The 133,859-nt window shown below is 55.5% G+C and overlaps 7 protein-coding genes and 1 long non-coding RNA gene across 10 annotated transcripts; 2 read left to right on the top strand and 6 right to left on the bottom strand.

Annotated features, from left to right (window-relative positions):
• Nucleotides 1–3,583: 3,583 nt before the first annotated feature.
• On the bottom strand, nt 3,584–16,262 carry BAK1 (BCL2 antagonist/killer 1). The gene is made up of 6 exons (XM_054648893.2): nt 16,113–16,262; nt 12,748–12,844; nt 10,294–10,429; nt 10,072–10,215; nt 7,834–8,014; nt 3,584–7,096 (listed from the first exon to the last, which is right to left on the bottom strand). Exons 2-6 carry the CDS (start codon nt 12,812–12,814, stop codon nt 6,992–6,994), a joined length of 633 nt encoding a protein of 210 aa, XP_054504868.1. The 5' UTR covers nt 12,815–12,844; nt 16,113–16,262; the 3' UTR covers nt 3,584–6,991.
• Nucleotides 16,263–31,101: 14,839 nt separating this feature from the next.
• Nucleotides 31,102–73,154, top strand: ITPR3 (inositol 1,4,5-trisphosphate receptor type 3). The gene is made up of 58 exons (XM_054648607.2): nt 31,102–31,561; nt 37,353–37,423; nt 42,001–42,122; nt 44,605–44,691; nt 45,236–45,394; nt 45,499–45,597; nt 45,682–45,765; nt 46,823–46,969; nt 47,055–47,150; nt 48,182–48,232; nt 48,683–48,825; nt 48,931–49,030; nt 49,313–49,473; nt 50,126–50,267; nt 50,474–50,635; nt 50,722–50,894; nt 51,578–51,697; nt 52,077–52,259; nt 52,344–52,595; nt 52,829–52,973; nt 53,103–53,250; nt 53,526–53,722; nt 53,851–53,980; nt 54,252–54,309; nt 54,483–54,648; nt 54,789–54,953; nt 55,136–55,204; nt 55,566–55,691; nt 55,821–55,943; nt 56,106–56,306; nt 56,814–57,065; nt 57,151–57,276; nt 57,525–57,650; nt 57,749–57,869; nt 58,530–58,714; nt 58,816–58,964; nt 59,172–59,280; nt 59,422–59,512; nt 59,702–59,871; nt 60,311–60,485; nt 61,111–61,295; nt 61,878–62,078; nt 62,409–62,519; nt 62,833–62,928; nt 63,136–63,237; nt 63,516–63,602; nt 64,147–64,257; nt 64,660–64,852; nt 65,614–65,739; nt 66,576–66,748; nt 67,817–67,981; nt 68,470–68,662; nt 69,014–69,109; nt 69,461–69,585; nt 69,790–69,955; nt 70,667–70,827; nt 71,277–71,438; nt 71,731–73,154. Exons 1-58 carry the CDS (start codon nt 31,473–31,475, stop codon nt 71,797–71,799), a joined length of 7,995 nt encoding a protein of 2,664 aa, XP_054504582.2. The 5' UTR covers nt 31,102–31,472; the 3' UTR covers nt 71,800–73,154.
• A 420-nt stretch (nt 73,155–73,574) lies between these two features.
• Nucleotides 73,575–77,203, bottom strand: UQCC2 (ubiquinol-cytochrome c reductase complex assembly factor 2). Of its 2 annotated transcripts, none has more exons than XM_054648605.2 (4): nt 77,042–77,203; nt 74,865–74,939; nt 74,449–74,518; nt 73,575–73,753 (listed from the first exon to the last, which is right to left on the bottom strand). In XM_054648605.2, exons 1-4 carry the CDS (start codon nt 77,141–77,143, stop codon nt 73,659–73,661), a joined length of 342 nt encoding a protein of 113 aa, XP_054504580.1. In that variant the 5' UTR covers nt 77,144–77,203; the 3' UTR covers nt 73,575–73,658. The 2 variants fall into 2 exon arrangements, with proteins under 2 accessions (XP_054504580.1, XP_054504579.1); XM_054648604.2 differs by having other exon boundaries at nt 77,006–77,190.
• Nucleotides 77,204–78,332: 1,129 nt separating this feature from the next.
• On the bottom strand, nt 78,333–91,233 carry IP6K3 (inositol hexakisphosphate kinase 3). Its single transcript, XM_054648572.2, has 6 exons — nt 90,755–91,233; nt 87,112–87,459; nt 83,275–83,455; nt 82,015–82,187; nt 81,222–81,397; nt 78,333–79,778 (listed from the first exon to the last, which is right to left on the bottom strand). Exons 1-6 carry the CDS (start codon nt 90,849–90,851, stop codon nt 79,326–79,328), a joined length of 1,428 nt encoding a protein of 475 aa, XP_054504547.2. The 5' UTR covers nt 90,852–91,233; the 3' UTR covers nt 78,333–79,325.
• Nucleotides 91,234–92,722: 1,489 nt separating this feature from the next.
• Nucleotides 92,723–104,843, bottom strand: LEMD2 (LEM domain nuclear envelope protein 2). Its single transcript, XM_054648571.2, has 9 exons — nt 103,298–104,843; nt 102,112–102,152; nt 100,978–101,053; nt 99,701–99,777; nt 98,977–99,056; nt 96,998–97,143; nt 95,956–96,057; nt 95,772–95,874; nt 92,723–94,633 (listed from the first exon to the last, which is right to left on the bottom strand). Exons 1-9 carry the CDS (start codon nt 104,832–104,834, stop codon nt 94,483–94,485), a joined length of 2,313 nt encoding a protein of 770 aa, XP_054504546.2. The 5' UTR covers nt 104,835–104,843; the 3' UTR covers nt 92,723–94,482.
• A 4,713-nt stretch (nt 104,844–109,556) lies between these two features.
• On the bottom strand, nt 109,557–113,094 carry MLN (motilin). The gene is made up of 4 exons (XM_054648548.2): nt 112,949–113,094; nt 111,637–111,753; nt 110,416–110,518; nt 109,557–109,633 (listed from the first exon to the last, which is right to left on the bottom strand). The coding sequence occupies exons 1-4, from the start codon at nt 113,063–113,065 to the stop codon at nt 109,557–109,559; spliced, it is 414 nt and encodes a 137-aa protein (XP_054504523.1). The 5' UTR covers nt 113,066–113,094.
• An 11,084-nt stretch (nt 113,095–124,178) lies between these two features.
• Nucleotides 124,179–133,693, bottom strand: LOC143695691 (uncharacterized). 2 transcript variants are annotated; one of them, XR_013185177.1, is made up of 4 exons: nt 133,355–133,693; nt 131,606–131,778; nt 130,662–130,761; nt 124,179–125,509 (listed from the first exon to the last, which is right to left on the bottom strand). It is a non-coding gene; the product is annotated as an uncharacterized LOC143695691 (long non-coding RNA). The 2 variants fall into 2 exon arrangements; XR_013185178.1 differs by lacking the exon at nt 124,179–125,509 and adding an exon at nt 127,532–127,651.
• On the top strand, nt 124,432–128,548 carry LOC129130251 (green-sensitive opsin). The gene is made up of 5 exons (XM_054648575.2): nt 124,432–124,839; nt 126,442–126,610; nt 126,876–127,041; nt 127,148–127,387; nt 127,528–128,548. Exons 1-5 carry the CDS (start codon nt 124,479–124,481, stop codon nt 127,657–127,659), a joined length of 1,068 nt encoding a protein of 355 aa, XP_054504550.1. The 5' UTR covers nt 124,432–124,478; the 3' UTR covers nt 127,660–128,548.
• Nucleotides 133,694–133,859: the final 166 nt, after the last annotated feature.

Raw genomic sequence — 133,859 nt, 5'->3', positions numbered from 1 at the left:
TCATGGGAGGAGAAAGAAAGAGGGGGAAAAAAACTGCTGTAAAAAGCCAGATTTTCAGCCAGCCTGAATGGTGCCCTGCCATGGGTTGGTCCAGTGGAATTCCCAGTTCCAGGGACAGATGCAGAGCTCATTAATCACACCCCAACCTCCTGCATCTCCTCCCAGAGCCTGTTGCTATTTGTGACTGGAAATTTGTGTCATGGAACCATGCAGCTCCTAAAAGAGCCCAAACAGTTTCCATCCCAGTCAGCTCCTGCTGCCCCCACCAGCTTTGGCAAAAAGCACAAAATTTGACAATTTTCAGATTTTCGTCCCCCTGGGCACGAGCCCAATCCCACAGGTTTGGCAGGAGAGTGCCCAGGCTGGTTTGGAATGGAATGTGCTGGAAGGTGGAGGAGCTGAGGGTCAAATCCCAAGGATCTGTGGATGTGGGATGCTGGGAATGCTGCTGGGGATGGGGGAACAGAAAATGGGAGGAGGGAAAAAACAACAGGGGCAGCTCCAGGCCTAAAAGTTCCTCCTGTCCTGGGCACGTGCTGGAGCAGGAAACAGCCCTGGGAATGCTCTGGAAAAGGGGATTTATGGGGATGGAGAAGGGGAATTTGTGGGGATGGAGATGGGGAATTTGTGGGGATGGAGAGGGGAATTTGTGGGGATGGAGATGGGGAATTTGTGGGGACAGAGATGGGGAATTTGTGGGGATGGAGATGAGGAATTTGTGGGGATGGAGATGGGGAATTTATGGGGACGGAAAAGGGGAATTTGTGGGGATGGAGATAGGGAATTTATGGGGATGGAGATGGGGAATTTGTGGGGATGGAGAAGGGGAATTTGTGGGGATGGAAACGGGGAATTTATGGGGATGGAGATGGGGAATTTGTGGGGATGGAGATGGGGAATTTATGGGGACGGAAAAGGGGAATTTGTGGGGATGGAGATGGGGAATTTGTGGGGACGGAAAAGGAGAATTTGTGGGGATGGAGATGGGGAATTTATGGGGATGGAAGATGGGACATGTTGAGGATGGAGATGGGGAATTTGTGGGGATGGAGATGGGGAATTTGTGGGGATGGAGAGGGGGAATTTGTGGGGATGGAGAGGGGGAATTTGTGGGGATGGAGATGGGGAATTTGTGGGGATGGAGATGGGGAATTTGTGAGGATGGAAGACAGCAGATTTTGGGGATGGAGATGGGAATCTGGGGATGGAGAGGAGAATCTGGTGACGTGGGGATGTTTTCCTCCCCTTCCCATGGATTTCCACCCCGACATTCCAGCTTTGGATGATTTTCCAGCAGCCCAGGCTGAGCTGAGGCTGCTCTGCAGCTCAGGGGCCGCAGGGATTTGGGATCCTGGCTGTGCAGCATCCCCGCAGCCCCTGGCACGGGCACAGAGCTCAGTTACCCGGCGCTGTTTGTTCCGCTCTCCTTGGCAACCCCCGCACGTCCTGCCCGCCGGGGCTCGCTCCCTGCACGATTAATTGCTCCAATAGAAAGGCCCCGTTCACCTGAATATATTATTGAGAAGCCGCATATTTCAATCCGCCCTAGAGTTGGAAATAGAGATGCAGGGGCAGCTCCTGCCATAAATCCGCAGAGCTCCTGGAAGCCGGCGGAGCTTCCCTGATTTACGGCGGCAATAAAGGACCGGGATGGGGATGGGGAGTCCTGGCTGCCACCAAGGACGTGGCAGGGGACAGGCAGGACCCTGGTGGCCATCCCTGTGACCTGCCAGCCCCGAGACTGCGGCAGGAAACGTTTCCTTGTGCTGGGAAAAAAACCCGAAAAACCAAACCAAAGCACCGCCATACTTTTAATTTTCTTAAATTTTTTTTGTTGTTTTGCGGGGGTTTTTGTTTGTTTTTAGGGGATTTTTTGGGGTTTTTTTAATTATTTTTATTTTTATTTTTATTTTTATTTTTATTTTTTGTTTTTATTAATGTTGTTTTTGCTCGGTTTGTTTTTTTTTAGTTTTTTTCATTTTTTTTAATTTATATTTTTACATATAATATATATCTATTGTATTATTTATTTATTTTCTATTTATAATTTTTTTTTGGTGTGTGTGTGTGACGCGGACATAAAAATCCCGCGTCCTATGAAGGGATGTTTGTTTTGGTGTCTTGTTTATTTTGGGGGATTTGGACTTCAGAAAGCCTTTATTCCTATAAAAATGTGGGGTTTTGGAATATGGGAATCTTTATTCCCACAAAACTTGGGGGATTTGGGGGTTTGAAAGAGTTTTATTGCCACAAAACTCAGGTATTTTAAAAAAGCTTCATTCTCAAATCTTGGGTGTTTTAGGGTTTGAAAGGGCTTTATTCCCACAAAACACAGGGGGTTTGGGGTTTGAAAAACCTTTATTCCCACAAAACTGAGGGGTTTTGGGGTTTGAAAAACCTTTATTCCCACAAAACTGAGGGGTTTTGGGGTTTGAAAAACCTTTATTCCCACAAAACTCGGGGTTTTTGGGGTGTGACCCAGTTTTGGAGACACTTGACTCAAATTCCAGCTCCAGATCTCCCTTGGCACCAGATCCTGGTTTTGTTTGGGGTCAATCCCAAATCTGAATGGCCAAAGGCAAACACTGCAGTGACAATGTGCCCTTAATTATTAATTTTTTTTTTTTGGTGATTTAATTAGGAGCAGGATCTGGGTTTGGGGCACGAAGTGGATTAGGGGAGCAGCTGCCTCTTTAATTGGGGCCACTTCTCCTCCCTTTCATGTCACCCTTTGCTCTCCCAGAGGCAGCTCCAGGCTCTGGGGATCCTCTGGAGATCCCAACGAGGCAGAGCTGGGGGAGGTTTTTGGTTATTTATAACCCCAGGGGCTGAAGGGGGATATATTTCTTTGGATTCCAATCTTTAATCTGCTCCTGGCGGCTTCTGTGGAAATCCTGAGCCCCTCCTGCAGCAGCTTTTATCCCAAGCTCCCCTCTCTGCTCTGCTCCCAGCACATTCCCAGGGATTAATCCTGGCAGGAATCCTGGCCCACCCTCCTGGCATCCCAAAAGCCCAGCCCAGGGACCCCTGGGCAGGTGGAGCAGATGCTTGGACATCCCCAAAATCTCCCATCTTCCATCCCCAAAACTTCCCCTCTCCACCACAAAAATCTTTCCCTTTCCATCCCCAAAATCTCCCATCTTCCATCCCCAAAACTTCCCCTCTCCACCCCAAAAATATCTCCTTCTTCATCCCCACAAATTCTCCTCTCCACCACAAAAATCTTTCCCTTTTTATCCCCAAAACTTCCCCTCTCCACCTCAAAAATATTTCCCTCCCCATCCCCAAAATCTCCCATCATCCATCCCCAAAATTTCCTCTCTCCAACCCAAAAATCTTTCCTTCCCCATCCCCACAATTTCCCCTCTCCACCTCAAAAATATCTCGCTCTTCATCCCCACAATTTCCCCTCTCCACCCCAAAAATCTTTCCCTTTTCATCCCCAAAACTTCCCCTCTCCATCCCCACATCTTCCCCTCTTCCATCTCCAAAATCTCCCACCAATTTCCACCCCAATTTCCCCTTTTCCATCCCCACAATTTCCCCTCTTCCATCCCCAAAATCTCCCACCAATTTCCACCCCAATTTCCCCTTTTCCATCCCCAGATCCTCTCCAGGGAGGCTCTGCAGCTCAGGGATGGCACAAGCAGCTGCAGCAGCAGCAGATTTCTCTCCCTCTGGAGAAAAAGCTGAAGGAGACCTGGAATCACAGAATGAAGGAGGCAGCTGAGGCTGCAGAGCTCATGGAGTGAGGAGCAAAGCTCCTGGAAGCTTCTGGAAGCAAACCCTGCACACAGCCAGGTGAGTTTGCACTCAGGGTACCATTTTTATTTTGACATAGATAGATATTTTTTTTAATATATTACATCATTTAAAAACAGATTTTTTTAAAAACACACACACTTTTGGTTTGGTATTTTCGCTTGTTTTTTGCAGGTCAAAGCCACCCCAGCGTGTCCCACACAGTGCAAAGGAACAACCTGTGCATTCCCCCTCTCCTCCCCCTGGAAAATCAAGGTTGGTGTCCTTGTCCCCCCCTTCCAGAGCCACCACAAAGTGTCCCCTACTGCCCTGGGGACAGCTGGGTCCTGCTGGAGCCTGGGGAGGGGACACTGCTCCGGGACAGGGAGCAGGGAGAGGCTGCTCCATCCGGGATTTATCCAGGGAAAATTCACTCGGGAGGATTCATCCAGGAGGGAGAGGCTGGGATCAGAACCCGCCCTCAGATCGGCTCAGTTGGAGTAAAAAGAGGCTCAGGAGGAGGAAAAAAATAGGCTCAAAGGGAGGAAATAAATGTTCTTTGGGTTCTCAGCCCTTTTCCATGCATCAGCCTAAACTCTGGGGTGAATTCCTCCTGGAGAAATTCTCCTGGATATAAATTATCCTGGGTGAATTCCTCCTGGATGGATCCTCCTGAATAAATCCTCCTGGATGAATTCTTCCTGGATGAATCCTCCTGGAGAAATCCTCCTGGATGGATCCTCCTGGATTCCTCCTGGATAAATTCTCCTGGATAATTCCTCCTGCCAGCCCAGCAATTCCCTGTCTCTGTGCCCTGCATTCCCTTCTTAGGAAACACCAGGAAATTCCCCCAGGCCCCTTTTCCCTGCCTGATTTGGGCTGGCAGGGCTGGGGCACAGTCCCAGTTCAGTCCCAGTTCAGTCCCAGTTCAGCCCTCCCAGTCCCAGTTCAGCCCTCCCAGTCCCAGTTCAGTCCCAGTTCAGTCCCAGTTCAGCCCTCCCAGTCCCAGTTCAGCACCCCCAGTCCCAGTTCAGCATTCCCAGTTCAGCCCTCCCACTCCCAGTTCAGCACCCCCAGTCCCAGTTCAAGCTTTTTTCCCCCCAGGAAGGTTGGGAGAGCTGAGGGCAGAGGGAGGAGAGGCACTGACATCCTGAGAGGCTCCTCCCTCTGCAAATCCCCTGAGAAAAACAGATAAAATGGAATTTTTCCTTTGCACAGCACCCATTGAAGAGCTCTCCCCTCTGTCCTGGGCTTCACTAAGGCTCAGTCCTTTCCCATAAATCTGAAAAAATCTCCTTTATGGCCTCACAGCTCCAAGGGGAAGCTTTAGCTGGGAAATGAGAATTAAATGAGCACCAAAAGCTCTCCCTGATCCTCTGGAGTTCCAGAAGTGTGTCTGAAGTAGCGAATTAAATCTGATTTTTATTTTTTCCAAGTCCTGCTGGACGCAACCCAAGCAGAGAACCGACGATGATTTGTCAATTAAGGAGAAAAAAAGGGAAATAACGACCGTACCCATCGTGGCCAAAAGGCTCCACCTGGTGGCGTTTGCACCCAAAAAGGAGGGGGGGAAGCACGGATCGTACTGGTTAAACTGGTTCACAGCAGAGGAAAAGGCTTTAAACTCGAGGTAAAACTCGAGATTAAACTTCTCCCAAGCTGGGAGAGGAGTTGGCACGATGGGAATGGGAATTTTGTGTGGAGAAATGGACCCTGGAAGGGGACAAAGCATCCGGGGGGCGGCACAAAACCTGAATTGTGGCCACAAAACCCGAGCACAGCCAAGTGGTGCTGCCCTGCACAACCGAGCAGGAGTGGGAATAATACAGGAATTATTTTAATGCTTTTCTCTTGAGTGCATTCCTATCAGGGAAAAGGGAACGGCCAGAAGCAAAATGCCAAGCTCAGATATGGAAGCAGGCTGAAGAAAAGTTGGTTATTCTGCTAAAAAACAAAGAGGCAGGGACAGGAGAAACGGGAGAGTTGAAAAACCCAGGCTGGTCGTGCTCAGCCTGCAAGGGGAGCAGAGGGAGGAATCCTTCATCTGCAGCTTGGGCAGGACAGGGAGCACCCAGCTGGGATCCCCTGCTCTGCAGGAATCAGGAAGGTTTGGGATGGGAGAGAGGAGCTGGCTCACCCCAAAGCCACTCAAGCGTGGGTCAGGAACAGAACCAGGAGAAATCCCTGCCCAGAGGAGCCTGGTCCCTGCTCCAGGGATGGGCTGAGCTCCAGTGGCTCCCAGTAAGAGCCAGGGAGTCCAACTGGGGCAGGAGGAGGGCAGAGCCTCCTGCCTGTCCTGGTGCCTGCAGGTTTTAGTGCTGGGGGAGCTGCTGGTGCTCCCCCAGGAACTGCAGGGCTCCAGCCAGGGGGGGGTTCATGGAAAAGGGTTGGGATTGTCCATGGAAAGGCTGGGAAAGGCTCAAAGCACTGGGAAAGGCTCAAAGCACTGGGAAAGGCTCAAAATGCTGGGAAAGGCTCAAGTGCTGGGAAAGGCTCAAGTGCTGGGAAAGGCTCAAGTGCTGGGCTCAGGAGCAGCAGGAGGTGGAGCAGCCCCTCTGGGTTTGTCCCTGCTGGGGTTTCCTCCAGCTGGAGCAGCCAGGGCTGGGATCACCCTTGGGCACCAGGGTGGAGCTGTCAGTGATGGGGACGGGGCTCTGCTCCTCCCCAGGGGCACAGGACCCAGCAGGGGCACACACGGGCATTGTCACACGCTGCCATTGGGGCATTGTCACACCCCTCTGCTCCTCCTGAGCAGCCAGGGGGACAGCCAGGGATGTCCCCTCCCAGAGACACCCTATCCCAGAGATGGATAACCTATCCCAGGGATGCCCCTTCCCAGAAATGTCCCATCCCAGAGACACCCTATCCCAAAGATGTCCCATCCCAAAGATGCCCTATCCCAGAGATGCCTCGTCCCAGAGATGTCCCCTCCCAGAGATGCCTTGTCCCAGAGATGTCCCATCCCAAAGATGCCCTATCCCAAGGATGTCACCATCCCAGAGACAACCTCTCCCAGAGATGTCCTCTCCCAGAGACACCCCCTCCTAGAGATGTCACCTCCCAGACATGCCCCATCTCAGCACCTTTTTGAGGCATCAAACCCAACAAAGCAGAGCCCCCCCTGTCCCCAGTCCTCTCCTGGGGGTGCAGAGCCCCCAGGCCCTGCAGCAGGAGGCTCCCAGCCCCCAGCCATGCTCTCTCCTGGGGGTTCCTGGGTGTGGGGCAGAGCAGGGGGTGCTGGGTGCCCCCCTCAGGGGGTGAAGAAGCGCCGCAGCACCAGGTGCCCCAGCACCACCACCACGGCTGCCAGCAGCAGGTACTTCACATAAACATTGTCCAGGTTCTGCACGGCCTCCTGCCAGGGAGGGGACACGGGCAGGGTCAGTCCTGGCAGTGTCCTTGACCCCAAACCTCAGCCCCTGACCCCCAATCCCTGACTACTCCAGCTGTCCTGGCCCCCGTAACACAAAACCCTGCCCCAAACCTGCCCCAAACCTGCCCCCAAACCTGCCCCAAACCTGCCCTCAAACCTGCCTCAGAGCTGCCCCAAACCTGCCCCAAACCTGCCCCAAACCTGCCTCAGAGCTGCCCCAAACCTGCCCCCAAAGCTGCCCTCAAACCCTGCTACCTGCCCCCAAAACTGCCCCCAAACCCACCCCCTGCCTCCAAAGCTGCCCCCAAACACATCCTCTGCCCCCAAAGCTGTCTCAAAGCTGTCCCCAAACCTGCCCCAAATCTGCCCCTAAACCTGCCCCAAACCTGCCCAGAGCTGCCCAAACCTGCCCAGAGAGCTGCCCCAAACGTGCCCCCAGAGCTACCCCAAACCTGCCCCGAGCTGCCCCAAACCTGCCCAGAGCTACCCCAAACCTGCCCCAAACCTGCCCCAGAGCTGCCCCCAAACCTGCCCCGAGCTGCCCCAAACCTGCCCCGAGCTGCCCCAGAGCTGCCCCAGAGCTGCCCCCCCGGGCTGCCCCAGAGCTGCCCCAGAGCTGCCCCCCCGGGCTGCCCCAGAGCTGCCCCCAAACCTGCCCAGAGCTACCCCAAACCTGCCCCGAGCTGCCCCAGAGCTGCCCCCCGGGCTGCCCCTCTCACCCATCCTCCCTGCTGCACGATCCAGCGGGCGATGCGGTGCTGCAGCATGAACTCCCCGACGTAGCCCGCGATGCGGCACACGAACCCGCTGACCCCGCGCTGCCACACGTGCATGGCCAGGCGGTACCCGAAGGCCATCAGGGCGATCACGCGGCCCCAGTTGATGCCACTCTCAAACAGGCTGCAAAAAAAACCCCCAGGTGATGCCTGAATTCCTGCCCTGAGCTCGCTGCTCGGAGCTGGCCGGGCCAGGGGAGCGCGAGCAGCGGGGTCGGCATTGAGGAAATGGCCCCAGGTTGTACCAGGAAAAGCTTAGGTTGGATATTATTGGAAATTTTTCCCTCTGGAAGGGTTGGTCAGCCTTGGAACAAGCTGGGGAATCTTGAGCAGTGCAATCAACATTGAGGAAATGGCCCCAGATTGTACCAGGAAAAGCTTCGGTTGGATATTTGGGACAATCTTTTCTCTGGAAGGGTTGGCCAGCCTTGGAACAGCTGCCTACACCAGGGAATCTTGAGAAGTGCAGTCAAGACTGAGGAAACAGCCCCAGATTGTACCAGGAAAAGCTTAGGTTGGATATTATTGGAAATTTTCTTCTCTGGCAGGGTTGGCCAGCCTACACTGGGGAATCTTGAGCAGTACAGTCAACATTGAGGAAATGGCCCCAGATTGTACCAGGAAAAGCTTAGGTTGGATATTATTGGAAATTTTTCCCTCTGGAAGGGTTGGCCAAGCTGAAGGATCTTGAGCAAAATGATCAGGATTGAGGAAACGGCCCAAAATTTTACCAGGAAAAGCTTAGGTTGGATATTATAGAAAATCTTTTCATGGGAGTTGAGAGAAGTGACTCAGAAATGGACCTGCACTCAGAATTTTCCATGGGAATCCAAACATTCCTGGGAAAAATGTGGCCCTGCAGCAATTTGCAAATTTACCTGAGTGTGACAAGGGTTAATTTTCCTGAGTGTGACAAGGACAGGGACAGGGGTTAATTTAATTTACCTGAGTGTGACAAGGGTTCATTTTCCTGAGTGTGACAAGGACAAGGACAGGGGTTAATTTACCTGTGTGTGTTGCCGCCTCAGCCAGCGCGGCTGCCAGGCCAGGGGAGCAGGAAAAGGACAGAAAGGAAGGAGTTAAACACTGGAGAAAAGAAGGAATTAGACACAAACACCGAGCAGAGGGCACAGGGACAGGGCTGTCACAGCCAGAGGTGTTTGGAGCAGTGACAGGAGCCCAGAGACCCGTCCTGCCTGACTGGGGTGGGCATTTCCCTGCAGACAGAACCCCTTGGTGTCTCCTCAATGCAAACTTCCCTGGGAAGTCCTGGCAGGAAGGTTTCCAGGTCTGTGCCCTCATCTGTCACTGTGCTTTGGGTGGCTGTCACCTGCAGGAGGCTCTGGGTGTCACCTGCAGGCTCTGGGTGTCATCTGCAAGCTCTGGGTGTGGCCCCTGCAGGCTCTGGGTGTCCCCTGCAGGCTCTGGGTGTCATCTGCAAGCTCTGGGTGTCCCCTGCAGGCTCTGGGTGTCACCTGCAAGCTCTGGGTGTCATCTGCAAGCTCTGGGTGTCCCCTGCAGGCTCTGGGTGTCATCTGCAAGCTCTGGGTGTCACCTGCAGGCTCTGGGTGTCATCTGCAAGCTCTGGGTGTCACCTGCAGGCTCTGGGTGTCCCCTGCAGGCTCTGGGTGTCACCTGCAAGCTCTGGGTGTCACCTGCAGGCTCTGGGTGTCACCTGCAGGCTCTGGGTGTCATCTGCAAGCTCTGGGTGTCCCCTGCAGGCTCTAGCAGCCCGTGAAGCAGCCCCCATACCGAGGTGTCCATGAGGACCAGCTTGGGTGGGGACTCTGAGCCACCTCATCTCGTGTGTGGCATCCTGCCCATGGCAGGGGCTCTGGGGTTGTTCCCTGGGATGTCCCAGCCTGGAGCAGGGGACAGCAGGAGCTGGTTGTGCCCCCAAGGGGCAGCTGGGACAGGCAGGGGCTGGGTGTCCCAGGGACATCTCCTGAGGGACCCCAGGCAGTGGGCAAGGCCTGGGAGGGCACAAGGACAGGAGCATTGCACAGGAGGAGGAGCAGACAGGCAGAAGACACAGGAACAACCCCGGGAAGCTCGGAGGGCTGGAGGGTGAACCTCAGACAGAGCATGGGTTTAACCAACAGCACCGACCACACCCGACCTCCCCTCCCCTTCTCCTGCAGGGGGAACCCCCAGCCCACCCCAGGAGCTCGGAGGCTTTACCTGGAGGCAATTTTGGTGAAGTGCTTGTAGGCGTTGTCGCGGGTGGGCTGCAGGCTCTCCAGCATGGTGCGGAACTCGGCGTCGTAGCGCTCGTAGATGTCGTCCCCGATGATGGCCAGGCGCCGCCCCACCTGGCTGCCCGTGCTGGGGGGCACAGGGCGAGTCAGGCCAGGCTCTGGAGCACGGCCTGGCTCGTGGGGAGGGGTAGGAGCAGGGATTCACCTCGCCAGGTTCTGCTGGATCTGCTCGATCTCGGGGTCGGGCGGCAGCTCCGCGCCGCGCTCCTGGCGCTCCTGCTGGTAGCGGTAGAAGGCGTAGCTGCGGAACACCTCCTCAGCCTCCTTTGCCACGTGGCCTTCTGCAGGGCCAGAGGGACAGAGAGCAGGCCATCTCTCTCCATTCTCAGGTTTGGAAGAGAGACATTCCCACAGAACCTCACACACAGGTGTCCCTACACCCACAGAACCTCCTCCAGACCCACACACGTGTCTCTGCACCCTCACAACCCTCTCCAGAACACCTTCTCAGCCTCCTCCACCACGCGGCCTTCTGCAGGGCCAGCAGGGACAAAGCTCAGGGCGCGTGCTCATCTCTCTCCATTCTCAGGTTTGGAAGAGGCCATTTCCACAGAACCTCCTCCAGACCCACACATGTCACCACAGAACCTTCTCCAGACCCACACAGGTGTCCCTACACCCTTAAAACCTTCTCCAGACCCCCACATGCCACCACAGAACCTTCTCCAGACCCACACAGGTGTCCCTACACCCACAGAACCTTCTCCAGACCCACACAGGTGTCCCTACACCCACAGAACCTTCTCCAGACACACACACAGGTGTCCCTACACCCACAGAACCTTCTCCAGACCCACACATTTGTCCTTGTCTCCATACAACCTTCTTCAGACCAACACGTGTATCCCTGTCCCCACACAACCCTCTCCAGACCCATACAGGTGTCCCTACACCCACAGAACCTTCTCCAGACCCACATGTGGCCCAGTTCCCACAGAACCTTCTCCAGACCCACACATGTCCCCACACAACCCTCTCCAGACCCACACAGGTGTCCCTGTCCCCACACTGCTCAGGGACACAGCCAGGAGCAGCGTCCCTGCAGCAGGGAGCATTTCAGCCCCACAGTGACAGATCCCTCAGCACACACATTCCACAGCTCCAGGGAAAGTCCCCACGGGATGTCCTGGATTAGAGCTCGGTTTGAGCTGCTCCACAAACCCCTGGAGAGGGACAGTGGCTCCCACAGCCCCACTGAGTGACCCCACAGGGACCAGGAGCACAAAACCCTGTCCCACCATCCCAGAAATCCAGACTGGCCACGCAGCTCTCCAGAATCTGCATTTCCATCCTGAGATCTTCCTGCCCAGGGCTGGGAAGTGAGGGCACAGCTGTGCTGGCAGTGCTGCCCCACAAACCCCATCCCCAAACCTCAAACCACACCAAACCCTCCTCACAGGCTTTGCCAGCTGCTCCCTGTCCTGGCTGGACCTGCTGTGCCCGGGTGACACCAGCAGAGCCGAAGGGAAAGGACAGCTCCTGTCACTTTTCCAGGGGTTATTTTCTGTTTCCAGAGAGGGGTTTGTTTGGTGGCAAACCTCCAGGTTTCCCCTCTCTTTCACTTTTTCAGAGCTGTAGTGTCTGACATTCCAAGGGGAGAGCAAGAAAATGAAACCAACTTGAGTCAGAGCTGCAGGAAGTGAAGGGCAAAATACTCAGACATAAGAGGAAAGGAAATCTCTGCACCAAAACAAAAATATCGATGGAGCTATTTTTCAGAACAGGACAGGAGGACACATTCCCCCTTCCCACAGCTGCTATTCCCATTGGGATTTTCATGGGATCTCTCCCACCCAAGGGATCTGCATCGGGGTTTGCCTGGTGGGTTCCCAGCGCCAGCAGTGCCACAGGGAGGTTTGGAGCTGCTCAGGGATCTCTGGAAGGGAGGAACTGCTCCCTGTCTGCTCCATGTCTGCTCTGTGTGTGATTTACCCTCCTCATGTGCCCAGCAGCACCAGGAGTCCCCGTGCCCCACCCTTCACCCGTTGAGAGCTTTTCCTGCCAGCCCATTCCCAGTTTCACCCATGAACCAGGGCAGGGCTGGGCTGGGCTCACATGGGGACAGTGGCCCTGCTCCCAGCCTGTCACCACTGCCCTGCCAGGGCACACAGGACCTGGTGTCACCCCAAGGCCACCCAGACTGCCTGAGATCTGTGTTTTCCTCTGTGATTTCAAGCCCAAACACCCCCCACTCTCTCATGCTCGGGGAAGGAAAGGCACAACAGACAGCTCCCAGCACTTTGTTCTCTCCGTGCCTCCAATCCCACCTTGCTGCCCACCCTGACCACCCAATGCCAAGCACACAATCCTTGGTTATTTTGGGTGGAAAATAACAAAATAACCTCAAACCTCGCCCTGTTCCACCCAGGGACACTTCCCTCTAGAGCAGGATGCTCCGAGCCCCCGGCATGTCCCAAAAGCGCTGAGCACCTCCCGGCTCAATCCCGCTCCTTACAGAGCTGATCTGTTACCCCAGCCTTGCAAAAAGCCCTGGAGACAGGAAATCCCAACCTTGCCAAAGGAACACAGCAGGGAAATGAATTAAAAAACAAAGGTTTGGAGAGGAGGGGAGCACCCAGAGCCCCCCAGAACCCTTTACCTGAGCTGAGGCCGTGGCTCCCCCGGCGTCCTTCATTCCCCTCATTCCCCTCATTCCCTGAGGCCATTGCAGAGCGATCTGGGGATGGCAGCTTCACCTGGAAGGGGGATGGAGATGGTGAGTGCCTGGAGGAGCCCTGTGGTCCCTCACAGCCCGAGGATCAGCGCGCTCTGATTTTGGATCAGCGCGCTCTGGTTTTATCTCTGCCAGCCAGGGCTGGCTCCGCCCTTGCAGCGCACTCATTCTGTACCCACAGCAGGAGTTGGAGTGCACTGACTTCCCCGATTTCCCTTTCTACAAGGGAATCTCATTGCTGATGTCATCTTTTGTCACTAAAAGAGACCTCACACCACTAATGGACTTCCCTACTGCTTCCAAAAGCTGTGGGCTGTACCAGCTCCTCCACAGCCCAGAGCACAGAGCTTTCCAAAAGTCCAGAAAAAAAATTCCAGCAGCTCTGAGGCTCCCTGGCTTGTGACCACACTGAGCTGCCTGATAACATCTTCAGGAGATGAGCCCTGATTTCCTCCAGGACTCCAATTTCCTCTAATCCCCTTTGTTCTTTACATTTCCCCTCTCAGAAAATAAGAAAATTAAATAAATGGGAACTAAACACAAAGCTCATCTTTTCCCTGAAGCTCACAGGTGTCCTAAACCTGCAGTTCAGGGCTCATCAGAGCTCCTTGAGGCCACAAAGTTCCTGTCAGGATTAATGGGATCAGGGCAGCTCCTTGCTGCTGTCTGACATTCCAGAGCACATTCCCAGCCCTCACTTCCACAGAGCTGAGCCCGGGGTTTTCCTCATCTGCACCAAGCCTGAAACACAATTCCTGACACCCCAAAATCTAAATTGCATCCTGGACAAAAATAAAGAAGTGCTGGTTAGGGATAAATAACCATCCATGGGTATGGGACAAGTGCACAAGGTGGTTCAAGCTCATGGCTTCACACTGGAGATTGTTCAGAAGGAAAAAGAAAAGGGAGGCAGGAAGTACAGCTCATTTCTGTGGGATGGGGCCTGGAACTGCAAAGCTTGGAGAACCACGAGGTCCTGCACAGCTGCACAGGGGCCTGAGCCTAGTGGCCAGGATGGAAATGCTGATTTTTCCTACACTCTGATGATGGGAGGACAGGATTGCCCCCTTCCTCCCCAAATTCAAACATCCCCATCCAAGGCAGAGCTGAGAATGCAATGAGGATCATCAGCTGGGACCAGGGGTAAATCCCTGGCGAGAGCTGCTGGCAACTGGCTTAGATCAGCTGCAGAGCTGCCTCTCCTGGCACTCAGAATCACAGAATTCCTTGTCCTGGGATGTGCAGATCCCCTGGGATGGTGCAGATCCCTTGGGATGGTGCAGATCCCTTGGGATGGTGCAGATCCCTTGGATGGTGTCCATGCTTTGGGGTGGTGCAGATCCCCTTGGGATGGTGCAGATCCCCTGGGATGGTGCAGATCCCTTGGGATGGTGCAGATCCCCTGGATGGTGTCCATCTCCTCCACTCAGGAGCTTCCTGTGCTTCCCCCTCTGCCATCCCAGCCCGTGGCCGAGCCCACCTGCCCTGGGAGGACTCAGAGCTGTTCCCAAGCTGGGAGCAGCTCCTTGGAGCTGTGGGAACGGTGGGAATCTCCTCTGTACCCCGCAGTGCCACTGCTCGGGTGGCACAGGATGCTGGGCAGGGTGTGGGTGCACACAGCAAAGAGCTCAGGAGCCTCTGGAGCTTTTCCAGCTCAGCCTGTGGGGCAGAGGGCTGTGCCCACAGTGACCCAGGGCTGCCCAGGGGTGACTGACAGGGACTTTTCCTGCCTGGGATGAGTGAATGAGGAGCGAGGACTTCCTGGAGCTGCCTGTGCAGCACTGGAACCGACCCAGAGGCAGATGACTCACGATTTTCAACTTGAGTTTTATTTCTGAAGCCCTGCAGTCTCTTTTGGTTTTGGTTTCCTTCTGGGCCCTGGCCGCGCCGTTTTCTCTGTCACACGTGATGCTGCAGCCCTATCACTGCTGTCATCACCCTCTGCCGCCCCAAATGCCCATGTGGACTCCCAAAAGAGTTCACTGCCCATCTCTGCAGGGCTCAGAGTGCCCCAGGCCATCCTCTCCAGCTTCCAGAGCTGCTGCCCATGCTCCTCCTGCTTCCCAGCTTCCCCATTCCCCCTTTGTTACTGGAACAAGGGTGTGAACCAGGAGGTGACAGCCAAACACCCAGGACAGCCTGGGGCTGCAGGAAATGAAAACTCTCCAAGATCTGAGTCAGGGCTCAAGGGAAGGTCTCAGGGGAGCTGCAGGGTCTCATCCACCCTACAAGGGCCCTGTAGGAGGCTGCAAGGGGTTAAAAGCAGCTGCAATCCCTATATCTGAGCCCAGCCAAGGGGCTCTGGAATCACCTCCTGAAATGTTATGAATGCCATGAAATTGATGGAGAATCCCCTGGGACGAGCCTTGGCAGCGATCCCTGCAGGCCAGAGCTCCCACAGGATCCCTGACCCCATCCCTGCCCGGCCGCTCCTGCCCCTGCCCCAGGGCAGCAAAATTTGGGCAGTTTGGGGCCATTTGGGGGTTGCCCAGTTCAGTGGTTGAACAGTTTGGGGCCATTTGCCCAGTTTGGTGGTTGCCCAGTTTGAGGGTTGCCCAGTTTGGGGGTTGCCCAGTTTGGTGTTTACCCAGTTCAGTGTTTACCCAGTTTGAGGGTTGCCCAGTTTGGGGGTTGCCCAGTTTGGGGGTCGCACAGTTTGAGGGTTGCCCAATTCAGTGTTTACCCAGTTTGGGGGTTGCCCAGTTTGGGAGTTGCCCAGTTCGGGGTCTGCTCACCCAGCACGGCCCCAGTGTGGGCACAGGACCCCCAGCATCCACCCAGCCAAGGTCACCCCCAAACCGTGCCCGGGGGTCCCTGCGGGGCCAGCACAGCCACAGGCGCCGTGTCCGGGTCACCGCCCGGGCGTGGCGGGACGGGTGTCACCCGATCCCCAGCGGGCACAGCTCTGCCCACCTGTGTCCCCTGCCCACCGGTGTCCCCTGCCCACCTGTGTCCCCTGCCTACCGGTGTCCCCTGCCCACCTGTGTCCCCTGCCCACCGGTGTGCCCTGCCCTGAGCCCTGTGGGCGCTGTGAGACTGATGCCGCGGGCACCGTCACCCCCCGGCTGGAGAAAATTCGGTGAAACAGAAAATTCCCTTTTTGGGGCAGCCCGGAGCGGGACCTCCAGCCCTGGCCCGGGGGTTTCTCACTTTGTCCCTGTCCCCCCTCCCGCAGCCCGCACTGCCGCTCCATCCCTGCCCATGCCGGCCGGGCCCGGAGAACGGGGAGAACCCATGCCCCATGCCAGGAGAGTCTGGGGAGGGGGAAATGGGGGCAAAACCCCACTCACCGCGGGTCGGGATATCCCGGGAGCTACCGCATCCCTGCCGGGGTCTGCTCCATCCCTCCGGCCGCCTCCCTTCCTGCCTCCTGCTCGGGCAAAGGAAGCGCGCGGGGCCGAGGAGGAGGAGGGAAAAGAAGAAGAGGAAAAAAAAAATCAAGTAGAAACCCAACCCCAATGACCATAGATAGAGCCGCGCTTTATTCAGATTTATTCAGCTCCCTCTAGAGGCACCAACCCCCGAGCTCCGGGGGATTTTTTGGGGGGGTTCTGGGGTTTCCTCGGGGGAAGCTGAAGCATCTCGCGGTCCCTTGGGGGGCTGGGGGGTGCCGAGTGCTGGGCTGGTACCGCACACTCCGTGCCACCCTCGGAGATTCTCCCTCCCGGACATCCTCGGCTCCTCCCTGGCTTCTCCAGGAGCTTTTCCTTAAGGCTGCATCTTAAATTCCTCCTCCTCTACCAGGTTCCCCAACCCAGAGCCCGGTTAAAGTAACGACTTGAGAGTTGATTTTTCCTGGGAGGGAAACTTGTGTCGATCCAAAGGGAAAAAAAAAAAAAAAAAAAAAAAAAAAAAAAAACAAAATCCCCGGTGGCAGAGGTGGCTCCCACCAAGCGCCTCAGGGAATTCGAAATCCGCGGAGATTTTGGGGAAATCGCAGCAGCTCGAGAGAGAGATTCGGCCCTGGAGGGTTCACAATCTGCCCGAGCGTATCCTGTCCTCCTCGGGCCGCTGCCAGGGCGGCTGCCGGGGCTGGCGAATGCCAGATAAGCAGCGGAGCTTTGGGGCTGGGCAGAGCCCGAGTGCCGATTATCTCATCTCCCGCCCGGCAGGAGCGCTCTGAGCGCCCTGCAGGATCTGCTCTGCCCCGCGATTTTTGGGATTCTTGCCTGGAATGGGTCCCTTGGCTTTGGAATAGCTGGAATATCAGGATCCTCTCTCAGCCATTCCTGAGAGAAGTTGAATTCCCACAGAGGGAGAGGAGGTGACAGCTCGGAGGAGTCGCTGTCCTTTTGTTTTGGGCTTGGTTTGGTCAGCTGAAGGTGCAGGGCCCCCAAAAGCAGAGGTGCCCCCAGGGAAGGGGCTCTGGAACATGAGCAGACAGCAAAGGGCTTCAGGTGAGGTGGGTGAGAGGATGGGGAGAGTGGGGGATGCTCTGAGGAGGGTCCCAGGCCTTGGAAAAGGTGTAAGGATGGAGAACCAGGAGCAAAACTGATCCCAGCTCTGCCCTGTCAGAGGCTGTGGCTTCCCAGGGGTGTCCTGGAGGTTCTTCCATCCCTCCCAGCTGAGGAGGGAATAACCTTGGGATGTGCTGGTCAGGTGTGGGCAGCCCTTGGCTTTTGGGAGTGCTGGGCCCATGGGTGCCAGGGTCTGTCCTGTGCCACGGAGCATTCCAGGAGCTCTGGGTGATGAAATGGCCCCAGGACGGGGAACGCTGGGAGAAGAGGGAAAGGTTTTTACCCCAGCTCAGCTGCTGGTGTCAGTTCCATCAGAAGGGAGCTGCTGGACACTGTCAGCACTGACATCATCCCTGCCCGGCTCTGTTTCCACTGCAGGCTCCTGCCCCGAGGAATGGGATGGGAAGGGAGGAGCCGCTCCTGAGTGGGGCTGCAGAGAGCCCTGCAAACCCCTGGGGTGTGCTGCTGCTCAGGAGGAGAGCCAGGAGAGAAATTACCTGCCAGGGGCAGGGCTAGGCAGGATTGCAGCACAAATTCCTCCCGGTGAGGGTGGGCAGGCCCTGGAACAGGGTGCCCAGAGCAGCTGGGGCTGCCCCTGGCAGTGTCCAAGGCCAGGATGGAGCAGCCCGGGACAGTGGAAGGTGTCCCTGCTGTGAAAAACGCCAATCACTTGTTTTTAAAATTTTAGAAGTTGTTTAATAGTAATAAAATGGTTATAAAATAGTAATACAATTAGAGTAATAATAATTTGGACAAATTGAATTAGGACAATATGAGACAATAGAGACAAAGAGTTACAGATGTCCGGGTACCTTTTTCTGGGCAGCATGAGCCCGAAAAAGGACCCACGTTAAACAGGGGATTAACCCTTAAAAGCAACAGCCTGTTGCATATTCATACACCTCATCCATGATGCATAAATTCCATTCAAACACAGGATTCTGTCTGGGCGGTGTCAACTTCTTCCTCTGAATCCTAACAACACCTTCGAGGCAGGAAGAAGTTTGTTTCTTCTGATAATGAGCAATAAATTCTTTTTCTCTGAAATATTCAGGTGTCCTGTGGCTGCTCTCTCGCTGCAAGTCCTTTCTTTAAAGAAAGTATCTTACATAGCATAATTTCTATTTTAACATTTTGTTATAACCTAAAACTATATTTAACACACTGCTTAAGAGAATTAATGCACCATCACTTTCTAACACAACACATATAAGATTCATTTTAATATTTGCCAAAAGCCAATCATAAAATACGCATTTTTCACACCTGCCGTGGCACTGGATGGGCTTTAAGGTCCATTCAAACCCATTCCAGGATTCCGTGGTTGTGAATGTCCTCGGAGCACCAGGTGGCACCCTCCGACTTCCCGAGCTGAGCCGGGCTAAACCCGGCCGGGAGGCGCAGGCACCGCCGGCTCCAGCTCCGGGCCAGAGGACAGCGGGGACAGCACGATGGGACAGCGGGGTCGAAGGGGTTTTCCAGGTTTTTTTGGGGGTGGGCGGATTCACCTCCTGCACCCTCAGCAAATCCCAGAATGGTGAAAACGCCACCCAGCAAAGCCCCGTGTTGTTGGCCAGGTTTGTCCCAGAGGGGGCCCCGAGGGGGACAGGGCACCTTTCCCGCGGTGTCCCCAGGCCGGGGTGTCCCCCCGTGCTGGCTCCGGGCTCCGCAGGAGCACAGGACGAAGGAAATCGCTTTTTCCTCTCTGCCGGGCTGTCCCTGCCTGCGGGAGGAGCGTGCTGCTGGCTGAGGGCAGCCAGGGTCAGGAATTCCCCACGGGAACGGCGGCTTTCCATGGCCAGAGGGCCGATCCTGCGCAAAGCCCCCCTCGGGCTGAAATCTAGAGGCGTTTGCAAGTCTGGCAGTGACCCATGAGGTGCTTTGGAGAGGAGGATCTGCTGTGCAACCCCTCGTAGGAACATTCCCAGCCCCCAGAACATTCCCAGCCCCCAGAACATTCCCAGATCCCAGAGCATTCCCAGCCCCCAGAACATTCCCAGCCCCCAGAACATTCCCAGCCCTCAGAGCATTCCCAGCCCTCAGAAATTCCCAGATCTGAGAGCATTCCCAGCCAGCATTCCCAGCCCTCAGAGCATTCCCAGCTCCCAGAACATTCCCAGCCCTCAGAACATTCCCAGCCCTCAGAGCATTCCCAGCCCTCAGAACATTCCCAGCCCTCAGAACATTCCCAGCCCTCAGAGCATTCCCAGCCAGCATTCCCAGATCCCAGAGCATTCCCAGCCAGCATTTCCAGCCCTCAGAGCATTCCCAGCTCCCACAACATTCCCAGCCCTCAGAGCATTCCCGGCTCGGTCACGGGCCGCAGGAGCTGCCGGCAGCTCGGCTCGGGCTAATCTGGGAATTGTATGCCAGGAAGGGCACACCCAGCCGGGACAAAGGCTCTGCTCCTCCTCGCTCCAGCGCTCCCGCGTTTCCCCTGAGCGCCTCGGGGCTGCTTTGGAGCCGGCCCGGCCTCGCTGCTCCCTCCCCGCACCTGCCCGGGGCTTGGGCACCTGCCCCAGGTGTGGGGACACAGTTTGGTGACGCCCTGAGGTGCTGGAGGCTTTCCCAGCCCCGCCTCGTGTTCCTGCCCATCCCTGGGGAACGTCACTGAATGGGGATGTAGAACCCAAACTGCCCTGGCCGGGCTGAAACTGGGGCTGTGAGAGATGCACACCCTGAAATCGGGGCTGGGAGAGAGATGCACACCATGAAACAGGGCTGTGAGAGAGATGTACGCCCTGGCCAGGATGAAATTTGGGCTGTGAGAGATGCACACCATGAAATCAGGGCTGTGAGAGATGCACATCCTGAAATCAGGGCTGTAAGAGAGATGCTCACCATGAAACAGGGCTGTGAGAGAGATGCACAACCTGAAATCAGGGCTGTGAGAGAGATGCTCACCCTGAAATTTGGGCTGTGAGAGAGATGCATGCCCTGGCCAGGATGAAATTTGGGCTGTGAGAAAGATGCTCACCCTAAAATCAGGGCTGTGAGAGAGATGCTCACTCTGAAATCGGGGCTGTGAGAGGGATGCACGCCCTGCTCACCCCCAGGGTGTTTAATCCAGACCCTGACAGTGGCAAATTCACTCAGCCATCGTTGTTTTCCTGCCCGTGTTGTTTTGCAGAGCTGTCCTGGCAACAGCCCCTTCCCATGATGCCTTCCCAGGTACCAAAACTCTCCGTCCTTGACACATCCTTAGGAGCCTTGAGCTCCAAATAGACTCCAGGCTGTGCAAAACCGCCCGAGATTTCCCGAAGCTGCAGAAAATGTGGGGGTTATTATTAGAGCTCAGCCTCTGCCAGGGCAAGTGTCAAACACCACGGAGGTGTTGGGAGGAAGGGTTTGACCCGGCTGAGTCACTGCAGGGCAGCTCCTGGTGGGGTTCTGTGTCACCATGATATTTTCCTGAAATATCCCACGAAAAATCCCTTTATTTTTCTCCTGAGAAGCTGAGAAGCCTCAGAGGAAAAGAAAAATAATAATTATCTGCTGCTGTGGAGTGCAACAGGTGCATCTTTGATTGGTCCCATGTGGTTGTTTTTAATTAATGGCCAATCACAGTCCAGCTGTCTCAGACTCTGGTCAGTCACAAGATTTTATTATCATTCCATTCTTTTCCTTTCCTTGCAAGCCTTCTGATGAGATCCTTTCTTCTATTCTTTAGTGTAGTTTTAATATATCATTTTCTTTTAATATATCATTTTCTTTTAATATAATATATATAATAAAATAACAAATCAGCCTTCTGAAACATGGAGTCAAGGTTCTCATCTCTTCCCTCGTCCTGAGACCCCTTGTGAGCACCACCACAGTTCTGGGCACCTCTGAGGGAAGCAGCTGAGAGGAGCCTGGCAGGGACAGCCAGGCCTTTCCACAGAGTCCCTGAGCTTCTTGTCCCCGTGGGAAGTGGAGACACCTTGGCCAGGCTGTGCTGGGGAGCTCAGATATTATAAATCAGATATTACAATTCAGATATTATAATTCAGATATTGTAATTCAGATATTATTTTATGTTATAAAATAATTTCTAGAAGAAAACCACATGAATAATACGACTGAACACAAGCCCTATGAGGAACGTTTGAAGGAGCTGGGGGTGTTTAGCCTGGAGAAGAGGAGGATTAGAGGTGACCTTATTGCTCTCTACACCTTCCTGAAGGGACTTGCAGACAGGTGGGGTCGGTCTCTGACAGAACCAGAGGACACAGCCTCCAGCTACGTCAGGGAAGGTACAGGTTGGATATTAGGAAGAAATTTTTCACCAAAAGAATAATAAAGCCCTGGAATGCCCTTCCCAGGGAGGTGGTAGAATCACCACCTCTGGATGTGTTTAAATAAAGACTGGACATGGCACTGGGTGCTAGAGTCTGGTTGAGGCGTGAGGGCACAGGTTGGACTCGATGATCTGAGAGGTCTCTTCCAACCTCATTATTCTGTGATTCTGTGAATATATTATGAAAGAACATATTTGGCCCTCTGAGTCTGTACATACATATCTGTATTGGCTCTCTGAGGTCACTTGTCCCCCCGGCGCAGCTGCAGTGACGCTGCCACATCCTGCCGCCGGTGTTTTGAGGTATTTTCAGTTTTTCAGGCGGTTGTTTACAAACAGTGCCGTGCTGCGAGGGCAGGGGGAGCTGCTCACGGACCGGCCGCGATTAAAAGCCTCTGTGCCAGCCTCGCTGGTTTCCCCTGCTCCATGGAAAACCGGGATGCAGCGCTGGAGAGCTGTCCCAGCTGGTGGGATGGCTCCATCCCGTTTCCATCACCCTGCTCCTCGCTGCAGCCTTGCCCTGAGCCACTCAGGCTTGTCCTGCTCCTGCTGCAGCTCCACAGAGGCCTCCTCCATGCAGGGTGCTGCACCAACACAGAGGGAAAGAAAGGCCTGGAATAATGTCCAGGCTGAGATTCATGGGGCTGGTGAAGCTGCTGTAAAGTTGCATTACAAATGCGAGCCACTCGGATATTCCAGTGATCCGAGCCAGCAGAGGAGAATATTTTAAATGAAATATTCATGGGGATCCTCAGCCTGCGAAAGTGATAGAGCTCTGCAGCCTTCTGTGGACTCACACTAATTTATTTTTTATTATGACCCATTTGTAGGATGATGGGGCCAGGAGGCTCCAGGCGGTCGCCTCCAGCTTCAGATCCCAATTTTTATTTTTTCTTTTTTTCAGGTGCTCTAAAAGCACAGAACAGCTCCACGATCTGTGCCCCAAATTCCAAACCGCTAAGGATGTAGCCTGGTATTTCTGACACACCAAACCTGGGCCCTGACACAGGCAGTAGCTCCTCCTCCCTGCCCTGGCAGCTCAGACAGGCCACAGGGTCCCCTCTGTGTCACTGTCACTGCCCTGGGGCCACAGGGTCCCCTCTGTGCTGGTGGCACTGCCCTGAGGCCACAGGGTCCCCTCTGTATCACTGGCACTGCCCTGAGGCCACAGGGTCCCCTCTGTGTCACTGGCACTGCCCTGAGGCCACAGGGTCCCCTCTGTGCTGGTGGCACTGCCCTGGGGCCACAGGGTCCCCTCTGTGATGGTGGCACTGCCCTGAGGCCACAGGGTCCCCTCTGTGTCACTGGCACTGCCCTGGGGCCACAGGGTCCCCTCTGTGTCACTGTCACTGCCCTGGGGCCACAGGGTCCCCTCTGTGCTGGTGGCACTGCCCTGGCTGAGGAAGGGACCAGCATCAAACCAACAAAGGGCACTCACAGGCCCGGAGCAGATGGGAGAAATATTTGCCAAACAAAGGCTCTATTTTCAAGGAAATCCTCAGACTTTCTGCCTCGAAGACAGAAATGATTCAAGCTCTGGCGCGGGCGGCCGTGGGTAGGAAATTCTCCTGTCATGGGCTCTGCCGTGGCTGCAGCGAGAGCTGGGGCTGCCTTTCCAGGCAGAAATCATTCCTGCTTTACGTTTGGGAGTGACTTGAACCCCTCTGCAGACTCCAGGTGCACCCATTTCATCCCTGGAAGTGCTCCAGGGGAGGTTGGACAGGGCTTGGAGCAAGCTGGGCTGGTGGAAGGTGTCCCAGCCCATGGCAGAGGATGGAATTGGGGGATTTTTAAGGTCTGTCCAACCTGTCCTGGAATATTTCCAGGGATGGGCCATCCCCAGCTGCTCCATCCACTCACCCAGCCCTGCTCAGCACAGCAAACAGCTTTGGGCTCTGCTGGTGGGGTGTGAAATACGCTGCAATATCACCTAGAATTCCTAAAGCCCCGCAAAACAAAGCACTTGCGTGGCTCCCTTTTTGTCTTTCCCGGCTGTAAATCCTGCCCAGCTCCCGCTCTTCCCCCTCCACCCGTGCCTGTCCCGGTTTATGGCACGGCCACAAGACTGATTTACATGCCGAGTCCCTGCAGAGTCGCTCCCACCCCGCGCTGTCCCTGGTCCCTTGTCCCGGCTGCAGTGACTCAGCCCCACAATGACTAAACCCTTCCCTGTTCCCCAGACCGGGATCACGGCTTTGTTCAGCGCCCCGCAGCTCCGGAGAGCCGCCCTGGCACTGCCTGACTCATCCCAGCAGCTGATGCAGGCGATGTCCAGCGCTGCTTCCCTTGCAGTGGGGCTGCAATGGGGCTGATCCCGGCATTTCCAGCGGCTCGTAGTGACCCTGACAGAAGTTAAAAAATCTCTTTTCTCACCCCGGCGCTCAAGGAAGGAGTTAGAGCTCTTTATTTCTCGGTCTTAAGGTTGTTTATTGTGTGTTAATTTTTTTTTCTTGTCTTGCTGCGGTCTGCTCAGCGAGACAGTCAGAGGCACCCTGTTTGCCCCCGGGGCAAGTTTTTTATACTAAAAACTACATGTACAATATTTACAGTTACTTTTTAATACTTAAAATTTATGTTAGATAGTGGGAGGGTTTATCCACCCTGCTGGGGTTTGCACCCAGCCTGTCCTCACCCTCCAGCACCATGGGGTGGGCTTGGGAGTCAGGATTTTCCTTGTCTGGGTTGGGGAGTGAGGATTTCCCTCACCTGGATTTGGGAATGAAGATTTCCCCCATCTGAGTTTGGGAGTCAGGATTCCCTGGGCTTGGGAATGAGAATTTCCTTCACCTGAGTTTGGGAGTGAGGATTTCCCTCCCCAGGGAAGCCACCCGTGTCTGATGAGGCTTTGCTACCCCCACGCCCAGTCCCCAGTTTGAGGTGATGGAATATGTGCACAGAAGGAACAATATGGGAGGAATTCCTGCTTGTGAGGGTGGCAGGCCCTGGCACAGGGTGCCCAGAGCAGCTGGGGCTGCCCCTGGATCCCTGGCAGTGCCCAAGGCCAGGCTGGAGCAGCCTGGGATGGTGGAAGGTGTCCCTGCCCATGGCAGGGGTGGGATGGGATGGGATTTAAGATCCTCCCAACCCAACCCATCCATGATCCTGTCCCAGCAGGGTGTGCAGGGTGTCCAGGGCACTCCTGCCATGCTGGGATGGGCACAAGGTCCCTTCCAGCTTTGCCCTGAGCATCTCCAGTGCCATCCAAGCAGGAACAGCTCCAAACTGGCATCCTTTCACCTGGAGGGGCCCAGGCAGGCTCTGTGCACCAAGGGGAGCAGCCTCTCCTGTCCCCCCACCCCTTGGGGACATTCCCAGTGTGACAGGGGTGGTGGCCTGGCTGACAGGGAGGCACAGCCCACGGGCCACTGCCTTCCCAGCCCGTCACTCAGCAGGAAGCAAGGCAAGGCTGTGGTTTGCTCAGCCAGGGCTGTAATTAGGCTGATTGGCACTAACTTGCCTCAAAACTCCGGGGAGGAGGGGAGAAACCACAGCTCAGCCATTTTATGTGGGGTTTTTTACTGGGAGAAATGGAGCCAGCACGGGGCTGGCTCTGTCCCTTCTGCTGTGACATTCCCGTGAGCCCTTTCAGAGCAGACCACCCCCAAGATGAGCCTCACTGCTGCACCCCCTGCTTCAAACCCGCCTGGCACAGCATCCCCAAAGCCCAGCTGGGGCTGGGATGGAGCTGAGCGTGCCCTGGGGCTGGCAGGGCACCGTGGGCTGCGTGCCCAGAGCAATTTCCTGCCAGGCTCTGATAAGATGGGCCTTCATTCACGGCTGTGTGCTGACCACAGGCCACATGAGAGGCTCAGCATGGCCCACTTGGGAGCAGAGGAAGCACAGCGTGGCCTGGCAGCCCCTCTGCAAGGAGCTGCTGGGAGGAGAGGCTGTGCCTGGCCCTGCTGGAGCCCTTTGGGGGTTCTGCAGGGTCTGGGCACGCTGTGGGATCTGAGCTGGAGCTGCTTGGGAAATCTGCCCATTTGTCACAGAATCCCAGACTGGTCTGGGGTGGGAAGGAGCTCAAAGCTCACCCCATTCCACCTCCTGCCATTGACACCTTCCACTCTTCCAGGCTGCTCCAAGCCCTGATGGGACCAGGTCTGGTCTGGGTGCTGCCCTGGTGTGCAGGAGAAGGCTTTGGGTGAATAAAGGAGGATTTTCCTGGGATGTAAATCCTGTGGGGTTGAGCCAGTGAGGCTGGCAGGGCTGCTCCCACATGGGCACAGCTGTAATGGGTGAAAAAGCAGCGGATTTGGGGCACAGCTGAGGAGGATTTTGAAGGTGGCTGCACACAGGAGGGCTGGGCAGTGCAAAACCTCTTGGGCAGCTGACGGAAGGGATGGGAAATGATGCACAGGGCTCTCCCCTCTGCCATCCTGACCCGGGCTGAGGGTACAGCTGGCAGCCCCAGCCCCTGCTCCACCCCCCAATTACCCCGTGTTTGCTCATTAGGGGAGTTACAAGCCTGTGCAAACACTCCATTTGCTCTCGATAAAGCCAAGGGAGGAGAAAACCCTGCCCGTGGGGTGTGGCCGGACCCTGCAGGCTCCTCCCAGGGGTCCGGGGCTCCCGAGGGCCACCTGGCAAGGCCGGAGCATCCCTCCCTGCCCGGGTGTCACCCCCTGGCTGTCCCCAACCCCGCTGCTCCCACGGCATTTGTCCCAAACTTGGCCCGGTGTCGCTAACAGCAACTGCTAATTGTTCTCGAGCTCTGTACTATATTTAATTCCCCACTATTATTTTTTCCCCTTTTAATCATAAAAAGCCTAAATTTCCCTCGGGGAAGGTTATTGGCTCGAGTGTGGAAATATACCTGTGCCTTGCATGGCGCTGGGCCACGGGGGCTTTGGCTGTATTTTTAAATCCAAGTACAAAGTGTCTTCGCCATTTAACCCTTCCCAGGAGGGAGAGTGGGAGGAAAGGACTTGGTGGGGGGAGTTCTTCCCTTTTGCTCAGCTCCTGCTTGGAGCAGGCTGGGTTTGGATGCATGGAGAGCAAGGAGAAGAGTAGGGTTTGAGGAATTTACCCCATATTCCTGGCATTGAGGAATTTGGCTGCAGTTTTAAATCCAAGTACAAAGTGTCTTCCATGCCAGTGCCGTTTAACCCTTCCCAGGAGGGAGAGTGGGAGGAAAGGAGTTTGTGGGGGGAGTTTTTCCCTTTTTCTCAGCTCCTGCTTGAAGCGGGATGGGTGTGGATGCATGGACAGCAAGGTGGGCAAGGAGAAGAGTGGGGTTTGAGGAATTTGGCTGCAGTTTTAAATCCAAGTACAAAGTGTCTTCCATGCCAGCACCATTTAACCCTTCCCAGGAGGGACAGTGGGAGGAAAGGAGTTTGTGGGAGGAAAGGAGTTTGTGGGGGATTCTTCCCGTTTTTCTCAGCTCCCGATTGGAGCAGGATGGGTTTGGATGCATGGACAGCCAGGTGGGCAAGGAGAAGAGTGGGGTTTGAGGCATTTATCCCATATTCCTCTGGCAAGGTGGGCAAGGAGAAGAGTGGGGTTTGAGGCATTTATCCCATATTCCTCTGGCAAGGTGGGCAAGGAGAAGAGTGGGGTTTGAGGAGTTTACCCCATCTTCCTCTGGCAATTCCTCTGCTTTTCCCTCTCCCAGACCCACCAGGCAGCCCCGAGCATCTCCTCCTTCCCAGCCCCCTCCTGCCCCCGCTGTGGGCGTGTTTTGGGGCTGGGGTGCTCCGAGGTAACCCGGAGCCTCACACCTTTGAGGATGTGGGCCAAAGTCATGCAGTCTGAGAGCTATTTCAGGGGAGAGCGAGCGGCTGCTCCCGCGGGAGCCCCGGCACAGCCGCCGCCGGAGCCGGCCGGGCACGGCTGGGACGGGCAGGAGGGAGCCGCTCCCGCCTCCTCCCTTCGTGAAATCACCCGAGGGGGCTCAGCCCTTCCCCCGCAGACCTTGGGGCGCCTTTCAAGCGGCTGCTGCAGGGGGAGGTTTGGGGTTTGCAGCTCGGAGCAGATTTGGGGCGTCACTCTCGTCGCTGTGGATGTTCTGTGCCAAAGGAGTGATTTTGTTCAGTGCTCTGAAATGCTCGCTCAGAAGGACAAACGGGATTGAAACAACCCTTTTTTCTGGCCTGGGGGTCAGTCCTGGTTTCATCCATCCCAGCCCTGATGCTGCTTCTCTCTGGGGTGGGAGGATGGGGCAGCAGCTGAAAGGCTCCACACAGGCTTTGTGCTGCCTCTGGATGTTCCCTGACCCTGCTGCTGCCGCCAGAGCCACCAGACGAGGGGACAAATTCCCCTCATGGCCTGAGAACCCCCGTCCTCTGCCTGACCCTCAGCAGAGCCCTCTCACTGCCTGCTCTGCCCGGCACAAGGGACCGAGTGTCTCCCTCCCTCCTCCTCCTCCTCCTCCTCAAACAAAGGCAGCCACAGTTATTTTCCTCCTTCTTCTTCTTCCAAGGGGTTCCACCCTTGAGTTGCCGGCCTTGGTCTGGGATTCCTGAGGGGACCAGGAGGCAGAGGGGGCCCTGGCAGGGTGCTGAGAAGCTGCTTGGGCACCAGCACCCATCTGCCCTCCCCAGCTGCTCCATCCCCTCTCAGGGCATCTGGATAAAGCTGAGCTCCAAGTGGGATCCTGTGGAGCTTTGGGGCTGAGGATCCAACCCCGGGTGATCTGTTCTGGGAGTCCAAGCCCATCCCAGGGCAGGGAATGCTCCCTGCCAGCAGGGGAAGGGTGGGCAGGTAAAGGGAGCTCTGCCAGGGGAGCACCCCGCGGGCAGGGCGGGGGCCTGGGGCAGGGAGGGGACCCTGCAGCTCCTTCAGAGGAGCAATTTCAGCATGAGAAAGGAATGTGGCTCCCGGGCCTGCCAGGGATGGGATGGGATGGAGGCTGTGCTCAGGAACAGGGATGATTTCTGCTGGCTTGACTCACTGGCAGCCTCCTCGCAGCCGCTTCCTCTCAGGGAGGCAGAAACTCCCAGTTTTTATTTATCACACGGCCTAAAGTAGGGGTGAAGGAAGGAAATGTTCTTATTTTTAACTGCTCTGTCTCCCCAGGGCCTGGGCCAGCGCTGGCATGGCGAGGTGACCACCAGGAGCATCCCCATGGCCAGGGCTCCCCCTCACCTGAGCACTGCAGCTCCCCACAGGCTCTGAGCCCATGCACGGAGTGTCCCTGCAGGCTGGGACCATCGAGGGACCCTGTACAGAGTGGGGACACCCAGGGTGGGCAGGGGGATGGCTCATTGTGGGCACAGCCACGCTCAGGGCAGCTGAGATCCACTGAGAGCCCCTGAGAAAATTCATTTCTCTTTCCTTGGAGCCACCTGCCCGTGCTGCTGCTTGTGTGGGGACAAACATTGGGCACCTCCTGGGGGTCCCTGTTTGTGTCCTCCACAAGGACAGAGCTGTCACCAACCTGGGGTGCTGGGGGTCCCTGTTTGTGCCAATCTGGGGTGCTGGGGGTCCCTGTTTATGTCCCCACAAGGACAGAGCTGTCACCAATCCCAGGGTGCTGGGGGTCCCTGTTTGTGCCCCCACAAGGCAGAGCTGTCCCAGAGCTGGAGGATGGGGAGGGTTTCATCCATCCCAGCTCCATCCAGGGAGGATTTGGGGGTGTTGTGTCACCATTCCCAAGGTTCAGAGTGGGCAGGGTGACACCCCTGGAATATTTTGGGTTCCTCAGCTGAGCTGGGACATTCAGTGCCTGGCTGGGTGCTGGCAGCACCCGGTGGTGCCATGGCTGGGATGGAGGCTCTGTCCTGCTATTCCCAGTCCTCCTGGATGGCAGAAACCAGGCCAGGTGTCTGTTTGTGTAATGCCACAGGGTTTTTTTGCATTTCCAGAGGGTTTTCCTTGCCCAGCCATGCCAGGTGAGGCCGGTGGCACTGGTGTGGCACAGCCACAGTGCCCCTCAGCTGAGGCATAGCTCACGTCTGTGCTCAGATCCAGGTGTGAAGTTTGAGACTTTGGTTCCTTGGGGCTTCCCTTGAGCTCCTGTTGTGAAACCTTCATTTGCTTCTAAAAGCAGGGAGTTTTTGTTGGGTGGTTTTTTTTTCTCATGATCTTCTCTTTTCCCCCTCTGTTGCCCTGAGATAAAGGCTTCTAAATTTGTCCTGTGCTGAAAACGCAGCTAATCCTGATGGACCTGAATTCGCATCTCCCCCCCAGAGGAATTGCACTAATTTTTTTCCCTTTGTTCTGCCAGGGGACCTGTCCGTTTCCTAGTGGAAAGAATTAAAAAAAAAAAAAAATCACTATTTAGGGCAAGGTTTATATTCCCGAAACCTGTGTTTGTTTGCGAGAAAAGAGGACAGGAGGGAAATAAATGAGAAAAGCATCATGCTGCTTTTTTTTTTTTCTTTTTTCCTTCCCCGATATTGTTTTTACAGCAGGCAAATTTTAATTAAAGTCAAGAACTGGGTCGCTTGTGCTGTCCAGAAGATGCTCTGAGGACGTGCTCCTTCCCCACCTGTGTTAATTTGGGAGCCCAGAGCAGCTGGCCCAGCCTGGAGGTGTTGGGAAGGACTGCAGGGGCAGGGTGGGCTCTGAAGGAGGGCTGGGGTCTCTCCTCCCTGCCCACAGCCCCTGGCAGTGATGCAGGGCTTGGATGTGGCTTTTTGGACGTCACCGCGGCAGGGACAGGAGGGGACAGCGCTGGTGGGAGGCAGAGCAGGTGGAACTGGCCCTGCTGGGAGCGGCAGGAGCCACCTGGGCTGCGGGAAAACCGCGAGTGGCAGAAAAATGGCAGAAAAATCCAGCGAGAGCCGCCTGGGGCTCACCTGGGGCTCTCCCTGCTGCGGGACCAGGACAGGGACGGGGACAGGGAAAGGAACAGAGACCGGGACAGGGATGGGGACAGGGACAAGGAAAGGAACACGGGACAGGGATGGGGACAGGGACAGGGAAAGGAACAGGGATGGGAATGGAGACAGGGAGGGGGACAGGGGCGGGGACAGGGATGGGGAAAGGAACGGGGACAGGGATGGGGATGGGGACAAGGATGGGGACAGGGAAAGGAGCAGGGACAGGGATGGGGACAGGTACAGGGAAAGGAACAGGGACAGGGACGGGGATGGGGACAGGGACAGGGACCTGTGGTCCCTGCGGTGCCACCTGAGCAGGGGCTGCACCCCGGGGGCGGCACGGGAGGGGTCGGAGGCAGGGCAGGAGCGGCGGCAGTGCCTGCTCGCTGTCACCGCCCTGGCTGCCGACGGTGCCTGGGGGGCTCCCCGCGACCCCCGATGCCCCGGGGCCGTTCCAAGCGGGGCAGAGACCCCCGGGCTGGGCTGGGGGCTCCGTGCCGGCTCTGAGCGGCCCGAGGGGGAGCTCGTGCCGGGGCTCGGGGGTGGCGGAGCCGAACCGGGGCAGCCGAACCGGGGCAGCCGAACCGGGGCAGCCGAACCGGGGCAGCCGAACCGGGGCAGCCGAACCGGGGCTGCCCGCGGGCACCGGGGCTCGCAGCCGCCGCCCCCCCCCCGGCGGGAGGCGGGTGCGGGGGTGGGGCCTCCGGTGCCCCCCCCGGTCCCGGGCGGCCCCGGGTCCCCTCCCCGCACGCTGCTGCCGTCGGGACTTCCTGATCCCGCCGCATTGGCCGCAGGTAGCGCAGCTGTGCGGGACGGGGCACGGACAGACGGACAGAGCCCATGCGGACACTTAGCTGAGCTTCATCCCCCGCCCCCCCCCACCCCGCTCCTCCTCCTTCTCGTCTTCCTCCTCCCTCCCTGCCCGGCTCCCTTCCTGCCCGGCACATGTAAAACTTGTCCGTGGAGCTCCGCTCCCGTCCCGCTCCCGGTGCTGCTGGCGGCAGGAGCCGGGCTGGGAGCGTCCCCCCGGCGGAGCAGAGACCCCTCCTCACCCTCGGAGCGGGGACCCCCCGGCTCCGCTGGCCCATGCTGGATTTCGGCCCGGGAAGGTGACTGCAGGAGGAAGCGGCGCCGCGCCGGGTCAGGGTAACCATGAATGAGATGTCGAGTTTCCTGCACATCGGGGACATCGTCTCCCTGTACGCCGAGGGCTCCGTCAATGGATTCATCAGCACCTTGGGGTGAGCCAGGGGCTCCCGGGGCCGCCCCGAGGGGATTCCGGGATGGACGGGACGGGAGCGGTGGGAAAAGGAGCCGGGAAGCTCCGAGCGACGGGGACAGGAGCCGGGCAGGGGGACAGGCTGTCCCCGGGCTGGCAGGGGCAGGAGGTGACCCTGGAGGGACCCTCAGCCCCCTTTCCCCTGGCCAGAAGCTGCTTCCCCCCAATCCGGGCCGGGGGATCAGATGGGTTTGAGCGGTGCGGTGAGGATGGGGACATGTGGGGGTGACAGCTGGGCCAGCCCCTCCTGGGCACGGGGTCATTGTGTGCTCCCAGCGCTGCCCTGCACAGGCAGCGGCGGCTCCCGCTGTCCCCTCAGTGTCGCACACAGCCGGGGGTCAGCGGGGATGGCTGCGGGGACACCAGGCGGGGCTGGGGGACAGGGCAGCGCCAGCTCCGGGCTGAGGCAGCTCCCTGGCCGTGGCAGGACAGGCCGGGAGATCCCTGCCCAGCCTGGGACCCGTCCCGTGCCACTCCCGGGCACAGCCAGGCCAGCGATGCCCCCCTGCTCCCCCCGGGAATGTTTGCCCGGCGCCACCGGGACACGGTGGGTGACAGCAGGGCCACCCTAGGGCACGGCTGGGCTTTTCCTTAGCCTCATTCAGGACCCCAGAGGTGCCCAGAGCCCCGGGCAGGGGGGATGTGGGGCCGTGCCAGCTCCTGCCCCACGCTGCTGCGTGTAGGAGAGGCTGAGCTCAGGCAGGAATGCTGACTTGGATGGGATTCCTGGGGCAGGAGCTGCCCAGCTCTATAATCTGCGCTGAAAGCGCTTGCTCCCACATGCCTGAGCTGCACATACCTGCGCCCACACGCCTTCCCTCAGCACCACTGGGCACGTGTGGCACTGGGCTGCTGCCCACCGAGACCCCTGCACCTGGCTGCCCAGAAATGGGGGGCAGAAGTGCCCAGAAGCCCCGTGTGTGCAGGCACAGGGCCGGGCAGCAGCTCCTGCAGGTGCAGCCCGTCCGTGCCAGCCCTTCCTGCGTCCCCACGGGGGCTTTTGGAGAGCTCTCCTTGGAGCTGTCCCCAGGCAGATGGGGCATGCTGAGCACCCCTCCAGCCCCTTGGGAACGGGGTCTGCAGGAGGCTCTGGTTGCTGTCCCCAGACACATCCCAGTGGCTCAATTAGAATTAGTGGCTCATTTTTCAGAGCTCTGATCCCTTTGCAGCTCTGGCCTTCGCGTCCCCCTTTTTGCCAGGTGTTTTTCCAGACCTCTTCAGAAGCAGCTGAAGGGCAGGGCTTGCTTGGGGGAGCCTCTTCTCTGTGGCCCAGCACATCCTCTGCTGGGCAGCCCCACTTTCCCAGGCTCGGCTCTTTCCCTCCTCCTTCCTAAAATTGTTTTCCCTGGTGCCCTGCGACACGGGAGACCCAACCGCACCTTAAATCACTCCTGCGATAAGGGACCAGGTGACTCACCCAGCGTGCTCCTCCCGCCACCGGGACCTTCCTGAGCTCATTTGCAAGGCAAACAGCTCTGCCAGCCCACGCGGCCGCCCTGCGGAAGCTTTCCTGACATCCTTCCTTGTGGAGGGGCCGCCTCTGGGCTCTGGGGTCGCCTGGGCTCTGCAGCGGGATCCTCCTCTCTTTATGGGGTGACCCCAGGTGTTGATCACCAGTGTCACATTAACGTGGCTGCTGCCACATCCCCGTGGAGCCTCCGGGGGTCTCTGGGGTGTGAGGTGGAGGTGGGGGAGCCCTGCAGCCCCACCTGAGGCTCCTCTGCTCCCCAAATCTCTCAGTTCAGGCACGAATCCTCCCTTTCACCCCTTCTTTGCTTGTGAGCAGGAAAAACATCCCAGGCCAGCTCAGGCTGGGCTTGGGGAATGCCAAACTACCCAAACCAGCCCAAAAACACTCGGGTCAGCCCAAAGCAGAGCCCTGGGAAGGCAGAACCGGACTCAGGGCTGCTCACAGTGACCCTTGTGGGGCTGGGGCACGGGATGGGCAGATTGGAGCGGCCAGAAGAGGTTTTGGAGATGTGGGATTTGCCCGGGAGGATTTTGTGCTGCCCCATCCCTGCCAGGGGCTCCTTTTGTGCTGCCCCATCCCTGCCAGGCTCCTGGAACCCCTCAGGGGGCTCAGAACGGGCGCTGGCAGAGGGGAAGGGTCGGTGACAAACCCAGCTGGGTGCCGGGAGGCCGTTTCAGGTGAAATCACACCTGGACCTGTGGTTGCAGGTGGATTTCGGGGTGGAGCAGCTCGGGGACATGCAGTTGGTTAAAGGGTAACTCCAGCTCCGCCGGGTCAGGATGATCCCGTCCCTGCCGGAGGGAGGAGGAGGAGAAGGAGGAACCCGAGCCCTCCTGGCACCGGGACAGCACCAAAAAGCTGCATTTTTGTGGCTGCCCCAGCTCAATTCACTCTCTCCTCCCTGGGGCAGTGGTGCCAGAGGGGCTGACCCGGCTCTATAGCCAACAACGAGCTCTCATCACCCTCCTCTTCCTCCTCCTCCTCCTTCTCCTCACCTCAGGGTTTGCTGGGCTTTCTGCTGGGGCTCTCCTGGCTCTCTTGGGGTTTCCCAGAGAAGAATTCCCCGGACCCTTGACGTGCCCGAGCCCCCTTGGCATCACCTGTGCCACACCTGGCGATGGTTTCTGCCCAGCCCAGCGGGCTCCAGCTGCGGGCTGACCCCGAGGAGGGCTCGGCAGGGTCGGACTGCCCCGGATTTTGGGCGAGCTCCCTCTCCCCTGCCCTCGGGGAAGGCTCTGCCTCGCACGGGGCCAAACGCGCCGGCCCAGGGCCAGGGAATCACTTTGTGCTCGGGGTTTGGAAGCACCAGGAAACCCCGCTGGAAGCCCGGGGCTAAGGAAGAGCCGGGCCAGATGCTCGCCCGTGCTTTGATGAGGGGCTCATCAGGGCTGGATCCCTCCCTTTCTGCTCCCGGAGGGGAATTTGGAAGGGCAAAATGACCTTCCACGGGCTCATCCCGCCTCGCTCAGGATCCCCCTCCCCACGGTTTTCCCATTAAAAGGTGCCCTCGCATCGTTTTCCCATTAAAAGGTGCCCTCGCACATCCCCGCTGCTCCCTGGGGAGCTTCCCTGGCCCATCCCACCGCGGGAATGCCGGTTGTTGTCCCGGCCCCAGCAGCCTCCCAGGTGACTCATGTCCACTCTGTCAGAATCCCTTTTTTTTTATTATTTTTTCATTTATTTATTTATTTTATTATTTTCAGCAGATTTTTAGCTGAGGAATGTTCGCCCAGAGTTATCAGTTTAATAAAAAGAACACTTGGGGTCCCTGCCGAGCGTGTAATCCTGGGATTAAAGATGCTGAAAAGTGCCTTGAGATCGTTAACTAATTAAGACTTCCAGGCTGGCAGGTCACTGTAATCCTGCCCGGTGGAGCAGGGCCCAGTGGAGGGAGAGGCTCCCGTGCTCTTTTCTTCAGTGCTGAAAACAATCCTGGAAGGTCAGGCACTTCCTCAGAGACCCCCGGCAGTAAGAGTGGAGGATTTGGGGGTTTAAAGTGCCCAGATGAATCTTTCCAATCGAGCTTTTCTGCCTCCATGGGAGCTGGGGATGTGCTGAGGGCCAGGGCTTCACTCCCTGAGCCCCACCCATGGGTTGGTGCCCTCAGCCCCCGGTGGTTTTTGCTCCCAGGCACATCCCAAGGGTTTGTTCTGCCCTGGATCCCCTCAAAAGAACAGAACTGAAACCAAAACTGCCCCTGAGTGATACCAGGGCTGGGCTGGGGCTTTGCACGTCCCCTGTGGTGCTGCAGCTGCTCTGGTTTTTCCTCTTTCCCTCTTTCCCTCCCCTCCCAAGGCTCTGCAACAACCTGGGAATGTCCCTGGCTACTTCCCTGCTGTCACAACCCAAGGAAAAGGTGTTTGGGCAGCCCCAAACACCCTGGTTTGCAAAGCCCTGTCTGCCCACAGCTCGTGGGTTTGGGGTTTTTCCAACCTTCCAGGTCTTTGCTAATGGTTTTGAAGCTTCTTGCTGCCACCAGGCAAATTGCTTTTCTCCCTTTCTGTGAAATGTGAGGCACAGAAAGCAGCTCAGGGGTGTCAGAGCCCGGTGCCAGCCCACGCCTCCTCGCAAGGCCACGGCAGCCCCGGGGTCCCCGGGGTCCCCATCCATCAGCACCGAGGCCAAATTCCTCCGTGCCGAGCCAAAGGAATTCTCCCCTCCTCCAGAGAGCGGCTGGGCTGAGGGAAGGAGGCTGGAGCTGCGGCTGGGATGGGTCTGTCCGTGTTCCAGCCCTTTGCAGAGCCATCTTCAGCCATTTTCGGGTGGTTTGGGGGACACCGAGAGTCCCTTGGGGACAGCAGGGACAGCGCAGGCTCTGCTCTGCCTTTGCCTCGCTGCTCCAGGCTGTCCCTGCCCTCCTGTCCCGCCACGGGGGAGCACTGCTGGCCATTCTCACATCCTCCCGAGGATGGGGACAGGTTTCCCTCTCTCTCTCCCTCCCTGGGCAGGAGCAGAGTTTCTCCTGTTCCTGTGGCTTCCCGGGGCTGGGGAAAGCGGCTGAGCGGGTACAGCCTGTCCTGCTGGAGCTCCCAGTTCCCTCCCAGCACAGGGAGCCCCTCAGGGGATGCTCCCCCCTCTGATCCCCCTGCCTGCCGGGCTCTGCTTTGCTCTTCTCCCTAACTCTGAAAAGCAATGTCCCACCCACCCCAAAATCAGCCCCCAGCCCCCAAGGCCAAGCCTGTCCCACCCACCCCAAAATCAGCCCCCAGCCCCCAAGGCCGAGCCTGTCCTATCCACCCCAAAATCAGCCCCCAGCACCCAAGGCTGAGCCTGTGCCACCCACCCCAAAATCAGCCCCCAGACCCCAAGGCTGAGCCTGTGCCACCTACCCCAAAATCAGCCCCCAGCACCCAAAGCCAAGCCTGTTCTATCCACCCCAAAATCAGCCCCCAGCACCCAAAGCCAAGCCTGTCCCACCCACCCCAAAATCAGCCCCCAGCACTCAAAGCCAAGCCTGTCCTATCCACCCCAAAATCCGCCCCCAGCCCCCAAGGCCGAGCCTGTCCTATCCACCCCAAAATCAGCCCCCAGCCCCCAAGGCTGAGCCTGTCCCACCCACCCCAAAATCAGCCCCCAGCACCCAAAGCCAAGCCTGTGCCACCCACCCCAAAATCAGCCCCCAGCACCCAAGGCTGAGCCTGAGGGATTTTGCTCAACGCTGGGAAAACAGAGGTGGGCAGGGAGGAGACACAGCCTTGATCTGATGGGCAGAGCCTTCAGCTCTGATCAGATAATAATTAATAACTGGTTTTGGGGGGGCCCTGCCACCTCCATGCACAGCACCTGCACCCTCTGTGTCCCCATAATTAATAACTGGTTTTGGGGGGGCCCTGCCACCTCCATGCACAGCACCTGCACCCTCTGTGTCCCCATGGGAAGAGTTCCCAGCCAGGGAAGGAGAACTGGTGGTGAATGGAGCTGAACTCCTCCTGTTTTTGCAGGATGAAGGGTGCAATAACAGAGCTCTGTGTGCAGCAGGGAGAGCTGGGCAGGGCAGGGTCCCCTCTGGCACTGATCACCCTGCAAAGGAGCTGCAGTGACTGCCACAAACCTCCCTGGTCCCTCAGTGCTGTGCCAGCCCTGTGTGCCCGAGGCAGGGCATGGAGAGCACCCAGGGAAGCAGCGGGAACTGAGGGAAGGGGAGTTTGGCTCCTGAGGAATATTTATGGGTGGGAAACAGGAGGTGCAGCAGCTTTGGATTTGTCACTCTGGGCCATGAGAACCACTCTGCACCCTCAGCCCTGCTGTTCCTGACCCTGCTCCTGCTTTTTGTCCCACTCAGGCTGGTGGACGATCGGTGCGTGGTGGAGCCGGCAGCTGGAGACCTGGACAACCCCCCCAAGAAATTCAGAGGTGAGGCTGGGGCAGCTCCAGCTCTGTGAGCAGCCCTGGGGCCTGTCCTGGCCCTGAGCATCCACCTGGGATGGGATGGGGTCCATGGGATGGGATGGGATCCATGGGATGGGATCCATGGGATGGGATCCATGGGATGGGATGGGATCCATGGGATGGGATGGGATCCATGGGATGGGATCCAAGATCTTGACATCTTCAGTGTCATGCTTTTTATAAGCTACAAGAACGTAAAATTTGGTGGGTGGTTGGTTGATGGTTTATTCATCATGGTTTGTATTTTTGTTTGGTTTTTTTGGGGGGCGTTAGTTCTGGGGTCAAGTCTATGTTTGTTTGAGGGTGGTCGTGGAGTGATGGTGACAGTTGGGTATTGGTTTTAATACTAGGAAATATAGAGGAAGGTTAACTGATACCATCCATGGGATGGGATGGGATCCATGGGATTGATGGGATCCATGGGATGGGATGGGATCCATGGGATTGATGGGATCCCTGGGATGGGGGCACAGCTCTGCCCTGTGCTGCACCCACCTGGGATGTGCTGGTGTGGTGCTGACTGCCCCAAGAGCTCAGGGTGCTGCACACTCAGGGAAGGGCCCTATCTCAGCAGGATTTGAGTGCCTGGATCACCCAGCCAGGGAGCAGAGATGGGAAATGTCCCCAAACCCATGACTGGGGTGTTGGTTTAGGGCAGCTGCTCCTTTCATCCCCCCTGTTGTCATTTTATGTCTTCTTTTAAATCAGACTTTTTAAATATCAGTTCCCCACTCTGCCTTGCGCCTCCACCTTTTTCTCAGAGTGGCTTTACCAGCACCCATCCCCCTGACCACCCTCCTTTCCCCCAAAAAATCTCAAGACACCAATTCTTCCACTCTCTCAGGATCCCACCAAGCAGCAACCTGCCTCTCCACGGGAGTCATTACCATTAATTCATTCATTAATCTAATTAACAACCCATCCAGCACCTCCAGCATCCCCCCAGCACCTCCATCCCCACATCCCACCCAGGACTGGGTGCTCAGCAGCCTGGCCGTGCCTGTGGCTCCCAATCTCTTTTCCAGGCGCAGGTTTTTGGGCTCAGCCCTGCTCCCTATCAGGATATCCAGCTGTTTGTTTTAATGGCCGGAAAGGTAGAGCTCTCCCCGCTCGATAGCCATCGCCTGCAGCGAGGTGGAAACAAGGGCTGGGGCTGCTCCTGGCCCCGAGGCTGCGGGCGATTTTCGTGCTCCGTCGCCGTCCCCACATCCTGTGGCCGGACCCTGCCCTATCCTGCAGCTCACACGGGTCGTGCCGGGGCTTCCCGCTGGGAAAACAGCCGAGCTCAGCTCCCAAAAGCTCCTTTGGAAATGCCAGAACCCACCTGGGAGCTGTTCCTGCCCGGCTCCACACCTCTCAGTTATTTGCTTTTTTTATTCCTTGCGGTTTCTCCCTCCCCCTGCCAAGGTTCTTCCCAGCCCAGCTCAGGCACGGCAGGAAAAGCTTCCACCCTCGCAGGCAAGGGGACAGCAGGGACCTTCGGCTGTGCCACTGCTCTCCCTGGTTCCCCAAAGGAGCCGCCTGGAGCTTTTGCCCACCCAGATCTCTCTGGCTTGAAGTTTTGCCCCCAGAGCATCTCCGGGTGGAAGTTTTGCCCTCAAAGCCACTCTGGGTGGGAAACTTTTCCCCCAAAGCCACTCTAGGTAGGAAGTTTTGCCCCCCAGATCTCTCTAGGTGGAACTTTTGCCCCCCAGCCCTCTCTGGATGGAAGTTTTGTCCCCAAAGCCCTCTCTGATTAGGAGGTTTTGACCCCCAGACCTCTATAGGTAGAAGGTTTTGCCCCCAGTTCTCTCTGGATGAGAAGTTTTGCCCCCCAGCCCTCTCTGGGTTGAAGTTTTGCCCCCAAAGCCACTCTGGGTTGAAGTTTTGCCCCCAAAGCCAGTCTGGGTTGAAGTTTTGCCCCAGTTCTCTCTGGATGGAAGCTTTGCCCCCCAGCCCTCTCTGGGTGGAAGTTTTGCCCCCAGTTTTCTCTGAATGAGAAGTTTTGCCCCCAGTTTTCTCTGAATGAGAAGTTTTGGCCCCAGATCTCTCTGGATAAGAAGTTTTGCCCCCAGTTCTCTCTGGGTTGAGGTTTTGCCCCCAGATCTCTCTGGGTAAGAAGTTTTGCCCCCAGTTCTCTCTGGATGAGAAGTTTTGCCCCCCAGCCCTCTCTGGGTGGAAGTTTTGCCCCCAGTTCTCTCTGGATGAGAAGTTTTGCCCCCAGAGCCACTCTGGCTCCTGGCAGGTCAGCCCCACATCCCCCTCTGGGCGCTGCTGCTGCAGGAGCCTCCTTCACCTCCCCTCTTTTCCACCCCGATCCATTTTCAGAAATCTGGCAGTGCTTTAGGGACCAAAACCTGCTGCTCCCAACAGGAGCTGTACTGGAGATTTTCTACACACACAGCCCCCGCCGTGCCTCAGTTTCCCTCCTTACAAAGCCACGCTCAGAGCCAGGCCTTGGATTTGCAGCCATTTCAGAGTCGCTGTGCTGGGGTTTTTTTACCTCCCCTTGGCTTCTCCTTCCCACCAGCAGCTCCCATTAATGACCCATTAATGACCCATTAATTACCCATTAACGGAGCCCCGTGCAGGTGCTCAGGGGGGGCTCACGGCCGCTGCCCCGGCCCTGGGGGCTGCTCTGGCTGCTCGGTAAATGGGGCTGGCAAGGGAGATGTGAAACCTGGCCCTGCCCCAGCCGGTGAGAGCGGCACTCCCAGGTAAATAAACACACACCCGGGCCGGCCGCCAGCCAGGGAAGGGACTTTGGTTTTTTGGTTTTTTGTTTTTGGTTATTTTTATTTTTATTTTTTAAATCTTCTTTTTTGTGTCTGAAAAAATTTTCTTTTAATTTTTTATAATTTATATGCTTTTTATACTATATGTTTTATATAATTTATATGTTTTTGTAACATATAAATTTATCATTTATATGTTTTTTCATTTTTTAAATTTTCTTTTTTGTGTCTGAAAAAATTTTCTTTTATTTGTTAAAATTTTTTATATTTTAATCACTTATATGTTTTTATAATATATGTTTTATATCGTTTATATAATTTATGTTTTTATAATATATAAGTTTATAATTTATGTTTTTATAATGTTTTATATAATTTATATAATTTATATAATTTATGTGTTTTTTATAATATATAAATTTATAATTTATATGGTTTTTATTTTTTAAATTTTCTTTTTTGTGTCTGAAAAAAATTTCTTTTAATTTTTAAATTTTTTAATTTTTTTATAATATATGTTTTATATCATTTATATGTTTTTTATAATATATAAATTCATAATTTATATGGTTTTTTTTAATTTTCTTTTTTGTGTCTGAACTTTCTGGGCTGCTATTTCAGGCACAATTAGGGCGATTCAGGCTGCAGAGCCCTTCCTGCCCTTCCAGCTCGGGAAGGGGGCTGGGAGATGTGAGGTTGTCTGCAGACATCTGCTCTCCTGCTCCAGTTCCTGGCCCTGGATGTCTGCACTTCCCGCCCACCATCCTGGGGGAAAACAGGGGAATGGGGGCAATCTGCACTGCAGGGAGGGTCTGGAGGAGCTGGGATGCATTTTGTGCATCCTTCAGGAGCTCGAAATAGAGCTGCTGACACTGAGGTTTTGGGAGTGGGTGCCTGCAGCATCCAGTGCTGGTGATCCAGGTCACGGAGGGATGGGTGTGTGTGTCCTGATGGCACGGCCACCACAGGCTCCTTCCACAGCTTCTGCAGGCTCAGGGCGTCCCCTGGGTGACAAGGGTCGTGGTTTGAGAGGAAGTGAGGTGTTTTGGGATGTTATGGTTTAACTAATAGGTGCCTACATTTGAATATTGGCACTTGGTGTGGCTATTGAGGGCGTGGATGCGCTTCTGAGAACACAGGGGGTTAAAAGCAGAGAATTCTTAGGAAAACTTTCTTTTGGTTTTGGTCAGTGAAAGGTTTAGATTGGGCAGGGCCCACTGGGTTAGTAGAGTTTTAGGGTGTTAACTAATCAGGTGGCTTTTGCCAGATGCTGCTCTCAGTTTTTGAAAGATTTCTCATTTAATGCTTTCAATGTGGTTTTTCACAGTCTGTTGTGCTTCTCTGCTTTGTTTGCAGCTGGTGCATGGTAGGGGACATGGTGCCCCTACTCAATGCCATGTTCCGTAGCATAGGTGTTGATAAGGCTGTTTTTGAAATGAATCAAGGGAGCTGGAGGTGGCTGATGGTGTCCCAGCCTCCCTCCTGCATCCTTCCCACCAGGATCCTCTCCTCCTTTGGTGCAGCTGGGCTCCATCAGAGCTCCTTCTCCCCCCTGAAGCTTTCCTTCCCGAGCAGCACAGCCATTTCCGATGGGAACACTCCTAATCACGAGTCCAAGCAGTGCAGTAATTCCTGGACTCATTATTTATCCTGATTTAGAGCCGACCCAGCAGCCAGCACACGCTGACGTGACCTCCAGCAGTTCTCCCTCGCTGATGGGGGGGACCATCCCAGGAGTGTCCCTGCCCCGAGGGGACATTGGCCCTGCTGGGGACACCCTGGTGGCTGTGCAGCCTCGCCAGGCTCTGCTCTGTGCTCTGTTCCCAGATTGCCTCTTCAAGGTGTGTCCCATGAACCGCTACTCTGCCCAGAAGCAGTACTGGAAGGCCAAGCAAACCAAGCAGGACAAGGACAAGATTGCTGATGTGGTGCTGCTGCAGAAGCTCCAGGTGAGCAGGAGCCAGGAGCCCAGAGCTGGCAGTGCCCACCAGCTGCCTGGGCAATGGCATCCACACCTCTGCTCATGCTGGTTTGGGATGAGGAGGGATTTCCAGGCTGGGTTCTCCCCCTTGTCCCCTGCCCAGCCACGGCTGTGTCACCCTCCTGATGCTTCTTGTGCAGAGGTGCTGTGGCAGAGGAGCTCTGTGTGCACAGCCCTGCACCTTGGGGCACCCCAGGGCACTCCAGGACGCCCTTCAGCACCCCAGGGCACCCCAGAACACCCCATGGCACTCCAGGACATCCCAAGGCACCCTTCAGTACCCCAGGGCATCCCTCAACACCCCAGAACAATCCTCAACACCCCAGAGCACTTTTCAGCATTTCAGGACACCCAGGGCACCCCGGAGCAACCTTCAGCACCCCAGGGCACCCCTCAACACCCTGGGACACCCGTGCAGGAGGGAGCCCTGCTTCCAGGATGTGTTCCAAAGGGCTGGGGAAGGGAAAGGCTCCTGTTGGCTTCCCCCAGCTTTGGCCAGGGCCCACATCAAACATTGCACAACGGCCTCAGGCAGCTGGCGAGGCCCCGCCGATGATTCATAAAAGCGAGGCTGGGGAGAGATTTCACTAAATCATCTCATCGGGCCTCCAGCCCAGCCCCAGCCCCGCCAGCCCCGGCTCTGCCTCGGCCAGGGGGGGCTGAGCAGTGCCAGGACAGGGTGTCCTGCCCTGGAGGTGCCAGGGCAGGGTCAGTGCCCAGCCCTGAGCCATCCCTGGCACGCAGAATTCCCATTTTCCTGCTCCCCTTAGCCAGGCTTGTAACGTCCCAGCTGTCCTGGCCACGAGTGGTCCCAGGGGCTCATTTCTGAGCCTGATTGATTGCACCTTGCTTAGGGCTTGTCTTAAAGAGATTCTGCCATTTCCTGGCTCCTTTCTGCTGCTCCCGGTGTTTCCCTTCGCGGCCGGAGCTCAGCCCAGCCCTGCCGAGCTCTGCAGGCACTGCCCTCATCAGGGAGGAGAGAAACAGGCTGAGAACATCCCCCAGCCCACGGGGGTGATCCCCTGAGGCAGGAGCAGCCAGGCCTGGAGTGGTGGAACCCTGCCTGTGATGCCTGTGCTCGCCTTTCTGAGCTCCTGCCCCTCACTGCTGTGCTTCTGTGGGTTTAAACTCTGTTTTCCTCACCCAAAGCAGCTCAGACAGGCTGGGGGGGGGCTTTCCAGCCCCTCTGCTGATGTCCCCCAGTCCCTTGTGGGCATCCCTGACTGGGCGTGGGGACAGACCCTGCCCATGCAAGGGACAGTGTGGGAACATCAGTCCCGGGAACTGGAGCTGCCACTGCCAGCCCCCCTGGCTGCTGGCTCAGATCTGGAGGGAGATTCAGGATATCTGAGGTGCTGGATCTCCCATCAGAGCCCTGCTGCTCCCTGGAGTTGTTGTTAAACTCCCAGAGCAGCATCAGTGTGGGATTTCTGGGAGCAGGTTTGTCCTGATGGCAGCAGCCAGCACTGCAGGGAGGTGAGGGTGACTCCAGGTGGCACCCAGAGCTCTGAGGGCATGGAGGGTGACTCCAGGTGTCACCCAGAGCTGTGTGGGGACAGGTACCAGCCACATTCAGAGCCCTCACCTCCTTGGGCACTCAGGCCCTGCAGCCCCATCCTCCCTCCCAGTGCCAAGCCGTGGTTCCAGATGTTTCCCAATTCCTCTGCCCTCAGGGGAAAGGGGTGAGAGAAGGATGGGAAAGGGCAGAAGCTCTCCCAGCTCCATCCCTCACTGTTTCCCATCTTCCCATCTCAGTTTTGGGGATCCCTGGGCTGGAGCTGCCTGGGCCGTGTACAGCCTGGCACCGGGGCTGTCAGCGCTCCCTCACCATTCCCAGATTTGCTGTGGGAGCAAGTTCCTGCCTCACTCCTCATGTGTCAACATCCCATCCCTGCTCCCACTGCCAGAGCCAGAGTGGAAAATCTCTGTGGTTTTGGAGAGGGGCTGCTGAGTCTTCTTCACTCCTGGGGACACCTGCAGCAGCAGCAGCAGGTCCAGGCCTGCTCCATCTCTGGGCATGGCACAGCTGGCACTCAGCTGGCACTCAGCCTTTGGCTGCTTGGCTTTGGTGCTGCCAAGAGCCCCCAGTGCCCACATCCCCCATTTTGGGGGTTTGACCCCCATCCCCAGCCCGAGCCCAGCACCCCTGTTCAGTGTTACCCCACAGCCTGCTGTCCTGGGGGAATTCTGGTGCCAGGGTTAGGGTTAGGCCTCATGGCCTTCCTGGGGCTGGTCAAGGCCCTTGACCTTGGCCCTGGGCTGAGCTCTTGGGTGGCTCTGGGCTGGAATTCCTGGTTGAATTCATCCCTGGGGGACAGAGGGGTGCTGACCCCGATCCCAGCCCATCCCATCCTTCCCAAAGCCGGGGCTGGGAGTGACCCTGCTGGGATTTGCTCCTGGGGAGGGAGGAGGGAGCTGCCCCACCCTCAGCCCTTCTCCTCTCGGAGCAGCACGCGGCCCAGATGGAGCAGAAGCAGAACGAGACGGAGAACAAGAAGGTGCACGGGGACGTGGTGAAGTACGGGAGCGTCATCCAGGTACGGGGCAGCACGGGGCCAGCAGGGATCAAACATGGATTAAATATGGATCCAACATGGATCCAGCATGGGGCCAGCAGGGATCAAACATGGATTAAACATGGATCCAGCAGGGATCAAACCTGGATCAAACATGGATTAAACATGGATCCAGCATGGATCCAGCACGGGGCCAGCAGGGATCAAACACGGATCAAACACGGATCAAACATGGATTAAACATGGATCAAATATGGATTAAACATGGATCCAGCAGGGATCAAACACGGATCCAGCACGGGGCCAGCAGGGATCAAACATGGATCAAACATAGATCCAGCATGGGTCCAGCACGGATCAAACATGAATCCAACATGGGCCCATCATGGATCCAATATGGATCCAGTACGGGTCCAGCACAGATCCAGCATGGATCCAACACAGATCCAGCCAGTCCAACATAGATCTAGCATGGATCCAGCATGGGTCCAGCACAGATCCAGCACATCTGGGAAGGGGCTGGTGTTGCTGCACTTCTCATCTCCTCCACCCTTGTCTCCTGCAGCTGCTGCACATGAAGAGCAACAAGTACCTGACGGTGAACAAGCGTCTGCCGGCGCTGCTGGAGAAGAACGCCATGCGGGTCACCCTGGATGCCACCGGCAACGAGGGCTCCTGGCTCTTCATCCAGCCCTTCTGGAAGCTCAGGAGCAACGGGGACAACGTGAGCCTGGGGCCCAGCAGTCCCTGAAGGGGGAGCTCCGTGCCTGGGCTCGGCTCCACACCCAGGTCTCACCCTCGCTGCCCTTCTCCCATTCTGCTCCCCAGGTAGTCGTGGGAGACAAAGTCATCCTGAACCCCGTGAACGCCGGGCAGCCGCTGCACGCCAGCAACTACGAGCTGGCTGACAATGCTGGCTGCAAGGAGGTACAGGAGGGGCTGGTCTTTTCCTTCTTTTTTTCCTTCTTTCCCTTTGTCCTGGGGTCGTGACCGTGCTCTCTTGCTCTGCAGGTGAACTCGGTCAATTGTAACACCAGCTGGAAAATCAACCTGTTCATGCAGTTCTGCGACCACATGGAGGAAGTGCTGAAGGGGGTAAGGAAGGAGGTTTGGCTGCGTGGACCCAACAGGCTGTGGGGGACAGGACGTGTGAGCCTTGTCCTGGCTCTGTGACAAGGGCACAAAAGAGCTCCTGCCTTGAGGGCTGTAATTCCTGCTTGAATTCATCACCTGGAGAACAGCACAGTGAGGAGGAGTGGGATATTTTAGGATCTGCTGGCAGCAGGGAGCCAAGGGCACAAATTACCGACCTCAGGGTGTTGAATTGACTTTTGGGGACAACCCCACGCAGTGCCAGCAGTGGCCTCTTGTGCAGGGACAATTCCAGCAGCTCAGCCGTGCAGCAGGGTGGCTGTTGCCTGGGAAAGGAACTTTCCCTGCTGAGCTATTGTTCGGGGCTGAGGTCCTCCAGGAAGCAGCTGGATGGATGTGGATTGTTGGGATCAAACAGCCTTTCATCCCCAGGCACTGTGCTTATCCCAGCTTCCCACATCCTCCTTCCCGGGGTGTTAATGCCTTAAACAGGTCTGGGAGTGGAGCCTCTGCCTGCTCCAGGGCTGGAAAGTGGAAAGTGATGGATTCACATCCATTTATCCCCTGGGGGTGGAAGCAGAGGGTCACTGCATGGATAATGGCAGTGATGGCAATGCAGGGTGCCTGTGCCCTGTCCCCTGGGCTCAGAGGAGCATTCGAGCTGCCTGGGGCAGGTTTTAGCAGAGCTCCAGGAGGTTGGATGGGAAGAGGTGACAGTGCCCTGTGGTCCCCAGGGTCCCACAGTCCTGCCATGCAGCTGGGAGCTGTGTCCAGGAGGAATCCTGTCCCCTTTGCAGCATGAGGGGTCACAAGAGGAGATGCATTGCAGGACAGTCATGGAGAAATTTCTCCACTGACTGAGTGGTTAAACATGGGAACAGGCTCCCCAGGACAGTCACCATCCCTGGGGGTACTCCAAAATGAGTAGACAAACACTTCAGGTTACAGTTTGGTGGGCATGGTGGTGAAAGAGTGGATTTAATGACCTTGGAGGCCTTTTCCAACCTGAAAGACTCCAGGATTCTTTGACCCTGACCCTGAGCCCTGTGTCCTGGTGCAGGGGGACGTGGTGAGGCTGTTCCACGCCGAGCAGGAGAAGTTCCTCACCTGTGACGAGTACAAGGGCAAGCTGCACGTCTTCCTCCGCACCACGCTGCGCCAGTCAGCCACCTCAGCCACCAGCTCCAACGCGCTGTGGGAGGTGGAGGTGAGCAGGGCAGGGTGTGGAGGGGTTGTCTGGAGCTGTCCCAGCCCCTGCTGCGCTGTGGCTGAGCTCCCCCTGCCTCTCCCAGGTGGTTCACCACGACCCGTGCCGAGGGGGAGCCGGCCACTGGAATGGCTTGTACCGCTTCAAGCACCTCGCCACGGGCAACTACCTGGCAGCAGAGGTAAGGGGGTGGCAGAGGGGTGCAGGAACGTGCCCTTGGGCTGTGGCACCCCTTGCAAAGGCAGTGCCCACCTCGGGCAGGGAGTGATGCCCACTGTTTGCTCTGGTCCTCTCCAGTTGGCTCTGGGAGCCCCTGTGGCTCCTCCTTGCTGGCAGGAGATGTTGACACCTGACCACCGTCATCATTTACCTGGTTTAGGACCAAATTTCCCCCCTGAAATCCCCCAGTGAAGGGGCTCACTTGCTCAGATTGTCTGGGTTTGGCTCCTTTTCTGGCCCAGGGGGACAGGAGGAGGTGCCTGGGGTGTTTCTGTGATCACCCCATGCCATGGGGACCGAGTGGCACAGCCCAGTGCTTGGAAGTGGGACATGACTCACCCTGCTGTCCTCACCTGGCAGAGGGTGGGGGCAAAATCTGGGTCTGGAAGCACCATCTGCCGGGTTTTTCTGCTCCCTTTTAAGGCCAGCTCAAGGCCTCCTGATGGAGGCACAAGGGAATTGCTGCACTTGGATACTGGGGTGTGTTTGGCACTGCCGGCACCGAGGGCTGTGCTCTGCTACCAGGGCAGCAGGGACATCCTGGGGATGCTCCCCAGCTGAAGAAGACACCCAAGGGCAGCCCCCAGGAGCCTTCCATCACTGTGGGATGGAAACCAGCAAACAGTGGGACTCTGAAATGGGTGCTTTAAACCCAAAGACACTCTGTTAACACTTGAAGACAAAAGAAGATCTCAGACTGAGCCCATCCTGGGCTGGTGCTGCTCACTGGGAGCTCAGCCTGGAGCCTCCAGGGAGTTCTTGCTGCCACACAGAGCCCAGGTCTGCTCCCCTGGGCTTCCCCATCCTCCTCCCAGGGCTGGGACACTGTGCAGTGGGCACAGGTCACATCCTCCAGCCCCACCTGGGCAGGTTTCCTCTCCGTGCAGTGTTGAGGGAAGGCAGGAACAGGGATCACACACCATCCCCAGGGGTTTGGAGGGACCGAGCAGGAGGACTGACAGCTGCTTTTCATCTCCCTCTTTAACTTTCCAGGAAAACCCAAGTTATAAAGGAGACGTGGCTGAGCCCAAAGCAGCGCCCACGGTGAGCAGAACCGCTGCTACCGCTGCCCCAACCACGCCAGCTCTCAGCCAGGGCCTGAAAGCAGGGAAATGCCCCAAAACAGAGCCCTCTGAGGGGACTACAGCCGAGTCTGTCCCTCTGTGCCAGCCCAGCACCCCTGCCCTGCACTTAGAGCAGTGTCCCACAATGAGAGGGCCCTGCCAAAACCTCTCAGAGGGGTCCCACTGCATGTTGGCTCCCCAGGCACAGGGAAATGCTTGGTGGATGAGAGAGCTGGACGTTCAAGGGGGTTTTTCTGTGCTGTTGGTGAGGTTTGGATCAGGGGGGGCCTCGTAGCTCAGGTGCATCCATGCTGCTTGTGCTCCACTCATGAGAGGCTCAGCCCCAGCAAAGCTTCTGCTGCATCCCCCCGATGCCCTGGGCACTGGGGACCCCCGAGCCGGGCTCAGAGACCCCCTCCCCACCGTGCAGGGGGGCAGCAGCCGTGCCAGCCGCAGGAACACCGGGGAGAAGATCAAGTACAGGCTGGTGGCCGTGCCCCACGGCAACGACATCGCCTCCCTCTTTGAGCTGGACCCCACCACGCTGCAGAAGACGGATTCCTTCGTCCCACGGTACAGCAGTGGGGTCAGGGTGAGGGAGGAGGCTGAGTGCTGGGGAAGGGCAGTGCTGGTGTGTCCCCATGGGGGTCACTCAGCAGGACACTGTGCTGTTGGCAGGAACTCCTACGTGAGGCTGCGCCACCTGTGCACCAACACCTGGATCCAGAGCACCAACGTGCCCATCGACATCGATGAGGAGAGGCCCATCCGCCTCATGGTACAGCCCTGCTCCCTCCTCCCTCCCTGGGCTTGGCCCCTGTTCCCCAAGAGCTCTTAGGCTGCTCCTTCCCTCCCAGCACCCAGGGACTGAAACACCCTGGATGATCCAAAGGGGTGCGTGGACACCAGCCTGGAGCCCACCCCAGTCACCCAGAGCCCACTCCAGCCCCTCTGGTGGGGACAAACTGGGTCACTGATGTCAGCAGGGGTGGTGGCAGATGGTGGGGACGCACCTGGCATGGCCTTGTCTGTGTGATGCTGCTGCTCTGTTGCTTCCCAGCTGGGCACGTGCCCCACCAAAGAGGACAAAGAAGCTTTTGCCATCGTCTCCGTGCCCGTGTCTGAGATCAGGGACCTGGACTTTGCCAACGATGCCAGCTCCATGCTGGCCAACGTGGTGGAGAAGATGAACGAGGGTTTCCTCAGCCAGAACGACAGGAGGTAAAAGGGAGATGGGGCCTAGCTTGGTTCCTCCAAGGGCTCCCCACCAGGATAGGGCCCCTGCCTGGTGCTGATACCAGCACTGCCCTTGCTTCCCTGCCCACAACCCCAATCCACGCCCGCTTCTCCCAGAAGCCTGGCGAGGAAACCAGATAACGGCACAGCCCCGCTCTGGCCCCTCCTAGAAAAATATCCTAGAAAAATATCCCAGAAAAATATCCTAGAAAAATATCTGAGGGGCTGGGAGATGGCCCCACGATAGGGGCAGCCGCCTTAGTCACTGTATTATTTTTAGGTGGGTGGGTTCTTGGTGCTTCCTGAGCAAACACAGATCCCTGTGGGACACAGCGAGCGGCTTCCGCCCTGCCAGCCTGGCCCACAGGGGTGACCACAGGGGAAGAGGTGTTAAATGCAGAATCCCTGGTGTAAGCCACAAGCAAAGCTCCCCAGACATTCACCCTGGCATGTATAGGAACCGTGGGGGCTGCACATCCAGCCATTGACCTCCATCAGGGAGTGCAGGATCAGCCAGCAGCTCCCCTGGCAGGTTTCTGAGGCTCTTTGGTCCCCAAAACCCACCAGCATCACTGAAGGGACCTGAGTCTGGGCAGGTGAGCAGCCCCCAGCCCACTCACCCCATGTCCCTTCGCAGGTTTGTGATCCAGCTGCTGGAGGACCTGGTGTTTTTTGTCAGTGATGTCCCCAACAATGGCCAGAACGTGCTGGACATCGTGGTGACCAAGCCCAACCGGGAGCGGCAGAAGCTGATGCGGGAGCAGAACATCCTGAAGCAGGTGGGTGGCCCTGGGGCCCTGCATCCCAGCAAGGCTGGGACGTGTCCTGTGGACATCTCCTGTCCTGCTCAGGACCACTCTGGGGGCCAGAGGGATGCAAAACACCACGGGGAAGGGTCTGGCCTCCAGCTCATGCCATGGTGTCCAGCTGTGCACAGGGGGGTGGTGTGGAGGAGGACACAGCCCTGATCTCTGCTTTTGGGCAGATCTTTGGGATCCTGAAGGCGCCATTCAAGGATAAGGGTGGGGAAGGGCCCCTGGTGAGGCTGGAAGAGCTGTCAGACCAGAAGAACGCTCCCTACCAATACATGTTCCGCCTGTGCTACCGCGTGCTCCGGCACTCCCAGGAGGATTACCGCAAGAACCAGGTGCTGGGGACCGGGGACTCCCCATCCCCGTGGAGCCTCAGGGGGGCAGGGGGACATCGCTCACAGCCCCTCCGTGCCCTCTACAGGAGCACATTGCCAAGCAGTTCGGAATGATGCAGTCGCAGATCGGCTACGACATCCTGGCCGAGGACACCATCACGGCCCTGCTGCACAACAACCGCAAGCTGCTGGAGAAGCACATCACCAAAACAGAGGTGGAGACCTTCGTCAGCCTGGTGCGCAAGAACCGCGAGCCACGGTGCGTGTCTGGGGGGCTCTGTGCAGGGAGAGGGGAAGGGGAGCCATGGGGTCTCGGGTTGCTGTTTGTTAATTGCTGCCCTGAGATGTGTAGGATGTCTCTGCTCCGGCCCGCGCAGCTGAAGAATGAGTATGGACTCTTCACTTTTCTGTTGTTTATTAATTCTTAGCTATAAAATTTTCTTTCTGCCCAGCTGAGGTTTGCTCAGCAGGGCAGCCACAGGTACTCTGACCACCTCCAAGGTGGTGTTGTCTTTTTATACTACAAACTATGTATAACATATTTACACTTAATTCCCAATACCCATCACCTATGTTAGACAGTGCACTTCTACTCTAAACCAATCCCAAAGTGCCAACATCACTGCAGAAAATGGAGAACAGAAGAAGGAGAAAGGCTGGACATGCCCAAGTCCTTCCATCTTGTCCCCAAAACCCCCATTCCAAAAATCCTAAAATTGACCTTTTCACCCTGTGATAATTTTATTATTATGCTATTTAAACTTCTGTGACTTTCATGTCCTCATACAAAGCTGGTAACTTGCTCCAGGGGTCATATTCAAATCCCCAGGTGTTCTGGGCTGTGTGCCGGGGTCCTGGGCAACTCTGGACACCCGGAGGGATGCACTGAGTTCTGACAATGGGGAACCCCCTCTCATGGCAGAGCTGCCTCTCCCCCGGCAGGTTTTTGGATTATCTCTCGGATCTCTGCGTGTCCAACCACATCGCCATCCCCGTCACGCAGGAGCTGATCTGCAAGTGTGTGCTGGACTCGAAGAACAGTGATATCCTCATCAAAACTGAGTGAGTGGATGAGGGAGGGGTTTTCCACATCAGGGTGGTGTGGGGTGGTTGTCAGGCGCCCACCAAAGCCTCTCACTCTGCAGCTGGAAGGAGAGAAAATATATCAAAGGGTTCATTGGTTGGGATAAGAACGAGGAGAAATCGCTCATCAAATACAATCACAGGCAAAACAGGCTCTAGTCAGGGATGTGAATTAAGTTTATTCTTAACTAATTCAGAGCAGGATAATGAGAAGGTAAATAAAACCCTTACACCTTCTCCCCATCCTACAAGAAACCCACTGCAGGATGGGCCTGGTCCCACTGAAGCTCCATCACCTCTTGAGGTGCAGCCCCTCCATCCATGGGAGCATCTCCAGATTTCCCCTTTCCTGTCCCAGGCTGAGGCCAGTGAAGGAGATGTCCCAGACCCACGAGTACCTGAGCATTGAGTACTCAGAGGAGGAGGTCTGGCTCACCTGGACGGACAAGAACAACGACCACCACGAGAAAAGCATCCGGCAGCTGGCACAGGAGGCCCGGGCTGGCAATGCCCATGACGAGAACGTCCTCAGCTACTACAGGTGATGCTCCTGTGGCACCTCCTGTCCAGGTGAGGCTGTGAGGGTTGCACGGCCTCACTCCCTCTCCCCCTCACCCCTGGGCAGGTACCAGCTGAAGCTCTTTGCCCGCATGTGCCTGGACCGCCAGTACCTGGCCATCAAGGAGATCTCCCAGCAGCTGGGGGTGGACCTGATCTTCCTGTGCATGGCAGATGAGATGCTGCCCTTCGACCTGCGCGCCTCCTTCTGCCACCTCATGCTGCACGTGCACGTGGACAGGGACCCCCAGGAGCTGGTGATGCCCGTGAAGTTTGCACGGCTCTGGACGGAGATCCCCACAGCCATCACCATCAAAGAGTGAGGCACACCAGGGCTCGGGATGGCTCTGAGGGACAGGGCAGGACAGGGGGTGGCAGATGACATGGCAGGGAGTTTGTGGAGTGATCTGGGTGGGCTTGAGCCCTCAGAAGGAAGTGGGCTCCATCTGTCTCAGCATCACTGCTGGTCACAGTGGCTCTGCACAGCGCTCCTGCCAGCTGGGTGTGAGGACACCCGCTGTCCCCAGCTCACCCCAATGTGTCCCCTTGCAGCTACGACTCCAACCTCAACACCTCACGTGATGACAAGAAGAACAAGTTTGCCAGCACCATGGAGTTCGTGGAGGACTATCTCAACAACGTGGTGAGCGAGGCCGTGCCCTTCGCCAACGAGGAGAAGAACAAGCTCACCTTCGAGGTGCGGCCCCTTGCAGGGTGTGCCACGGGCTGGCTGCTGCTGCCCCTGCAATGTCCCTGTCCCCCACTGTGGATTCTCCTGCTCAGCCCCGAGCAGGGCGAGGTCTGGAGCTGCCTTGTCCTTCCCCAGGTCGTCAGCCTTGCCCACAACCTCATCTACTTCGGCTTCTACAGCTTCAGCGAGCTGCTGCGCCTGACACGGACCCTGCTGGGCATCATCGACTGCGTCCAGAACCCTCAGCTGATGATGCAGGCTGTCTACAATGATGAGGTGACAGGTGAGTCCCTGTTTTCCATGGTCTGCCCAGTGTTTTCCATGATCTGCCCAGTGCTTTCCAGTTTTGGTGGCAAGAAAACCAGACACTGCTTGCTGATGTGGCTGGCTGTGCTGCAGGACATGGGGTGGTGAGCCCTTGGCTATGCCAAAAGAAATATTTGGTGCTTTCTGCTCATTCTCTGATTAAGTCCAGAGCATTTTCCAGTCCAAGTGGGTCCTCCCTTGATCCTCTGCCACCTCCCTCTCCACCCACTCTAACTGTGGCTGCCTCTGCAGGGAAGAACGTGCGGAGATCGATCCAGGGCGTGGGGCAGATGATGTCCACCATGGTGCTGAGCAGGAAACAGTCCATCTTCAGCCCCCCCAGCCTCAGCACTGGCTCTGCCCCAGAGCAAGTGGATAGAGGAAGGAGCATTGAGAACGAGAACATTGTGGTGATGGAGACCAAGCTGAAGATCCTGAAGATCTTGCAGGTTGGAGCCAAAGGAGTGGTGGGACCTGTGGGATGAGGGTGTGTAATGTGATTTTCTTAAGCAGGGGCACAGTTGGTGTGAAGAGGGCACTCAGTCACTTCTGGTTTCTCTTTCCCTGCTGCTTCCAGTTCATCCTGAATGTGCGGCTGGACTACAGGATCTCCTACCTGCTCTCTGTCTTCAAGAAGGAGTTTGTGGAGGTTTATCCCATGCAGGACAGCGCAGCCGATGGCACAGCTCCGGCCTTTGACTCCACAAGTAACTCTCCCACTTTGCTCCTGGTACACCCCCAGCTCAGCAGACCCCAGGGGCTAGGAGGACACAGGTGGCAGAGGTGGCACCTCCAGCATAAGTGACATCTCCAGCATAAGTGACATCTCCAGCAGCTGCTGCTGGCAGGGGGCAGGGAGGGATGGAGTCAGCGTTTTGGTGGGAGCAGGATCAGGGAGCTGGGTTGGTTCCTGTGGGTTCCTGCCAAGACACAGGGCTGGCATTGTCCACCCTTGTCACTCCCTTCCTCTCCCTGCAGCTGCAGCCATGAACCTGGACCGGATTGGGGAGCACGCCGAGGCCATGTTTGGTGTGGGGTGAGTGCCTGTCCCCCATAGCTCCCCTGGCCACAGAGCCCTTCCCCTTCTGTCCATCCTGCCCAGGCTGGGAGCTGCAGGTGATGAGCAGGATGAGGCTCTAAAGGCTCCAAAGCTGTCCCCATCAGCCCCTGAGCTCCCTGCTGATGCCCAACGCTTCCATCCCGCTCCAGGAAGTCCAGCAGCATGTTGGAGGTGGATGACGAGGGAGGGAGGATGTTCCTGAGGGTGCTGATCCACCTGACCATGCACGACTACCCCCCACTCATCTCTGGCTCCCTGCAGCTCCTCTTCAAGCACTTCAGCCAGAGGCAGGAGGTCCTGCACACCTTCAAACAGGTGACACTGAGGGGACCTGGAGATCCCACGCCTGGCTGTGGGTGGGGGACGTGGTGTGGATCCTGGCCCTTTCCTTGGGAGGGAGATCTGGGAGGGGGATTTGTGCCCCAAGCTGGAAACCCCTGGGAATGTCACTGCAGGTCCAGCTCCTGATCTCAGCCCAGGACGTGGAGAACTACAAGGTGATCAAGTCAGAGCTGGACAAACTCCGCATGATGGTGGAGAAATCGGAGCTCTGGGTGGACAAGAAGGGCAGCACCAAAGGGGACAGCACAGGGGAGGGGAACAAGAAGGAGAAGAAGGAGGTGAGAGCCCTGAGCAAGATCCTGGGATCCAGGGTGGGGAAGGAGTGGGAGGCAGGGGGGCAGCTCACCTTAATCCAACACCTGATGCCTCTGGATGGGCTCGATGGGGAGGCTCCAGAGGGTCCTGTGGGGTGTGGCTGGAGGGGCACAGTGTGACCCCAGTGCTGTTGTGTCTCCTGCAGCACGGTGCCGACGAGGAGGTCATTGCTCCAGGAGAGAAAAGCAGTGAGAACTACCAGATAGTGAAGGGGGTGAGTGAGACCAAACCCCGGTGCACTGGCGGGAAGGAAAGGGGCAAAATCCTTGGGGGGATTTCCAAGTTCTGCTGTGCTTCAGTAGAAACAAGTCCAAGCCTGGCTTGCTCCTGCCAGCTCAGCACAGGGAAAAGCTGTCACATCCTTGCACTTGAGGGGACTGGAGGGCACTGGGTGGGTGACAGCTATGAGGGCTGTGCACGGAGGATCCCTGAGGGCGGCTGAGATTTGTGAGTAAAGCAGGGAACACCCAGGATTACGGAGGGAACACATGGAATGCAAACCAGCCCCAGGGCTGGTGGCCATCCTGAGTGGCTCCAGGCTCAGCCCCTGCCTGCTGTGGTCTCTCTGTCCCCAGATCCTGGAGCGGCTCAACAAGATGTGCGGGGTGGGGGAGCAGGTGCGCAAGAAGCAGCAGCGCCTGCTGAAGAACATGGATGCCCACAAGGTGATGCTGGACCTGCTGCAGATCCCCTATGAAAAGGTGGGTGGACAGAAACCAGCTGGTCCTGAGTGCCCAGGGCAAAGGGGGCACACAGGGACCCCCCTGAGTGGCCTCCTGCCACTCCCATCCCTCTCAGCTCCACGTGTTTCTCCTCTGTCCCCTCCTCAGGGGGACGCCAAGATGATGGAGATCCTCAAGTTCACCCACCAGTTCCTGCAGAAGTTTTGTGCTGGCAACCAGGAGAACCAGGCCCTGCTGCACAAACATCTCAACCTGTTCCTGACCCCAGGGGTAAGGAGAGGACATGGAGGGGCAGCAGCGCAGGGAGGGAATTCAGCACCAGTCCTGGGGCTGAGAGCGCGGGATGGAAAAGCCAGGAGGAGACACCAGGCAGGGCAGGAGCTGGGGACAGTTCCTGCAGCCCCCTGACCTCACTCTGCCCCTTGTCCCCAGCTGCTGGAGGCAGAGACGATGCAGCACATCTTCCTCAACAACTACCAGCTGTGCTCGGAGATCAACGAGACGGTGCCGCAGCACTTCATCCACTGCGTGGCCACCCACGGCCGCCACGTCCAGTACCTCGACTTCCTGCACACCATCATCAAGGCCGAGGGCAAGTACGTCAAGAAGTGCCAGGACATGATCATGACTGAGGTGAGGACCTCTCCTGCAGGGCAGGAGTTGGGGGGAAAAGCAGGACAAGGCTTTTGGAACCTGCACCGTTGGCTTCTTCCTTGAGAAGAGCCTTCCAGCCATGCTGGATCCTCCCTGGAACCAGCCGGCCCCAGTGCTGGTGGACATCTTGAGTGGCCATCAACCATCTCCAGGGGCTCAATGCAAGGTCCAAGAGTTAGTTTGGGAGTCCCACAATTTTTGATTGCACTGCGAATGCCTGGTTTTTCCCTGTAAACACAAATCCCTGTCCCCTTTCCCAGCCACTGCTGCTCATCCCCACTGCACAGGGGACACCAGTGGCCTTGGAGGCTTCTGACCTTCCACAATTTTTGATTGCACTGCAAATGCCTGGTTTTCCCTGTAAACACAAATCCCTGTCCTCCTTCCCAGCCATCCCCCACTGCAGAGGGGACACCATTGGCCTTGGAGGCTTCTGACTTTCCTTTTTCAGAGTGGTGAGCACTGAGCACTGACCCTTCCCTGCAGCTCACCAACGCCGGGGATGACGTGGTGGTTTTCTACAACGACAAAGCTTCACTGGCCACCCTGCTGGAGATGATGACAGCAGCCAGGGATGGGGTGGAGGAGAACAGCCCCCTGATGTACCACATCTCCCTGGTGGACCTGCTGGCTGCCTGCGCCGAGGGCAAGAACGTCTACACCGAGATCAAGTGCACGTCCCTGCTGCCCCTGGAGGACGTGGTGCGGGTGGTGACACACGAGGACTGCATCACAGAGGTACGGGGTGGCAGCCAGGAGGACACTGGGCTCTGCACTGGCTGTCCCCTGACGGTGTCCCTGCCCCTTTCCCCATCCCTGACAGGTGAAGATGGCCTATGTGAACTTTGTCAACCACTGCTATGTGGACACGGAGGTGGAGATGAAGGAGATCTACACCAGCAACCACATCTGGACCCTCTTTGAGAACTTCACCCTGGACATGGCCCAGGTGCTTGGGGAGGGTTGGGTGGGAGGGACACAGCAGTGGTGACTTGGATGGGGACAGGGTGGTGTCACCAAGGCTCCTTTGAATCCTCCTGCAGGGCATGGATATACATGTGGGACCTCATTCAGCTGCCACACTTGGGGCTGGGGGGTGGTCAGGGCTCTCTGTCCCTCAGCTCAGTGTGGTCCCAGCAGCCTCTGGGCAGACAGGAGCTGGCCCTGGTGCCATCAGTGCCCTCCCTGTCCTCACAGATGTGCAAGAAGAGGGAGAAGCGCCTGCCGGACGCCACACTGGAGAAGTACGTGCTGACGGTGGTGCTGGACACCATCAACGCGTTCTTCAGCTCGCCCTTCTCAGAGAACAGCACCTCACTGCAGGTGACAAGGGTGGGCACGGTGGCAGAGGGGGACAGCAGCTCAGCCAGACCCCCAAAACACAGTTTGGATGCGTGTGCTGACAGTCCTGTCTCCTCCAGACCCACCAGACCATCGTGGTGCAGCTCCTCCAGTCCACCACGAGGCTGCTGGAGTGTCCCTGGCTGCAGCAGCAGCACAAGAGCTCGGTGGAGTCCTGCATCCGCACGCTGGCCATGGTTGGTAAGGAGCCACTGCCGTGCCCAGGGGACAGGGGACAGGGCCACCCTGGGCCAGCAGCAAGCAGGACACTCTGTCCCTCCTGTGGGGGTGGCAGGACACCGTGGTGAGGGGCTGCCAGCTGGGGATGGGGACATTTCAGCTCCAGGATGGGCTTTGTTTGAGCTTCATCTCAGCATTCCCAGGATAATGTGAGGATAACCAGAGCCTGGGCTTGGCTGGGAGCTCCCTGGTGTGTCCTTGCCCGGACACAAAGCCAACATTGACAGTGGTTTTCCCTGGCCAGGACTTTGCCCTCAGTGTGCAGCTGCCTGACTCAGGCTGAGGGCTGTTAGCACTGAGTCACTGTGGAAAGGATTGCTGGTGGCTGGGCTCTGGGTGGGGATTTCCCTTTGGAATTCCAGGCAGGGTGCTTGCAGCCTCCCCACGCTGGGCTTTCCCAACCAAAAACTGGGGCTGGGGCCAGTTTCCAACCTGTGAGGTGCTGTGGGTTTGGGGACATGTGTGAACATTCCAGCCCATACTGCCCTGGAGGAGTTTACTGATGTATTTACCCCAAATCTCTGATGCAAATGAGGTGACCACTGGTGAAGGGATGCCCAGACAGGGTGGTGGGACCCAGCTGGGTGATGGCTGTGCCAACCCCACCCCTGTGTCCCTCAGCCAAGAGCCGCTCCATCGCTCTGCCCATGGACCTGGACGCCCACGTGAGCTCCCTGCTCAACAGCAGCTCCACCAGCACAGTGCAGAGGAACACCTCCAGCTACAAGGCAGCCACACGCACCTTCCCTCGTGTGTCCACCACCCCCAACCAGTGGGACTACAAGAACATCATCGAGAAGCTGCAGGTACAACAGGGCAGGGCGTGGCGGGGCTCAGGAGGGCTCTGGCATTGCAGGGTCCCTCTCCCGTGTGTCCCCTGGCTCTGAGGGGTTGCTGTGGCCTGCAGGACATCATCAACGCCCTGGAGGATCGCCTGAAGCCGCTGGTGGAGGCCGAGCTGTCCGTGCTGGTGGATGTCCTGCACCGGCCAGAGCTGCTCTTCATGGAGGGCACGGAGGCGTTCCAACGCTGCGAGAGCGGGGGGTTCCTGTCCAAGTGAGCCTGGGCTGGGGGTCCTGGGGGTGCCGGAAAGGGTTTGAGACCCTCACCATGGGTGCTGGGGGTGCTGGGAAGGGGTTGGGAGCCTCATCCTGGGCAGGCTGTGCATCCCTGTGTGCCTGCAGCTGGAGGGGCGATGGGGGTGGCTCCCCCTGGCATGCCCAGGTCCCTCCCAGCTGTGTGACAATGGCTTTGCTGTGCCAGGCTGGTGCAGCACACCAAGGACCTCATGGAGACGGAGGAGAAGCTCTGCATCAAGGTGCTGAGGACGCTGCAGCAGATGCTGGTGAAGAGGAACAAGTATGGAGAGAGGGTGAGCAGCATGATGTGTGTCCATCCAGCCCCACTCCCAGGCTGGCAGAGCCCACCCTGGGCACCCAGGGGTGCTCAGCTGGTTCTGCCCTGGCCCCAGCCTTGGCGTGGGGACACTGGTGATGTTTGTTTGCCTTGGCAGGGCAACCTGCTGCGGAAAATGCTCATGAACAATTACCTGCAGAACAAGAGGTCCAGCTCCAAGGGGGAGATGGGGGATGCTGCTGGGGGAGGTGAGTGCCCCTCTCCTGCCCCTTCCCCTCAAACAGCGATGGGACCAGGTCTGTGGCTGGTTGCCAGCTCCACAGAGGAGCAGAGGATTTGGGGAGGTGAAGAGATGGCACTGAGATGCCCTGGCAGTGGTGCAGCTGTGCTGGCCCTGTGCTGCCACAGCCTTACATCCCTGCTGTCCTCTGACACAGGCCAGGACCAGGACTGGTCAGCCATTGCTGCTGTCCAGTGCCGGCTGGACCGTGAGGGGGCCACCAAGCTGGTGGCTGACCTCATCATGAACACCAAGAACGAGAAGATCTTCCAGGAGAGCATCCTGCTGGCCATCCGCCTGCTGGATGGAGGCAACACCGAGATCCAGGTGCTGAGGGGAGTTGGGCAGCCAGGGGTTGATGTGGGCAGGCTGAGGGTCCAGTGCTCAGCCCCGGGCAGAGCAAACAAACCTCTTGTTTGTGCTGAAATCTGATGGTTGGAGTTTCCCAGCTCCATGGCTGGATGAAGGGCTGCAGGCTGTGGGAAGAGCAGGTGGCTCCAGGTTGTTTCTGGAGTTCTGCTGATGCCCTCTGCCGGGAATTCCTAAAATGGCTCAGGGCTGCAGCGCTTGTGGGGGACCTCCAGGGTTATCCCAAGCCCTTTGTCACAGAGAAGCTGAAAAATGGTGTGTGCAAAACCCAGTGGGGCTCCAGCAAAAACCAGACTATCCTGGGCAATGCCTGCAGTGCTGAGGCTGCTGCCCAGAGGGACAGGCAGGGACACTTCGGACCCCGTGGTGGGGACTGAAGCGAGTGCCCTTTCACCAGAAATCCTTTTACAACCTCATGACGAGCGACAAGAAGTCCGAGAAGTTCTTCAAGGTTCTGCACGACCGGATGAAGAAGGCGCAGCAGGAGACCAAGTCCACGGTGTCGGTGAACATGAGTGACATCGGGAACAAACCCCGTGAGGACAAGGACGAGCCAGAGCCTGGCACCAAAGGTATGGGCACTGTCCCCTTGTCCCCTCAGGAAGGCCAGCGCTGGCTCGGTGACAGGCTGAGCTGAGGAGGGGACAATTCCTATGGTGGTGTTCACAGGGGGAAGAGATGAGAATGTTGACTCTAAGTTTTAGAAGGTTTGATTTATTATTTTATGATATATAGTATATTAAAATTATACTAAAAGAATAGAAGAAAGTCCATCCAGCACTGGCTTGGTGACAGGGTGAGCTGGGGAGGGGACAATTACTATGGTGGTGTTCACAGGGGGAAGAGACGAGAATGTTGACTCCATGTTTCAGAAGGCTGATTTATTATTTTATGATATATATTACATTAAAACTATACTAAAAGAATAGAAGAAAGGATTTCATCAGAAGGCTGGCTAAGAATAGAAAAAGAAAGAATGATAACAAAGGCTTGTGGCTCGGGCTCTCTGTCCGAGCCAGCTGGGCTGTGATTGGCCATTAATTAGAAACAACCACATGAGACCAATCACAGATTCACCTGTTGCATTGCACAGCAGCAGATAATCAATGGTTACATTTTGCTCCTGAGGCTTCTCAGGAATAAAAATCCTAAGGAAAGGGTTTTCCATAACACGTGTCTGTGCCATATTCCCTCCAGGACGAGGAGACGCCTTCCTGCTGCCCGGCACCCCCACGAGGTACCCGATGGCCGTGGGGTTCCGCAAGGGCCACGAGCCCGGGGAGCAGGGCCAGAACAACGAGATGGGGGTGACAGTGCTGATCATGGAGCCCATCCTGCGCTTCCTGCAGCTGCTCTGTGAGAACCACAACCGGGACCTGCAGGTTGGTGCTGGAGCCATGGGGTTCTGGGGGTCAGCTCTGGGCTTGGGCTGGGGGAAGGATGGAGACAAAACGATGCGGACATGCTGCTGTTCTCGAGGTAAAAGGGGAAGTTTATTTTCTGACTCCAACATTTATAGGTTTCTAAAAGTGACAGTGGACTGGAGGGTGACAGTGCCACCTCTCCAATGGCACCAGGCAAACCAACGGTCCATCAGATTTTTTTCCTCCTCTATAAAAGAATGCAAAACAATCAGTTATTTACAGAAAGTGCATGAGAAAGTTTGTTACAAGGATGTAAATATCAGAAGGCTTAGAGAATCTTTAAAAATCAGGGAGACAGTTGGGATCTGCCCCAGTTTGGCCCCAAAATTCCGTGGCGCTCAGCAGCTCTGTGCCTCAGTTTCCCCATGTGCAGTGCACCATCCAGCTTGGGGCTGTGGGAGGAGTTTATGGCAGGAGTGGCTGTGGGACTGAGGTCTGAAGGTTACAGGGGCAGTCCCAGCCCAAATGTCCCTCAAACTGCAGCTGGAGGCGTGTGGGGAGAGAGGGATGGGGACTCCATTGCTGGGCTCTGCTCCACAGAACTTCCTGCGGTGCCAGAACAACAAAACCAACTACAACCTGGTGTGTGAGACGCTGCAGTTCCTGGACATCATGTGTGGCAGCACCACGGGCGGGCTGGGGCTGCTCGGCCTCTACATCAACGAGTACAACGTGGCTCTCATCACCCAGACCCTGGAGACCCTGACCGAGTACTGCCAGGGGCCCTGCCACGAGAACCAGGTCTGGGGGGCCTTCCCCAAAGCTCATCATGGACCAGGGGAGCTTCTGGGGGGATGTGGGGGAAGCAGGGACAGGTTTTGGGTTCAGAATGTGGAGCAGAATGTGGGCAGCAGAGGTCACAGGGTTCCTGCACAGGTCACCAGCTGCTGCTTGGCTGCAAAATGGGGGGTAAATAATTCAGTGGTGTGAATGGGTCCTCTGCAGGGAGAGGGGAGGTTTGGGGGCCCAGGGCTGCAGGCAGGGCAGTGTTTCAGACCAGGGCTGTGCTGGAGGGTGGAGCTGGGAGGACTGGCAGGATCTGTGGGATAACACACTGCCCGACTCCCCCAGAGCTGCATCGTGACCCACGAGTCCAACGGGATCGACATCATCACAGCCCTGATCCTAAACGACATCAGCCCCCTCTGCAAGTACAGGATGGACCTGGTCCTGCAGCTGAAGGTGCACAGAGGCCTGGGCTGGGCTGCTAGGAATGTGTCTGTGTGTCACTGAGTGTGTCACTGCGTGTGCCACTGCCAGGACTCACGGGCAGGGTCACAGGGTGTGCTGTGGGGTGAGGTTGTCACTGTAGAGGGGACCCTGTCTGTGTCAGACCCTTGGGTGTGGGGGCAGATGGGCTCGGTGGGGCAGAGCTGGGGCATCTCCACCACACTGAGATGCCCCTGGCACAAGGGAGTTGGATAATTCTGCCCACCCCAAATCCCTGGGCAGTGCCAGGGCACAGCTCCCCTCATCAAGGGCTTCTCCTCACCAGGACAATGCCTCCAAGCTCCTCCTGGCCCTCATGGAGAGCAGGCACGACAGCGAGAACGCCGAGCGGATCCTCATCAGCCTCCGTCCCCAGGAACTGGTGAGGGAACTGGGACCGTCCCACTGAGCCCCCAGCCCATGCCCTGGCTCATGCTGCAGTTTCTGCCTCCCTCCTCCACGACCCACATCCTCCGCCCTGGGTCCTGGGTGCTGCAGTTTCTGCCTCCCCTGCCCCACTGCCCCAATCCTGGCTGGAGGAGGAAGCAGGGAGTGGGGAGGAGCTCAGTGCCCCTGTGCTGCCTTGCAGGTGGATGTGATTAAGAAGGCCTATCTGCAGGAGGAGGAGTGTGAGAATTCTGAGGTTTCCCCCCGGGAAGTTGGACACAACATTTATATCCTGGCGCTGCAGGTAGGGAGCTGTAAAAGCATCCTGCCAGGCTGTGCTCACAGGTTGCACTTTTCCCTCCGCAATTATGCACATTTCCCTCCATAATTCTGCACATTTCCCTCCATAATTTTGCACATTTCCTGCAGCCAGACTGGCCTCCCTGGGGAGCCAAATGTGCCTTTGGCTGTGGGGAGCAGCCATGGCTTGCTGGCCATCCTGTGCCCCGTGTCCCCCTGTGTGTGTGCTGGGGGCTGCCTGCCATGCTGTGCTCACTGTCACCACCCCTGTCCCCCTCCCAGCTCTCCCGACACAACAAGTCTCTGCAGCAGCTCCTGAAGCCAGTGAAGCGAATCCAGGAGGAGGAGGAGGAGGGAATCTCATCCATGGTACGGAGAAGCACAGCCCCCACAATCTGCCCTCATCCGAGGCTGTAAAAAGCCTTTGCAGAGCCCACCTGGGCTTTGTTGTTCAGGATTTGATGGGTTTTGGTGGGATTAAAGAGGGAGAGACCCCTAAAAGCCCTTTTAGCCAGAGGTAGGAGCCCAGAGGTGTGTGTGTCCTGCTGTGGGGTGACACAGGCTGGTGGCCCTGGGGGAGTCCTGCCCTTACACACTTCCCCCCTTCCCTTCCCTTCAGAAAGGAAGGGCTGAGTCCTTCGCTGCTGTTCCCGGCCCAGGTACCTCAGATCCCGACAAGATTCAGCAGGAATGTGATTTCCCCGGGGGTTTTGTGAGCACCGGTTTGTAATTTGTGGATTAGCAGCACTTGGATGTAATTATTGCAGGGAATCGATTGTCTGTCACGGCGGGGAGCACTCACACCCCTCACAGAAGCTTTAATTCATTTGCTTTTCCCTGGAAACCTCATCAGCTGTGGGAGATGTTGAGGCATGTTGGATCCTCATCCTCTCCCTTTCCCTTTCCCATCCAGCTCAGCCTTAACAACAAGCAGCTGTCACAGATGCTGAAGTCCACGGCCCCAGTGCAGGAGGAAGAGGAGGATCCACTGGCTTATTATGAGAAGCACACGTCCCAAATCGAGGCAAGACCTCCTGGCTGTTGGCTTTCCATGAATCCCACCTGGCTCCAGATGCCTCATGTCTGATTATTTTGCACCAAGAGCTGCCCCCTCTTCCCACAGCCATGCTGGCAGGAGCATTAACTCCAGGAACTGAGGGATGAGCAGCCCCCTGGGCCCTGCCCTTCTCTCCCAGCAGCAGTGGGATGCAGCTGATCCAGCAGCCTCATCCTTGGCATGGATCCCCCATTCCCACACTCCCGCTTACCCCAGCCAGAGCTGCCTCTGCTGGGGGAACTTTGGAAGCTTTTAAATAAGGGGCTGACAATATTTAGACCCTGTGAAGCTGGAGGGAGGAGGGGAAGGCACAGCTGGATGTGAGAAGGAGGAAAAAGCCCCAGCATCTGAGGGCTCTGCATCCTGCAGATCGTGCGGCTGGACCGGAGCATGGAGCAGATCATCTTCCCCGTGCCTGGCATCTGTGAGTTCCTCACCAAGGAGACCAAGTACAGGCTCTTCACCACCACGGAGCAGGACGAGCAGGGCAGCAAAGTCAGCGACTTCTTCGACCAATCCTCCTTCCTGCACAACGAGATGGAGTGGCAGAAGAAGCTGCGCAGTAAGAGCAAGGCAGAGCCTCCCTCCCTCCCTCCCTCCCCTGGGCTGCCCCGCTGGGAATCTGGGGACATTCCTGCAGGGAAAGGGCTGGCAATGGCATGGCTGAGCTGCCTGAGCTCTGCAGAGCACCACACACCTGGCACAGTGCAGGGAGTGAGGGTTGAAATCCCAGCCATGGGCTCCTCTGTGCTCTCAGGGCACCTTGCTCATGGAATCCCTGGGATTCCAGCTGAGGTGTTTTCCCTGGAGAGCCCTTTCAGTTGCCTTCTCCTAAACCAGGGTCTTGTAGCTGCACGTGGGAAATAAAAGCTGTTTCTCTGCCCCCTGCAGACCTGCTCAGGGGCTTCCAGAGTGGAAATCCTGGCTGTAAATCCCAGGAACTGAGTAGAGGGTTGCACTACGGATACTGGGATGCAGCTGAGGAGTAGTGTAGGAGCTGTGAGGGAGGACAGAGCCAACCTGATTCCAGGGTCTCAGAGCAGGTTTCCAGAGAGACCAAGGAATGTGAGCAGAGTCACTTAGAAGGTGCACTCCTCTTCTAACAGATGGACAGGAATGTTTTCAAAACACTTCATGAATGGTTTGAAGAAGGCGGGAGGCTGGGTTGGTCTGGGGGCAGCAGCTGCAGAGCCCACAGGGGTCTGGGGTGGCACAGAGGGTCTGGGATGGCGCAGGGGGGCTCCAGGAGGGCACAGGGGCTCCAGGAGGACCCGGTTGGCACGAGGCTGGCTGAGGTTTGTGTGTTGCCTCCTCTCCCCCCAGGCATGCCGCTGATGTACTGGTTCTCCCGCAGAATGACGCTCTGGGGAAGCATTTCCTTCAACCTGGCCGTCTTCATCAACATCATCATTGCTTTCTTCTACCCCTACGTGGAAGCCACTTCCATGGGTAAGTGCCCAGGCATCTGCTGCTCCTCGGGGTGGGAGGAGCAGGTCCTTGGGCTGGAAAAAGGCAGATCCCTGGGCTGCTACAAGCCCAGGCCCTTTCTGCTGGATAAAGGATTAATCAGGATTTCAGTTTCCAGCTCTCCCACCCCTTCCTCCTCAAGGAAACCTCTCTTCTCCTGGGCTGCCCTTCCCCTGTTTGTACAATGTGGGGAGCAGTGATGGGATACATTCCTGCTGTCAGGGAAAGCCTCCATCACCTACAGTGGTTCTGAGCTCTTGCATAAAAGATGTTAGAAAATGCATCAGCAAAAACCACATGAACCAGCACAAAGCCTGCAGTGCAGCATCATCATTTCTGATAAAGAGCTTGTGACGGTGTTCACAGGGGTCTCAGGTTGAGGGAAGAGACGAGGATCTGACTCCATGTTTCAGGAGGCTTGATTTATTATTTTATTATATATATTGCATTAAAACTATACTAAAAGAATAGAAGAAAGGATTTCATCACAAGGCTAGCTAAGAATAGAATAAGAAGGAATGATAACAAAGGCTTGTGGCTCAGACAGAGAGTCCGAGCCAGCTGGGCTGTGATTGGCCATTAATTAGAAACAACCACATGAGCCCAATCCCAGATGCACCTGTTGCATTCCACAGCAGCAGATAATCAATGTTGACATTTTGTTCCTGAGGCCTCTCAGCTTCTCAGGAGGAAAAAAAATCCTAAGGAAAGGGTTTCTCATAAAAACTGTCTGCAACAAGAGCTCATTGGTGTGGCTGGGCAGCCTGGCAGCAGCAGCAGTGCCCCTGCCTTTAGCCTCCATGTGTTCCTCTTGCCAGGAGTGCTGGATTCCCCGCTGATCTCCCTGCTCTTCTGGATCCTGATCTGCTTCTCCATCATGGCCCTGTTCACCAAGCGCTACGGGGTGAGGCCGCTGCTGGTGGCGCTGATCCTGCGCTCCATCTACTACCTGGGCATCGGGCTCACCCTCAACATCCTGGGCGCGCTCAATGTGAGTTCTGTGCCTGCTGGGGGATCAGGAGTGTCCCACATTCCCAGAGCACAGCCAACCTCACTCCCTCCTGGACAGAGGAGCAGTAACAGGACACCACGCCGTGATCAATATGATCAAGTGAAGCCAATTTATTACAAAAATCAAGCCATTTTTGTACTATTCTCTATTGTTCACGCCTCAAGCTAATACACAATTGGTTAAATCCTTTTTATGCATGCATTTTAATATTTCAGTTAATTTTAGTTAGTCTTCCTTCTTCATGCGTCTCACTGGGGTTTTCTTGTCTGCCTCTGCATCCTGAGCTGTCTGCTTCTGAGCATGTTCTTCTCCTTTTGTGTCCTTCAAGGACACGGTGACCTTACTTCTCAGAGTTTAGTTGTTAATTGCTGCCCCAAGATGTGCAGGATGTCTCTGTTTCGGCCCGTGCGTCCGAAGAACGAGTCAGAGCTCTTCAGTTTTTGGTCTTGAGGTTGTTTATCAATTCTTAGCTATAAAATTTTCTTTCTGCCCAGCCGAGATCTGCTCAGCAGGGCAGCCACAGGCACTCTGACCACCTCCAAGGTGGTGTTGTCTTTTTATACTACAAACTACGTATAACATATTTACACTTAATTCCCAATACCTATTACTTGTATTAGACAGTGAACTTCTACTCTAAACCAATCCCAAAGTGCCAACATCACTGCAGAAAATGGAGAACAGAAGAAGAAGAAAGGCTGGACATGCCCAAGTCCCTCCAGCTTGTCCCCATAACCCCCATTCCAAAAATCCTAAAATCGACCTTTTCACCCTGTGATAATTTTATTATTATGCTATTTAAACTTCTGTGATTTTCATGTCCTCATACAAAGCTGGTAACTTGCTCCAGGGGTCACAATCAAACCCCCAGGTGTTCTGGGCTGTGTGCCAGGGTCTCTGAGCCCCCCGGCTACTCTGGACACCCGGAGGGGTGACTGAGTTCCAACACTTACTCAGTCTCTATGAGGGCTGGTTTGTGCATATGTTGGACATGTCCATTGTCCTGCAAAAAACTCTCAACACCCTCCTGTTTCTGGCTGTCCCCAGCTGACCAACAAGATCGTGTTTGTGGTGAGCTTCGTGGGCAACCGAGGCACCTTCATCCGTGGCTACAAGGCCATGATCATGGATGTGGAATTCCTCTACCACGTGGGCTACATCGTGACCAGTGTCCTGGGGCTCTTCGTGCACGAGCTCTTCTACAGCATCCTGGTATGATCAATTCAGGAGCCTGGGGAGCACAGGCAGCCTGGCTGCTGCTTTAGGAGCTGGAAGGTTCCTGTGACACCTCCCAGGGGCTGATTGATAGCGGAGAGAACAATTCCCCGTGCTCTAATCTTTGCATGGGCTGAGCTTTCTGCCTCCTGACAGCATCTATTGCTGTCTCTCTCCTGGTCCTGGCCTGTATCTCTCCTTCTAATCTGCTGTGTGCTTTATCTGGGTCAGCTGGGAGGCAACGTGAGCTGCCGAGGGCAGAGCCAGGGTACATGTGGCCTATTCTTGGCTCTCCTGCTGTGTCTAAGTCACTCCATTCTTCTCTGCTTCCCTTCAGTAAGCTGGGAAACTTAAAGGCTTTGTGAGGAAAGTTAGTCAAGGTCTGCTGAGCGATCCAAGATCTCAGGATAAAAGGGGATATAGATAGGCCAGGCATTATCAAGAGAAGCACTCAGCAGCATTTCTTTGCTCCTGGGTCCTTTCAGCTGTTTGACTTGATCTACCGTGAGGAGACCTTGTTTAATGTCATCAAAAGCGTGACACGGAACGGGCGCTCCATCCTGCTGACCGCCCTGCTGGCCCTCATCCTCGTCTACCTCTTCTCCATCGTGGGCTTCCTGTTCCTGAAGGACGACTTCATCCTCGAGGTGGACCGGCTGCCGGACAGGAAAGCCAAAGGTTGGGCAGTGCTGGGGGTGGTGGGACACTGTGGGACCCTCCACAGCACATCTCGGGGGTGCTGGCTGGGGTTTTACACTGGGAGCACTGGTTCTGGGCTCACAGAGAGGACAGCTTTGTGCTCGTGCTGCACAGAGCAGGGTTTGGGGTTGGTGGTGGCAGGGAAGGGGGCACAATGAAGGGTCAGCTCTGTGGGGTCTCAACTCCAAGAAAAAGCTTCAGGGCCCAGGAAAAGTAGGAGAATACGAGGCAGGCTTTGCCCAGGAAGGTTGGCATCTTCCTGGGAGCCCATGGCAGTGGTTTGCTGGGGAGAGGTGCTGCTCTCACAGGGCTGGGGTCTCTTCCTTGCAGATGATCCCTTGGGGATGCAAAAGAACGTGGAGAGCTTCATGGAGTCGTGCAGCAGTGACAAAATCAGCTGCTCTGCTGCACCCACTGCCTTGGAAGGTAAGAGAGCCCTGTGGAAATGCCAGCTGTGTGTGGCAGTGTGGATTTGCCAGCCAGCTGAGGAAAATCCCAGCTTTTCCAAGGCAGAAACTCAATCTGCTTCCTGGGATGTATTGGGCAAGAGGCCTGTGAATTTTGCACTGACCCTGGCATAAAAAACGTTGGGGTGGATTGATTTAATCAGAAAGGAGGCGGGAGCTGCAGGAGGCTTTGGCTGCTGAGGAGCTGCTGGCTGGGACATCACAGCAGCAGCAGCTGCTCCTGTGTCACTGCCACTGCAGCTGGAGCCATGCCACTGCCAGGCTCTGTGCTCTGCTGTGCCCTGAGTCCTTGCCCTGCTCTCCTCCCCAGAAGCAGAGCCAGAGCAGTGGGAACGCGCCTGTGACACGCTGCTCATGTGCATCGTCACCGTCCTCAACCACGGCCTGCGCAACGGCGGCGGCGTGGGGGACATCCTGAGGAAACCCTCCAAGGATGTGAGTGGGGACAGCGCCTGGGACTTCTTTCCTCTGCCAAACCCTCCTGCAATCACTGCTGGCCCTTCTCCATGGGGGCTGCAACACATCCAGCTCCATCTCTCACGTTCTCCTCCTCCCTGGTGCCTCAGCCACAGCTGTGTCACAGGGCTGGCTGGAGCAGAGCTGTGCAAGACACCCAATTCTCCCTCTCATCCATTGCAGGAGTCCCTGTTCCCTGCTCGAGTTGTCTACGACCTCCTCTTCTTCTTCATTGTCATTATCATTGTCCTCAACCTCATCTTTGGGGTCATTATTGACACCTTTGCTGATCTGAGGAGCGAGAAACAGAAGAAGGAAGAGATCCTGAAGACCACTTGTTTTATTTGTGGTGAGCACTGGGAATACAGGAATTGCCCCAAAGCTCTTCCTCCCCTCCCAGGTTGGGGGAAGGAAAAGAATTTCAGCTGGTTTTTATTTATCACTGCAAAACTTGAATCTGTTCATTGAGGGGTCACTGCACTGGGATGGGTTTAAACAAGGGCACAGCTGGAGGGAAATTCTCAGAGTTGTTCCTCACCCTGCTAATGAGGTGTTAAACTAAAACCACATTGTGGGATTCTTGTCGCTGTGCATGTCAGTGCTGAGACCTTCCCTTGGCCAGTGGGGGAAAAAAGCAGCAAATCACTGGAGAAATATAATAGAGAAAATGCTCTGGAATCCTTTCAGTCAGCAGTAGGCATAAAAAAAAAAAAAAGAAAACCCCAGTAAATCTCTCTGCTTTTTTCCTCTAAAGATCCTCTGGGTTTATTTTACTGGGCAGAGGCAGAGCCAGCAGGACATGGAAGGGGGTGACAGATCCCTTCCAACCCAAACCATTCCATGATTCTCTGATTCTGTGATTTTAAACAGAAGTCTCCTGAACCCCCAGCTGGGTTGTTGCCCCCTGGTTTGGATGTGTATGTGCTAATTGCCAACTAATTACTAAAAGCACTTAAATGTCACCTTTAGGAGAGGATGCACTGGGCTGAATTTCCTTCCACATGTTTGCTGCTCACTCACCTCCTCCCTGTCCTCCTCCTCCCTTCCTTGCTTTTCCCAGGGCTGGAAAGGGACAAGTTTGACAACAAGACCGTGTCCTTTGAGGAGCACATCAAATATGAGCACAACATGTGGAACTACCTGTACTTCATCGTGCTGGTGCGGGTGAAGAACAAGACTGACTACACCGGCCCTGAGAGCTACGTGGCACAGATGATCAAGGTACAGGTGCCCTCAGGGCAGCTCCTTGGCCATCCCAACCTGCCTGCCCTAGGGATATTGGGAACAAGGGGCTGGCCAAGGAAAAACAGCTCTGGGAAGTCCTTTTGGAAAATACTGGATAATGGTGCAGTGCCTGAGGTTGTTCTTTGCTGGTTTTTTCCATGTGGTCTGTTTGAAGGTTTGTCCTGTTGAAGGGTTGAACCAAGCAGGGAGTGGGGCTTCAATGGGGTTTCTAGGCAAGGGAGGGAAAGGAAAGCAAGGAAAGAAAAACCTCTGCACTTAAGCCCACGAATCAACCTAGAAATGGAGCATGCATGGAAAAAAGGCAGATTTTTGCAAAGATTTTTCTTTAATCCTTAAGCACAGGGAGGCTGCCTGTTAAACCCTATCTTCCCTCCTCCTCTCTGACCCCTCACCCCAACTCCCCTTGTCCATGGTCACGTTCCCAGAACAAGAACCTGGACTGGTTCCCCCGGATGCGAGCCATGTCTCTGGTCAGCAATGAAGGGGAAGGGGAGCAGAACGAGATCCGCAATCTGCAGGACAAACTCAACACCACCATGAAGCTCGTGTCCCACCTCACCTCCCAGCTGAATGAGCTGAAGGAACAGGTATGGAAATGGGAAATCCCCTGGAGGAACCCTCTGTCCTTCCCAAAATAGCCACTGAGGGCAGGCAATGGGAGAAAGGACCTGCCCAAGGCAGCGCAAAGACAAGCACAGGACTCCTGCAGCTCTTTTTTGGGGGAATTGGGGACACCTGGGACACGTGGGTTTGGGAAGCGCCTCACCAGCTCAGAGCTTGCTGGCAGAGGCTCAAAGCAGCACAGTCAGACACTTGGGAAGCACATCCAAGAGCAGGAGGGCCTGGAATTGCCTCAGCATGTCCTTGTTGGAATTGCAGATGACGGAGCAGCGGAAGCGCAGGCAGAGGATGGGGTTTGTGGATGTCCAGAACACCATGAACCACTGAGACACGGCTCCAGCCACCGAGGGACTGCACCTGTGTCAGCTGAGGAGGCTGCTCCTCCTGCCTGGGCTCCAGGCATGGATTGTCACTGCCTGGGGACAATGGACCACATGGAAAGGGGTTCCCAGGCATCATCTCCCTTAGAGCTTGCAAGCAATCCCAGGAGCAGGGACTGGCCCGAGCCCACCCCACACCTGGGCCCAGGTGTTTTTCCAACACCCTCGTAGGAAGATAAACCATACAGGACTTTCATTCCTCATTGCAATAACTCTTTTATTTTGCAACTGTGGAGGGTTGTATCTTTATCTCCATGTGCTCCAGCCCCCCTCAGCTGTGGAGTAAGTAGCTGTAGGGCCGCACTATTTAACTTATTCCGAGTGCCACTTGTCCCTGTGGATATTTGCCAAGCAGCCCTCGTTATCTGCTGTGCCTGCTCCATGCTGACCCCTCTCCATTTACAGAATTCTCTCCGTTCTGTGGTGCAGTAAAGAGCAGCTGAACTCAAGGAGGTGGATTTAATTTAATTAACTTGCCAGATGAGGAGCTGAGCTTGTCCTAGTGGGAACTAAAAGTCTTTTGCCTTCTGTGGACCAAGGATCTTTGGGCAGCAGTAGTAGGAGCCTGCAGGTTTACAGGAGTTCACTGTGAAGGGGTGTCCTGTGTTTTAGTTTCATCTCTGGTGTCATATTTTACCTTTTTTTTTTTGGTTGTTTTGTTTGTTTTTTTTTTTTTTAGTTGTTATCATTGTTACTTAAGAACTGAAGTGTAAATTGCCTTAACTAAATTAAATACAGAATCATGTTATAATAAAAACTTAAACGTGGTAAAGAAAGTCCCCTCCCTGTGCCCTCTGTGTGATGGGGCTGTGGAACAGAACCCAAAGCAGGGCTGGCACCCAAGGTGCTCCCCAGCCTGCTGCTCCCAGCTCCAGGTGTGGCACATCCCCTGCCAAACGCTGCCATGAAGAGCCACCACCAGCACCAGCCTTGGTTCCTGGAGCTCTGGACCAGAGCCTGCTGCAGTTTCAAATTCTTTCACTGCCTGCCAGGAAATCACTGCTGAAACCCATAAAAAGGAGCAGCTGTTGGTGCTGTGGAGCCCTGGCACAGCTCTGCTCCAGACACTCATCCTTCCCAAGCCAGCCCCAGCTCCAAGCCCAAGAACAGACACTGATGAAAGCAATAAAGCTCTAAAAAAGAATAAAAAAGCCCATAACAGTGAAGTTGCAGAACACTTGAAATGTGTTTATGGCTCCATCTAGCAGCATGTCATTTAATCCTGCCTTCACCCTCAGCTCTGCACTAACCCACACATCCCTCTCCTCAGGCTGGGGGGAATCTGCACAGAGCCTGGCTCCTGCAGCAGCAGCAGCTGATTAAAATCTCAATTAAACTCGTGCTCCACTGTCACCATGGCAAAGTCACCCTCTGTCCTCTCTGTCTCCTCCGAAGGAAAATAAATGTGGTGATTAAAGTTCTCCCTCCCTGCACTGCCCTGGTCCCTGAGCTAACACACAAACACAAGCACAGAGAGGTTTTCATATCCTCTCTGTTCTCTTCACAAGAACATTTAAAGCTGCACCTCCTCCCTCTGGGCAGCTCCTGCTTGTTCCATTTTTTGAGATGCAAAGGGCCAGGTTTGACACCACAAAGTTCCCTTCCCTACATTGCTCCAGCAGGGATGGATGTGCTCAGCTCTGCCCCAGATTCTCAGCAGCAAAAAAGGAGGCACTAAATATGAAGAATGTAAAGGGTAGGGTTGAACAAAAATGCTGTTGCTAAGAGGAATAAGTGGTTTTATTCATCATGGCAACACACAGAGCTTCAGGGATATGTACAGTGGAGAAGCTGAGAGCTGGGCCCTCACTTCAAGTCATCCTCGGGTTTCTTGGCAGAGAACTTTTCCCGCAGTCTTTTCCACGTCCCTTTTTTCCTGTCTTCCATCTGTCTCAGAATGTCTGCAAAAAGGAGAAGGGAGACAGAGATGGGGCCAGAAGAAGATAAGCAGGCAAGCAGAGAAATGAAACCCTCTTAAAACAGCTCTGCCTTCCATCTGATTTCCTTTCCTGACTTCTCTTCTTAATGAATTTTCATTCCAAGCCCGAGGCGAGGTTGGTTTCCCTTCCAATCAATGCAGGGAGTCTCTTATCACCAACAACTGATACTCAGTTTCCACGCACTGCAATCAAAGTCAGGAACTGGAGCAGAACAAAGCTGCTCTGGCTCCCAGCTCTGCCCTTCCTAAGGGATGTGGTGAGAGCATTTCTGCATGGGGCACCAGCTCCTGCCCAGGGTCTGACACACAAGGAATACCAAGGGAACTGGAAGATGGTGAAAGAGAAGCTGAGCTCAGTGTTGGGCTGATGTAGCAAATGTGTTCCTTCCACACAGATCCTGCTGTCTGACCCCACAGGGCCTTTGCAAACCCTCTCTGGTTCCTGACAGTGCAAAACCCAATTGATTCCTCACCCCAAAATACTGAGTTACTCCTATTCCTGAATTTACTCCTCATCCAACACCTCCACAGAATTGCAGGCAGCTCCTTGGCACTCTCCAGTCCCAGGGGCTGAGGAGGGATGCGAGGGAGCACCCCAAAAACCAGAACATCCCTTTCCCCTGCCCTGCCCTCTCAGAGCAAGCCAAGCAGCAGTACCTGTAGCCAGGATTGTCCTGCAATCCTCCACTGTCACCCCGGTGAAGGTGGTGTCTTTCAGGCGTGGGTACTTCCCAGGGGAGCAGCAAAAGGAGGGAGAGAGACAAAGAAGTCACTTGTAGTGCATGAAAAAGGCACAAATGTCACCAGCTGGCTCAGTCTGAGAGTGCTTTCAGCTGGGATTCTGTTCATCCACACCAAGAACCAGGCCTGCCCTGCTCACCCAGCAGCTGCCCTGGGTGCCCACAGGCACAGCTGCATCATCCACCCCTCAGCTGTCCCTCAGGCATTCCCAGCAATGCTGCCATTCCCAGCAATGCTGCCATTCCCAGCAATGCTGCCATTCCCAGCAATGCTGCAGCAGGTGGGGGCTCCCCCCCAGAGAGAGGGGCAGAGGCCAGTGCCTCAACTCTCACCTTGTTTTTGTAGAAGTTGGTGTGGATCCTGACCAAGCTCTCGTACATTTGGTCACAGGCCTCGGGGTCAGGGATCTGCAGGGGACACAAGTGTCACACAAGTCTGGTTTTGCACCTCCACAGCAAAATGCCTCCTTGTTCCAAGGGACAATGGCCATGGGGGAGCAGCTCAGAATTCCCAGTGCACTGCTGGATACTGTCCATCTGCTGTCCTGCTCCAGGCTTTTCCCCTCCATCTCCCACCAGCTCAGCCTCCAGGAATAACAACACCTGGGATTTCCAGAATGGATCTGAAACTCTGCCCCAACAAGATCTGACAGTGAATACACAGCTCCAGAGAACGTTACTGGCTGGTGCTGTGAAATCTGTGGCCCTTCCTGCTGTGAGGCCACTTCTGTCACCTGCCTCTTGTAGGGAATCACCCAGGACAAGGTGCCAGGACTCCCTATAGGGGGCTATAAATAACCTGTAATTGATTAAGGAAATCAGCACAAATGACAGGGAACAGCTTGAAGGGTAACTGGATTTCTATTTCAGCTGGAAGATCCGGCTCACCCCGGTGTCTCTGCCTGGCACAGCCCTTGCTCAGCTGCTTTTCCAGTCTACAATGTTTTCCCTGTTGGTTTTTTATTGTGGTAAAATGAGCCCAGCTCACCCCAGAACTCAGTGTTGGTCCATGAATGGTTAAAATAAGAGTAAAAATAACATAAAAGGTGTCAGGATGAAGTAGAAAGAGTAAGGAAAAGGTTTCTGCAGGAGAGAGGACACAGGGACAGCCACATCCCCCTGCAGGTGATCCCCAAGGCTCCAGCAGATCCAGCCATTAAAAGGGTGGCACAAACAGCATCTCTCTCCTGGAAATCCAGCAAATCTCATTTCATTAGATGGCTAAAGAAGCCCTGTGGCTCTAGTTCCCCTCTTAGAAGCTCCTCCTGCCAGCACATTCAGCCTCTCCACACACAAATTGCCACCGCTGCTGCAGGCATCAATTCAGATTTCCAGGATCAGTGGCAGCTTTGGGATCTTGGAGCCAACTGGTGCAACACATTAAGCTGTCCTGAGCATATGGAAAAGCAATAAAACCCTTCCCAAAATGCCTGCTGCAGACTATTCTGGTCACCAGTACAGGATTAGGAGCCTCTAATGGCCCCTTGTGGTCTAAAGTGCATCTCTGGAACAATGTTTTTATGCTAAGAAAGGGCACATTTGCATTCTGCAGCAACACCTCCGCGCCTGGGAAGGTCTGCAGCCAAGTCAGGCAGCAGATTCCCTAATTTATTTCAGCAGCAAAGCCTAAACTCCAAGAGAATTACAGCTGGAGGCGGAATTCAATTGTACAACCGCTGCATTCCATCAGTGTCAGGCAGTGCTGCAGCATCCCATCATCCCAGCCTCGAGGTAAGGACATCACAGGAATTAACTGGATTCCAGCAGGGCTGACAAATTCCCAAAGCCCTGTACCCCACTCCCACAACCACAGGAACGGGCTTCTCCAAAGAACATGGTGTAAAGGGTGCAAGAACTGGGTATAAACCCTTGGCAAGGGCACCAACCAGGTGTCTTGGGTCCAAATTGTCCTAGTCAGAAATTATCCTGGGCACGCACCAGGTGTCCTGGGTACAAATTGTCCCGGTCAGAAATTGTCCTGGGCACACACTACGTGTTCTAGGTACAAATTGTCCTGGGCACAAACCATTTATCCTGAGCACTAACCAGGTGTCCTAATCACAAAACCCAGGTGTCCCAGTTACAAAACTCAGTGTCTCGGGTACAAACCCGGTGTCCCGGCTACCAATCATTTGTCCCAGGTACAGCCCAGGTGTCCCGGGCGCAGTTTGTCCATGGAGGCACAAGGCCGTGGGCGGTATTCCAAAGCCTTCCCGGGATGCGCGTTCCAAATTCTGCCGAGCCCGGCCCGGGAGCAGCCGGACTCCATCACCCCTGGAGCTCCCGTTCCCTTCCAGCTCTAATATCCCACGAAGCCCCGAGCACAGCCCCCTACAGCCCAGCGAGCCCCAGGGCAGAACCGCGTGTGAGCCCCGAACCCCGCGCTCCGCCCCGGCCCCTCAGAGCCCCCGCCGGGCCGCTCCCCGCGCCCTCCCAGGCCGGCGCGGCGGCGGTGCCGCCCTCCCGCCCCTCACCGGCGTGTTCTCGCCCTCGCGGAAGGCCTGCGCCACCTTCTGCCGCAGGAAGGAGCCCAGGTCCCGCTGCTGCTTGGTCTCCTCCACCGGCCATTCCTCGCAGAGCCGCAGGAAGCGCCGGTACCGGCTGGCGGCCATGGCGCCGGGTCACGTGCGCCGGGGGTCACGTGGCGCCGCCGCCGGGTCACGTGCGGGCGCGGCTGGGCGGGAACGCCTGAGGGGGGAGAATCGTGAGGGGGGCGTCGGGTCCCAAAGTGCGCCCGGTGCCCGCCTTGTGGGCAGCCCGGAGCGCTGAGAGCCGCACCTCCAGCCGTGAGGGCTCCAACACCGCCCCGCGCAGCCCCTTCCAAAGCCTCACCGCCCTTTCAGTGAGGAAATTCCAACCTGAGCCTCCCCTGGCTCAGCTTGAGGGCGCTTTCCCTCGTCAAGTCCCTTGGGAGCAGAGCACGACCCCCTCCGGCTGTCCCTTCCTGTCAGGGAGTTGTGCAGAGACAGAAGGCTCCCCCTTGATCCCCCTTTTCTCCGGGCTGAGCCCCTTTCCCAGCTCCCTCAGCCTCCGCTGGGGCTCCAGACCCTTCCCAGCTCCCTCAGACACTCCTCACAGGATTTACGATGGTTTGAGTTGAAGGAACCCTAAATTCCATCTCATCCCACCCCCTGCCATGGCAGGGGCACCTTCCACTATCCCAGGTTGCTCCAAGCCCCGTCCAACCTGGCCTTGGACACTGCCAGGGATGGGGCAGCCACACTGTGCAGGTGTATGAGAGGTGAAAAAGGAGGAAACATGGAGATTTTTCTAATTATTCAGCTAACAAGTTGTTTTGTGTGCAGCAATGAAGAGTGAGGGGCTGCCCAATGAGCCGTCCTGGCTGTGGTGTCACACCCAGACTCGTCTCATCCATCCCATGTCCTGCTGTGCACCCTGAGAATGCTCAGGTGGCTCCTTACAAACTCATCCACAAAGCCACAAAGTCTTATCACAGACTTCTGCTGTGAGCCAGGACAATCTGTGGCTCGACCCCTATTGAAATTGAGTGTCTGTGGCTTTTTTTTTTACAATTTGTGGTCACGCAATAACCCAACACTGAACAAGAGGCTTCCCAGGTGGACTCCGGGCCAAGCAAAACACACAACTGGGCCAGATGTCTTAAATTTTCCAACTATAAATTGCAGCAGCTCCCCAGCTTTGTGCTGTAAATCCAAGCAAAGTGTCTCCCTTGGGATCTGGTGTTTAAACCCATGGCAATAACAGCTCTCTTAAAAAATGATGGGCTTAAACAAAGGATAAATGTACCTCAAGGATGCTGCAGGAGGAGAAAAAGAGATGGACAGTGGTGGGAGTTACTTCCACAATTTTATTTATATCCCCTCTCCCCAGTAGTGGAGTTCTGTAGCTCTATTCCTTGTGCAAGGACTTCTCCTTCAGATTTCCCACACCATGCAGGAAGGAATTGTGTTTGTTCCATCATGATAATAAAATCTGTCCACAAAAGCTGTAAACATTATTTTTAGAGTCTTTTGTTACTGTCTCCTTCAAACACACACACACACACACATACACACACACACACACACACACACAGTATTAGTATCAAAGAATTTCTGGGTGACCTTTGACGTCCAGTCCCTGACTCAATCTCACAGTTTTTTTTTTCTTTTTTTCTTGTTGGTTTGTTTCTTTAAGCAAAAATCCCTTGATGTGAATGTTTTTTGTGGCTGATACCTGACAGAGTCATTGCATTCCCACACCTCCAGCCCCAGTGGAGCCTCTTTCCTAAAAAATCCGTGGAAAATTCCCTGTTATAACCCCACAGGGATGTTAAAGCTTGGTGAGGTGCAGCTCTTGGTCTGAACACGTGCACAGAGAATCCCGACCAGGGGCACTGGGAATGTTGGAGGGTGTTTTTCCCTCCCACCTGAGCAGGAGCAGGAAGGGAAGCTCCAAATGGAAGCTCCATCTGTTCATTCCTGCCTCAAACCCCCTCCTCCCGCTCGGCTGCGGGGCGAGCATCTCCTGGTTTATCATTAAGACTCTTCCCAAGTAATGCTTTCTTTGGCTCACAAATAAATCAAGGACAGCAGTAAAACCAGAAAGGAAAATAAATCTTCTGATGGATGGCAGAGAGAGCAGATTCTTCCAGCTCTCTGCTTTCCACGCTTCAGTTCAGTGATGGCACACGGAAAATTTTCAGCACTTCCCGACTGATCTGTGCTCATTCCGTGCCACATCCAGCGGCCGGAGGGTCCCACACAGCCGACCCCAGGAGGGATTTTCAGGGCTATCAGTCATTAGGAAATCCAGGCCGTTTCACAGAAATTCTCACTTCCCTTCCAACAGGCTCTGAAGGATTTTGATGAGGTTCTCCAAGCCAAAAATGTAGCCGTGGTCCGGCCCATCGTAGGGGGTGGGGTTGGGATTGCTCTTGGAGCCTTTGAAGGTGGTGTGGGCAAAGTCTATCATCCTCACATCCACCCTGGAGGGGTTTGTGCCGTGAGTTTTTGGGAAGGGGAGGTGTTGATCCGCACTCTCCTTGTGCTCCTGCCCGTCGTAAATGATGAGGAGGGAGCTGGAGTAGAACCTGTAGGAGCTTTGCTTCCTGATCACCGCCAGCAAGGCCTTGAGGCGCAGGATGATGGGCTCCAGCAGGTCGGTCCTCAGCTGGTTCCCGTTGCACAGGAACTGCCGCAGGGTCTGCCGGAATCCCTCCGGGGAGAGCTTCCTGCCGTAGTATTTGTCTTTGCACAGGAAATGGCCAGTGTCTGCCTGGTAAACCTGCAAGGGGACAGAGGAATAATCCATAAAATCATCCTGGCTTGTGAGGGATTCATGAATGATGCCTCACTCGCCCTTATAGCAAGCCCCACCACCACAACCAGCTCTATCCCAAGACCATAACCAACAACACCCCAATTAGCCCAAGCTTCCAGCTAGGGATCCGCCGCCAATGACACTGAATAAAGATTTTAGCCTTTATATTTTTCAATTCCTGTGCTGCCAAATTAGTGCCTAACTCTAAACTTCATATAGCTACTATGGTAGTTAACACTTTACATTGACACACTTTGGTCAGACAAAACAATTCCTCCAGGCCTAGAAGCCAAGGACACCCTACAGCTTCAGGCCCTGAAAAGTACAAACAAAAGTAAATTGGGGAGGAGCAAACTGGGAGTATATTACTTCATTACCTGAAGCTCTAATTGGAGAATTAACCCCTGATACGAAAATAGACCAAGCTTATATCTGTCTGAAAATCTTGTGACCCTCTTCCATTTTGGGTGTAGCCTCTGGGAGACTTTTGCCTGCCCAAGGTGTATCTATTATTTTAATAAATACCTACTTTATTCTCATAACTCTGTCTAGCCTCTGTTCTAGGTAGCCACTCCAAGGATCAATATGACCACTGAAGTTCAACTCTGCAGTTATGAAGATGCCAGAGATCAGAAAAGGACATGGGTTTTGACTTTATATTTTTAGATTTATATTCTATTCTCATTATCCTTCAGGCAGGGTTTTGAAACCTGCTTGAGAATAGTGAGTGAGGGAAACACATGGTTTGAGTTTCCAGGAGGAAGGATGGGGATTTCCAGCAGGAGAAATTTAGTTCAAAATGAACCCCTGGCTCTCACAGCTCAGTGAAAACACAACTGGGGCAACGTGGTGCTTTTGGGGTTTTTTTGTGCAGCAGCCAAGAGCTGAGCAGGAATCTGTGTGTAAAAGCAGCTTCTCAGATGGGGTGAAGGGTTCCAGCTGCTCACACTGGTGGCAGTGGCACAGGGGAAAGGTTACCCTACATGTGCCATATTTGAGAGGACATAGAGCTGAGTGGCCGTGGGAATCCTTAAAATCAGAGGGTTTCTTCCTAATATCTTGCTAGATATACTTTTCTGTAGCTTAGGGAGTTATTCTATCCAAGGGGTAATACACAGAGCAGTGTTCTATTGTCCTTACTTTCAACTTATATAACTTTTCTGCTGACAAATCTTAAGGCCATTGCTCAGTTCTGCTGTTTCTGAGGCCTGCCTTTTGCAGCTTTCCCAAACCTCTCTGCTTTTAAGGATTCCCACAAGTGGCCACTTTTTACAGCCTGTATTTGAGAGCGAAAATAGAATAAAACTGCTTCGATTCACACCAGCCAAGAACCCCTGGAGATCCCAGCTTGGTTCCAAGCGAGGAACCAAGGGGGGAACCAACACCCCGAGGGCATGGAGGCTTTACCTGCATCCCACAGATGCGCACGCCCAGGGATGCCGAGGTGCTCTGCTCGCATTTCTTGATGTGCCGAGCTTTCTTCTCCTCTGAGGCGTCATCCCCGTGCTGCCGAGTGCCCATCTTCAGGTCCAGGATGCAGGGATAGCTGTACTTGGACACCACGTTTTCCAGCAGGAGAAACTCTGAGCGTGACTTAAGGGAAACCCAATGCTTTGAAATTCTAATTGAAAGAGGCCTTAAATCAAAGCAACTGCTGACACTCTCCAGAACAGCTCACAACTGTAATGAGACTTTCTCAGCCAATTTCTCCAAGGTGTCATTGCTATGGGCCTCTCGCTGCCAATTCCAGTTAATTTACTGTACTACAGCCCTACCAATTAAAGCCCCAACAGCTCCATTCTCCAGTGACACCGTAGCCCTGGGCTGTCACTCTGACACCTTCCCTAGGTGCTGAGCTCGCTCCGGTGGGTGGGGGAAGTTGTTAAACTCTATTACCCACATGACTGGTGGGTAATGAAGTGTAATAGCAAAATAAAAGGCGAGGCAGCTGCTAATTCCTGTATAGTTGTGTTTTTAAATGTATGCCAAGGGGATCTTTGACTTCTGCTGAGAACTCTTTATGGGAAATGGGTTTTTTTTCCTTTCTCTTTTTTTTTGTAGAAGATAACAGAGAATATTCCTTATTTTCCCAGAGTCTGTGCAGAGGAGGGAATGCATTCCCCTGCAATAAACCCTACACTGATTCCCAGCTGTTATCAGTGGCCAGGGCTGTGCTGGGGGGAGGGAGGAGAAAGGATACGATGAAGTTTGTTCTCGTTGTGCTTGGAGGACATGCGGTTCAGGTGCTGCCGGTGACAGTGCAGTCCCCAGGGGTTGTAGCTCTTCCTTTCTGCTTGCTTCCCATTTGCATCCTCCAAAAGGGAATCTGTGTGGTACTGAAGGTCTGTCCTCAAAAGCATCTTCCCAGGGCAGCTAGACAAAGCACACAAAGGGACACGTCAGGTTTATAAGCTCCAGAGGAGAATATTCTCTTCCTTATTTTTTTTTTTTCCTGTAGAGCCTCAAACTTGATAAGGTGGATTTTCAGGGACTCTCAAAGGAACTATATTGATCATACCCAACCTGCAGAGATCCTTTGTTACTCCATAACAGTAATTTTCAGAAAGCCAGCTATTGCTGCCTGCCAATACTTTTCTTTCATTATAATTTAAAGAGTGCTGGCTCCCTTGAAAAGCCATTCACAGCCCCAGCTGCCAGGGATCTCTATTTATCCACCTAATGGGCACAGCTCAGGCAAATGGTCCAACAATGGGAATGATTCCCAATTTGGAAGGGCTGGCTCCAAGGAGGGGAGGGAGGAAAGAGTGATGAGAAGATCTGTTCTCCTTGGGGGGTCATTCCTTGGTCTTGCTCATCCCAACTCCACCACTCCCATCACTCCAAAGGCAGCAGGGATATTCCACCTCCAGTCCTGGGTGGCCCAGGGCTGCTCTGAACCACTTTGGGATGAAGGATATCCTGCAGAAAACCTCTGCGAGGCAGAGGGGCTGGGAGCACTGGGTGCCTTCCTGGGAGAGCTCTGCCCTGGGGTGGGATGGGATGGGATGGGATGGGATGGGATGGGATGGGATGGGATGGGATGGGGTGGGATGGGATGGGGTGGGATGGGATGGGGTGGGATGGGATGGGATGGAGTGGGATGGGATGGGATGGGATGGCACTGAAACCCCTCTGTTGCCAGCAAAGGGACATTCCATGCTCAGTGACTGTTCTCCCATGGCCTCTCCTCTCCTGGAGCCTGCTGTGCTCCAATGAATGGGGTTTAGAGCAGAATTTGAGGCAGATATTTGAACAACAACATCCCAGATCCACCTCACTCTGTTCCCACACCAGGGGAGGAGCAGAACCACATACACAGGGCTTGGCTCTGCTGTTCTTCACCTTGGCTCGGTCCTTTAGCCCTAAACCCACAGCTGAACCACCAAACCCATCCCAAACCATCCCAAACCACCCCACCCAAGTGGCAGATGCCAGCCAGGAGGGCTGCAGGGACCTTCACCTGTCTTTGAAGGTCTTGGTGACCTGGGTGTGGCTCCACTTGCATTTGTGCCACAAGGTGACAGCGGGGTCCCCTCCGGCGCTGTCCAGGCGGCCGCAGGCGTCAGGCTGGCCCAGGCCAGGGCTCGCAATCAGGGTCAGGTTGCCCAGGCTGTCCTTCTTGAGGTGCACAGACACAATGCCTGGACAGAGGGAAAAACAAAGGAGACAGGGATGAGCCCATGGGGTAGCACAGAGGCCTGGCCACCACCTCGGTGTTTTGGTGGCCTTTCACTGATAGCACTCTGATTTCAAGCCCAATAAAGCATCATTAGGCTGTGACCCTGGAAAATACTCTCAGGATTTTCAAGTGTTCCCCCTCTCGAGGCTCAGTTTGAAATCTGCCTCCTCTGAGCCCCACACTCCTTTGTGCCCCACCCCTCAGAGCTCTGCTGTGCCCCAGGCGACCCAGAAAAGCCCCCCAGTCCAGATCAGGAGCTCCCAGCCTATTTATCACAAGGGATTTAAGTGCTTTTTAAAGGCAGCACAAGGCTGGAACCACTTTTCATTGGCAGGAAGCAAAGGGAGGGTTGGGGACAAGGCATTTTCCAAGGACACCCAGCATGCCAACTGCCCCGAGAGCAGGGCAGGGATGTGGCCATGGGCTGGCAGCGCTGCCCACACATTGTCATGGCCATGTCCTTCCCCTAGCACCAAGACCAGCACCCAGATATCCCACAGGGGGGTTGGAGTGTCGCACCTCCTGTTTTTGTGCCCTCCAGGGACCAGGACTGTGCCCGGAGGTTATTTTTTTCCACCCTGAATGCTTAAAACACCATTCTGCATTTGAACATTGCAATTTTCCCTGACTCTGACAGGAATCACAGGGCTCAAATGCCAGCCAGTCCAGCACGGATTTAGCCCAACACGAGCCCATCCTTGGCACGGGGCCGGCTGTCTGCGCGTCTCAAGTGACAGCGCAGGAATGGCCACGGATCGCGCTGCCGCCGGCTCTGACCTTTCTGGGAAGGGCTGATAACGCCAGCCCCGCTCCCGCAGCTCCGCCACGGCTCCGGGGGCGTCCTCAGAGCACAGCTGCACCACGGGAAGTTTAGGTTAAATGTTATTAAAAAAAAAAAAAAATCTTCACTAAATTGGGCACTGCAGTCTTCTGCCCAGGGAGGTGGTGGAGTCACCGTGCCTGGGTGTGTTTAAAAAAGGGTGGATGGGGCACTCAGTGCTGTGGTTTAGGTTAGGTCACAGGTTGGACTTGGTGATCTCAAAGGTCTTTCCCAACCTGGTTCATTCTGTGATTTGGGGCTTGGGGGGCTGCCAGCTCCCAGAGAGGACAGGGACCAGGGACAGGGCAGTGGGACCAGCAAAAGCAGAACTGGAAAGAGCCCAGTTGGGGACATGGAGAGCTGGGCTGGATCCAGCTGTGTCCAGGGCATCCTCACCGGGTCTGCTGGGCATGTGGGGAGATGATCTCAGCAGCTTAACAAACACTCCTGCTCTCCCCAGCAAAGGTGCCAAAGCAAATAAAGGTGCAAAGCCCCTTCTCTCCATTCCAGGAGCGATTCCAGGGAGCAAACACTGAGCAGAGGCTTTGCCTCCTGTGCCTGCCGGGCTCTGCTGCCTCAGGGCTTTCCCCACCTGAACTGTCCCTGCAGCCACCCCTGCTGGACTGGGGTGCCCATCCCTCCCCAGGTCCTGCACCCCAAAACCTTGGGTTTGGATGCTTTTCCCTCACCACAGCCATTCCTGGTCCTTTCTGCTGTACAATCAGCATTATTGTGAACAGGCTGGGTTAAATGGGCTGACTTTACACAGAAATGGGGGGAAAATCTACCCAGGCTGCTCTGCCAAGGGAGCTGAGGGGCTGCAAACCTTCATTCAGGGAAAAAGGAATATTTTTAGCCCTCCCAACCCTCTGTGGTGAGCTCAGGGAGTTCCATCTTGCTCAGACTCCAGCATTACCTTTTCCTTGAGTCCTATTCTTAAAAAAATCCATATTTCTGAGAGCAAACAAATCTCCTCTCAGCCTGGATGACTGCTTCACATTTTCAGGGGATGTAGGCATAGAAAAAAAAAAAAAAAAGCCAACATGTCTTCCCCTAAATCAAAGCCTTTTTCATTTTAAAAAGTCACAGGGAGGCGACCAGAGCCCTCAATTGCAAACACCATAACCTTAAAAACTGTCCCAGTTCCTGCCTGCAGTCAGCAGGGCTGTGCTCATTTGCATAGTGCTGACGGGCTGGCCCCAAAAAACTTATATATAGCGTGAAAATAAGAGTTGTTAACTATCAGCCATTAATATGAAAATTAATGGGGAGATTTTCAAAGGCGAGAACCGAGCGTTAAATTGGAAAGGAATGTGATCCTCTCCCTCCTCCCAGCTGGAAATTCAGTCCTCAAAAAACCTACAGCTCAGCCTGGAAAGTGTTTTTTGTCTCCTGGGGGGATTCCATGGGGGTTTGCAGGTGTCCTGCCATGACCTGTGTGTGGCAGACAACCCCCAGAACTCCTCCTTTGCTGCAGTGGGCAAACATCTCTGCAAAGCCTTTGGGTGCCTGTCTGTGCTGGCCTTTGGTGTCACTGACACCCCAGTGCCTCTCCTGCTGGCACCAGCCAGGAGCCAGAGGGTATTTCTGGGTGCTGTCACCACACTGGTGGCATCCAGAGGCGCTCAGGAGGTTTCACTCTGTAACTCTGCCCTCGTGGGTTTATTTTTGTGTTTACAAGCGCATTCATCTATGGCCAAGGGCCTGGGAACCTGAGCAGAACTGGGCTGGAAAACAAGCCCAGCATCCCCCTGGGAGCTCAAGTGGGACAAGGCAGAGCCTTCAAAGGGGGTAAAAGTCGGTCCTGAGGTCACCAAAGTGCCTGATATGGGTGAGATGAGCAGGAAAAGCCATGGGCTCGGCGTGAGGCTTGAATGATATTTGATCCCCATTGTGGAGAATGTCATCATTACACAGAATGTCACCATTGCACAGAATGTGACCATTACATAATGGTCCCAGGGCCGTTCCCACAGCCCAGAAATAGAGATGAGGTACATGGATACGTGTGGATGGGGGATGGAGCCACCAGGATCATCCCCCTCATCATCCTCACAGTTCCACCTCTTTAATTGCCTGGCAGCAGGGCTGGGACAGCCAGGAGAAGAATAAACCTCTGAGCCCAATGCCAGATTGGAGAATTGCTTTTTAATTACCCCTCATCATAAAATTCTGTGGGATTTGAAATAGGAGAAGACACAAAGGTTTGAATAACCAGGGTGCCCCTGGACTGGTTAAATTGGGATTGTTTAACAGCTTTATCAGCGAGGGCCCAGTGCTGCAGCACCAAACCCCAGCTCCTGCCACAGGAAACCGCTCAGAGGAAACTTTTCTCCCTTAAGCATCTTTTTAATATTGTCCCATAAATCTGCAGAGGCCCCTGACTTTCTGGGAAAGGGAGAGATTGGGCTGGAAGCACATTGGAGCCGTGGCTGACTGAGCTCTTTGCTGTAACGCCGAAGGACCAAGAGATATTTTAAGTTTTTACGTGACAACCAAGCTTCTCGCCTCCCCCAAAAGCCAGGGTCAGGAGCTTTATGAGCAGCACGAGCCTGGCAGTAAAAGCAGAAAATACTTAAGGAATAAGAAAGAGAAGGGAGGGAGGATGTCTTGAAAAAATGCTGGGGCTGCTCTCCCAGTGCTGCTTTCCAGGGGCTGAGAGATTCAGCTGGGAAATGGGGTCAGGGATGGGGCAGCAAGCTGAGGGACAGGCAGGAAAACCCTCACTTGAGGAAAGGCCTCACCTGCAGCAGCTGGGGATGCTTTTTAGGAGGGTGAGAGCTCTGTGCTCCCCTTACCTTTGTACTGGGGCGTGAACTGCCTCATGGCCAGGGGCAGGGACTCGTAGAAGCTCAGCTCCTGCGACACCAGGGGCTTGCAGATGGTGTGCTCATCGTAGGTCAGCATGCTGGTGTGGCCTCCCACCTGGTGCACAAAGGGCTGCAGGAGCACAGCAGCCCTGGGCTCGGCAGGGCTCTGACCCACCATGGTGCCAGGCACAGCCCAGGGGGCTGCAGACCCCTCAGCAGCAGCACACGGAGCTGGCAAACAAAGGCTGGCACGGGCAGGGCTGGGCCAGTTTTCACCCACTCTGGTGTTTCCCCCACGCTGGGTTTTCCTCCACGCTGGCCTTTCACCAATGGAATCTGCAAAGCAGAGGGAATGAAGGAATTAGAGGAGAAGGGTCACCCAAGCAGCTGGGTGGGATGAGATCTATCAGTGCCCGGGGGCTGGCACAGAGAGTCCAGGGAAGCCCCAGTTTTGATCTGCTGGGGACAAGAGACAGCGATCAGAGGAGCTGTGAATTAAAGCAATGACCTCATCAAGGCAGGGGATCAGGGATTAACACAGTGCACTGATGCTGTGGAACACCCCCAGTTTGTCCCACAGGCCATGCCCGAGTGGTGCCAGGCCTTTCCTTGGACATTCCCTGCACAGCAGAGTTGCTGCAAAGCCCCTGCAAGTCCCCAGGCACTCCCTTGCTCTCCAGCACTGCAGGAGGGGTGAGCAGCAACTCCTGCAGCTTCCAGAGCAAGCTCAGTTTGGGACATTGGCTGGCATTGAACACCTGAGCAGCAGCAGCAGCGTTTCCTTCCGAGGGGATGTGGATGTGTCACAGCAGCACCCACAGGGCTCACACCCAGCTCTCCTCCCTGCCCCCAGCCATGGATCCCTCCCTGATTCCAGAAATTCCTCCTTGATTCTCACAGCCACAAGTCTCAGCTCTAAAGCAGCAATGTAGGAAAACCACAGAGCACATCCGTGGTGCATCCCCAGCAGCAGCAACCACCAACACCTGCTCCTTCTCCATTCCTCACAGGAAACCCATGGACAGGTCCTGGAAATCAGGAATTGAATCCCACAGGCACCAAGGATGGCAAAAAGGAGCTGATGGTGCTGGCTTCACACCAGAGATGGACACTCCACATCCCAGACTCACAGGAATAGGAAAAAATCATTAAAATCATCATTTGAGGAGGGGTCCATGGCAGCACAGGCCCTTTCTCCTGATTGCTCCACCTTCAGCACAACCTGGGGAGCTTTGCAGCCCATTTTTGCCAGCAGAACCCCAGTGCAGGGGACAAGGATGCCTTTGCAAGATCCAGTTGTGCCAGGAAAGCCTCCAGGATGTGCTGCCAGCTGAGCAGCTCCACCCCTGCCAGCCCCACGGGACAGATGTGACCCGGGCAGCGCTGCCACCCCTCCTTGTGCAGCAGCAGAGGGGTGGTGGCACCTCCTGGAGGCACCTGGAGCTGCCCCAGGTGGGCAGAGCTCTGTGGGAAGGGCTTTCCCTGGAGCTGCACCATTCCCCAGGCTGCAGGAAGGATCCAGAGCTCAGCAGTTGGATCTTTCTGGGTCCTTTCCAACTCGGATATTCTGTGATGCTCAAACCTCCCCTGCCGGGATTAACCCCAAGGGAAAAGCACCTGGTGCAGGTTCCTGCTTTGTTCCCCACCTGGAGCAGGGGCATGGAGTGGGCTAAAGGCAGGGAAGAGCCACTCCCACCTCCCAAGGCTCCTTTATCTCCCCCAGGGTGGGGTTTTCCCCATTATTCCTCCTTGGAGAGGAATTCCTGCTCTACAATTACCTTTCCCCAAAGAACAAAGCCAGGCCCCCGAGCCGAGCGCTTTCCAGCCGGGAAGAAAGCGGCTCCTCGGAGCTTTCCTGGGCGGTAATAAAAGCATTTGGTTAAGTTGTGGCAATTTTTAAAGAGGATTTTCCGCCTCGGGAGCCGCAGGTTTGTTGTGGTTTGTTTTGTGTGGCTTTGCCCCCCTCCCTTTCCATCCCATCCTTAAAAAGAAGGAGAAAAGCCAAAAGCAAGCGGATTTGTCATAACACCTCTTTGGAGCAGGAAACAACATGACTTAAATCCTTTCTTGCTTCTGAGACAGTCCAAGGCTCAGACTCAGCTGCCACAACCCCCTGACAGCTCTGGCAACTTTAGCATTGCGAAGGGAGTTGGGGAAAAAACATCCACAATTTGATAAAGCTCCCGAATGTTTTCTCCCAAGCAAAACTCGGAGCAGGATTTGCAGTAGGAGAAGGAGGTTCTTTTCTGGGAGTTTCTGCTGGGAAGCAGCTCATCCATTCGGAGCAGATAAATGTTCCTGTGAACACTGAGCTCCCCTGAAACAAGACACTGGAAATAAATCACTTCCACTGGCTCAAGGTATCGCAAATGCCAGGAGATATTTACGTCACTAAAAATACACAGAATTACAGATAAATCCAGACCCTCCAAGAAAAACCAGAATCTGTCAGCGTTTTTCCTCCAGCTAAAGCAAAAGCAGCTCAGGTGCTGCAGGTGGAGGTGAGCCTGGAAATATCAGGGAAGGAGGATATGGAGAACATTCCTCTGCATAGAGGAGAAATATTCCATTCTCCAGCAAAGGGATGGGGCTGTGGAGAAACCAGGGGAGGTGTCCCTGCTCCTGGCAGAGCTGGAGCTGAATGAGTTCTGCCCCAGTGCTGGGGACAGCGCTGCTCCCCTGGCACTGTCACCTCCCACCCTGCTCCCAGGCAGGGCCAAATGTCACAGGAGTCTCAGTGAAACAGGTTGTTTATCCCAGCTCCAAACCGAGCCAAAAGGAACTGGGCAGCTTCAATTCTCTAATCTTTGAGTGGCACTTACCCCATTCATCCCATCCCATCCCATCCCATCCCATCCCATCCCATCCCATCCCATCCCATCCCATCCCATCCCAAACAGGACTTGTGTGGCCCCAGGGGAATGCACAGCCAGGCCAGAAACACCCAGGAATATTAAAATACAAAATCCCTCTAAAAACAAGAGCTCTGTGCTCTCAGTGTCACCCCTCGTGGCCACCTCCCTGCTCCTGGAGCATCCCAGAGCTCCAGAGCCGGGTTCCAAGCACTGCACTGCAGATTCTTTGCTTCATTAAAAGGTAAGAAAAGCACGTGGCCGAGATCTGTGTGTGCACAGCTCCCAGTGCTGGAGCTCACCTGGAGCCACAACCAGCCCTGCATGGAACCCCAGAGCTGGGATCCAGTGCCACCACAGACCCACCAGGGACCCAGTGCCACCACAGACCCATCATGGACACAGTGCCACCACAGGACCTGGTGCTACCACAGACACAGTAACACCACAGGATCTGGTGCCACCACAGGACCTGGTGCCACCACACTCTGCAGAAAAGGGCACAGGCTCCTTCACCCCCCTGCCCACTCTGCCTCCCACAGCACCTCCCTCCCCTCCTCCCAGCCCAACACTTTCCAGCCATCTTCCACCATGGAGAAGCGAGAGCCACCAGCTCCAGGGTCACTGCAGAGATTCCCTCCAGCCCCAAGTGCTGCCTGTCCCCGCTGCTCCCGTCCCTTCCCCCCTGCCAGAGCCTTCCTGCCAACCTCCCAGGCACCTCCAAAGCTGTGCCCATCCTGCCCCATCCCTCCTGCCCTGGCATCCAGCCCGGAGCTCACCTGGTGCTGCAGGTGCCCACCGGGGGCTGCCTGGGCCGGGCTTCTCGCTGCTTCTCGCTGCGGCTCCAGAGGGAGCAATGAGGGAACATTTGGGCATGGCCCGAGTGCGTCGGCGCTGGCAGGAGCCCGGAATGTCCAGCTGACATTCCAGGGGGCTGTGCTAGGGAGGGACAGCCTGGCCGGGACAGGCAACAGCCGCGTGTGAGGGAAAGGGAACGGAACGAGAGGAGCCGGCTGCACGCCCCGGCTGCCTTGGGAAATCGGCTCTCCAGGAAAACAACTGGGGAGTTGTTTTTGTCCATCTGTTTTCCACGGAACTCCCCCCTCAGCTCGGGTTTGTCACCTCCCTGCAGACTGGGCTGACACTGGGAGAGGGATGGAGCTTCCCAGAGCTCCCAAACCACCCAGGGAGAGGCAGGAGGAGAGGCACAGGGGGTGACAGGGGCTGGGGGCCACCAAATCCCCTCTGTGCCAAAGGAAGGGTGTGGGCAAAAGGAGGGGAAGGCCGGGACTTGCCCAAAGCTGGGTAGGAGGTGAGTGGATCCAGAGCTCCAGCCCTGCCAACGGGAAAAGGGCCACGTCAGAGCTGGGAGCCGCGATGGGAATGGAAAAGTCCCAAGGAGCTTCCTGCCAGGGCCACACTGTCCCCTGCAGCCATCCTCAAGGACAGCCTGTCCTCCCCCTGTCCTGGACAGCGAGTGCCAGGGGCTCCTGCCAGCCCTGCACCCCAAAGAAATGGGATCCATGTGGTTTTTAGGGCATCACAAGGAGCAGGCAGCCTGGGCAGCACCCAGGACAAGGAGGGGACGGTGCCCATTCTCACCCCCAGGGCCCAGCAGGAACCTGGGGACTTCAGCACAGCCATGCCCAGGCCTGGGGCCCCCAGGGATGCCATGGGGCAAATGCTGGGGAGGAAAACCCCACAGCTGGGATAAGGATTGGTGGGTGTGGAAATTCACACTAAGTGGAGGGGAGAAAGCAGCTCAGGAGGGGCAGAGGGATCAAACTGCTGGTGAGGGCAGAGGCTGAGATGAAAGACAAGGATGAAAGAAAGACCCAGATTCCCAAGGCCTGGCTTCCCAGCTCCCCTGGATCTCCCCAGGAGAGCTGGCCCCGTGCCCTGACTCCGTGCCCATCAATAAGGTGCAGCATCAGCTGTCCTGTCAGCAGCAGGAAAAACATCCCGTGGGAAGGGCTTTAAATGGAAGCAGGAAAGGAAAAGATGAAGAGCTGGGTTCGTTTCAGAGCCCTCGTTGGGCCACGTTTGCCTCCCTGACAGGAGGGGGTGCAGCAGCTCCAGTGGATGAGTTATTTATAGAAATGTGCTCCATTATAGAAATTTACTTTGCAGCAAAGTGGGAAAGGGCCCTCAGCAGCTCTGCTTGGCAGTGGGGCTGCGAGGGGACCGGGGCAGCAGGGCAGAACCTGCTTTTCCCAGGAAAACTGCCAGGATTGCCAGTCCAGTCTGGCATGGAACAGGGCTGCTCCAGCCTGGAGAGAGGAACAGGGGACACGGTGGGGTGACAGCAACAGCCCCCGGCTCATGGAATGGCTCCAACAGCACCATTTCCTAACCTGGAACCGATTCCAGCTGTAACTTAGCAACCTCACCTGGGTGAAAGCATCCCACCAGGAATGTGGGGCCTGAGGAGACCCAACCTCGCACTGATTCCCTCCCTTTTGTTCCCAAATCTCAGCAACAACCGCAGGCAGAGAGGAGGCAGCTCCTGCTGGCCACAGAGCCTGGAGCCACCCCCTTCCTGTGCCACTGGAAATCCCCTTTGTCACCCAGAGCCACAGGATGAGATGAATTCATCCACACTGAGTCACCCCTTCCCACAGAAGTCACAGCAGTGAGGAACCACTCCTGCCACACCCCAGAGCTTGGGAGAAGCTGCAGCTCGACCTGATCCAAGCAAAAGCACTTGGGACAGTCTGTGATGTCTCAGCACGAATAAAAGTAGTAAATGATTGGTAATAAATTTATTTTTGATATTGATTTTTTTACAGAGCTAAATGGAACATAGAAACAGCACCAAGCCATTGAAGTTTGTTCTACAAAACCAGGTTTAATACAAAAAGGATGACAGCAATGCCTGACTCTGCGCTTCTGGACGGTTAAAAAAGCTCACCCAAACCCCAGCAAGAGTTTAAAAAGGTTTAAGAACAGAGGCACCGGTGTTTGAGAGCATTTCTCTGGCAGCAGTGATGATCTTTATACATGTGGGAAGAATCAAGGTTACCTTCATTCCCAACTTATTGCAGTGCAAGGGGGCTGGTCCTTGCCTAGGAGAGCTGTTGAGTTTCCTGCCCAAACACCCACACCCAAAACTTTGGGGTAAGAGCCCCCTCCATGCAGGAAATTCCCCATTTAATGGGAAAGATCTCCTGGTTTTGCTCCTGGAGAGCTCAGCTCCACCCACGTGGGGAGAGGTGCAGACTCTGCCAGGTGAGCAGGCACAAGGAACACACCTGGAGTGGCATCACCTGCCCAGGGCTGTGCCCTGACAGGAGCAATCTGAGCATCCAGCCCCAGGAGGTCCTCAGGGAGAGCAACATCCAGGGGCCACAGGGCTCAAATCACTGCTGCCTTCACTCTGCAACTCCTCCTGCCCGAGGCCAGCAAAGGATTTGGGTCCTGCAGCCTGAGGAGCTGCTGCAGAGCCCTGGGAGGAGCAGAGCAGCAGCTCCACTGCTGAGCCTGAACTGCCACACTCTGGTGCCATTTCCTGGGAAACAAACATTCCTTCACTGAACAGAAAGAGAAGCTGAAGTAACCAAGTGATTACAGACATGAGATACGATACAGCAGGACTGGGACAGAGCCAGGCTGCTCCTGGGACCCACAGGGGGCTGCAGGAGCAGCGACAATCCCAGAGCTGGCACCTCCCTGCTCTGACACAAACACAGACACTGCAGCTGCCCAGCTCAAACATGAGCCCTGAGGCCTCAGAGCCCTCCCAAAGCTGCTCTGGAACAGCCACGGAGCAGTCCTGGGCTGCAGCCACAGGAAAGCACCTTTAGAAGCTTCCTATATCCTTTATTTTCCACCCAAATCCCCCCCCACACCCCCCCAAAATAAAAAAGCACACAGACTGCAGACTTAAAAGTGTAACAGGGTCACAAACTGTCCTCCACCACCCCCAGCCCAGCCCAAACCACCAAGGCACGTCAGGCTCCCCCCTCTCTCCAAGCCCACCTTCACCCAATTCCCCTTCTCCCAATTTTGGATGGATGAAGCCAACACAAAACATTTTCCTTGCTGGGAAGCAGCAAGTGCTTCCTCATTGTCTTTGCACTGATAAAAACAAACAAAGACACGCCTGCAACTGCCACCCTAATGTTTCCATGGGAAATGTTCTCTTTCAGCACATTCCCTGATGGACTCTGCCACCAGTTGGCCTTTGCAGAATTGAGGTCAAATTTTGCACCCCCAGGCTCTGGCAGAGCCCCCCAGCCCTCGAGAGGGGTGTGCAGTTTTTCTTTGTAGGTTGTTTGCCACGGGAGCCAGGTCTCTGTGGAAGGCTCACTTTGGTGCAATCCCAGCTTCCCACCAGCTCAAGCCCATCTTCTTTCCAAGCCAGTATTGCCCTGAACGTGTTTGTTTGGAGAGTTTCAGCAGCGAGAGCAAACAGAGCCTGGGCCAGGCCCTGCTCCTCCCACCACCAGCGAGGGCCCTGAGGCCTGCACAGGGTCCATGTCCCACCCTGCTGCTCCTCCTGCTGCCCTCAGTGCTCAGAATCCGACAGGTACGAGGGCTGAGTCCATCTCCACACCAGCATGTCCTCCCCTGCCACCCTGTGTGATTCTGTCTGGATCCGGGACTCGTTGGAAGCCAGGAAATCCACGGCTCTCTCCCACACCCGCTTCATCTTTTTTCTGCAAGGAACGGCAAGAAAATAAATGAGAATCTCCAGTTGGTTGTGCTTCCATGCCTGCAGCAACTGGGCTTGTGGATTTGGCTGCCTGCTGTTCCCTGTGCAGGCAGAAAAGGGCATCAAACAAAACTCTGGTTTAGAGATTTCAGACCAGGGCATGGCCACACAAATCCTGCCTGGGGGGAAGATGAGAGGCTCTGTCAGTGCCCTGAATTTCTGCCTCAATTTGTGCTGCAAAGGGACTCGATGAGCAAATCACCCTCCCCTGTCCTGCACACAGAGATCTCAGCCAGGGGGACATCCTGATGTTCACCCCAGCTTTGGATCCAGCTGTCCTGAGCATCTCACACCAGGGATGGCTCAAATAGCTGCAGTCATCCCTTGCAGGAAAAGGAACCATTTCTGGTACAGAAGGGGGATGTTTAACACTTCACGGGAGGACAAAGCAGCTCCATTTAACCAAAACACAAGAAATAACCCTGCAGAAATGGAGGAAAGCATGAGGATTCAGCCCTGCAGCCCCACCACCCACAAAGCAATGAGCTCAACCACAATTCCTGTCTGAGAATGCCCCAAACCCAACCTGAGAAAACCCCAAACCCAATCATCTCACTCCAGCTCCCTTCCCAGCTGTGTAACCCAAACTGGCCCCTTTCCAGGCACACAATCACTGCAGAGGAGCCCCAATATCCTGTTCAGCTCATGGGAATTGTTCTAGTCTGGAGAGCCAGGCAGGATGGCTGGGAAAGGAGACAGCACCAGACACCCAGCAGATGAAGCAGAGGACACCTGAAGCTCCAGGTCCAAGCAAACCAAACCCAGGTACTGCTGGGCAGAGAAAGAACAACACACCTGTGGCACTGCACAAGTGACAACACACCTGTGGCCCTGCACAAGTGACAACACACCTGTGGCACTGCACAAGTGACAACACACCTGTGGCCCTGCAGCAAGCAGCAGCCCTGGGGCTGGCACACTGATCTGCACCAGGTGCAGGCACAGCCTGAGCTGTGCCCAAGCCCTTCCCAACCCAAAGGCTCCAGCCCTGTCCTGCAGAGCAGCTGCAGGGATTGATTCTGGAGCTGTGCTGAGTCCCATCCTGCTGCTTCCAGCCCTCCTGGGTGCCCAGAGCAGCTCACCTGCTCTGAGGAGGGATCAGGCTGTCCCGCACGTGGAAGATGCCGACGTAGGGGTAACGCTCCAAATTCCGCTCCCATTCCTTGTAGTGGTCCTGGACAACAGCTGGAGGACAGGAGGACACAGCAGTGAGGGCCCAACCCTGCAGGAGCACAGCAGGGCTCCCTGTGCTCCCACAGCTCCTACCTATGATCTTCTTCACCATCTCATACATGGCTTGCTCCTCCTCCTCCATCTTCCGCCAGCGATACCGGAGGTAGAGCAGGATGCCCCAAAGGGTTATCAGACCTAGGAGAATAAAACCAAAGGGGATTCAGGAACTGGCAGCTGTGTGCTTGCTGGATGCAGTTTTAGTTCTCACACTGTTACCCAGGCCTGCTTGGAACTGAATCCCAGTGATTACCTTTGCTCCCCAGAGCAGCTGCACCCCAAAAACCCCTTGGTGCTGCCCCCTCTGGGGCACAGGAGCACCTGTGGGTGTGGGATGAGGTGCTGGGAAAGCCTCAGCACGGAGCTGCCCTCAGGAAAGAAACCACAGGGCCCCAGGTCTGCAAATCCCAGAGGAGGCTTTGCCAGAGGCCTCCCCTACAAGGATCACTCTGCAAGACTGTCAGGTATGGAGAGCTGCTGGATAGGGAAATAAAGCCTGGGACTCCAGTGGCAGCCCAAAATGCAGGAGATGAGTATGGAAGGTTTAGCACTTACAATGCCCCCAGCAGGACTTCAGTGTCTGCAATAAACAGAACTGTCCCTTGTCACCCCTCCCTGTCAGGTTGGATTAGAAACTCCTGCAGTCACACAGCTCTCGTTATCACCTCGCTGGGTAAAACCCCTGTCTCAGCTGAGGCGTGACAGACTATTCCAATAAAACCTCCAACCCTGAAATGCTACAAGTCATTATTAAAGAGGCTGGAGGACTTGGGAGCTTAGAGCAAGAAAAAAAGAAAAACTGACTCCTTAAGGTAAGTTAACACACTTATTCTGCAGCCCATAATAATTGGCACTTGAGGAATACCCAGAGAGCTCATCAGCTGCCTGATTTAAAGCAACTTTTAAGCACTCGCAGCACAAGAGGAGGGCTGTGGGTCTCCCGTGCTGCCAGAACAAAGGTTAATTAGACATTAACTCATCAGCAGATTTATTTCACCTCTGTTAGGTGTTCCCTATGGCTGAGCAATGTGTGATCACAGAGCTTCATCCCTGCAGCTGTGCCCCAAGAGCCACTTACTCCAGAAGAACAGGAACAGGTTCATGATGGCCGTGACCACGGCCCGGCGGAAGCGGCAGCCCAGCCCCATCTGGGGATGGGCAGATTCCAGGCAGAACACTTCCTCCACGCTGGAAACAGGCTCTGACAGGTCCCTGCCTTTCAACCTGATGGGAAGAGGAAGAAAATCTCATTGAAGAGAGCAGGCTGCAACTGCAGTCTTTAATCAAGGAGAACAACCAGACTGCGGATGCAGCTGCTCGCAGGAAATGCCCCCACACCAGGCACAGCCTCCTGCCAGAACATTGGGGGACTGGCTGCTTAGCCAGGGATGGATGTGGCTCCAGGAAGGCAGCAGGGCTGCAGCTCCCACTGGCACACTGAGTATCCCTGCACTGCCTCTCTGACAGCCCCTCTCAGCGTGCACAAGATTGAACTCAGAATTGGATTCCCACCTCCCAGCACAGAGATGGAAACGTTCCCCGAGTCAGAGCCACTGCTCAGCCCCAGCAGTGGGAGCTGGAGGACCCAGGCTGGGAGCAGGGGCAGCTCAAAGAGTGGCAGAGCAGCAGCACAGAGCCCTGCAGAGCCCACAGCTCCCCTCCCTGGGTTTGCTGCTCCCAAACCCAGCACAGAGCCCTGCAGAGCCCTCAGCTCCTCTCCCTGGGTTTGCTGCTCCCAAACCCAGGCTCACTCCACACTGAGCCATTCCCAGAGCACACAGGCACTGAGGGGTCCAAGGGACAGCCAGCAGATCCAGGGGAATGGAACAAAGGGGACTGTATTTTTTAAGCTCCTAATTATGCACAGCCCATTAGACAAAGGGGTTTGCTAATTTACAGGTGCTCAGCTCATGAACTGCAGAGAGCTTGGCTGGTTCTGGGTTCTGCAGGAGCTGCACACACACGGTTGTGTCCCACCCCCTGCTCTTATTTACAACCCAAATTCCACAGAAATATTTAGAACATGCAGCAGAATCACCCAGTGCAAAGCTCATTTTCAGTCCTGCATCTCAGACTAGCAACTAAAAAATAATCTCATGTAGTTAAAAATGCCAGGGGCAGGGTTTTGGGGATGCTGCCACGCTGGCTCTGGGGAAGCAGAGCTGTTTGGGGACCAGCCAGCAGAGCTGCTAATTAACAAAATAAAAAGTGGGAGGATATTGTATCCCACAGCCTCTGACTGGAAATGTGCTGGAGTATAAAAACATAAAATTTGAAAACTCTGCATCCCAGCCCACCTACAAATCCAGCCCTGCCCCTAAGGAAGCCGAGCCCCGTCCTGGGAATTTGCAGAGCCCAGGAATCAAAGCAGCAGATGCTGTCTGATCCCTGGATCACAGCAGCAGCTGCAGGAATATTTAAGAGCAAATGGAGCAGTGGGAATTCCAACAAGCTTGCCCACCAACCCCAGCACCACAACTGCTGCAATTCACTTAATCACAGACACATTTAGCAACGTGCAAATGCAAACAACTGTTAAGGCTTTAGAGTTAGAGCAGACTGGAGGCAGCCCACGCTCCCCAGGGGAAGGTGATGATGGCTGCTGACTCTGGGAAAAGTGACCTCGTGGGCAAGTTAAGGAAGAGCTGTAGGCACAGGACCATGGGCAGGACACCAGGAGCTCTCCACAGGAGCCACAACACAACCATGGATGGCCAAAGCAGCCCTGACCTCCCACCTCCCTCTCACCTGTGTCCCACAGCCTGGGCTGGGAATGAGACTCCTGGAGGAAGCCCAGCTCCCACCCTGCTGCAGGGCTGTACTTTTCCTTTGGATGTTTGCCCAGCAAGCTCAGCCACAGCCAATCCCTGCCCACCTGCTGCAGCCCAGCGAGCTCTGGGAGCTGAAGGGCACCACTGACCCTGTCAAATTCCACCCCAGCCAACACCCAGATGCCCAACTTTGACACAGTGGGCTCCTGCCCACCCAATTCCCAAATCCCTGCTGCTGTTCAGTATCAGCAGATCCCTAACTTTGACACAGGGGGTTTTTGCTCACCAAATTCCCAAATCCTTGTTGCTGTTCAGGATCCAGTGCAGGGCAGCTTCAAACTTCTGTGAGGAACTGCCAGTTACATTCTGTGCAAAGGAAGCCATAAGAAGATTAGCCTTCCATTCATTTAAAATACTGACCAACGTGATTTCATTACAGCAGTGGGAGAATTCATTCCATTGGGGCTGAACCCAGGTTAATTCTTATCAGGATTCTGCAAACTGGAGGGAGGAGAACTAAGCCTGAAGATCTGCCTGGCCTAAAGTCTTCTGACTGGGGAGATGATGCATGAAGCACTCAGTGAAATAACAACATCCCAGACTGTTAGGGCTAACCACTAAATACAACATAATCTTACTGACAGGTTACCAGGAAAGAAATGGAATGCTGGATCAGAGCAGTCTGTCTCCTGACACTCTGCAGTAGAGAAAAATCCTTCTTCTGCCCAGCCCTCAATCCAGGGAAATTTCTGGTTGCACAAGACTGATGGCTCCAGTGAAACAACAAACCATTAAGATTTACAGGGGGTGAAATCAGAGATGGAGGAGAAAATGATTTCAAAAGAACTGCTGAGAACAGGACTGGCCAAAGGGGAAGTGAGAGATATGGGAGAGAATCAAAGCAGGATGAGGAAGCAAAATGGATGGTGAATTGTTTTAGTGTCTATTATTTATTGCTTTATAAGAGACTAAGCACTGGGTTGTAACAAAGCTGCTCAGAGCCCACTCACCAGCACATGATCCTTCACCTCACTAACCCAAATGCATTTGCTTTTTAGGTTCTCAGGGTTTCCACATTCAAAATTACCTGGTAAGAAAAGTCAAATAAAAAAATCATGTTTGTAAAAAAAGCCTTTGAACAGCTCAGAACCAGGCTCTGAATGTACACCAAGAAATGCTCTCCCTTCCTATCAGCCCCAGCCCTGAGCAAAATGATTCCAGGATGAGATTTATATTGCAGGCAGATCAGATGACTATTAATAAAATGCTCAGCCACTGCACTGAGGTTGGATAAGGGCAATCAAACCTCTCACTTCAGAGCTGCTGCTGGATAAGGGCAATCAAAGCTGACACTTCAGAGCTGCTGAACACACAATGAGGGGGAAAGTATTGCTCCTGCCCCTTGCAGAGCACAGAACCACAGCTGCCACCAGGTAGCAGGTGTGGAGCTAATGATCAGTGTTCAAAATGCCTCCAAGGAGCTGAAATCACAGCTCTGCCTCCAACCCAGGCACAGAAATGCTGGCAAGGCACTAAATCCTCTAAATCTTGCCTCACCAAGTTGACTAAACAAATGTGCTAAGTAAATCTGGTGGAAATCCGAAGTCAGATTTGAAAAGATTTAGGAATTCTGTGCAGCTTCAGTATCCAAAGGTTTCAGCCTCGAGGTCTGAAATGCAGAAAATGGAACTGAAGCCCTTTTACTGATTACCACTGCTGTGGATCTTGCTGAACAAGTCCCTGCTCATACAGTGGATTTCTAGCAGCCTACTCCATCCCAAAATACCAGTGATGGGCTGGATTTACTCCTGGAGTAGGGACTGTGCTGGGTCAGCTCCTTGTCTCAGAGAGCCTGTCCCACTCTGTGGTGAGGAACAGGAGAGGCACTCGCACGTCTGCCGCCACATTTCAGCAGAAATGACAATTTCTTAGGACACTTCATGTGGAAGAACACATCAGTTTACACTCCTGTCTCTATCCTGAAGACAATTTCAAGCTGTTGGTAGAAAAGAATAACAAACCCAACCAATCCTACCTGAAACTCCCAACACTTCAAGTACAAACAAGGCCCTCTTACCCAGGCAGGGTGACAGGCGTGCATCAGCCAAGCACCACTCAGAACAAAAATAAACCCACCTTCCCCTGCTTTCCTATTCCCTCTCTGCCTCAGAAGTCCTCAAAGGGAACTGCCTGTTCCATAAACCCCTCCAGAGTGGGACAGGAGCGAGCAGGAGCTGGGAGAGGCAGCTCCTGCAGCTCAGCAGGGTGGGGATGTGCTGGCACTCACCTGCCTGCACGGACAGGTAATTGTAGAGCTCGTGCAGCATGGCCATCATCACGTCCTTGTGCTTGGCCTGGCAGAACTGCAGGGCACAGACAGGGACAGGGACACACATCAGCAGTGCCATGGGGACAGTGGGAGTGCAGCTCCAGCACCAGACACAACTACAGCACCGGAGTCTGGCTCAGTCCTGCACCACCAGCTCCAGGCACATCTCCTGAGCAGGGGAATGCTCCAGACACAACCTTCCACCTTCTGGAAGTCCCTGCCCAGAGGAACTGGGTGAGTTTTAAGGTTCCTTCCAGCCCAAAGCAGTCTGGGATTCTGTTCTGTGAAGTGCCACCAACCCACAGCCCAGCCTGCAGCACCAGCCTCGGACCCACCACAGATGCATCCATCACCTCCAGAACTTCCCAGCACACAGAACTCAGAATCCAACACAAAACCTTCTCCCTCCTAATGTTTGTGTTGGAAGGGACCTTTAAAGCTCACCCAGTTCCACCCCTGACACCTTCCCCTATCCCAGGTTGCTCCAACCCTGTCCAACCTGGCCTTGGACGCTTCCAGGGATGGGGCAGCCACAGCTTCTCTGGGAATTCCATCCCAGCCCTTCCCCACCCTCCCAGGGAAGGATTTATTCCCAATATCCCATCCAAACCAGCACAGGGAATCCTGGAATGGTTTGGGTTGGAAGGGATCCTGCCACTATCCCAGGCTGCCACTTTATCCCCTATCCAACCTGGCCTTGGGCAGCCCCAGCTTTTCCAAAATTCCATCCTGACAGAGGGAGCAGGGCTGTGCAGGCACTCCACGGTGGAGCTCAGGGAATTAGCTGGATTAAATCTTGCACTGTTAAAGCTGAAAACAGCTTTATTGCAAACCAATAACACTGCTGGTACAACTGTTAAAAAAGAAATTGATTCACGTAATTGGGAATTTAAATTTTTATCTTTCGGAGTCTCAAGCACACTCCTAAATTCATCTGGCCCATTAATTTCAACTCATCAAGTCCCAATTTTTCTGTAAAACGACAGAACTAATCATTTTACACTGATACTGTTATGGGTGGAATAGACTACCTGGAATAATCACTGTTCTGTGAGAGCTCACAAGATTGAGAATAAATAAATAAATGCTTACATCATCCGTTCTTTTGTCACAATCCACAGGCAAGAGATTAACTAGGAAAGAGAAGAGGGTGAGTTAGCTGGCTGCAAACAAGAGCTTTGATCAAGAAAATAATTATCTTTTTAAAAGCAGGCTCAACTTAAAGCCTGGTTCTGCTATTGTTCATCTCCCCCTGGTAGCACCTGGAGATGCAAAGAGCCCCCCCAGGAGCTGCTTTGGGAGCAGCTCTGAGGAAAAGCACACCAATGATGGAGCTGATGGATATGTTCAGCTGGGGAGCGAAAACTGGGGCTGGATGTTTTAACAGCTCCTGTTTGAGAAGCTTCACGGTGATCTTTACACTCCAGGGCTGCCTCTTGCTGCTCACCAGGGTCACCTGAAATATCCCAGCACAGCCAGGGAGGGAAATGAACCCCCCTGGAGGGCTGATGGCAGCTCTGGGCTCTGCAGGGCCTGAACAGCTCCTGGCACCTGTGGCACAACTCAAACCTGGGCACCATTCCTGCCTCCAGAGCTCCTATCACAGCTGGGACAGGACAATCAGTGACAATGGGCAGCTTTATCCCAGCTTTGGGAATGCAGCAGCTTTCCCAGCCCACACCAAGGGCACAGAATGCCCAGGGTCAGGACCAGCACCTTCCCAAATCAGCCCCCAAACCCTTCTTTGTTCAGCTCAAAGCCTGAAATATCCCCATTTCCAGCTGTTCCAGCTGGGGAACTCTGCCTCAAAAACCCGTTGCTGGGGAAACCCCTTTTCATTTCTCATGGAAGAGAGAGACACACTCTGCCACACCTGAAGTGCTGAATTGATCTGCTGCACTTCCCCCTTGGACAGAATAAAGGCTGGGAAGGGCCATGCTGGCAGAGGGAACATCAAAAACACACCCCAGGTACTGCACAGAGCTCGTGTCACACCATAAAATCCATCCTTGGCCCAGCAGGAATGGCACTCCACATAAACCCCATGGTTCTGAGGGACTGAAGGCCAAACTCGTTTGGAAAAAGCAAAGTTTTGATTTGCTTCCCATGACTAACAAGGTTCCCCATAGGAAAGGAAAGATGGGAAAAGGGACAGAAACAGAGATGTCAGGTTATGGCAATGAGAATGATAAATGTGATGGGGACGGAAGCAGTAAAGGGAAAGCAGGAAGACAGGTGAGGGATAAAGCTTAAACGAGAATTAAACCAGTGCACGTACACCTCTCCTCTCTCCCGTCCAGCCAGCCTGACCCAGCCATCTTCACCACGAGGATGCCCAGAAAAATCAGCAGCAGCACCAAGCTGGCGAAGCAGAGGAACTGGGACAGGTAATACTCCAGGCCTTTCCCCTTTCCCTCGGGCTGGGCCCGGGGCGCTGAGCGCAGCAGGGCTGTCCGTGGGGTCACTCCGTGCCCCCCATCGCTGGCTGCCCGCCACGGGAAGCGCCGGATCAGCCCCCCAGCCCTGCTGCCCGCGTCCCGCTCTGCCTCCTTGCCAACGCTGGCAGCCAGGTCCTCCTTCCCTCTCCTGAACAGGCTGCTGAACCTCCCTGGGGCCGCCGAGGAGCCCCACTGGGTGCTGGGGGTCACCTCGCTCTCCCGTCTCCACCAGCTGTTGGAGGAGAGCCCCCTCCTCTCGCCCGCCGTGTCCCAGGCAGCGCGGGAGCTCTGCGCCCCAATTCCCCCTCCCGATGTCCCCCAATGGCTCCTGGGTTTCTCCTCGCTGGGAAGGGGTTTGGAACCTGCCGAGGAGCCAATTCCCCCTCCCGATGTCCCCCAATGGCTCCTGGATTTCTCCTCGGTGGGAAGGGGCTTGGAGCCCGCCGAGGAGCCCCAGTAGGGTGTGGAGCTCAGCCCCCCAAGCCCATCCAACCCCGAGCCCGCCCGGCTGCCGAGCCCCCCGCTCCTCTCTGCCGAGGGGCTCCACTGGGACGTGGAGTTCGAGCCCCGGAACCTGTCCAGGGTGGGTCTCAGGCCACTGCTGAGCCCCCCACTCCTCTCTGAGGCGCCCCACTGCACTGAGGAGCCCCGAAACCCATCCAGGGTGGTCCCCAGCCCCTGGCTGAGCCCCCGGCCGTGCTCTGTGACATCTCTGGATGTCTCCCAGTGGGACGCAGAGCTCAGCGCCCCGGCCCTGTCCGCCCCCAGGCCCCCGCTCCTCTCTATGGACGTGTCCCACTGCGAGGGGGAGCTGAACCCCCCGTGCCCGGCCAGGGATGCCCCCAGCCCACCGCCACCTCTCTCCACAGTCGTTCCCCACTGCTCCGAAGGGCTCAGCCTCCCGAGGCTATCCCGGGAGGCGCCGCCCTCAACCCTGATGCCTCCGGCCCGGCCCGGCGGGGACCCCCGGGGGTCCCCCCAGGACTGCCCGCCGCTCTCCCCCGACGTCCCCCAGCGGGACGCGGGCGGCCGCCCCACTTCCTCCTCCTCTTCCTCCTCCTCGTCCTCCTCCTCACTCTCACGGGCGGCCGCGGCGGTGAAGCCGGAGCGCTGCCGCGAGGGCGAGGCCTGCGGCGGCCCTGCGGAGGAGCGGCCCGGGCTGGGCGGAGCGGTGCGGCCGCTGCGCCGGGCCGCCGCCACTTCGGCCCGCAGGCAGCCCAGCTTCTTGATGTAGACCTTGCGGGTGGTGGCGGTGATGGGCCCCGGGCGATAGCCAAGCGCCAGCAGCTCCTTGCGGAGCTCCGCGTCCGTCAGATCCGCCATGGCCGCGCTAGGCCCCGCCGGAAGCGCCCGGCGGGCGGGAAGCGACGCCGCCATCTTGGGAGGGGCCCCTGGCGCCGCCATGTTGGGAAGGGCACGGGGCGTGTGGGGAAAGGGCGCGGGGGCGGGCGCCATTTTGGGAAGGTCAAGGGGGTGCGGACTCCGTGTCTTGAGGGAGCCGCAGCTCCCGCTCCTCGCCGCTCCCTCAGGACCGGGGAAAAGCGGGAGAAATGGGGAAAGCAAAAGGCGAAAGCTGCCTCATCTGCATGATGAGCCGGTGTTGATGATGGGTTGTCCCCCATCACTGTGTGGGGCAGCTCCTGCCTCGCTCACACTGATGTTCTGACACTTTTAGGGCCATTCTCCCAAAAAATGTCCCTCTCCCAACCACCTCCCACCCCCACACGCGTTTCCATCATCGCTGCCCAGTTGCTGAGCTCTGCCAGAACCTCAGGCAGTACCAGGATCCAGATCCATTAAATATTTCCTGGGAAGGGGGGGTCCCTCCACGCCCCACACCTAAAACAGCAAACCCAAGCGTTGACTTGTAAATTTATTTTGGCACAGCTGTGATGAACAGTAATTGCTTTTTCCTGCTGCCGCCGCTAAAGAAAGCGATGAAAGCGGCTGAAATACGGTGGCGTCATGTTGGAATTTAATTAAAGGTAATGGTGCAGCAGTGCTGAAGGTGCTGAGGGCTGGCTGTGTGCCACGACAGGTGATGGATGTGTGACACTGGGGTGTGGGACACGCCGTGGTCCCTCAGGAATGGCACCTGTGGGGAGAAGGAGGTTTCTAGAGGAGTACGAAGCTGAAAGAGCTGAGCTGTGCCTTCCCGACATGAATCACAGAATTCCAGAGTCAGTGAGGCTGGGAAATCCTTCCAACACCATCGACCGACCCCTACCTGAGTGCCGTATCCAGATTTCCTTGGACACCCCAAGGATGGGGACTCCAAACCTCCCTGAGTAGCCCCTTGCAATGCTAACAGCCATTTCCATGGAGAAATTTCTCCTGATGTCCAACCTGACCTTCCTCTGGCACAGCATGAGGATATATCTTCTTGTCCTGTCACTAATCCTTCTTTCAGGAACCCTCTTCCTTAGCAGGTCCCCAAAGCTCACCTCACTTTTCCCAATTTATCCAAGAAAGCAGCAACAAGATGCTGAGATTTGTTTGTCAGGTTGGCAACAGCAAATATATCCTCAGCAGAGGCCAGGGAGCCCATTAAAAGAGCAAACTCAGCTGTGCTGGGAAGTGTGAATGCGCTAAGCTGAGCTTCCTCAGTGCTCCTCTGCCAGCTCACGATGTGGAGAGGGGTCTAATGTAAATAAAAAATTCCAATTTGCTGCTATCACACGGATCCTGTGAGCTCACAGCTCTCACTTTGCAGAAGCTCTGCCTGGGCACGCAGCTGCGCGCTGGCTGAGCTGGTGCAAACCTGGGAATTACACGAACTCACCTTTTTCTGGAGAAAACAGCAACAAAAGCCCAAACCTATCCTTTCAATTTGTGATTCTGCCCATCATGGGAATTACCCCAGGCCCAGCAGCCTCATTGCACAATCTTTGGAGAGGAAGACATGGGGTTGGTGTTGGACAGCTGGAGGATGTGGGGAAAGCTGTGATTCCTCCTTAGAAGGAGGTTGGCAGCACCAAAGCTCAGCAGGATCAGATGCCTATTTTTGTGGAGAGAAATCCACGACCCCTTTCCCTTCTTCCCATGGGAGAATCCCTGCCTTCCCTGGAAGGCATTTGGCCCCCACAGGGAAGGCAGCAGGAACAGACATGTCAGACCCTATATCCCCATGGGCAATCTTTGTTCCCATCCCCTGCCCACAGTGCCAATGCTGAATTTGACAGTGGATTTTCTATTTTTGCAGCCCCTCCATCATCCTCATAGCTCTGGGAGCACCGAGCAGTGCCGAGGCTGCAGATGGGCTCTGCAAAAAGCATTTCTTGGCTGGAAAGAGCCGGAGCTGGCTGTGGGAAGCTGGGACAGCATGGAGGGACAGCCTCCACCTTCCCTGCGAGCCCAGAAGCTGCCTCAGAGCTGCTGGCAGTGCCTCCCATGCCAGAGGAGCAGACGCGTCGCGCCGGCTGCTCCGGTTCTGGCAGCCTGGAGACAGGGCTGGTGTGAGCAGAGCCCTGGGAATGGATCCGTGCTGGAGCAGGGCATGGCTGCACCCCAAACCCCACAGCTGAACCTTCCACCACTGACTGATGGGCTGCTGAAACCCCCGTCCGTGGCTGTTGGGTGCCAGCCCTGCACACGGCACCCGGGAAGTGTCAGGGCTTTCTTGGGAGCTGACGGTGCCCGTTTGTCACCCTGTCACTCACAGCCACAGCACAGGTGTGACCCAAGAGCCCTCTGCCTGCCCTGGGCCTGCTCAGTTCCTTAGCAAGTCAGAGGTGACTCCGTTCCCTCCTCTTTTCCCCAACTGTTGGGCTGCTCATCCCACCATGAAATTCTTGTTTGGTTTCTGATGGAGCAGATTCTTCCTGCCTGTCTGCAGGTGTGACCTGGGTGCTGCTGGCTGCCAAAGCACCTTCCAGGGCAGGGGGAAATGGAGATCTGTCCTGAAACCTGGAGAATGCTTCCTTCTTACTCAGAGCCAGAGCCCTGACAGCCTGGAGGGGGCTGGTTGGGGTCCCTCCATCTCTTTCCAGTGGAAATATTTCTGCTTCTCCTGCTCAGGCCCCTAAGGGTGGAAGGAATTTACTCCCAAAAGTTGAAGGTGTACTTTGGTGCCTGTTTGGACACCACAGTTGGTGCTGCAGGACAGGACAGGGGTTCCTGTGGTCTCTGTCACAACAGCCATTACATCCTGAGCTCATTTGTAACTGGGACAACTGGGACCAGCCACTGGAAAATCCACGGCAGGGGTCAAAGCTGGCCCTTGCTGATGCAGCTTGTCTGGGTCCAAGGGTAGGAGTCCTGCTGGTGGATCTCCCTCTGGAATTTTCCACAGCGTCAGCCCCACCATCACCCCAGTGGGAAATGGTCCAGGAAGCAAATCCACAAGGCTCATGTTCACCTTCTTTCTTTCCATCACTTTCCTTCCTGCATGGCACAGAGGACGTGTTAGCCTAGAGAATGACAGGAGTGAAGGAGCTGGGAAAAGAGCACGCTGCAGGGACAGCTCTGACCCACAGTGGAGCTTATGGAGGGGGTTTGGGGGCAGTTTTCCCTTTGAGGGGGAATTCTCCTTTGTTTTCACGTGGCAGAATCAAACCCGGAGTAAAGGTTTGGGTGTCTCTGAATTAACAAGGCAAGAGGTGCCCTCTGAAGCGAACACGACTCTGACCTTGCTGCACGTTGGTGTCAACGTGGCACAGCTCCTCCTGTGATTGCCATGCCAGCTCTTCCATGGATATCACCCCTCTGCAGATGGAGCTCCTGCAGCCCAGACTGCTCTCACTCCCAGCCTAATGGAATGTGTTATTTCCCATCTCCCTCCCACTCAGAGTCATTACAGAGCTTCCACAGCTCACACTGCCTCAGCATTACTGGGAGCTTCCTGGAGCTGATCAGTCCCTGGACAAGGAGCGTGCCTTTGGATCAAACATTAGAGCTGTAATCCACTGCACGCTGCCTGTTCCATTACCCATTGGGAGCTTTCTCCTCTCCCCAGGGCTGCTTGCAGCAGAGTGCTCCGAGGGGTGTTGTTCCAGCACAAACAGAGCTCTTGGAATGAGCTCAGTGAGAACAGAACTCCTGGTAGGTTGGGAGGATAAAATTGGATTGGAATTGGATATATTCACGTACATACCATTGATCTCATCCATCCGTACTTTACATATGTTGGATTTCCTGCTGCCAGCAGAGAGGAGTAGCTCTCAGATAAGCCAAAGGTATGGAAATGGAGAGCAGGATGTTCAAGTGGAATTAGGATTTCACCTCGGGGCGCGTTTGAGAGGCAGGAGAAAGGGCAGAGTGCAGTTCCCTCACACTGTGCCTGGCACAGCTGCTCCTCACTGTGCTGGTGGATTTACAGCACCGGGCTGATAGGAGGGGTTTGGGCACAGGGAGGGGCTGCCCAGCAGGGCTCCTGCATTCTCCAGCAGTGTAGGAATGTTCCAGAGCACCCTCCTGGAGCAGGGAACTGAGTTAGGGACACACAGGTCCCCCCCTTGTGACACCAGTTTGGCCAGGAGATCTGGTAAAGGTTTGCCTCAGTTTCCCTCATTGCTAAAAGGGAGGGCTAAGACTTAAACTCCTCAAAGATTGATTCCTCAGGCTCTGACACACACCTTCACAGAATCCCAAAATCCTTGAGGTCAGAAAATCCCTCCAGGATCATCGAGTCCAACCTGTGCCCAACCTGAGCACTCAGTGCCACCTCCAGGTGACACCTCCAGGGATGGGCGCTCCAAACCCCCCTGGGCAGCCCCTTCCAGCCCTTTCCATGAGGAAATTCCTGCTGCTGTCCAACCTGAGCCTCCCCAGCCCAGCCTGAGGCCGTTCCCTCTCCTCCTGTCCCTGTTCCCTGGGATAAGATCCCAAATCCCCCCGGCTGTCCCCTCCTGGCAGGGAGTTGTGCAGAGCCAGAAATTCCCCCTGAGCCTCCTTTGCTCCAGGCTGAGCCCCTGCCCAGCTCCCTCAGGACTCTCAGAGCAGGGCTCAGGGAAACAGAGATATTCCCCAGAACCTGGAGCCTTTCGTATGTCTTCTTTCCCACCTTGGGCACTCCCCATCCGTTTCAGAGGCTTGCAGGACAGAAGACACAAATCCTCCTTTTAATTACGCTGCACATTTATTAAATCACCTCAGATTTTGTTAATCTCTCTCACGAATTTCGTTTACATAAGTGGAGTCTTTCAGCTTGAGCAGCTCCATCACTTTCTCTTCTGATCCTGCAGATATCAGTCAGCTAAACAGAAAAGAGAGAAAAGCACAAGTGTCCTTAAAGCTCTGGAAAGACTGAATGAACGCCAGATTTATGTGTTGTTTCCTCCTCCTCAGCTCCCCAGCTGAAAGCTCAGAGGCAAACTGGGATGAGCACAGGCAGAGCAGAGCAATCCCACAGGGAGAGCTGGACCCCCTTTCCTGGGCTTAAACATCCCAGAAAAGGCAAAGGCTCAGGGACAGCCCCATCCCACCATCCCTCAAGCTGCAGGCAGGAAGAGCAGCACAACAGCCTGCCCCTGGATATTTGCTGCTGCAATTCCCACACACGATTTCCCAAAGGAAAAGGAGGATTTGCAGCAAATTGCAGGGTAATTAAGTGTCAGTGTTAAGCCCCCGTGCAGGCAGCGAGGTGTTCCAAGCTGGCTGCACATGCTGAGCTGCCTCGCAGGTACAGTTGCTGTTATAAGCTCTGCTGGAAATTGTTCCCTGGAGACTGAGGACTTTTTGGGAGGAGGAGGAGGAGGAGGAGCAGGGAAGTGGCAAACAGAGCTGCTGGGAAGGGTTTTGTTGCTGCTTCCAGTCAATATCAGCTCTGGGCAGCACCTTAGGAGGAAATAACCTTCCCAGAAGGGTGCACACGGGAGTGGTTGGGATCTGAGGACTCCACAAAGTGAGCAAACACGACACAAAAACCCTTCTGGGGAATATAAATATCTCTGTGCTGATGAGCTGGTGAGAAGAAGGAAAGGCAGAATTCCCAAGGCAGAAATCAACCCTCTGACAGTACCATCTGGGGTGTCCTGTAACAGCTCTGCCAGCAGTTTCTCCAGGACATGTTGGTATTTTTCCAGCTGCCTTGGGGTGAGCCAAGCTCTGACAGGAAGGGCTTGCTGTGGAGGAAACCAGAGAAGTCAGAACAAAAAGGTGAGGGGAGCAGAGGGAGGGAGGTTGGGGTGCTTTGACCCCACTTGGATTGAGTTAGTGGAGGGTTTAGGACTTGGAGGGAAGAGGATGAGCCTCATATGGGGAAAAGCAACATTTTGAAGGCAACACACTCTTGAGTTGTTCAGAGTGCTGTTGCATAACCCGTGGGCTGGCTCAGAAATCCAGATAAAGGCACCTCCTGGCAGCAGGGATGCAAAGAAAATAATTTCTGAACCTTCTAATCCTCCACTGTGTGGCACATGGACCCTTCCAGCCTGAGCCTGCAGAGCTCCTGCCCTAGCAACAGCTGAGGACGAGCTGTGGTCCTGCTCCAGCCTGCTGGACTTGGAGCCAGCTGTGCCTGAAGCAAAGAGCTCTGTTCTGGTGCTGGCCAGCTGAGGGATGTGCTGATATTTCACACTTTGAACTGGGCATTTTGCTGTTTAAATCCTGTTACCAAGTGCTGGTGCATCACAAGTGCAGGAGGAGCTGCACATTAAGCTGTGCCTCGGCCAAATTCCAGCCTGGTTGGTCCTGCTGTCTGTCCCACTGGGTCTGTCCCTGTTTGGGGGGACCTGCACCCTCCTTTTGCTGGCAGAGCATGGCCAAGCTCCCTGCACTGCCCACACAGGAAAACGTTCCCTGTGCTCAAATGGCAAAGCACAATTTTCAGACTTAGCTCGCCAGGTAAGGCTGCCTTTGAGGGCTTAGCCTGGCACTTCAATCCCTAAAATTGCCCATTTTCTGCTCTGTGTACAGACTTGGAGCCCAAGTTTTTAAATAAGGCCTCTCCAGTGCAGAAAACTCTGGGGCCAGAGGTGACTCCGAGCAGGAGCTGAAGCAGAACTGGGAGTTCCTGCCTTGCACCTGGCTGGGCTTCACTGCCTGGCAAAGAGACCTCAAGCTGTTCTCATCTTCCCCAGGGAGAAGCTGCTGGATCTCAGGGGTGAACGACCAAGATAATTTAGGGTGGAGCTAAAACTTCTTTCTGATATAAGCAGGCAGGCAGGCAGGGGACATCTCTTGGACTCCTTGTCCCCTGCATGTCCTCGTGGGCTTCTCAGAGTCCAGTGGCTCCACATACCTGGAGGGCCTTGGCTGCATTGAGATCCACACCAGATTGCTCAGGGAAACCTTCCTCCTCCAGCTGCTGCAGCAAGCTCAGGGATTTCTTCTGCCCTGCCTTGTTCCTCTCCTTTTCCTGCAGTTTCGGGGCAGAGAGCAGAGGGGGTGAGTTGGTGATGCTGGCAGCAGCAGCAAACACACCCTGTGCTGCCCCAGCAGCCAGGAATCCACAGTGCTGGGCACAGGCCCAGCGAGGTGGTGGAATCCTCCTGAGAAGGGCCCATCAGCTGTGGCCTGAGTGGGGACTGAAATCCAGCAGTGCTGGGTGCAGGGTGCGAGGGTCTGCAGTGAACAGGAGCCCCGTGTGGTGGCAGAGCCCTGTCAGCAGGAGATGGGAGCTGACAGCAGCACTGGGACCTTCCCCAGCTGTCCCACAGAGCCTGGCCTGGGTCTGTGCTGGAGCACTGCAAGGAAACTGAACCCAGCCCTGCGTGTGCAGAGGTCGCGTTTTCCCAGCCTTTCTGCAGGTCTGTAATGTCAGCCCATCCCCGTTTATTTAGCTGCCTTCAGGACCCTCTGGGAAAAGCCAGAGGTGCTTTGGAATGTGACAGACACAGCAGGACACATCAAATGTGGCACAGGCCCCGCTCAGTGTCCAGCATGTGAGCACAGGAGGGGCAGGGACAGCCTTGGGGGGACAGATTTCCCCTTTGTTCATCCAGAAAACCCCAATCCCTGGCAGACACGGAGGATTGTGTCTCCATCCTCCCCAAGGACTTTGAAGAATGCCTGTGCTCCCCACAAACAGCAATTGTTATCCGGGGGGAGGTGTTGGGAATGGGATTTCTCCCGGTATCCAGGGGCTCGGCAGTGCGGGGGAAGCTCGCTGGGGCTGCGTTTCAGAAGCTGCCGTCTCCGAGCCTGCCTGACACCTTTCAACGGTATTTGTTTCACTTCAAAAGGAAAAACGTTCTCTCGGCACGTCCCAGAGGTGACAACCAGCCGGGGGATGGTTAATTATTTGTTACAACAAAAGAGCCATCGCTGAGCTGATGGGAGGCTGCAGCTGCTCTGGAAGAATTCCAGCTCCAGGAAAGGGAAAGGACCCGCAGGGACTGCAGGTGACACCCCCACAGGTGTGGCAGACCTTTGGTAAGGAGGGGTCCAGGCTCTCCCTTTCTGTCTCATACCTTAAAAATCCCCTCTGCCTCCCCCCAAAGCCGTGGATTTTGGGAGAAGGGTATCACAGTGTCTCCTGTTGGTGTGCACTGCAGTCTGGGGGATGAGGGCAGGAGAAACCTATCCTGGTTTATTCATTCCAGAGGGGTTACCTGCATTTTCTGGAAGTCACTCTGGGTGAAAAAGGGCATGAAGCCTTGGGTCTGCTCAGCCAGCACGGACAGCAGGGACACCAGCAGCAAACTGGCCACCACCTTCCTCGAAACCATCCTGAGAGCCTGGGCAGCACAGGAAAGGAGACACCAGGGCAGGAGAGGGAGTTGTGACAAAAACGCCTTTGGCTCTGCACCAGCTGCAGCCCAGCTCAGCCCCAGCCCACCTGAGGGATATTTACTCTTCCAGTTGCTCCTGAGCTGAGAATAGAAGTGCTTTGACTGAGAATAGAAGTGCCTTGACTGACAATTCTCTTCTCAAAGCTGTTTGTGTAAACAGATTTGTTCTTGAGCAACATCTCCAAGGATTTCAAGCCCAGCCCTTCAGGACTGCTCAAGCCTCCCTGAGTTCTGGAGCCTCAGCCCTGCAGCTGTGTTGGTTTAAGACCTGAACACATCCAGAGCAAACCCATCAATCCCAGCATGGCAGACAGAGGTGCTGTAAAGAGAAAATCCTTCAACCAGCTGGTTTTTAAATTTTTGTTTTGATTTTCCTCACCACTGAAAACCTTCCTGGGTGGACTGGGTCTCTTAAGAAGCCTCATTGAGTCCAAGGGAAATGGGAAAGGCGCTTTCTGTCTGAGCCTGGAATAAAGGGCTTTAAAAACCACCTCTGAAGTGATCTAACTGTGACTTCACCTCAGGAAAGGACTTATGTAAACATTGAATGTTCTCTTTAAATATTAAAATATTCTCTCTGGACAGACTTAATGAAGTCTGGTCCTACTGCTTAACTTCTCCACCTGATTGGAGCCTGATCCTTAATTAGTTTCAGCAACCTCTTGGTTTGGACATTATTGAGAAGACATTGTTAAGTTAGATTTGACTCCTGAATTAGATTTCCCATAAATATCAGCTGGTATTGAACCAAAGGCCAGTGGAAGTTAATAAATATTCCCTTTCCATAGCACCTGCCAGTCACACGCTCTCCTCTCCCTGCCCTGGGCACTGCACTGGTGCCATCTCCCCCTGCCCACCCAGACTGGGCCACCAGAGCCACCTCCTGCCCTGGGACATCCCAGGCTGTCCCAGCCCTGTTTCCTGCAGGGATCCAAGCAGGAATTCTCCAGCTCTGCCCTTGCAATGCAACCTCAGCAGCATCAATCTTTGGTGCTTTTTCATTTGTTCTATCGCTGCAGTAAATATATAAATAAATAAAATACTGCTGAATACAAAGAAAACACACCCAGTCACTTCCTTCATCTCTTCTTGGCTAATCCCTTGGGGAATTGATTCTCTCCCTCTTCTCCCAGAAAAACACCCACACAGACCTCCCCACTCAGAAACAGCCCTGCTGAGAGCCCTCCCTTGCCTGGCAAGCAGGACCTGTATTCCAGCCCTGAGATCTCCAGCTCAGCACCTCTCCAGGCAGAGAGCACTTGGTGCATTTGCTTCCCAGCTCCACAGGGAAAAGCAAAAAGCAGGAGGATCCTGAGTTCAGCATCAGCCCTGCGGGCACACAGGGCTGGGACACCCCTCAAAACCCAGTCAGGTGCCAGCCTGGGGGCAGGAGGGGTGGGCAGCTGGCACAGTGACAGGACATTCTCTACTGACCTGTCTCCCCAAAAATCCAACCATTCCTGGCCCTAGGAGCTGTCTCTGAGGGTCATTTCCTGCCTGCTCAGAGGGCACTGGGGCTCCCACAGCTCCGTGGCAGTGCCCAGTGTCTGCCAGGTGCCCACAGGAGGCAGGAGCTGCTGGAATCGGTGCTCCCGAGGTGGGGATGAGGGAAAAAGCACCTTCCCCATTGTTTCAGCATCAATTTCATTCCCTCCTCCTCCTCTGAGCTGGCTCTGCTGTGGCCAAGAGCTGCCAAGACCTACCTGGGAGTGCAGCCACGGACACTGGAGGTCAGAGCTCTTCTCCCTCCTGTCACACCTGGGTGCCCCTGCTGCTTCTCCTCCCTTTATAAACCCCTGCAGGCACTGCAGCCGCTCACCTGTGACCCTGTCCAGCTGCCTGGCCTGCATGGAAACGGCTTTCCCAGGCAGGGAATGTTATCTGCACTGGAGTTTTCTGAGTTCCTCGTTTCCAGGCAGATCCCTTCTGCTCCCTCCCCACGTTCTTTAGCTGTTCCTGGTGGTCCCACAGCTGTGGCAGATCAGCTGCTGCCTCAGTTTCTCCATCTTTAAGAGAAATTCCTCTCTCCTGGCTTGTGTTTCTAGACACTGAACCTGCAGAATGAGTTTCTTAGGATGTGAATGTCCCAGCACTACAATGACACCTGTGTCAATTATATTTCTACTGTAATTGCAAATCACAATAATATCAAAATTGCCACTTGGAGCCTTCAAGTGGCCCCTTCTCCCATCCTCACTGAGCCTGGCACGCTGATCCCCCTCGGGAACAGAAATCCTGCACTGTCATCCCTCTCCAGACAAACGAGGTGCTGAGAGAGGGAGGGAATTGAGCAACAACTCATCCATGCTCTCCCAGGACCGTCAGCCAGGAGCTGATGCCAGAGGGTTTGGGATCAGGCCAGGCACATCCTGGTGCTGCTCCTGAGGGAGTCTGGGAGCCGCCAGGCGAGGAGCAGGAGGGAAACATGAGCTGGAAAGCCATGAAATCCTCCTGCATCCACGGGAGAGGGGGAGCATTCCTGCCTGCCCGGGGAGGGATATGGGGAACAGCCATTGCCCAGCCCAGGAATGGCATTTGTCACCTGGGAATGGCATTTGTCACCTGGGAATGCCATTTTTCACCTGGGAATGCCATTTTTCACCTGGGAATGCCATTTGTCACCTGGGAATGCTGTTTGTCACCTGGGAATGCCATTTTTCACCTGGGAATGCCATTTGTCACCTGGGAATGCTGTTTGTCACCTGGGAATGCCATTTCTCACCTGGGAATGCTGTTTGTCACCTGGCCCCACTGAAGGCAGTCAATAGGACACGGGCACACCAGGTGTCACAGGGACCTGCTGCTGTCACAGCTGTCAATACCGCTCGATTTGGGACACAGCCCTCCTGAAAAACCTCGTGTCCAGCACTCAGGTGCTTCCTGGATCCCTGGGCATCCTCCCCAGCTTATCACAAAGCTCCCAGAGACTCCAGCTCAGCTTTGCTCCCTGGAAACCTCCCCGGGAATGTGGCTGAGGGTGATGCAAAGGATGTCACCCACACAGTGTGGGGTGAGCCCTCCCTTCCCTAAACAATTTGCACAAACCCCATCCCATTCCCATTTTAATTGACTTTTCCAGTGCTTTTCTTCACATGGTTGTGATAGATGCAGCTGAAGAGTCAGCAGATGGTGCTGGGAAGTGACAAATGAGTTACCAAGAAAGGTCACTTTTCCAAAGCACTGAACTTCCCCGTGTCTTGTCCCACTGTCCCTCCAAGATGTGTCTGTCTGGCAGCTTTCCATGCATCTGGGATGGAGCCTTCTGCCTGGGGAAGGACAGCCTTCCAAATCAAACAGAGGGATGAAAATTAATCATATCTGTATTAGCTGCATGCAGCCTGCCAGCTTCACCTCTTAATTATGCAAGAGTGCTCCGACAGGAAGGAATCGTGGAGCTGAAAATAAAGGATCTGACTCCAGGTCTGGGAGTGCCAGGGCAGGTGGGAGCAACAGGCACCTCCTGGCTCTGGCTCGGCCCAGTCCATAAATGCAGCTTTTGGCACATCCTGGCTGCAAAACAAGGATAAATGAAAATAAAAAACCCCAGCTGGAGGTCTCCCTGCCAGCTCTGTAATTCCACAATTCCATCCTGCTGCATCCCTGGCACAGTTTGCAACCTGCAGCCCCTGAAACTCCCCTGCCAAGTGGCAGCAGAGGTTAGAGGCAACAGAAACATGATGGGCAGGATGGGTTTGAGCGCAGCTCTGCTTGCTCTGGAAGTTAAACATGTGGCATGACTGGGAGTCGTTTTCCCAGGGAACTGGCAGTGGAGTGCAGTCCATTGGGCCTGGCAGTGCCAAGGAAAGGGGGCAGAACGAGCTGCCTGTGCCAGCAGCACACCCAAAGCTCTCTGAAACCAGCTCTGAGGTGACCTGTGCACCCCAGAACTGGGGAAATTCTACCTGCTGCCTCAGTTTTCCATGAAAGAATAAAAGAGAGGGAAAATGGTTTTCTGGACAGAGCCTGGGTGGATTTGGCTTCTCTACAAGGGCTGGAGGGGACAGGCACTGACCAAAACCATAACAATCCTCTTTCATTGAGATTTAAAAAAAAATTTAAAATCCCTTTCTCTAATAAAATATATGTCTGGGCTTAGAAAAACTTTCTCTTCTCTCAAATAAGGAAAGAAATAAACAGGAGAAAAATGTTTCATTGCCTGGTTTCTCTACATTTTCGGTCACTCCTTTGCCACCCTCTCCCCGATGTGGAAGGAGTGAAGAGAGAAGGGAGAGGAGGTGAGAAAACACCATGGATGCAGCTCAGCTGTTCCCATTTTGGTTTTCAAATCTGAGCCACCCGGTTTTCACTTGAGGGATCAGGAATATTTTTAGGAATGGTACAAAATGCAGCCTCACACCCAGGGAGGGATGTGACTGGTCTGTCCCGTGGGGCTGGGTGACATCCCTGGGCACCCCACTGTCCTTTTGGGGTGCTGTGACCCCAGGCAGGTGATGGGAGAGCTCAGAGGCAGGGAAATCACTCAGATTTCAGCCAAAGAGATCCCTGCCCTGCTCCCAGGGGACATTTATTCATTTTGGTGAGGAGGAATTCAGTTTTTCCATACTCCAGGCACCCTCTGACCTTTCATTGCCTCATTCCCTCCTTCCCCTGCCCTGTTCCCATGTCCAACACCAATGGATCAGGTTGAGCCCTGCAAGCACCAACACCAAGGCACCAGAAGAAGCCCCAGATGGTTTTTGGGGGGGCTTTTGAGGGGAAAATGGGCAGGGAACACAACTGAGGGGGGAGAAAAGGAGGGAGAGAAAGAAGAGGAGGGGAAAGAAGGGCAGGAAAAACAACTGGGGGGGAAAGAAAAGGAAGGGAAAAAAGAGAGGGAAAGGAAAGCAGGGAAAACAAGCAGAAGGAAGAAGAAGAGGAAAAGAAAGAAAAGAGGAAGGAAAGAAGGGCAGGGAAAACAATTGTGGGGGAAGGAGAGGAGGGAAAAAAAGAGAGGGAAAGAAGAGCAGGGAAAACAATTGGGGCGTAGAATGAAAGGATGGAAAGAAAGAAAAGGGGAGACAGAAGGGGTCCAGCATCTTTGTGCTCAGCAGTGCCAGCTGCCAGCAGATTTCCCCAGACTGGATGATGCCAGATTCCCAGGATTTATTGGTGCTCTCACTGGAGTCTCCCTGTTCATCCCAGCACCTCTCAGCAATCAGTGGCCATTTATCTGCCACAGAGGAGAAGGGTTCTGGCTCTCAAGGCACCAGTTCATCCTGGGAGGAGCAAGGAGGCAGAGCTGGATGGCTTCAGGGTGAAAAAGAGACTCCTGTGGCAGGTCAGTGAGCTCCCAGGCGAGGGATCCCAGGAGGGACTCGGAGAGGAGCAGCAGCACATCCATCCCAGCTGGGATGTGGGAAAAACAGAATGGAAAATTGTGACAGCAGCAGAAAGATCTGCAGGGCCTCAGGGCCTGTACAGCCAGGCCTGATCCCAGCACAGGGCTCACTTTTGATAAAATGCCCGTTTAATCCTTGGATATTTTGCTTCGGCGCGGAATAGCAACCTCAGCAAGAGCCTCTCAACCACAAAGGCTTTAGAGGGCTAAACAGTAAAGATTGGGAATTAAGAAGAATAAATATTAATGAAAGGGGTGGGAAAATGCATCATTTCTCCAGACAATCCTGCCTGGGCTCCCCTGCACGGGGCTGTTTGGTTTATTGTTCTCTGGAGCAGGAGCTGCACGTGCTTGGAGGGATCGTGCTGGGATGGAGCTGCAGCACGAGCCACACAGAGCCTGGAGAGAGCCCACATCCCATGGGAGAGGGAAAAGGGAGCAGATTGCCCCCAAAAAAGGGTCAATATGGGATTCAACATGCAGCAAACCCTGTGCTGGTGTCAGTGGCTGTGGGTCAAACCCAGAGTGGCACTGCCAGAGCCAGAGCTGTTACATAAAGGGATGGGGAGCAGCCCTGGATGGAGGAAATGAATCCAATTACAGGATGAAGGGCACAGGGAGAGGATGGACACATTTGGTCTGGAGCAAATCCTTAAAAGGCTTTAAAGTAGGGACAGAAAGAATGAATCATGGTGCAGGACACACTGCCACCACCGAGAGGAGTTGGGGCCTTGGAATGGGCAGGAGGCAGGAATGGGGCTCTGCACCTGGCTGAGGGACAAACACTGCCAGGATGTGGTTCTTCTGTGAGCTGGGACAGCAGTTTGGCTGTTTCTGGGGATGTTGGAGCGAGGAGCCAGCCCAGCCAGGCAGCAGGGAACAGCCCTGCTGCAAAGAGGAAACAAGCAGGCAACCCCCAAATTTCCTCCGTGCTGATTCCCATTAGATTATAACCCAGCTTCCCGTGTCACAGCAGGGTCCAGACTTCCACTGAGAAAACTAAGGGCTTGCATTAGAAAGGAAAAAAAAAATTGACCCAGTTATGACAAAACGAAGCAGCACGTTCACAGCATCGCTGTGGAAAGCCATGAGCAGCCACAACAAGGCCCTCGGGAGTAACAGGATTCCACTTCAAATGAGATTTACAAATTAAAAATAAAAGAGCTGGATTATTTCTGTGTGCCTGAACCCCCCTTCCTGGCTGCTCAGCCAGCCTCGAGTGGACACTGCAGGGTGGGGAGGGGTGCCATGCACATGCAGACCTTGGGAATTTGGGAAAATCCTTTCCTTTGTCTCTCTGACTTTGCAGTCAAGCACTGCCCCATGTCAGACAGAGGAGGAGAGCTGGACACAGATCCCTGGTAACTCCCTCAGAGAGCCCAGAAACCAGACCAAAATCCAGACTGGTTCCAGTTTGCCAGGCAGGGAGATCAGAGCAGCATTTTTGCCATCACCCCTGGCAGAGCCCGACTTGCTCCCAATGCAGCCCCGGGAGCGCTGCCAGAGCTCCTGGGATCTGCCAGAGCTGCCGGGATCTGCCAGGATCTGATGGAGCTGCTGAGATCTGATGGAGCTGTTGGGATCTGCCAGGATCTGATGGAGCTGCTGGGATCTGATGGAGCTGCCAGGATCTGCCAGGATCTGATGGAGCTGCTGAGATCTGATGGAACTGCCAGAGCTGCAGGGATCTGCCAGGATCTGATGGACCTGCTGGAGCTGCCAGGATCTGATGGAGCTGCAGGGATCTGCCAGAACTGCCAGGATCTGATGGAGCTGCTGGGATCTGATGGAGCTGCTGGGATCTGATGGAACTGCTGGGATCTGCTGGAGCTGCCAGGATCTGATGGAACTGCCAGGATATGATGGATCTGCTGGGATCTGCCGGATCTGCTGGCTGGGCTGTGCCAGCTGCTCCTCGCTGTGGGGCCGGGGGAATGTCTTGCACACCTGCCCACTCTGCCGCAGCCCCGGGTTGTCACCGAGGGAGAAGTGTTGACAGCACCACACGGAGCGGAGCAGGTTCGCAGCTGAGCCGGGATTGCTCAGCTCCTTGGCAGCGAAATGACAGGGCCCAAAGAGTGCCTGTCTCTCCAAGGAAATCCTGCGGCGCTTGGAGAGACATTACCTGGATCGGCAGCGGGAGGAAAAGGCTGGGAGCTGACAGAGCGTGCAAATACCAGGAGAAGAGGTTGGCGTGGGGGAGCTCTCCCCACATCCCAGCTGCTTTGTGGCTTGGGGGGAGACCCTGAGCAGGATGCAGATGGAGAACCTGCATGGAAAACAGGAGCTGAGGTCCCAAAATTTTGTGCATGAAACACAAAAGACAGCCTGCTGTGCACTCTTATTTTTTGTGACAAAAGTAAGGTCACCTCCCTGTCCACCCCCAGCCCCTGCCCTGGGTGGGTGCCCAGGGCACGGCCACAGAGCCACAGAGCCACCAGCCATGGCCAGGTAATCCCTGCTGGGGGAGGGCCGGCCCAGAGAACCCAATTGTAAATACATCAGTGTCCTCCTTCTCCCTGCCACACGTTTAAATCTATTTGATCCACTCTAATGGATTGATCTACAAGTTTGTGCACACACATCCTGCTTTGGACGGGCGGCTGGCAGCGCCTCGCCCATCACGGCCTGTCAGCTCCACTCAGCCTCACCTCGAGTGCAGAGCGAATCCAATTACAGGATAAAGGGTTTTCTTCCCCTCCATATGGTCTCTATAACGCTGTGGCTTTATCTTGCCTTAACCCCTTTCCTGGCGAGGGAGCTCCCAAGCCCGGCCTAAGCGGCTCAGCGCCGCGGCCCTGGGTGGCTGCTATGTGATACGGGAAATGGGGTCTTCCCAGGGCACCCAGAGCCACATTCCTCCCTCTTCTCCTGCCCACTGGGGAGGAATGAGCCCGCACGGGAGGGAGATTCAGGGCAGCACTGGTTATAAAAGCAGCCAGCAGCACAGGAGTGAGCCCAGCCGTGCAGTCAGAGCTGTGCTCACAGCCGGGGTTCACGGGGCTGTGTGTCAGCCCAGCACCGGGAGCTCGGCACAGATGTTCCCTTCATGACTGATTTGTTGTGCTCTTGCATTTCCCTCCACCTTGCTCTGCCAGGTGTTCCCTGCGTGTCCCTGGGCAAGCGGCTCCTGTGGCAGGGCTGGGGATGGGCACCACAAAGGGCTCCAGGAGCCCCCCTCCCCTGTGTGAGCTCTGCCTGTCGCTGATCCCTGTGAACCAGGCATGTCGGCTCTGTGCAAGCCAGTTATTTGATTATAATTATCATCCCTTGCTTTACACAGGGCATGAAAGCCCAGAGCAGCTCAGGGCCCCGTCACGCCGCGCGCCAACAAACAATGAGCCAGAGACAATCCCAGCTCAAAGCAGGAAAACCTGCAAGGGGCAAGAAAAGCCTTTTCCTGAGGACAAACACAGAGCAGCAAAGCTCTCCTCCCGCATTAGGCAGGGCCTGGAATTTGCTGCTGCCGTAGAGTCAGCACAGAAAACAACCGGGAGCTCTCCTGGAGAGAGAGCAGCTCGTAAACTTTCCCTGCTAAGAGACAGCAAATTAAAGCCATCCCTGTGACAGGGCTGCAGCAGGAGCTGAGGTTGCATTCAGGACACGTCCTGGAGGGACCAGGCACTCTCAGTGGGGTCATTTCCCTGCTCTGGGTTTACTCGAGGCCTTGGCCATTGCTCTGGGTGTGCTGACCTGCCCAGAGCTCTAAATCCACCAACCTTGGGGCAGTGACCCAGGGGACACATCCGTGAGGACAGCTGAGAGGGGACAGCCCTTTTACAAAGCACAGGTGGCTCAGGCTTACCTGCTCCACAGGCAGCTCCCAAAAAGGGGAAGGACCCGGTCCAGGTCGGTTGAAACCCTTCCAGTCCAGTTGTCCCTTTGAAAGGTGTCTGGGAACCACCCATGAAGTCAAATCTCCTCCACACTCAGCTGCCAGGTGAGTGGAGAGGATCTGCTGAGCCGGGAAAGGTCCCTCTCCCAAAAAGTGCAGCTGAGTGTTCTCCCAGCACCCAGACTCAGTGTCCCTGTTCCCCCCACAGCTTCCTTTGCACCAACCTTGACTTTAGAAGAGGGCAGGACACCCCAAAAGGGTGCTAGGAAGGGATGGGAGGTGACAATTTACTTTCCCGTGGGGTACCCGTGCCCAGATGCAAAACCTTGGAGAAGCTGCAGAACTTTGGGATGCTGCTGGTGCTGGCAGAGAGGCCCAATTGTTTTTGAAGTGAAATCTTGGAGCTGAGGATTTGCTTCCTCTTTTGAAGGTGGGCCACCACAGTGAAATATTGGAGCTGGAGGGAGTTGCCTTCTCCCATAGGAAATGGGAGGTGCACACTGGAATTGAGATGGATGCACAGCTGGTTTTGTGGATTAGAATTTCTGGGATTTCCTTTGATATTCATTCTGCAACAATGTGCCAAATTTTTGTAGAAATTTTTTGAGCTTGACTATGGCCAGGAGAGGCAGGAAATTCCTCCAGGAAAAGGTCTGTGAGAAGCCATGGGGCTCCTCCACTTTCCCCTCATCCCCTCATCCCCAGGACCAGGAATTTGGTGCCTGGTGGCTTCGTGGTGTGGCAATTCCAAGAAGCACATCCATCCTGTGAGGAACCCTCATCCCAGGGCACCTGAGGCTGGCCTGACCCACTTCCCTGCACCACGTCCTACTTCTGCACCCACTGGATCAGGAATTAGGACACCATCCATCCCAACACCCCCTCAGCCTTCCGCTCCAGCTCGGAGATGCTCCAGGCGTGCAGGAGACCTCACTCATCCATGGGACAACGGTGACTTTTTCCATGGGCTGTGCCTTGAGGAGGCCCAGCTTACCTCGTTATCCGATCAGCTCCCTTAACCCCCCACATCCCCAGGATTAATGGAAGAGCTGCCCTAAGGCGCCTTAGGCAGGTCCCCTGGAGAAGGAGCCCCCATGACCCAGAAGGAAGAAATGGGGAAGAAGAACTTGGATGAGCTGGAGCATTGGCACTGGCCCTGGGGATCCCACACTCCGTGCTGGGAGCCTGGGGAAAGCTCCCTTCCATCCCTCTGGCTCTCCCAGGCTGTGCTGGTCTATCCACACTCTCTGCAGGGAGTTCAGGACGTCTTTGCTCTCCTCTGCCCCGTGGCACAACCAGGGGTGTGATCAGAGTCACACAGCCAAGAGCTCTGCCCCAAAATGCTGCATTTACCAAAAAATTACCAACTGCATTTCCTTTGGGATGGGAAGTGGCTTCCCCTCCTACCTTTGGCCAGCTCCAGGCCTTTGGCTGTGTCAGCAGAGCCTGGATTTGGGATGCACACCCCAGCAGTCCTCACACTGAACCAGGCACCTGAAACAGAGCCCAGCCAACAGCTCAGCCCCACAAAGCTCAGTGCAGTCTTCCCCCAGTGACCTCCCCAAGGTCAGTGGGGCAGAGCTGGCCACTCCCCAGTCCCCAAGTGGTCTCACAGGGTCCTTCAGCCACCTAGGGACACCCCAAGCCTGTGACACACTGTGGACCCCAGAACAGCCCATTTTCACATCGGCCCCTCCCAAACTCCCCACCGCTCCTCCCACCTTTGCCCCTCTTCCCAAGCACTCCCCACCCCATCCCTTCCTGCCCCCAACACCTTAAACAACATTAAACACTTAATGGCAATTAATACTCTTTAATGCAGGTTTTGGGGCCAACTGGCTGCTTAGAGGGTGCTTAAACCATCAACCCCTCTCAATCCCGTTGCCCTTGTCATACAAAGTTAGCCGAGCCCCTCGTCAGCCTCCCCCCTCCCTCGAGGAGGCCGGAGGGTATAAAACCACCCCGGGGCGCGGCACCGCCAGCCCCCGGCGCGGCGCAGGGCAGGGCACCGCCTCCATCCCCTCCACTTCTGCTGCTCCTCGTAATTCATCCATTTCTTGGGTTGGAGGGGAACCCTCTCAAAGGGGTGGGGCTTCCCTTTTTTCATTAATCAGGGTCAGAACTCGATTCGTTGCAGAAAACCCCTCCGGCGGAGCAGCTCCCGCAGCCAGGGCAGCATGAACGGGACGGAGGGGATCAATTTTTACGTGCCTATGTCCAACAAGACCGGGGTGGTACGGAGCCCCTTCGAGTACCCGCAGTACTACCTGGCCGAGCCCTGGAAATACCGCCTCGTGTGCTGCTACATCTTCTTCCTCATCTCCACCGGCTTCCCCATCAACTTCCTCACCCTCCTGGTCACCTTCAAGCACAAGAAGCTTCGGCAGCCCCTCAACTACATCCTGGTCAACCTGGCGGTGGCTGACCTGTGCATGGCCTGCTTTGGTTTCACCGTCACCTTCTACACCGCCTGGAACGGCTACTTCGTGTTTGGCCCCATTGGCTGTGCCGTGGAGGGATTCTTTGCCACGCTGGGAGGTAAGAGATGGGAATGAGGGCTTGGACTTTCCTTCTCCAGGGCTTTGGGAGTCTGGTTCCGTCCCTTCATGGCACTGTTGGGATGTGCAGCGTTGTTCCTCCGCGTGTGGGGCTCGCACTGCTCTTAAAATGGGGGAGGAAAAGAGAATTCTGCGTGTTTGATCTTGATAGCAAGGAGCCTTCATGGCATGGTGGCAGGGAAAGGAAGCCTGAGAAGGGATCCTTGTTTGTAGGATCCAGGCTGGGGTCACCTGGCCCTGGTAACAAGGTGGTTACCAGAGACCTGCCAGGGATGACCACGGCGTGTTCCTGAATCAACGCCAAGCAGCTCGCACCAAGAACAGGCTTGGACTTGAGGTCTTTTCCTAACCTTCATGATTTCATGATAATTCCTTAACCCAAAGGCTTCCCTTTTTGCGGAAATGGAGGGTTTAGAAAGTGAAGAGAAATCCCTCAGGAAGGGAACCCCATGGTAGAGCTAGAGGTGTGGAGACACGAGAGGGCTCAGAGCTTTTCCAGGGGCAAAAGGAAGGTGAGGAGGATCCAGGGTGGTTCCCAGGCTCCTCAAGGATGGCTCAGCTCTGTCCCAGCTGCCCCAGATTTGGGCGCCCTTGGGATTTTCCTTGAGGCATTTCTCAGGGACACACACGAGTGCTGCCAACACTTGGCCCTGCAGAAAAACAGGGAGAATTCACTCGGCAGCCGGAGCCCACGCAGCCAGTCCTGCCCACGCCACACCTCGTGATGGATCTGACAGCCACCAGTCCTTGTTGGAGAGACCCAGAGCCACCACAGGGACTTTGCTATCCTTCCCCTAAACGGTGCCATCCCCCACAGTGATGCTGCTCTGGATATACACATTTTAAAAACATGAATATTCTGCCAAAGGCACAGCTGAATGTCCTGATCCAATCCAAGGAGCAAGGAAAGGCTTGGGGTTGAAAGATCCCAAAGTCTGCTCCATCCCTGTTCAGTGAGCCTTGGGCAGTGTTATTTTGCCTTTCCAATGTTTGTACCTCTCAGAGGAGGAGGAGGAGGAGGCTCCTGTTCCCAGGGAAGGAAGTTGGCTGGGAAGCAGCGGGCTGTGCGAGCAGCAGGTCCCCAGCGAATCCCAGCACAGGGTGTCGTTATCAGCAGCTTATCACAGCTGGGGGCATTAGCAGGCTTACAGCACCGACTAAACGCTCCCAAATCCCCTGAAGTTTAATTATCCCTCATAAATACATGTGCACGTTTCCCACCCACACAGTCCCCCCCCCTCCCCGCGCCTCCCCCGATCCAGCGCCAGCAGAAGGCTCGTGAAATGCACAATTTAAAGGAATCAACAGGTTTGGAGGCATCTGGCAGCATTGCCAGGGATTGTGCGTCCCCACGCCCAGGTGGGATTCACTGCCTTGATTCTTAATTTATTAAAACCCCTCCGCCCCCAGCATCCCCTCGGCTCCCAGAGCTTCTGCACGTTACGGGTGGAGGATTCCCAGTTTTCTAGCAGGATGCTGCTTATCCCACGCTGATCCCCTGCTCTTCTGTGGAAGCACCAAGGGAAGGTGGAGCCCAGGGGGGCTCTGACCACTCCATGGGCTCTCCCTCTCCTCCCCGCAGGCCAGGTTGCCCTGTGGTCCCTGGTTGTCCTGGCCATCGAGCGCTACATCGTCATCTGCAAGCCCATGGGCAACTTCCGCTTCTCCGCCAGCCACGCCATGATGGGCATCGCCTTCACCTGGGTCATGGCCATTTCCTGCGCCGCCCCGCCGCTCTTCGGCTGGTCCAGGTGAGCCCCGGGATCCCCAGCAGCTCCTGGACCCCTCCATCCCTGCAGGGAGAGCAGGTGGCTCCCAGCAGGGAAGTGCTTGGCCTTGGAGGAGGGAAATGAATGTTCTCATGGGAGGGGGTGTCACAGCAAGCTGACGTTGCGTGCTCGAGTGCGCCCCAACCACCCGTACCACCCTTCCAGCATCCCCCATCCTCGGGGAATTCCGTCCCTGTTGCCCCTCAGGGAGGGTCCTGGAGCAGATTCCCACCTTTCTCCCTGCCAGGTACATCCCGGAGGGGATGCAGTGCTCCTGTGGGCCCGACTACTACACCCACAACCCCGACTTCCACAACGAGTCCTACGTGCTCTACATGTTCGTCATCCACTTCATCATCCCCGTCGTCATCATCTTCTTCTCCTACGGGCGCCTCGTTTGCAAAGTCCGCGAGGTAACGGCCGGAGGGGACCGATGGGGACAGGGGGGTGGCTCGGGCAGGATTGAGGGGTGTGAGTTGGGGCTGCAGAGCTGCCCCTCACCACCCTCTGTGTGCACAGGCAGCTGCCCAGCAGCAGGAATCGGCCACGACCCAGAAGGCAGAGAAGGAGGTGACGCGGATGGTGATCCTGATGGTGCTGGGCTTCATGCTGGCCTGGACGCCCTACGCCGTGGTGGCGTTCTGGATCTTCACCAACAAGGGCGCCGACTTCACGGCCACACTGATGGCAGTGCCTGCCTTCTTCTCCAAGAGCTCCTCCCTCTACAACCCCATCATCTACGTGCTCATGAACAAACAGGTGAGACACCCACACCTGGGGGCTCCACGGGCACGTTGCTCCTTCCCAGAAGGATCTCAGTCCATCCAGGGACTCCTGGCCCTGTGGCACGTCCCCTCTGGCCCCCGGTGCCACCACTGTCATTTCTCTCCCCTCCCCAGTTCCGTAACTGCATGATCACCACAATCTGCTGCGGCAAGAACCCCTTTGGGGATGAAGACACCTCCTCCACCGTATCCCAGAGCAAGACCGAGGTCTCCTCCGTCTCCTCCAGCCAAGTATCACCTGCATAGAGCATGGACAGTTTGAACTGGGGTGACCTGCCGAGCTCGGGGACCCAGCCAGACGCCCCCCAGCCATTCCCTCGTGCCCCGGCCCCCTCCCCTGCAGGGGAATTTAGCTGTGCCCGTCCTGCCATAGCTGTGCAGACCCCACCCCACACATCCACGGGGACCCACCCGTGGCACTCTGAGCTCTGCCAGAGTGCTCCCACTCTGACGTGCTCCCAGGAGCACGGCACCTCTGGGGGACTGTCCCTACCTGTCCCCACTGAGTTTGAACAGCAGCAGATGATGGGGACCCCAAACCTTTTCCTTCCTGAATCCCACTCCCCGCCAGCATCGCCCTTCCCTGGGCTCCAGGGAGCATCACAGGAGCACCCAGGCCTCATTTGCAAAAATCTAAATATTCTGGCAAAGCCCCAGGAGCAGGACCCTGTGGCTGGGGTGGCCCCACCTGCCTCTCAGCAGGGCCTGAGCCTGGGGCTCTCTGGAGCCACGCTCCCACCGGGATTCCCAGCAGGAATCGATTCCTGCAGCCTCTATAAATCAATACAACAAACGGAGCCACGGGCGGGAGCCCAGCTCCCTCTATCCCCAAGACAGCACTGTAGATACATTTTTTTGTCTTGGAACCTGTAAATATTTGCTCATGTCCTTTGAAATCTCTATCCCTCTCAGCTCTTTCCTTTCTTCTCCTGTTCCCCACTCCAAAGCAGAGAAATTCCCCTTCCACCTCTGCTCTGGCTGGACAGGCACGGCCAACCCTGGAGGGTGGGGCCGGGACCCGAGCGCTTTCCTGTACATATTTTATAAATAAATAATCTCATGTCAGCACAAGGACATCTGCAGTCAAGGAGTAGGGGTTTAAAAAAACTAAGAAATAAACAGAAGCAGCACAGAGAAAAACACAGATGCTCAGTCCTTGTCCTTTCTCTTGGGCTGTGGGGACAAGATGCTGGTGGCCAGCTGGGGGAACACAAGACAGGAGCTTGCAGCTGTCCCAAAAGCCATGGGAAGGGGGATCTGTGGGTGACACCATCCCCACAAGGTGGCAGCCCCATCAGCTGGAGCACCAAAGGTGTTTGGAGGCAAAAAGAGACACAGGGCACAGCCCTCACTGCCCAGCCAGGGGTTTTAGTACTTTAATATTTAAGATTTCCCCATGTAGCCTTAAATAAAGCTTCAGCTGAGAGCTTCTCACAGAGTTCAAGTTCCCCTTCCTCTGGGGCCCTTCCAGGCAGCGTTGTGACAGAATTGGAAGAATCAGGGAAAAAATTGTTCCCTGTGTCAGTGAATTCATTCAGGAGTGGCTGGAGAGCGATCCCAGTGCCAGAACCTCGCCCTCCTCCCCTCCCTGCTCAGCTCTCACCTCCCCTCTGGTGTTTTTCCTCCTTTTTGGGTCCAAAGCCACCAAAACCAGTGAGAAGTCCCAAGCTCATCCCTGGCGTGGGAAGGCAGGGTTGGGAAGCACTTTTGCCCCCAAACACCACGTCTGGGAGGGGAAGGATGCAGCCCCAGCTCTCCAGGCACCCTCCTGTCTCTGCACCCACCCAAATTTGGGGTCCTGGCCGGGATTGCTCTGGAGCAGCTCCCACGCCACTCCTGCTGTGCTGGATGATTCACTCTGCCCATCCCAGGAGCCTTTTTTCCTTCCCTACAAAGCCCCAAACCAAGCTCAGAACTGATTTCTTCAAACCATGGGAGCAGGGGAGGAGCAGCCACCAGACAACCCAAAACCCAAACCTCACCCAGCCCAACAGACCCAGCCCTTCCATGGCAAAAGCATTTCAACCCCAAAGGTTCCTCTTCCAAAATCACCCAGGAGCTCTTTCCTTCCACTTTTCCATGAATCTGTGGATTTATCCAGGCACTGCATCTGCAGCCAGCAGGGACCATCCTGGCATCACCCACTCAGAGCAGGCACCACCAGCTGCTCCAGTGCTGCTGGCCTGGCACTGCTGCCACCTAAATTCAGATGCAAACCGAGGAAAGCAGCCAGACTCATCCAGGGAATGGAGACAGCTGGAATCTCAGGCCCAAAGGGCATCTCAGTGTCTGACTCCCATCCTTCTGCAGCTGGGACTGTTCCTCCTCATCCCAGCACTGCTGTCAGCTGGTTTAGGAAAACTGCAGTAATTGGCTCAATTCATTTTAAATCAGTTCTCATTTGTGCAAGCAGCACTCAGGGAAAAGCAGCTTGGAGTTTATAACGTCCTGATTTGGAGCATCCACAGGGATGAGGGGGAGATCTCAGTGAGGTGTTCTTGGTCTTTGCCCCACAGCACAGACAGAACCCCCAAAAAAGGGACAAACCAGGCTGCTGGCCCAGTGCTGTTCCCCACAACCCTCATCCTGCCAGGGCTGATGGAAAGGGGTTCTGGTAAGGACAGGATGGAGGAGAAAAGGGGCTCTGGGTGGAACAAGCTGGAGGAGAAATGGGGTTCTGGAAGGGAAAGTCTGGAGAAGAAAAGGGATTCTGGAGAGGATGGATCCATCCTGGGATGGCACTGCCTGGATTTCTCCCAGGACATTTTTATCCCATCAGTGCAGAAGGAGCAGCTCCATGCCAGAGGGTCTGGCTCTGCTCGTTTGTCTCTGCCAAAGGAAAAACATCTCCTTGTCCAGCCACGAGGAACAAGAAGATTAAAACCCTCAAACACTGCCCCCTTCCCTCTGTGCCATCACACACAGGGCTGGGGGGGCCAAATCCCTTTCTGGGGTGCCCAGACCCTGCTACCAGGAGAAAAAGCTGCTCCTCAAGGGAAAAACTGCTGGAATTTGGGCTTGGGAGAAGCCAGGATTGCCCCTGACAGTGCCAGGGGGACCTTGCACAGCCCCAGCAGCTCAGGGAGACCCAGGCAGTGTTTGCCTCCCACCCAGGAGGGTTCAGGAGTCCCCACATTTGTGTCACTTCCCAGCAGGGCCACGTTTGTGTCACATCCCCAGCCCGAATCCATCAGGGCTGCCTGTGTCACGTTAGCAGCAATAAAAGGATTCAAACAGCAATTCCTTACTTTTATGAACAAATGGCCCTGGCTGGATGATTCAGGCAGCATTCAATTCCCAGCCAGAAAGTGTCAGCAAAATCCCAGCCTCTCACATGTAGGTGGATAACTGCAAATGAAAGGAGGGAATTATTAGCACTTAATACCCGGTGGGTCTGCGCTCCCCAGTGCTCCTCTCCAGGAGATGCCAAACGCTCCAGAGCCCCAGCAGCTGCCAAGGGGGGGCTGCAGGGATTGGGGTGATGGCTCTGGACACTGGGAATGACCTCACCCCACTGCCAGGGCCCTGCTCCAGCCCAGCCCCACCAGAACCCCTGCTCTCCTCCCGCCTGTCCTTTTCTCCTCCATCCCATCCTCTCCAGAATCCCTTTTCTCCTCCAGACTTTCCCTTCCAGAACCCCATTTCTCCTCCAGCTTGTTCCATCCAGAGCCCCTTTTCTCCTCCAGCCTGTCCTTTCCAGAATCCCTTTCCTCCTCCAGCTTGACCCCTCCAGAACCCCCTTTCCCCTCCAGACTTTCCCTTCCAGAGCCCCATTTCCCCTCCAGACTTTCCTTTCCAGAACCCCATTTCTCCTCCAGCCTGTCCTTTCCAGAACCCTTTTTTTCCTCCATCCCATCCTCTCCAGAACCCCTTTTCCTTCTCCATCCTGTCCTTACCAGAATCCCTTTTCTCCTCCATCCCACCCTCTCCAGAATCCCTTTCCCCCTCCAGCTTGACCCCTCCAGAGCCCCATTTCCCCTCCAGACTTTCCCTTCCAGAGCCCCTTTTCTCCTCCATCCTGCCTTACCAGAATCCTTTTTCTCCTCCATCCCATCCCATCCTGAGCCCTTTGCTCCTCCCCACACCCCCTCTCCCATCTCCCCCTCCCCACCCAGGGACCCTCAGGCACCCCAAACCCTTGGTGGCACAAATCCCCCAGCTCCAGAGGGATCCAGGGAGGCTTCCCAAGCACCTGGGGCTGCTCCTGGCCATGCAGGACCGTGCTCCACACTCTGCCTTTCTCCTTCACCCAGCCTGCCCATATTTTTCTTGTTCATCAGACTGACAAATGGGCAGAAAACAGACTCCTGGTGATTTCCTGCACAGGCTGCCCACTCCTCCTCTCCCCTCGGCGATGACTGAGAGCTGAAAAAGCAGGAATAGCATATAAATTTCCTCCCTGCTTTAATAAATACCTCTATTACCTTGTGCTTTCCCCCGGCTCGCTGTGCAGCTCCTGCTGCCCGCCAGGCAGACGTGATAAACCAAAATTCACATTTCTGTGGGGGACCAGCAGCAGCAGGGCTCAGGCAGGCTGGCAGCAGCATGGGAGGGGTGAAGCTCCAACCTCGGGGGTCTGGCTGCAGCTTCACGTCATCCCACGGGGAGATAAATCAATTTATTTATTACCAAAAGGGAGCTGGGGTTTGTCTCTGGTCCATCTGTGGACTCCCTGTGCTGGCCCCAGGGGGAGGAGGGGTCCAGGGCTTGTCCCAGACACCTCTGAGCCCCTCGGGGTGAGCCTGGGGTTTCCTGAAGGGTGGCAATAAAGACAAACCCTGCTAAAATCTCAGCCAGAGAGCGCAGGGGGAGCAGAAGGGTTTGGTGGTGGAGGGAAAGCTGTCAGAGCTGGGATCTGTGCTGGGTTCCTCCTCCCTGGGCCTCATCCAAATCCTTGCCTGGGGCTCTCAGGACACCCGGGACAGGCCGTGTCACTGTCCCTTGGCCAGGACACTCCCGAGCAGTGCAGGACCAGCCCGAGCATCCCAGTGGGATGCAGAGACCTCGCTCCATCCCCTCTGCAGGACAACGGGCAAAACCCGCCGGCCTTTGACACCCCCAGCGCTGCCAGCAGCCCCTGGGGCACCCCTGTCCCCTCTGCCACCCCCAGCACAGCCTGATCCAAGCGGGCAGTGCCACTGTCCCCATCCGCAGGGCGCAGCAGCCTCGGCTCCTCCTCCCCCGCAGCCCGATTGATGGCGGTGTTTGCCAAAAGCACCTTCAAGAGGAGCATTAGGAGGTGGCAGCCTCCCAATTTCCCCCTCAGCCAGCGATTGCTGCGTCTCATCCCCTTCCCGGAGTCTGTTTAAGTTCTGCATTTAACAAGATCCTAAACAAGGAGCGGCCGCAAGGGGCAGCGCCCGCTCCCTCCCTGCCAGCGGCATTTGGGGACCCAGGCCGGGAATGGGAAATTCCTCCAAATTCCTCCTCTTTGATTTATGGCTCTCGTTAATCCTCCAGGAGGGCCCCGAGCTGCCCCGAACCTCCGAGGGATGAATAATTTAGTAGCTGGTCAAATATTCTTTAAGGGTTAGAGAACATCAGTGGGAGCGGGGATTTCGGAGAGGGAGGGACACAAAATGACAAATTGAGGCCAAAAAGTGGAAAAAGGAGGGAAGGGAAGGGAAGGGAAGGGAAGGGAAGGGAAGGGAAGGGAAGGGAAGGGAAGGGAAGGGAAGGGAAGGGAAGGGAAGGGAAGGGAAGGGAAGGGAAGGGAAGGGAAGGGAAGGGAAGGGAAGGGAAGGGAAGGGAAGGGAAGGGAAGGGAAGGGAAGGGAAGGGAAGGGAAGGGAAGGGAAGGGAAGGGAAGGGAAGGGAAGGGAAGGGAAGGGAAGGGAAGGGAAGGGAAGGGAAGGGAAGGGAAGGGAAGGGAAGGGAAGGGAAGGGAAGGGAAGGGAAGGGAAGGGAGGAGCCAGCAGGGCTCAAGCCCAGCCTGGTCTCACCAGATGCCGATGCTGCCCCAGCCCGGCACTGCCTGCTGCCCTCGGGGGCAGAGCTGCAGGGACACAAAGTTTTGGCAGCAGAGCCTCGATGAAAAGTGCTGCCAAAGGGATTTTCCACCTCCTTCCATCCTCCCCAGGGATCAGGGCAGCGTTCCCAGCGAGGAATCCCCGGGGCTGATGCTGGAGGGCGGTCACGGAGCAGAGGCTGGAGAGGAGAGTCCAGGAGCTGCTGCTGGGAGCTCCCAGCTCCTTCCAGCCCCGGCTCGGGATGGTTTGGGCTGCCCAGGGCCCCCGCAGCCCCGCGGAGCCGGCGGAGGTAGAGGGCAGCAGAGGCTGCTCCTTGCGGCAGCCGGGAGGGGACGGGTCCTGCCCGCTGGAACCGCGTGAGGAATCGATGGAATGAACGGAATGAACGGAATCAATGGAATAAACTGAATAAATGGAATAAATGGAATAAAGCTGCTCCACGGCAAAGGCACAGCCCGGCTGCTGGGGTGGGAACAAG

Source organism: Agelaius phoeniceus, chromosome 25 (assembly GCF_051311805.1).
Source record: "Agelaius phoeniceus isolate bAgePho1 chromosome 25, bAgePho1.hap1, whole genome shotgun sequence".
Taxonomy (NCBI): domain Eukaryota; kingdom Metazoa; phylum Chordata; class Aves; order Passeriformes; family Icteridae; genus Agelaius; species Agelaius phoeniceus.
This window is presented reverse-complemented; position numbering and strand designations above follow the sequence as displayed.

Excerpts from the sequence above, each read along its gene's own strand:
- LOC129130251 (XM_054648575.2), top strand. The coding sequence starts at position 124,479 with ATGAACGGGACGGAGGGGATCAATTTTTACGTGCCTATGTCCAACAAG. Across the intron at positions 126,611-126,875 it reads CCGCTCTTCGGCTGGTCCAG|GTACATCCCGGAGGGGATGC; the intron begins GTGAGCCCCGGG and ends TCTCCCTGCCAG. Across the intron at positions 127,388-127,527 it reads ACGTGCTCATGAACAAACAG|TTCCGTAACTGCATGATCAC; the intron begins GTGAGACACCCA and ends TCCCCTCCCCAG.
- MLN (XM_054648548.2), bottom strand. The coding sequence starts at position 113,065 with ATGGTTTCGAGGAAGGTGGTGGCCAGTTTGCTGCTGGTGTCCCTGCTG. Across the intron at positions 111,754-112,948 it reads GTGACTTCCAGAAAATGCAG|GAAAAGGAGAGGAACAAGGC; the intron begins GTAACCCCTCTG and ends CCGAAACTGCAG. Across the intron at positions 110,519-111,636 it reads ATGCAGCCAAGGCCCTCCAG|CAAGCCCTTCCTGTCAGAGC; the intron begins GTATGTGGAGCC and ends TTTCCTCCACAG.
- BAK1 (XM_054648893.2), bottom strand. The coding sequence starts at position 12,814 with ATGGCCTCAGGGAATGAGGGGAATGAGGGGAATGAAGGACGCCGGGGG. Across the intron at positions 10,430-12,747 it reads GAGCCACGGCCTCAGCTCAG|AAGGCCACGTGGCAAAGGAG; the intron begins GTAAAGGGTTCT and ends CTGGCCCTGCAG. Across the intron at positions 7,097-7,833 it reads TCGTGCAGCAGGGAGGATGG|GAGGCCGTGCAGAACCTGGA; the intron begins GTGAGAGGGGCA and ends CCTCCCTGGCAG.
- UQCC2 (XM_054648604.2), bottom strand. The coding sequence starts at position 77,143 with ATGGCCGCCAGCCGGTACCGGCGCTTCCTGCGGCTCTGCGAGGAATGG. Across the intron at positions 74,940-77,005 it reads GCGAGGGCGAGAACACGCCG|ATCCCTGACCCCGAGGCCTG; the intron begins GTGAGGGGCGGG and ends TGTCCCCTGCAG. Across the intron at positions 73,754-74,448 it reads CAGGACAATCCTGGCTACAG|ACATTCTGAGACAGATGGAA; the intron begins GTACTGCTGCTT and ends TCCTTTTTGCAG.
- LEMD2 (XM_054648571.2), bottom strand. The coding sequence starts at position 104,834 with ATGGCGGCGTCGCTTCCCGCCCGCCGGGCGCTTCCGGCGGGGCCTAGC. Across the intron at positions 99,778-100,977 it reads TTACCTGTCCGTGCAGGCAG|GTAATTTTGAATGTGGAAAC; the intron begins GTGAGTGCCAGC and ends TTTTCTTACCAG. Across the intron at positions 95,875-95,955 it reads GATGGTGAAGAAGATCATAG|CTGTTGTCCAGGACCACTAC; the intron begins GTAGGAGCTGTG and ends CCTGTCCTCCAG.
- IP6K3 (XM_054648572.2), bottom strand. The coding sequence starts at position 90,851 with ATGCCCAAATGTTCCCTCATTGCTCCCTCTGGAGCCGCAGCGAGAAGC. Across the intron at positions 81,398-82,014 it reads CAACGAGAACAAACTTCATC|AGTTTCTCCTGCTGGAAAAC; the intron begins GTATCCTTTCTC and ends AGTCACGCTCAG. Across the intron at positions 79,779-81,221 it reads TGCGCATCTGTGGGATGCAG|GTTTACCAGGCAGACACTGG; the intron begins GTAAAGCCTCCA and ends GTCCCCTTGCAG.
- ITPR3 (XM_054648607.2), top strand. The coding sequence starts at position 31,473 with ATGAATGAGATGTCGAGTTTCCTGCACATCGGGGACATCGTCTCCCTG. Across the intron at positions 45,598-45,681 it reads ACAATGCTGGCTGCAAGGAG|GTGAACTCGGTCAATTGTAA; the intron begins GTACAGGAGGGG and ends CTTGCTCTGCAG. Across the intron at positions 56,307-56,813 it reads AGGACATGATCATGACTGAG|CTCACCAACGCCGGGGATGA; the intron begins GTGAGGACCTCT and ends CCTTCCCTGCAG.